This window comes from Melospiza melodia, chromosome 28 (genome assembly GCF_035770615.1).
Source record: "Melospiza melodia melodia isolate bMelMel2 chromosome 28, bMelMel2.pri, whole genome shotgun sequence".
NCBI classification, from domain to species: Eukaryota; Metazoa; Chordata; class Aves; order Passeriformes; family Passerellidae; genus Melospiza; species Melospiza melodia.
This window is the reverse complement of record NC_086221.1, coordinates 9,158,366-9,300,130: the sequence shown is the minus strand read 5'-3', so window position 1 is coordinate 9,300,130 and position 141,765 is coordinate 9,158,366. Positions and strand designations below refer to the sequence as shown.

The 141,765-nt window shown below is 46.5% G+C and overlaps 2 protein-coding genes and 2 long non-coding RNA genes across 11 annotated transcripts; 1 reads left to right on the top strand and 3 right to left on the bottom strand.

Annotated features, from left to right (window-relative positions):
• The first annotated feature begins 33,125 nt into the window (after nucleotides 1–33,125).
• On the top strand, nucleotides 33,126–38,378 carry LOC134430196 (uncharacterized). The gene is made up of 2 exons (XR_010030766.1): nucleotides 33,126–33,319; nucleotides 36,063–38,378. It is a non-coding gene; the product is annotated as an uncharacterized LOC134430196 (long non-coding RNA).
• Nucleotides 33,798–40,435, bottom strand: LOC134430195 (uncharacterized). Of its 3 annotated transcripts, XR_010030765.1 has the most exons (7): nucleotides 40,185–40,435; nucleotides 39,591–39,655; nucleotides 38,045–38,979; nucleotides 37,820–37,895; nucleotides 37,376–37,701; nucleotides 36,918–37,035; nucleotides 33,798–36,081 (listed from the first exon to the last, which is right to left on the bottom strand). It is a non-coding gene; the product is annotated as an uncharacterized LOC134430195 (long non-coding RNA). The 3 variants fall into 3 exon arrangements; XR_010030764.1 differs by lacking the exon at nucleotides 40,185–40,435 and having other exon boundaries at nucleotides 39,591–39,796; XR_010030763.1 differs by lacking the exons at nucleotides 39,591–39,655; nucleotides 40,185–40,435 and having other exon boundaries at nucleotides 38,045–39,552.
• Nucleotides 40,436–42,814: 2,379 nt separating this feature from the next.
• On the bottom strand, nucleotides 42,815–100,252 carry MAGI3 (membrane associated guanylate kinase, WW and PDZ domain containing 3). Of its 6 annotated transcripts, none has more exons than XM_063178079.1 (22): nucleotides 99,916–100,252; nucleotides 73,323–73,439; nucleotides 71,780–71,899; nucleotides 70,184–70,393; nucleotides 68,726–68,900; nucleotides 67,869–67,948; nucleotides 66,370–66,427; nucleotides 65,234–65,328; nucleotides 64,469–64,657; nucleotides 62,479–63,078; nucleotides 61,429–61,460; nucleotides 59,533–59,686; nucleotides 58,932–59,023; nucleotides 57,065–57,257; nucleotides 56,174–56,359; nucleotides 54,235–54,420; nucleotides 50,759–50,852; nucleotides 50,548–50,668; nucleotides 49,886–50,029; nucleotides 47,559–47,697; nucleotides 46,219–46,308; nucleotides 45,679–45,816 (listed from the first exon to the last, which is right to left on the bottom strand). In XM_063178079.1, the coding sequence occupies exons 1-21, from the start codon at nucleotides 100,235–100,237 to the stop codon at nucleotides 46,259–46,261; spliced, it is 3,357 nt and encodes a 1,118-aa protein (XP_063034149.1). In that variant the 5' UTR covers nucleotides 100,238–100,252; the 3' UTR covers nucleotides 45,679–45,816; nucleotides 46,219–46,258. The 6 variants fall into 6 exon arrangements, with proteins under 6 accessions (XP_063034146.1, XP_063034147.1, XP_063034148.1 ...); XM_063178080.1 differs by having other exon boundaries at nucleotides 59,533–59,683; XM_063178076.1 differs by lacking the exon at nucleotides 46,219–46,308 and having other exon boundaries at nucleotides 42,815–45,816.
• Nucleotides 100,253–118,150: 17,898 nt separating this feature from the next.
• LRIG2 (leucine rich repeats and immunoglobulin like domains 2) lies at nucleotides 118,151–141,246 on the bottom strand. The gene is made up of 18 exons (XM_063178087.1): nucleotides 141,181–141,246; nucleotides 136,800–136,871; nucleotides 136,236–136,310; nucleotides 135,611–135,745; nucleotides 134,944–135,087; nucleotides 134,670–134,813; nucleotides 133,767–133,910; nucleotides 133,399–133,542; nucleotides 131,179–131,259; nucleotides 130,281–130,352; nucleotides 130,072–130,140; nucleotides 128,427–128,590; nucleotides 126,868–127,188; nucleotides 125,521–125,802; nucleotides 123,875–124,324; nucleotides 123,264–123,413; nucleotides 122,096–122,377; nucleotides 118,151–121,199 (listed from the first exon to the last, which is right to left on the bottom strand). The coding sequence occupies exons 3-18, from the start codon at nucleotides 136,304–136,306 to the stop codon at nucleotides 120,973–120,975; spliced, it is 2,880 nt and encodes a 959-aa protein (XP_063034157.1). The 5' UTR covers nucleotides 136,307–136,310; nucleotides 136,800–136,871; nucleotides 141,181–141,246; the 3' UTR covers nucleotides 118,151–120,972.
• Between the last annotated feature and the right edge of the window lie 519 nt (nucleotides 141,247–141,765).

Genomic DNA, 141,765 nt, shown 5'->3' with positions numbered 1-141,765 from the left:
TCAGTCGCGCTTTACGGCACCTTCTTTACGACAGTCGCGCTTTACGGCCGTATTTACGACAGTCGCGCTTTACGGCCGTATTACGACAGTCGCGCTTTACGGCACCTTTTACGACAGTCGCGCTTTACGGTCGTATTTACGACAGTCGCGCTTTACGGCACCTTTTACGACAGTCGCGCTTTACGGCCGTATTTACGACAGTCGCGCTTTACGGCCGTATTTACGACAGTCGCGCTTTACGGCCGTATTTACGACAGTCGCGCTTTACGGCACCTTTTACGACAGTCGCGCTTTACGGCCGTATTTACGACAGTCGCGCTTTACGGCACCTTTTACGACAGTCGCGCTTTACGGCCGTATTTACGACAGTCGCGCTTTACGGCACCTTTTACGACAGTCGCGCTTTACGGCCGTATTTACGACAGTCGCGCTTTACGGCCGTATTTACGACAGTCGCGCTTTACGGCCGTATTTACGACAGTCGCGCTTTACGGCACCTTTTACGACAGTCGCGCTTTACGGCCGTATTACGACAGTCGCGCTTTACGGCCGTATTTACGACAGTCGCGCTTTACGGCCGTATTTACGACAGTCGCGCTTTACGGCACCTTTTACGACAGTCGCGCTTTACGGCCGTATTTACGACAGTCGCGCTTTACGGCCGTATTTACGACAGTCGCGCTTTACGGCACCTATTTACGACAGTCGCGCTTTACGGCCGTATTTACGACAGTCGCGCTTTACGGCACCTTTTACGACAGTCGCGCTTTACGGCCGTATTTACGACAGTCGCGCTTTACGGCCGTATTTACGACAGTCGCGCTTTACGGCCGTATTTACGACAGTCGCGCTTTACGGCACCTTTTACGACAGTCGCGCTTTACGGCCGTATTTACGACAGTCGCGCTTTACGGCCGTATTTACGACAGTCGCGCTTTACGGCCGTATTTACGACAGTCGCGCTTTACGGCACCTTTTACGACAGTCGCGCTTTACGGCACCTTTTACGACAGTCGCGCTTTACGGCACCTTTTACGACAGTCGCGCTTTACGGCCGTATTTACGACAGTCGCGCTTTACGGCCGTATTTACGACAGTCGCGCTTTACGGCCGTATTTACGACAGTCGCGCTTTACGGCACCTTTTACGACAGTCGCGCTTTACGGCCGTATTTACGACAGTCGCGCTTTACGGCCGTATTTACGACAGTCGCGCTTTACGGCCGTATTTACGACAGTCGCGCTTTACGGCCGTATTTACGACAGTCGCGCTTTACGGCACCTTTTACGACAGTCGCGCTTTACGGCCGTATTTACGACAGTCGCGCTTTACGGCCGTATTTACGACAGTCGCGCTTTACGGCACCTTTTACGACAGTCGCGCTTTACGGCACCTTTTACGACAGTCGCGCTTTACGGCCGTATTTACGACAGTCGCGCTTTACGGCACCTTTTACGACAGTCGCGCTTTACGGCACCTTTTACGACAGTCGCGCTTTACGGCCGTATTTACGACAGTCGCGCTTTACGGCCGTATTTACGACAGTCGCGCTTTACGGCCGTATTTACGACAGTCGCGCTTTACGGCACCTTTTACGACAGTCGCGCTTTACGGCCGTATTTACGACAGTCGCGCTTACGGCCGTATTTACGACAGTCGCGCTTTACGGCACCTTTTACGACAGTCGCGCTTTACGGCCGTATTTACGACAGTCGCGCTTTACGGCCGTATTTACGACAGTCGCGCTTTACGGCACCTTTTACGACAGTCGCGCTTTACGGCCGTATTTACGACAGTCGCGCTTTACGGCACCTTTTACGACAGTCGCGCTTTACGGCCGTATTTACGACAGTCGCGCTTTACGGCACCTTTTACGACAGTCGCGCTTTACGGCCGTATTTACGACAGTCGCGCTTTACGGCACCTTTTACGACAGTCGCGCTTTACGGCCGTATTTACGACAGTCGCGCTTTACGGCCGTATTTACGACAGTCGCGCTTTACGGCACCTTTTACGACAGTCGCGCTTTACGGCACCTTTTACGACAGTCGCGCTTTACGGCCGTATTTACGACAGTCGCGCTTTACGGCCGTATTTACGACAGTCGCGCTTTACGGCCGTATTTACGACAGTCGCGCTTTACGGCCGTATTTACGACAGTCGCGCTTTACGGCCGTATTTACGACAGTCGCGCTTTACGGCACCTTTTACGACAGTCGCGCTTTACGGCCGTATTTACGACAGTCGCGCTTTACGGCCGTATTTACGACAGTCGCGCTTTACGGCCGTATTTACGACAGTCGCGCTTTACGGCCGTATTTACGACAGTCGCGCTTTACGGCCGTATTTACGACAGTCGCGCTTTACGGCACCTTTTACGACAGTCGCGCTTTACGGCCGTATTTACGACAGTCGCGCTTTACGGCACCTTTTACGACAGTCGCGCTTTACGGCCGTATTTACGACAGTCGCGCTTTACGGCCGTATTTACGACAGTCGCGCTTTACGGCCGTATTTACGACAGTCGCGCTTTACGGCACCTTTTACGACAGTCGCGCTTTACGGCACCTTTTACGACAGTCGCGCTTTACGGCCGTATTTACGACAGTCGCGCTTTACGGCCGTATTTACGACAGTCGCGCTTTACGGCACCTTTTACGACAGTCGCGCTTTACGGCCGTATTTACGACAGTCGCGCTTTACGGCCGTATTTACGACAGTCGCGCTTTACGGCCGTATTTACGACAGTCGCGCTTTACGGCCGTATTTACGACAGTCGCGCTTTACGGCACCTTTTACGACAGTCGCGCTTTACGGCACCTTTTACGACAGTCGCGCTTTACGGCCGTATTTACGACAGTCGCGCTTTACGGCACCTTTTACGACAGTCGCGCTTTACGGCCGTATTTACGACAGTCGCGCTTTACGGCACCTTTTACGACAGTCGCGCTTTACGGCAGTATTTACGGCAGTCGCGCTTTACGGCCGTATTTACGACAGTCGCGCTTTACGGCCGTATTTACGACAGTCGCGCTTTACGGCACCTTTTACGACAGTCGCGCTTTACGGCACCTTTTACGACAGTCGCGCTTTACGGCCGTATTTACGACAGTCGCGCTTTACGGCACCTTTTACGACAGTCGCGCTTTACGGCCGTATTTACGACAGTCGCGCTTTACGGCCGTATTTACGACAGTCGCGCTTTACGGCACCTTTTACGACAGTCGCGCTTTACGGCCGTATTTACGACAGTCGCGCTTTACGGCACCTTTTACGACAGTCGCGCTTTACGGCCGTATTTACGACAGTCGCGCTTTACGGCCGTATTTACGACAGTCGCGCTTTACGGCCGTATTTACGACAGTCGCGCTTTACGGCCGTATTTACGACAGTCGCGCTTTACGGCACCTTTTACGACAGTCGCGCTTTACGGCACCTTTTACGACAGTCGCGCTTTACGGCACCTTTTACGACAGTCGCGCTTACGGCCGTATTTACGACAGTCGCGCTTTACGGCCGTATTTACGACAGTCGCGCTTTACGGCCGTATTTACGACAGTCGCGCTTTACGGCACCTTTTACGACAGTCGCGCTTTACGGCCGTATTTACGACAGTCGCGCTTTACGGCCGTATTTACGACAGTCGCGCTTTACGGCACCTTTTACGACAGTCGCGCTTTACGGCCGTATTTACGACAGTCGCGCTTTACGGCCGTATTTACGACAGTCGCGCTTTACGGCACCTTTTACGACAGTCGCGCTTTACGGCCGTATTTACGACAGTCGCGCTTTACGGCCGTATTTACGACAGTCGCGCTTTACGGCCGTATTTACGACAGTCGCGCTTTTACGGCACCTTTTACGACAGTCGCGCTTTACGGCCGTATTTACGACAGTCGCGCTTTACGGCACCTTTTACGACAGTCGCGCTTTACGGCCGTATTTACGACAGTCGCGCTTTACGGCCGTATTTACGACAGTCGCGCTTTACGGCCGTATTTACGACAGTCGCGCTTTACGGCACCTTTTACGACAGTCGCGCTTTACGGCCGTATTTACGACAGTCGCGCTTTACGGCACCTTTTACGACAGTCGCGCTTTACGGCACCTTTTACGACAGTCGCGCTTTACGGCAGTATTTACGGCAGTCGCGCTTTACGGCCGTATTTACGACAGTCGCGCTTTACGGCCGTATTTACGACAGTCGCGCTTTACGGCCGTATTTACGACAGTCGCGCTTTACGGCCGTATTTACGACAGTCGCGCTTTACGGCCGTATTTACGACAGTCGCGCTTTACGGCACCTTTACGACAGTCGCGCTTTACGGCACCTTTTACGACAGTCGCGCTTTACGGCACCTTTTACGACAGTCGCGCTTTACGGCCGTATTTACGGCAGTCGCGCTTTACGGCCGTATTTACGACAGTCGCGCTTTACGGCCGTCTTTACGACAGTCGCGCTTTACGGCCGTATTTACGACAGTCGCGCTTTACGGCACCTTTTACGACAGTCGCGCTTTACGGCACTTTTACGACAGTCGCGCTTTACGGCAGTATTTACGGCAGTCGCGCTTTACGGCCGTATTTACGACAGTCGCGCTTTACGGCCGTATTTACGACAGTCGCGCTTTACGGCCGTATTTACGACAGTCGCGCTTTACGGCACCTTTTACGACAGTCGCGCTTTACGGCCGTATTTACGACAGTCGCGCTTTACGGCCGTATTTACGACAGTCGCGCTTTACGGCCGTATTTACGACAGTCGCGCTTTACGGCCGTATTTACGACAGTCGCGCTTTACGGCACCTTTTACGACAGTCGCGCTTTACGGCCGTATTTACGACAGTCGCGCTTTACGGCCGTATTTACGACAGTCGCGCTTTACGGCACCTTTTACGACAGTCGCGCTTTACGGCACCTTTTACGACAGTCGCGCTTTACGGCAGTATTTACGGCAGTCGCGCTTTACGGCCGTATTTACGACAGTCGCGCTTTACGGCCGTATTTACGACAGTCGCGCTTTACGGCACCTTTTACGACAGTCGCGCTTTACGGCACCTTTTACGACAGCCGCGCTTTACGGCACCTTTTATGACAGTCGCGCTTTACGGCAGTATTTACGACAGTCGCGCTTTACGGCCGTATTTACGACAGTCGCGCTTACGGCCGTATTTACGACAGTCGCGCTTTACGGCCGTATTTACGACAGTCGCGCTTTACGGCACCTTTTACGACAGTCGCGCTTTACGGCCGTATTTACGACAGTCGCGCTTTACGGCACCTTTTACGACAGTCGCGCTTTACGGCACCTTTTACGACCGTCGCGCTTTACGGCACCTTTTACGACAGTTGCGCTTTACGGCACCTTTTACGACAGTCGCGCTTTACGGCCGTATTTACGACAGTCGCGCTTTACGGCAGTCTTTACGACAGTCGCGCTTTACGGCCGTATTTACGACAGTCGCGCTTTACGGCCGTATTTACGACAGTCGCGCTTTACGGCACCTTTTACGACAGTCGCGCTTTACGGCCGTATTTACGACAGTCGCGCTTTACGGCCGTCTTTACGACAGTCGCGCTTTACGGCCGTATTTACGACAGTCGCGCTTTACGGCACCTTTTACGACAGTCGCGCTTTACGGCAGTCTTTACGACAGTCGCGCTTTACGGCACCTTTTACGACAGTCGCGCTTTACGGCAGTCTTTACGACAGTCGCGCTTTACGGCCGTATTTACGACAGTCGCGCTTTACGGCACCTTTTACGACAGTCGCGCTTTACGGCCGTATTTACGACAGTCGCGTTTTACGGCACCTTTTACGACAGTCGCGCTTTACGGCCGTATTTACGACAGTCGCGCTTTACGGCACCTTTTACGACAGTCGCGCTTTACGGCCGTATTTACGACAGTCGCGCTTTACGGCCGTATTTACGACAGTCGCGCTTACGGCCGTATTTACGACAGTCGCGCTTTACGGCCGTATTTACGACAGTCGCGCTTTACGGCCGTATTTACGACAGTCGCGCTTTACGGCCGTATTTACGACAGTCGCGCTTTACGGCCGTATTTACGACAGTCGCGCTTTACGGCACCTTTTATGACAGTCGCGCTTTACGGCACCTTTTACGACAGTCGCGCTTTACGGCCGTATTTACGACAGTCGCGCTTTACGGCCGTATTTACGACAGTCGCGCTTTACGGCCGTATTTACGACAGTCGCGCTTTACGGCACCTTTTACGACAGTCGCGCTTTACGGCACCTTTTACGACAGTCGCGCTTTACGGCCGTATTTACGACAGACGCGCTTTACGGCCGTATTTACGACAGTCGCGCTTTACGGCACCTTTTACGACAGTCGCGCTTTACGGCCGTATTTACGACAGTCGCGCTTTACGGCACCTTTTACGACAGTCGCGCTTTACGGCCGTATTTACGACAGTCGCGCTTTACGGCACCTTTTACGACAGTCGCGCTTTACGGCCGTATTTACGACAGTCGCGCTTTACGGCCGTATTTACGACAGTCGCGCTTTACGGCACCTTTTACGACAGTCGCGCTTTACGGTCGTATTTACGACAGTCGCGCTTTACGGCACCTTTTACGACAGTCGCGCTTTACGGCCGTATTTACGACAGTCGCGCTTTACGGCCGTATTTACGACAGTCGCGCTTTACGGCCGTATTTACGACAGTCGCGCTTTACGGCACCTTTTACGACAGTCGCGCTTTACGGCCGTATTTACGACAGTCGCGCTTTACGGCACCTTTTACGACAGTCGCGCTTTACGGCCGTATTTACGACAGTCGCGCTTTACGGCACCTTTTACGACAGTCGCGCTTTACGGCCGTATTTACGACAGTCGCGCTTTACGGCCGTATTTACGACAGTCGCGCTTTACGGCCGTATTTACGACAGTCGCGCTTTACGGCACCTTTTACGACAGTCGCGCTTTACGGCCGTATTTACGACAGTCGCGCTTTACGGCCGTATTTACGACAGTCGCGCTTTACGGCCGTATTTACGACAGTCGCGCTTTACGGCACCTTTTACGACAGTCGCGCTTTACGGCCGTATTTACGACAGTCGCGCTTTACGGCCGTATTTACGACAGTCGCGCTTTACGGCCGTATTTACGACAGTCGCGCTTTACGGCACCTTTTACGACAGTCGCGCTTTACGGCCGTATTTACGACAGTCGCGCTTTACGGCACCTTTTACGACAGTCGCGCTTTACGGCACCTTTTACGACAGTCGCGCTTTACGGCCGTATTTACGACAGTCGCGCTTTACGGCCGTATTTACGACAGTCGCGCTTTACGGCCGTATTTACGACAGTCGCGCTTTACGGCACCTTTTACGACAGTCGCGCTTTACGGCCGTATTTACGACAGTCGCGCTTTACGGCACCTTTTACGACAGTCGCGCTTTACGCCGTATTTACGACAGTCGCGCTTTACGGCACCTTTTACGACAGTCGCGCTTTACGGCACCTTTTACGACAGTCGCGCTTTACGGCCGTATTTACGACAGTCGCGCTTTACGGCCGTATTTACGACAGTCGCGCTTTACGGCCGTATTTACGACAGTCGCGCTTTACGGCCGTATTTACGACAGTCGCGCTTTACGGCACCTTTTACGACAGTCGCGCTTTACGGCCGTATTTACGACAGTCGCGCTTTACGGCCGTATTTACGACAGTCGCGCTTTACGGCCGTATTTACGACAGTCGCGCTTTACGGCACCTTTTACGACAGTCGCGCTTTACGGCCGTATTTACGACAGTCGCGCTTTACGGCACCTTTTACGACAGTCGCGCTTTACGGCCGTATTTACGACAGTCGCGCTTTACGGCACCTTTTACGACAGTCGCGCTTTACGGCACCTTTTACGACAGTCGCGCTTTACGGCCGTATTTACGACAGTCGCGCTTTACGGCCGTATTTACGACAGTCGCGCTTTACGGCCGTATTTACGACAGTCGCGCTTTACGGCCGTATTTACGACAGTCGCGCTTTACGGCACCTTTTACGACAGTCGCGCTTTACGGCCGTATTTACGACAGTCGCGCTTTACGGCCGTATTTACGACAGTCGCGCTTTACGGCCGTATTTACGACAGTCGCGCTTTACGGCCGTATTTACGACAGTCGCGCTTTACGGCCGTATTTACGACAGTCGCGCTTTACGGCACCTTTTACGACAGTCGCGCTTTACGGCCGTATTTACGACAGTCCGCGCTTTACGGCCGTATTTACGACAGTCGCGCTTTACGGCACCTTTTACGACAGTCGCGCTTTACGGCACCTTTTACGACAGTCGCGCTTTACGGCCGTATTTACGACAGTCGCGCTTTACGGCACCTTTTACGACAGTCGCGCTTTACGGCACCTTTTACGACAGTCGCGCTTTACGGCCGTATTTACGACAGTCGCGCTTTACGGCCGTATTTACGACAGTCGCGCTTTACGGCCGTATTTACGACAGTCGCGCTTTACGGCACCTTTTACGACAGTCGCGCTTTACGGCCGTATTTACGACAGTCGCGCTTTACGGCCGTATTTACGACAGTCGCGCTTTACGGCACCTTTTACGACAGTCGCGCTTTACGGCCGTATTTACGACAGTCGCGCTTTACGGCCGTATTTACGACAGTCGCGCTTTACGGCACCTTTTACGACAGTCGCGCTTTACGGCCGTATTTACGACAGTCGCGCTTTACGGCACCTTTTACGACAGTCGCGCTTTACGGCCGTATTTACGACAGTCGCGCTTTACGGCCGTATTTACGACAGTCGCGCTTTACGGCCGTATTTACGACAGTCGCGCTTTACGGCACCTTTTACGACAGTCGCGCTTTACGGCCGTATTTACGACAGTCGCGCTTTACGGCCGTATTTACGACAGTCGCGCTTTACGGCCGTATTTACGACAGTCGCGCTTTACGGCACCTTTTACGACAGTCGCGCTTTACGGCCGTATTTACGACAGTCGCGCTTTACGGCCGTATTTACGACAGTCGCGCTTTACGGCCGTATTTACGACAGTCGCGCTTTACGGCCGTATTTACGACAGTCGCGATTTACGGCCGTATTTACGACAGTCGCGCTTTACGGCACCTTTTACGACAGTCGCGCTTTACGGCCGTATTTACGACAGTCGCGCTTTACGGCCGTATTTACGACAGTCGCGCTTTACGGCCGTATTTACGACAGTCGCGCTTTACGGCCGTATTTACGACAGTCGCGCTTTACGGCCGTATTTACGACAGTCGCGCTTTACGGCACCTTTTACGACAGTCGCGCTTTACGGCCGTATTTACGACAGTCGCGCTTTACGGCCGTATTTACGACAGTCGCGCTTTACGGCCGTATTTACGACAGTCGCGCTTTACGGCCGTATTTACGACAGTCGCGCTTTACGGCCGTATTTACGACAGTCGCGCTTTACGGCACCTTTTACGACAGTCGCGCTTTACGGCACCTTTTACGACAGTCGCGCTTTACGGCACCTTTTACGACAGTCGCGCTTTACGGCCGTATTTACGACAGTCGCGCTTTACGGCACCTTTTACGACAGTCGCGCTTTACGGCCGTATTTACGACAGTCGCGCTTTACGGCCGTATTTACGACAGTCGCGCTTTACGGCCGTATTTACGACAGTCGCGCTTTACGGCCGTATTTACGACAGTCGCGCTTTACGGCACCTTTTACGACAGTCGCGCTTTACGGCACCTTTTACGACAGTCGCGCTTTACGGCCGTATTTACGACAGTCGCGCTTTACGGCCGTATTTACGACAGTCGCGCTTTACGGCCGTATTTACGACAGTCGCGCTTTACGGCCGTATTTACGACAGTCGCGCTTTACGGCCGTATTTACGACAGTCGCGCTTTACGGCCGTATTTACGACAGTCGCGCTTTACGGCACCTTTTACGACAGTCGCGCTTTACGGCACCTTTTACGACAGTCGCGCTTTACGGCCGTATTTACGACAGTCGCGCTTTACGGCACCTTTTACGACAGTCGCGCTTTACGGCCGTATTTACGACAGTCGCGCTTTACGGCACCTTTTACGACAGTCGCGCTTTACGGCAGTATTTACGGCAGTCGCGCTTTACGGCCGTATTTACGACAGTCGCGCTTTACGGCCGTATTTACGACAGTCGCGCTTTACGGCACCTTTTACGACAGTCGCGCTTTACGGCACCTTTTACGACAGTCGCGCTTTACGGCCGTATTTACGACAGTCGCGCTTTACGGCACCTTTTACGACAGTCGCGCTTTACGGCCGTATTTACGACAGTCGCGCTTTACGGCCGTATTTACGACAGTCGCGCTTTACGGCCGTATTTACGACAGTCGCGCTTTACGGCCGTATTTACGACAGTCGCGCTTTACGGCACCTTTTACGACAGTCGCGCTTTACGGCACCTTTTACGACAGTCGCGCTTTACGGCACCTTTTACGACAGTCGCGCTTTACGGCCGTATTTACGACAGTCGCGCTTTACGGCCGTATTTACGACAGTCGCGCTTTACGGCACCTTTTACGACAGTCGCGCTTTACGGCCGTATTTACGACAGTCGCGCTTTACGGCCGTATTTACGACAGTCGCGCTTTACGGCACCTTTTACGACAGTCGCGCTTTACGGCCGTATTTACGACAGTCGCGCTTTACGGCCGTATTTACGACAGTCGCGCTTTACGGCACCTTTTACGACAGTCGCGCTTTACGGCCGTATTTACGACAGTCGCGCTTTACGGCCGTATTTACGACAGTCGCGCTTTACGGCCGTATTTACGACAGTCGCGCTTTACGGCACCTTTTACGACAGTCGCGCTTTACGGCCGTATTTACGACAGTCGCGCTTTACGGCACCTTTTACGACAGTCGCGCTTTACGGCCGTATTTACGACAGTCGCGCTTTACGGCCGTATTTACGACAGTCGCGCTTTACGGCCGTATTTACGACAGTCGCGCTTTACGGCACCTTTTACGACAGTCGCGCTTTACGGCCGTATTTACGACAGTCGCGCTTTACGGCACCTTTTACGACAGTCGCGCTTTACGGCACCTTTTACGACAGTCGCGCTTTACGGCCGTATTTACGACAGTCGCGCTTTACGGCCGTATTTACGACAGTCGCGCTTTACGGCACCTTTTACGACAGTCGCGCTTTACGGCCGTATTTACGACAGTCGCGCTTTACGGCCGTCTTTACGACAGTCGCGCTTTACGGCCGTATTTACGACAGTCGCGCTTTACGGCACCTTTTACGACAGTCGCGCTTTACGGCAGTCTTTACGACAGTCGCGCTTTACGGCACCTTTTACGACAGTCGCGCTTTACGGCAGTCTTTACGACAGTCGCGCTTTACGGCCGTATTTACGACAGTCGCGCTTTACGGCACCTTTTACGACAGTCGCGCTTTACGGCCGTATTTACGACAGTCGCGTTTTACGGCACCTTTTACGACAGTCGCGCTTTACGGCCGTATTTACGACAGTCGCGCTTTACGGCACCTTTTACGACAGTCGCGCTTTACGGCCGTATTTACGACAGTCGCGCTTTACGGCCGTATTTACGACAGTCGCGCTTTACGGCCGTATTTACGACAGTCGCGCTTTACGGCCGTATTTACGACAGTCGCGCTTTACGGCCGTCTTTACGACAGTCGCTCTTTACGGCACCTTTTACGACAGTCGCGCTTTACGGCCGTATTTACGACAGTCGCGCTTTACGGCCGTATCTGTGTTTCTCCAGCTTCAAATGGCAGCATCTGGCTCTTGGCTCCAGCTGGGCAACAATTCAGCTCTGGCACGAGCCTCTGGAAGCCCACCCCACCATCCATATGCTAGCCCTGCAGTGATTTTAGCTCCCACCGAGCAGTCCCCAGTCACTTTGCACACCCCTGCATAAGTTGTCCTGGATGCCCACGGCCCCGTTCCCAGGTCTAGTGCCTTTGCCATTTTCATTCAAATTGCCAGCCCCGCAGTGCACTTCCCAGCCCCACAGAGATTTCAGCCGCACCCCAAGAGGTGCCATCACAGGCGCAGGCAATATTCTAGCATCGACGGGGTTTTCAGGCGCGAGCTCGCCGCCCCCTTTCCCCACTCCACACATCCTGTTCTACTATTAGCGGCAATACCCAGCCCCTGCATCCATGTCACAGGCCTACAGTGATCTCGGCGCAAGAACAATACACTGCCTTTAGCAGCCCTAAGGTGGCTGTCATGTGTTAAGCTGCAATCCCAGTGCCACAATGATTGAGACCAGGCCCAGTGATTTCAGCTCTTGACCCACAAGCTTTATTTTACTGCCAGCTCTCTTCTTCCAGCTCCAGCTCTGTGTTTCTCCAGCTTCAAATGGCAGCATCTGGCTCTTGGCTCCAGCTGGGCAACAATTCAGCTCTGGCACGAGCCTCTGGAAGCCCACCCCACCATCCATATGCTAGCCCTGCAGTGATTTTAGCTCCCACCGAGCAGTCCCCAGTCACTTTGCACACCCCTGCATAAGTTGTCCTGGATGCCCACGGCCCCGTTCCCAGGTCTAGTGCCTTTGCCATTTTCATTCAAATTGCCAGCCCCGCAGTGCACTTCCCAGCCCCACAGAGATTTCAGCCGCACCCCAAGAGGTGCCATCACAGGCGCAGGCAATATTCTAGCATCGACGGGGTTTTCAGGCGCGAGCTCGCCGCCCCCTTTCCCCACTCCACACATCCTGTTCTACTATTAGCGGCAATACCCAGCCCCTGCATCCATGTCACAGGCCTACAGTGATCTCGGCGCAAGAACAATACACTGCCTTTAGCAGCCCTAAGGTGGCTGTCATGTGTTAAGCTGCAATCCCAGTGCCACAATGATTGAGACCAGGCCCAGTGATTTCAGCTCTTGACCCACAAGCTTTATTTTACTGCCAGCTCTCTTCTTCCAGCTCCAGCTCTGTGTTTCTCCAGCTTCAAATGGCGGCATCTGGCTCTTGGCTCCAGCTGGGCAACAATTCAGCTCTGGCACGAGCCTCTGGAAGCCCACCCCACCATCCATATGCTAGCCCTGCAGTGATTTTAGCTCCCACCGAGCAGTCCCCAGTCACTTTGCACACCCCTGCATAAGTTGTCCTGGATGCCCACGGCCCCGTTCCCAGGTCTAGTGCCTTTGCCATTTTCATTCAAATTGCCAGCCCCGCAGTGCACTTCCCAGCCCCACAGAGATTTCAGCCGCACCCCAAGAGGTGCCATCACAGGCGCAGGCAATATTCTAGCATCGACGGGGTTTTCAGGCGCGAGCTCGCCGCCCCCTTTCCCCACTCCACACATCCTGTTCTACTATTAGCGGCAATACCCAGCCCCTGCATCCATGTCACAGGCCTACAGTGATCTCGGTGCAAGAACAATACACTGCCTTTAGCAGCCCTAAGGTGGCTGTCATGTGTTAAGCTGCAATCCCAGTGCTACAATGATTGAGACCAGGCCCAGTGATTTCAGCTCTTGACCCACAAGCTTTATTTTACTGCCAGCTCTCTTCTTCCAGCTCCAGCTCTGTGTTTCTCCAGCTTCAAATGGCAGCATCTGGCTCTTGGCTCCAGCTGGGCAACAATTCAGCTCTGGCACGAGCCTCTGGAAGCCCACCCCACCATCCATATGCTAGCCCTGCAGTGATTTTAGCTCCCACCGAGCAGTCCCCAGTCACTTTGCACACCCCTGCATAAGTTGTCCTGGATGCCCACGGCCCCGTTCCCAGGTCTAGTGCCTTTGCCATTTTCATTCAAATTGCCAGCCCCGCAGTGCACTTCCCAGCCCCACAGAGATTTCAGCCACACCCCAAGAGGTGCCATCACAGGCGCAGGCAATATTCTAGCATCGACGGGGTTTTCAGGCGCGAGCTCGCCGCCCCCTTTCCCCACTCCACACATCCTGTTCTACTATTAGCGGCAATACCCAGCCCCTGCATCCATGTCACAGGCCTACAGTGATCTCGGCGCAAGAACAATACACTGCCTTTAGCAGCCCTAAGGTGGCTGTCATGTGTTAAGCTGCAATCCCAGTGCCACAATGATTGAGACCAGGCCCAGTGATTTCAGCTCTTGACCCACAAGCTTTATTTTACTGCCAGCTCTCTTCTTCCAGCTCCAGCTCTGTGTTTCTCCAGCTTCAAATGGCAGCATCTGGCTCTTGGCTCCAGCTGGGCAACAATTCAGCTCTGGCACGAGCCTCTGGAAGCCCACCCCACCATCCATATGCTAGCCCTGCAGTGATTTTAGCTCCCACCGAGCAGTCCCCAGTCACTTTGCACACCCCTGCATAAGTTGTCCTGGATGCCCACGGCCCCGTTCCCAGGTCTAGTGCCTTTGCCATTTTCATTCAAATTGCCAGCCCCGCAGTGCACTTCCCAGCCCCACAGAGATTTCAGCCGCACCCCAAGAGGTGCCATCACAGGCGCAGGCAATATTCTAGCATCGACGGGGTTTTCAGGCGCGAGCTCGCCGCCCCCTTTCCCCACTCCACACATCCTGTTCTACTATTAGCGGCAATACCCAGCCCCTGCATCCATGTCACAGGCCTACAGTGATCTCGGCGCAAGAACAATACACTGCCTTTAGCAGCCCTAAGGTGGCTGTCATGTGTTAAGCTGCAATCCCAGTGCCACAATGATTGAGACCAGGCCCAGTGATTTCAGCTCTTGACCCACAAGCTTTATTTTACTGCCAGCTCTCTTCTTCCAGCTCCAGCTCTGTGTTTCTCCAGCTTCAAATGGCAGCATCTGGCTCTTGGCTCCAGCTGGGCAACAATTCAGCTCTGGCACGAGCCTCTGGAAGCCCACCCCACCATCCATATGCTAGCCCTGCAGTGATTTTAGCTCCCACCGAGCAGTCCCCAGTCACTTTGCACACCCCTGCATAAGTTGTCCTGGATGCCCACGGCCCCGTTCCCAGGTCTAGTGCCTTTGCCATTTTCATTCAAATTGCCAGCCCCGCAGTGCACTTCCCAGCCCCACAGAGATTTCAGCCGCACCCCAAGAGGTGCCATCACAGGCGCAGGCAATATTCTAGCATCGACGGGGTTTTCAGGCGCGAGCTCGCCGCCCCCTTTCCCCACTCCACACATCCTGTTCTACTATTAGCGGCAATACCCAGCCCCTGCATCCATGTCACAGGCCTACAGTGATCTCGGCGCAAGAACAATACACTGCCTTTAGCAGCCCTAAGGTGGCTGTCATGTGTTAAGCTGCAATCCCAGTGCCACAATGATTGAGACCAGGCCCAGTGATTTCAGCTCTTGACCCACAAGCTTTATTTTACTGCCAGCTCTCTTCTTCCAGCTCCAGCTCTGTGTTTCTCCAGCTTCAAATGGCGGCATCTGGCTCTTGGCTCCAGCTGGGCAACAATTCAGCTCTGGCACGAGCCTCTGGAAGCCCACCCCACCATCCATATGCTAGCCCTGCAGTGATTTTAGCTCCCACCGAGCAGTCCCCAGTCACTTTGCACACCCCTGCATAAGTTGTCCTGGATGCCCACGGCCCCGTTCCCAGGTCTAGTGCCTTTGCCATTTTCATTCAAATTGCCAGCCCCGCAGTGCACTTCCCAGCCCCACAGAGATTTCAGCCGCACCCCAAGAGGTGCCATCACAGGCGCAGGCAATATTCTAGCATCGACGGGGTTTTCAGGCGCGAGCTCGCCGCCCCCTTTCCCCACTCCACACATCCTGTTCTACTATTAGCGGCAATACCCAGCCCCTGCATCCATGTCACAGGCCTACAGTGATCTCGGTGCAAGAACAATACACTGCCTTTAGCAGCCCTAAGGTGGCTGTCATGTGTTAAGCTGCAATCCCAGTGCTACAATGATTGAGACCAGGCCCAGTGATTTCAGCTCTTGACCCACAAGCTTTATTTTACTGCCAGCTCTCTTCTTCCAGCTCCAGCTCTGTGTTTCTCCAGCTTCAAATGGCAGCATCTGGCTCTTGGCTCCAGCTGGGCAACAATTCAGCTCTGGCACGAGCCTCTGGAAGCCCACCCCACCATCCATATGCTAGCCCTGCAGTGATTTTAGCTCCCACCGAGCAGTCCCCAGTCACTTTGCACACCCCTGCATAAGTTGTCCTGGATGCCCACGGCCCCGTTCCCAGGTCTAGTGCCTTTGCCATTTTCATTCAAATTGCCAGCCCCGCAGTGCACTTCCCAGCCCCACAGAGATTTCAGCCACACCCCAAGAGGTGCCATCACAGGCGCAGGCAATATTCTAGCATCGACGGGGTTTTCAGGCGCGAGCTCGCCGCCCCCTTTCCCCACTCCACACATCCTGTTCTACTATTAGCGGCAATACCCAGCCCCTGCATCCATGTCACAGGCCTACAGTGATCTCGGCGCAAGAACAATACACTGCCTTTAGCAGCCCTAAGGTGGCTGTCATGTGTTAAGCTGCAATCCCAGTGCCACAATGATTGAGACCAGGCCCAGTGATTTCAGCTCTTGACCCACAAGCTTTATTTTACTGCCAGCTCTCTTCTTCCAGCTCCAGCTCTGTGTTTCTCCAGCTTCAAATGGCAGCATCTGGCTCTTGGCTCCAGCTGGGCAACAATTCAGCTCTGGCACGAGCCTCTGGAAGCCCACCCCACCATCCATATGCTAGCCCTGCAGTGATTTTAGCTCCCACCGAGCAGTCCCCAGTCACTTTGCACACCCCTGCATAAGTTGTCCTGGATGCCCACGGCCCCGTTCCCAGGTCTAGTGCCTTTGCCATTTTCATTCAAATTGCCAGCCCCGCAGTGCACTTCCCAGCCCCACAGAGATTTCAGCCGCACCCCAAGAGGTGCCATCACAGGCGCAGGCAATATTCTAGCATCGACGGGGTTTTCAGGCGCGAGCTCGCCGCCCCCTTTCCCCACTCCACACATCCTGTTCTACTATTAGCGGCAATACCCAGCCCCTGCATCCATGTCACAGGCCTACAGTGATCTCGGCGCAAGAACAATACACTGCCTTTAGCAGCCCTAAGGTGGCTGTCATGTGTTAAGCTGCAATCCCAGTGCCACAATGATTGAGACCAGGCCCAGTGATTTCAGCTCTTGACCCACAAGCTTTATTTTACTGCCAGCTCTCTTCTTCCAGCTCCAGCTCTGTGTTTCTCCAGCTTCAAATGGCAGCATCTGGCTCTTGGCTCCAGCTGGGCAACAATTCAGCTCTGGCACGAGCCTCTGGAAGCCCACCCCACCATCCATATGCTAGCCCTGCAGTGATTTTAGCTCCCACCGAGCAGTCCCCAGTCACTTTGCACACCCCTGCATAAGTTGTCCTGGATGCCCACGGCCCCGTTCCCAGGTCTAGTGCCTTTGCCATTTTCATTCAAATTGCCAGCCCCGCAGTGCACTTCCCAGCCCCACAGAGATTTCAGCCGCACCCCAAGAGGTGCCATCACAGGCGCAGGCAATATTCTAGCATCGACGGGGTTTTCAGGCGCGAGCTCGCCGCCCCCTTTCCCCACTCCACACATCCTGTTCTACTATTAGCGGCAATACCCAGCCCCTGCATCCATGTCACAGGCCTACAGTGATCTCGGCGCAAGAACAATACACTGCCTTTAGCAGCCCTAAGGTGGCTGTCATGTGTTAAGCTGCAATCCCAGTGCCACAATGATTGAGACCAGGCCCAGTGATTTCAGCTCTTGACCCACAAGCTTTATTTTACTGCCAGCTCTCTTCTTCCAGCTCCAGCTCTGTGTTTCTCCAGCTTCAAATGGCAGCATCTGGCTCTTGGCTCCAGCTGGGCAACAATTCAGCTCTGGCACGAGCCTCTGGAAGCCCACCCCACCATCCATATGCTAGCCCTGCAGTGATTTTAGCTCCCACCGAGCAGTCCCCAGTCGCTTTGCACACCCCTGCATAAGTTGTCCTGGATGCCCACGGCCCCGTTCCCAGGTCTAGTGCCTTTGCCATTTTCATTCAAATTGCCAGCCCCGCAGTGCACTTCCCAGCCCCACAGAGATTTCAGCCGCACCCCAAGAGGTGCCATCACAGGCGCAGGCAATATTCTAGCATCGACGGGGTTTTCAGGCGCGAGCTCGCCGCCCCCTTTCCCCACTCCACACATCCTGTTCTACTATTAGCGGCAATACCCAGCCCCTGCATCCATGTCACAGGCCTACAGTGATCTCGGCGCAAGAACAATACACTGCCTTTAGCAGCCCTAAGGTGGCTGTCATGTGTTAAGCTGCAATCCCAGTGCCACAATGATTGAGACCAGGCCCAGTGATTTCAGCTCTTGACCCACAAGCTTTATTTTACTGCCAGCTCTCTTCTTCCAGCTCCAGCTCTGTGTTTCTCCAGCTTCAAATGGCGGCATCTGGCTCTTGGCTCCAGCTGGGCAACAATTCAGCTCTGGCACGAGCCTCTGGAAGCCCACCCCACCATCCATATGCTAGCCCTGCAGTGATTTTAGCTCCCACCGAGCAGTCCCCAGTCACTTTGCACACCCCTGCATAAGTTGTCCTGGATGCCCACGGCCCCGTTCCCAGGTCTAGTGCCTTTGCCATTTTCATTCAAATTGCCAGCCCCGCAGTGCACTTCCCAGCCCCACAGAGATTTCAGCCGCACCCCAAGAGGTGCCATCACAGGCGCAGGCAATATTCTAGCATCGACGGGGTTTTCAGGCGCGAGCTCGCCGCCCCCTTTCCCCACTCCACACATCCTGTTCTACTATTAGCGGCAATACCCAGCCCCTGCATCCATGTCACAGGCCTACAGTGATCTCGGCGCAAGAACAATACACTGCCTTTAGCAGCCCTAAGGTGGCTGTCATGTGTTAAGCTGCAATCCCAGTGCTACAATGATTGAGACCAGGCCCAGTGATTTCAGCTCTTGACCCACAAGCTTTATTTTACTGCCAGCTCTCTTCTTCCAGCTCCAGCTCTGTGTTTCTCCAGCTTCAAATGGCAGCATCTGGCTCTTGGCTCCAGCTGGGCAACAATTCAGCTCTGGCACGAGCCTCTGGAAGCCCACCCCACCATCCATATGCTAGCCCTGCAGTGATTTTAGCTCCCACCGAGCAGTCCCCAGTCACTTTGCACACCCCTGCATAAGTTGTCCTGGATGCCCACGGCCCCGTTCCCAGGTCTAGTGCCTTTGCCATTTTCATTCAAATTGCCAGCCCCGCAGTGCACTTCCCAGCCCCACAGAGATTTCAGCCGCACCCCAAGAGGTGCCATCACAGGCGCAGGCAATATTCTAGCATCGACGGGGTTTTCAGGCGCGAGCTCGCCGCCCCCTTTCCCCACTCCACACATCCTGTTCTACTATTAGCGGCAATACCCAGCCCCTGCATCCATGTCACAGGCCTACAGTGATCTCGGCGCAAGAACAATACACTGCCTTTAGCAGCCCTAAGGTGGCTGTCATGTGTTAAGCTGCAATCCCAGTGCCACAATGATTGAGACCAGGCCCAGTGATTTCAGCTCTTGACCCACAAGCTTTATTTTACTGCCAGCTCTCTTCTTCCAGCTCCAGCTCTGTGTTTCTCCAGCTTCAAATGGCAGCATCTGGCTCTTGGCTCCAGCTGGGCAACAATTCAGCTCTGGCACGAGCCTCTGGAAGCCCACCCCACCATCCATATGCTAGCCCTGCAGTGATTTTAGCTCCCACCGAGCAGTCCCCAGTCACTTTGCACACCCCTGCATAAGTTGTCCTGGATGCCCACGGCCCCGTTCCCAGGTCTAGTGCCTTTGCCATTTTCATTCAAATTGCCAGCCCCGCAGTGCACTTCCCAGCCCCACAGAGATTTCAGCCGCACCCCAAGAGGTGCCATCACAGGCGCAGGCAATATTCTAGCATCGACGGGGTTTTCAGGCGCGAGCTCGCCGCCCCCTTTCCCCACTCCACACATCCTGTTCTACTATTAGCGGCAATACCCAGCCCCTGCATCCATGTCACAGGCCTACAGTGATCTCGGCGCAAGAACAATACACTGCCTTTAGCAGCCCTAAGGTGGCTGTCATGTGTTAAGCTGCAATCCCAGTGCCACAATGATTGAGACCAGGCCCAGTGATTTCAGCTCTTGACCCACAAGCTTTATTTTACTGCCAGCTCTCTTCTTCCAGCTCCAGCTCTGTGTTTCTCCAGCTTCAAATGGCAGCATCTGGCTCTTGGCTCCAGCTGGGCAACAATTCAGCTCTGGCACGAGCCTCTGGAAGCCCACCCCACCATCCATATGCTAGCCCTGCAGTGATTTTAGCTCCCACCGAGCAGTCCCCAGTCACTTTGCACACCCCTGCATAAGTTGTCCTGGATGCCCACGGCCCCGTTCCCAGGTCTAGTGCCTTTGCCATTTTCATTCAAATTGCCAGCCCCGCAGTGCACTTCCCAGCCCCACAGAGATTTCAGCCGCACCCCAAGAGGTGCCATCACAGGCGCAGGCAATATTCTAGCATCGACGGGGTTTTCAGGCGCGAGCTCGCCGCCCCCTTTCCCCACTCCACACATCCTGTTCTACTATTAGCGGCAATACCCAGCCCCTGCATCCATGTCACAGGCCTACAGTGATCTCGGCGCAAGAACAATACACTGCCTTTAGCAGCCCTAAGGTGGCTGTCATGTGTTAAGCTGCAATCCCAGTGCCACAATGATTGAGACCAGGCCCAGTGATTTCAGCTCTTGACCCACAAGCTTTATTTTACTGCCAGCTCTCTTCTTCCAGCTCCAGCTCTGTGTTTCTCCAGCTTCAAATGGCAGCATCTGGCTCTTGGCTCCAGCTGGGCAACAATTCAGCTCTGGCACGAGCCTCTGGAAGCCCACCCCACCATCCATATGCTAGCCCTGCAGTGATTTTAGCTCCCACCGAGCAGTCCCCAGTCACTTTGCACACCCCTGCATAAGTTGTCCTGGATGCCCACGGCCCCGTTCCCAGGTCTAGTGCCTTTGCCATTTTCATTCAAATTGCCAGCCCCGCAGTGCACTTCCCAGCCCCACAGAGATTTCAGCCGCACCCCAAGAGGTGCCATCACAGGCGCAGGCAATATTCTAGCATCGACGGGGTTTTCAGGCGCGAGCTCGCCGCCCCCTTTCCCCACTCCACACATCCTGTTCTACTATTAGCGGCAATACCCAGCCCCTGCATCCATGTCACAGGCCTACAGTGATCTCGGCGCAAGAACAATACACTGCCTTTAGCAGCCCTAAGGTGGCTGTCATGTGTTAAGCTGCAATCCCAGTGCCACAATGATTGAGACCAGGCCCAGTGATTTCAGCTCTTGACCCACAAGCTTTATTTTACTGCCAGCTCTCTTCTTCCAGCTCCAGCTCTGTGTTTCTCCAGCTTCAAATGGCAGCATCTGGCTCTTGGCTCCAGCTGGGCAACAATTCAGCTCTGGCACGAGCCTCTGGAAGCCCACCCCACCATCCATATGCTAGCCCTGCAGTGATTTTAGCTCCCACCGAGCAGTCCCCAGTCACTTTGCACACCCCTGCATAAGTTGTCCTGGATGCCCACGGCCCCGTTCCCAGGTCTAGTGCCTTTGCCATTTTCATTCAAATTGCCAGCCCCGCAGTGCACTTCCCAGCCCCACAGAGATTTCAGCCGCACCCCAAGAGGTGCCATCACAGGCGCAGGCAATATTCTAGCATCGACGGGGTTTTCAGGCGCGAGCTCGCCGCCCCCTTTCCCCACTCCACACATCCTGTTCTACTATTAGCGGCAATACCCAGCCCCTGCATCCATGTCACAGGCCTACAGTGATCTCGGCGCAAGAACAATACACTGCCTTTAGCAGCCCTAAGGTGGCTGTCATGTGTTAAGCTGCAATCCCAGTGCCACAATGATTGAGACCAGGCCCAGTGATTTCAGCTCTTGACCCACAAGCTTTATTTTACTGCCAGCTCTCTTCTTCCAGCTCCAGCTCTGTGTTTCTCCAGCTTCAAATGGCGGCATCTGGCTCTTGGCTCCAGCTGGGCAACAATTCAGCTCTGGCACGAGCCTCTGGAAGCCCACCCCACCATCCATATGCTAGCCCTGCAGTGATTTTAGCTCCCACCGAGCAGTCCCCAGTCACTTTGCACACCCCTGCATAAGTTGTCCTGGATGCCCACGGCCCCGTTCCCAGGTCTAGTGCCTTTGCCATTTTCATTCAAATTGCCAGCCCCGCAGTGCACTTCCCAGCCCCACAGAGATTTCAGCCGCACCCCAAGAGGTGCCATCACAGGCGCAGGCAATATTCTAGCATCGACGGGGTTTTCAGGCGCGAGCTCGCCGCCCCCTTTCCCCACTCCACACATCCTGTTCTACTATTAGCGGCAATACCCAGCCCCTGCATCCATGTCACAGGCCTACAGTGATCTCGGTGCAAGAACAATACACTGCCTTTAGCAGCCCTAAGGTGGCTGTCATGTGTTAAGCTGCAATCCCAGTGCTACAATGATTGAGACCAGGCCCAGTGATTTCAGCTCTTGACCCACAAGCTTTATTTTACTGCCAGCTCTCTTCTTCCAGCTCCAGCTCTGTGTTTCTCCAGCTTCAAATGGCAGCATCTGGCTCTTGGCTCCAGCTGGGCAACAATTCAGCTCTGGCACGAGCCTCTGGAAGCCCACCCCACCATCCATATGCTAGCCCTGCAGTGATTTTAGCTCCCACCGAGCAGTCCCCAGTCACTTTGCACACCCCTGCATAAGTTGTCCTGGATGCCCACGGCCCCGTTCCCAGGTCTAGTGCCTTTGCCATTTTCATTCAAATTGCCAGCCCCGCAGTGCACTTCCCAGCCCCACAGAGATTTCAGCCACACCCCAAGAGGTGCCATCACAGGCGCAGGCAATATTCTAGCATCGACGGGGTTTTCAGGCGCGAGCTCGCCGCCCCCTTTCCCCACTCCACACATCCTGTTCTACTATTAGCGGCAATACCCAGCCCCTGCATCCATGTCACAGGCCTACAGTGATCTCGGCGCAAGAACAATACACTGCCTTTAGCAGCCCTAAGGTGGCTGTCATGTGTTAAGCTGCAATCCCAGTGCTACAATGATTGAGACCAGGCCCAGTGATTTCAGCTCTTGACCCACAAGCTTTATTTTACTGCCAGCTCTCTTCTTCCAGCTCCAGCTCTGTGTTTCTCCAGCTTCAAATGGCAGCATCTGGCTCTTGGCTCCAGCTGGGCAACAATTCAGCTCTGGCACGAGCCTCTGGAAGCCCACCCCACCATCCATATGCTAGCCCTGCAGTGATTTTAGCTCCCACCGAGCAGTCCCCAGTCACTTTGCACACCCCTGCATAAGTTGTCCTGGATGCCCACGGCCCCGTTCCCAGGTCTAGTGCCTTTGCCATTTTCATTCAAATTGCCAGCCCCGCAGTGCACTTCCCAGCCCCACAGAGATTTCAGCCGCACCCCAAGAGGTGCCATCACAGGCGCAGGCAATATTCTAGCATCGACGGGGTTTTCAGGCGCGAGCTCGCCGCCCCCTTTCCCCACTCCACACATCCTGTTCTACTATTAGCGGCAATACCCAGCCCCTGCATCCATGTCACAGGCCTACAGTGATCTCGGCGCAAGAACAATACACTGCCTTTAGCAGCCCTAAGGTGGCTGTCATGTGTTAAGCTGCAATCCCAGTGCCACAATGATTGAGACCAGGCCCAGTGATTTCAGCTCTTGACCCACAAGCTTTATTTTACTGCCAGCTCTCTTCTTCCAGCTCCAGCTCTGTGTTTCTCCAGCTTCAAATGGCAGCATCTGGCTCTTGGCTCCAGCTGGGCAACAATTCAGCTCTGGCACGAGCCTCTGGAAGCCCACCCCACCATCCATATGCTAGCCCTGCAGTGATTTTAGCTCCCACCGAGCAGTCCCCAGTCACTTTGCACACCCCTGCATAAGTTGTCCTGGATGCCCACGGCCCCGTTCCCAGGTCTAGTGCCTTTGCCATTTTCATTCAAATTGCCAGCCCCGCAGTGCACTTCCCAGCCCCACAGAGATTTCAGCCGCACCCCAAGAGGTGCCATCACAGGCGCAGGCAATATTCTAGCATCGACGGGGTTTTCAGGCGCGAGCTCGCCGCCCCCTTTCCCCACTCCACACATCCTGTTCTACTATTAGCGGCAATACCCAGCCCCTGCATCCATGTCACAGGCCTACAGTGATCTCGGCGCAAGAACAATACACTGCCTTTAGCAGCCCTAAGGTGGCTGTCATGTGTTAAGCTGCAATCCCAGTGCCACAATGATTGAGACCAGGCCCAGTGATTTCAGCTCTTGACCCACAAGCTTTATTTTACTGCCAGCTCTCTTCTTCCAGCTCCAGCTCTGTGTTTCTCCAGCTTCAAATGGCAGCATCTGGCTCTTGGCTCCAGCTGGGCAACAATTCAGCTCTGGCACGAGCCTCTGGAAGCCCACCCCACCATCCATATGCTAGCCCTGCAGTGATTTTAGCTCCCACCGAGCAGTCCCCAGTCACTTTGCACACCCCTGCATAAGTTGTCCTGGATGCCCACGGCCCCGTTCCCAGGTCTAGTGCCTTTGCCATTTTCATTCAAATTGCCAGCCCCGCAGTGCACTTCCCAGCCCCACAGAGATTTCAGCCGCACCCCAAGAGGTGCCATCACAGGCGCAGGCAATATTCTAGCATCGACGGGGTTTTCAGGCGCGAGCTCGCCGCCCCCTTTCCCCACTCCACACATCCTGTTCTACTATTAGCGGCAATACCCAGCCCCTGCATCCATGTCACAGGCCTACAGTGATCTCGGCGCAAGAACAATACACTGCCTTTAGCAGCCCTAAGGTGGCTGTCATGTGTTAAGCTGCAATCCCAGTGCCACAATGATTGAGACCAGGCCCAGTGATTTCAGCTCTTGACCCACAAGCTTTATTTTACTGCCAGCTCTCTTCTTCCAGCTCCAGCTCTGTGTTTCTCCAGCTTCAAATGGCAGCATCTGGCTCTTGGCTCCAGCTGGGCAACAATTCAGCTCTGGCACGAGCCTCTGGAAGCCCACCCCACCATCCATATGCTAGCCCTGCAGTGATTTTAGCTCCCACCGAGCAGTCCCCAGTCACTTTGCACACCCCTGCATAAGTTGTCCTGGATGCCCACGGCCCCGTTCCCAGGTCTAGTGCCTTTGCCATTTTCATTCAAATTGCCAGCCCCGCAGTGCACTTCCCAGCCCCACAGAGATTTCAGCCGCACCCCAAGAGGTGCCATCACAGGCGCAGGCAATATTCTAGCATCGACGGGGTTTTCAGGCGCGAGCTCGCCGCCCCCTTTCCCCACTCCACACATCCTGTTCTACTATTAGCGGCAATACCCAGCCCCTGCATCCATGTCACAGGCCTACAGTGATCTCGGCGCAAGAACAATACACTGCCTTTAGCAGCCCTAAGGTGGCTGTCATGTGTTAAGCTGCAATCCCAGTGCCACAATGATTGAGACCAGGCCCAGTGATTTCAGCTCTTGACCCACAAGCTTTATTTTACTGCCAGCTCTCTTCTTCCAGCTCCAGCTCTGTGTTTCTCCAGCTTCAAATGGCGGCATCTGGCTCTTGGCTCCAGCTGGGCAACAATTCAGCTCTGGCACGAGCCTCTGGAAGCCCACCCCACCATCCATATGCTAGCCCTGCAGTGATTTTAGCTCCCACCGAGCAGTCCCCAGTCACTTTGCACACCCCTGCATAAGTTGTCCTGGATGCCCACGGCCCCGTTCCCAGGTCTAGTGCCTTTGCCATTTTCATTCAAATTGCCAGCCCCGCAGTGCACTTCCCAGCCCCACAGAGATTTCAGCCGCACCCCAAGAGGTGCCATCACAGGCGCAGGCAATATTCTAGCATCGACGGGGTTTTCAGGCGCGAGCTCGCCGCCCCCTTTCCCCACTCCACACATCCTGTTCTACTATTAGCGGCAATACCCAGCCCCTGCATCCATGTCACAGGCCTACAGTGATCTCGGTGCAAGAACAATACACTGCCTTTAGCAGCCCTAAGGTGGCTGTCATGTGTTAAGCTGCAATCCCAGTGCTACAATGATTGAGACCAGGCCCAGTGATTTCAGCTCTTGACCCACAAGCTTTATTTTACTGCCAGCTCTCTTCTTCCAGCTCCAGCTCTGTGTTTCTCCAGCTTCAAATGGCAGCATCTGGCTCTTGGCTCCAGCTGGGCAACAATTCAGCTCTGGCACGAGCCTCTGGAAGCCCACCCCACCATCCATATGCTAGCCCTGCAGTGATTTTAGCTCCCACCGAGCAGTCCCCAGTCACTTTGCACACCCCTGCATAAGTTGTCCTGGATGCCCACGGCCCCGTTCCCAGGTCTAGTGCCTTTGCCATTTTCATTCAAATTGCCAGCCCCGCAGTGCACTTCCCAGCCCCACAGAGATTTCAGCCACACCCCAAGAGGTGCCATCACAGGCGCAGGCAATATTCTAGCATCGACGGGGTTTTCAGGCGCGAGCTCGCCGCCCCCTTTCCCCACTCCACACATCCTGTTCTACTATTAGCGGCAATACCCAGCCCCTGCATCCATGTCACAGGCCTACAGTGATCTCGGCGCAAGAACAATACACTGCCTTTAGCAGCCCTAAGGTGGCTGTCATGTGTTAAGCTGCAATCCCAGTGCCACAATGATTGAGACCAGGCCCAGTGATTTCAGCTCTTGACCCACAAGCTTTATTTTACTGCCAGCTCTCTTCTTCCAGCTCCAGCTCTGTGTTTCTCCAGCTTCAAATGGCAGCATCTGGCTCTTGGCTCCAGCTGGGCAACAATTCAGCTCTGGCACGAGCCTCTGGAAGCCCACCCCACCATCCATATGCTAGCCCTGCAGTGATTTTAGCTCCCACCGAGCAGTCCCCAGTCACTTTGCACACCCCTGCATAAGTTGTCCTGGATGCCCACGGCCCCGTTCCCAGGTCTAGTGCCTTTGCCATTTTCATTCAAATTGCCAGCCCCGCAGTGCACTTCCCAGCCCCACAGAGATTTCAGCCGCACCCCAAGAGGTGCCATCACAGGCGCAGGCAATATTCTAGCATCGACGGGGTTTTCAGGCGCGAGCTCGCCGCCCCCTTTCCCCACTCCACACATCCTGTTCTACTATTAGCGGCAATACCCAGCCCCTGCATCCATGTCACAGGCCTACAGTGATCTCGGCGCAAGAACAATACACTGCCTTTAGCAGCCCTAAGGTGGCTGTCATGTGTTAAGCTGCAATCCCAGTGCCACAATGATTGAGACCAGGCCCAGTGATTTCAGCTCTTGACCCACAAGCTTTATTTTACTGCCAGCTCTCTTCTTCCAGCTCCAGCTCTGTGTTTCTCCAGCTTCAAATGGCAGCATCTGGCTCTTGGCTCCAGCTGGGCAACAATTCAGCTCTGGCACGAGCCTCTGGAAGCCCACCCCACCATCCATATGCTAGCCCTGCAGTGATTTTAGCTCCCACCGAGCAGTCCCCAGTCACTTTGCACACCCCTGCATAAGTTGTCCTGGATGCCCACGGCCCCGTTCCCAGGTCTAGTGCCTTTGCCATTTTCATTCAAATTGCCAGCCCCGCAGTGCACTTCCCAGCCCCACAGAGATTTCAGCCGCACCCCAAGAGGTGCCATCACAGGCGCAGGCAATATTCTAGCATCGACGGGGTTTTCAGGCGCGAGCTCGCCGCCCCCTTTCCCCACTCCACACATCCTGTTCTACTATTAGCGGCAATACCCAGCCCCTGCATCCATGTCACAGGCCTACAGTGATCTCGGCGCAAGAACAATACACTGCCTTTAGCAGCCCTAAGGTGGCTGTCATGTGTTAAGCTGCAATCCCAGTGCCACAATGATTGAGACCAGGCCCAGTGATTTCAGCTCTTGACCCACAAGCTTTATTTTACTGCCAGCTCTCTTCTTCCAGCTCCAGCTCTGTGTTTCTCCAGCTTCAAATGGCAGCATCTGGCTCTTGGCTCCAGCTGGGCAACAATTCAGCTCTGGCACGAGCCTCTGGAAGCCCACCCCACCATCCATATGCTAGCCCTGCAGTGATTTTAGCTCCCACCGAGCAGTCCCCAGTCGCTTTGCACACCCCTGCATAAGTTGTCCTGGATGCCCACGGCCCCGTTCCCAGGTCTAGTGCCTTTGCCATTTTCATTCAAATTGCCAGCCCCGCAGTGCACTTCCCAGCCCCACAGAGATTTCAGCCGCACCCCAAGAGGTGCCATCACAGGCGCAGGCAATATTCTAGCATCGACGGGGTTTTCAGGCGCGAGCTCGCCGCCCCCTTTCCCCACTCCACACATCCTGTTCTACTATTAGCGGCAATACCCAGCCCCTGCATCCATGTCACAGGCCTACAGTGATCTCGGCGCAAGAACAATACACTGCCTTTAGCAGCCCTAAGGTGGCTGTCATGTGTTAAGCTGCAATCCCAGTGCCACAATGATTGAGACCAGGCCCAGTGATTTCAGCTCTTGACCCACAAGCTTTATTTTACTGCCAGCTCTCTTCTTCCAGCTCCAGCTCTGTGTTTCTCCAGCTTCAAATGGCGGCATCTGGCTCTTGGCTCCAGCTGGGCAACAATTCAGCTCTGGCACGAGCCTCTGGAAGCCCACCCCACCATCCATATGCTAGCCCTGCAGTGATTTTAGCTCCCACCGAGCAGTCCCCAGTCACTTTGCACACCCCTGCATAAGTTGTCCTGGATGCCCACGGCCCCGTTCCCAGGTCTAGTGCCTTTGCCATTTTCATTCAAATTGCCAGCCCCGCAGTGCACTTCCCAGCCCCACAGAGATTTCAGCCGCACCCCAAGAGGTGCCATCACAGGCGCAGGCAATATTCTAGCATCGACGGGGTTTTCAGGCGCGAGCTCGCCGCCCCCTTTCCCCACTCCACACATCCTGTTCTACTATTAGCGGCAATACCCAGCCCCTGCATCCATGTCACAGGCCTACAGTGATCTCGGCGCAAGAACAATACACTGCCTTTAGCAGCCCTAAGGTGGCTGTCATGTGTTAAGCTGCAATCCCAGTGCTACAATGATTGAGACCAGGCCCAGTGATTTCAGCTCTTGACCCACAAGCTTTATTTTACTGCCAGCTCTCTTCTTCCAGCTCCAGCTCTGTGTTTCTCCAGCTTCAAATGGCAGCATCTGGCTCTTGGCTCCAGCTGGGCAACAATTCAGCTCTGGCACGAGCCTCTGGAAGCCCACCCCACCATCCATATGCTAGCCCTGCAGTGATTTTAGCTCCCACCGAGCAGTCCCCAGTCACTTTGCACACCCCTGCATAAGTTGTCCTGGATGCCCACGGCCCCGTTCCCAGGTCTAGTGCCTTTGCCATTTTCATTCAAATTGCCAGCCCCGCAGTGCACTTCCCAGCCCCACAGAGATTTCAGCCGCACCCCAAGAGGTGCCATCACAGGCGCAGGCAATATTCTAGCATCGACGGGGTTTTCAGGCGCGAGCTCGCCGCCCCCTTTCCCCACTCCACACATCCTGTTCTACTATTAGCGGCAATACCCAGCCCCTGCATCCATGTCACAGGCCTACAGTGATCTCGGCGCAAGAACAATACACTGCCTTTAGCAGCCCTAAGGTGGCTGTCATGTGTTAAGCTGCAATCCCAGTGCCACAATGATTGAGACCAGGCCCAGTGATTTCAGCTCTTGACCCACAAGCTTTATTTTACTGCCAGCTCTCTTCTTCCAGCTCCAGCTCTGTGTTTCTCCAGCTTCAAATGGCAGCATCTGGCTCTTGGCTCCAGCTGGGCAACAATTCAGCTCTGGCACGAGCCTCTGGAAGCCCACCCCACCATCCATATGCTAGCCCTGCAGTGATTTTAGCTCCCACCGAGCAGTCCCCAGTCACTTTGCACACCCCTGCATAAGTTGTCCTGGATGCCCACGGCCCCGTTCCCAGGTCTAGTGCCTTTGCCATTTTCATTCAAATTGCCAGCCCCGCAGTGCACTTCCCAGCCCCACAGAGATTTCAGCCGCACCCCAAGAGGTGCCATCACAGGCGCAGGCAATATTCTAGCATCGACGGGGTTTTCAGGCGCGAGCTCGCCGCCCCCTTTCCCCACTCCACACATCCTGTTCTACTATTAGCGGCAATACCCAGCCCCTGCATCCATGTCACAGGCCTACAGTGATCTCGGCGCAAGAACAATACACTGCCTTTAGCAGCCCTAAGGTGGCTGTCATGTGTTAAGCTGCAATCCCAGTGCCACAATGATTGAGACCAGGCCCAGTGATTTCAGCTCTTGACCCACAAGCTTTATTTTACTGCCAGCTCTCTTCTTCCAGCTCCAGCTCTGTGTTTCTCCAGCTTCAAATGGCAGCATCTGGCTCTTGGCTCCAGCTGGGCAACAATTCAGCTCTGGCACGAGCCTCTGGAAGCCCACCCCACCATCCATATGCTAGCCCTGCAGTGATTTTAGCTCCCACCGAGCAGTCCCCAGTCACTTTGCACACCCCTGCATAAGTTGTCCTGGATGCCCACGGCCCCGTTCCCAGGTCTAGTGCCTTTGCCATTTTCATTCAAATTGCCAGCCCCGCAGTGCACTTCCCAGCCCCACAGAGATTTCAGCCGCACCCCAAGAGGTGCCATCACAGGCGCAGGCAATATTCTAGCATCGACGGGGTTTTCAGGCGCGAGCTCGCCGCCCCCTTTCCCCACTCCACACATCCTGTTCTACTATTAGCGGCAATACCCAGCCCCTGCATCCATGTCACAGGCCTACAGTGATCTCGGCGCAAGAACAATACACTGCCTTTAGCAGCCCTAAGGTTGCTGTCATGTGTTAAGCTGCAATTTACACATTAACACACAAAATACCAGTGCCACAATTATGACAATAGGAGGCCCAGTGATTTAAGGTCTTTCAGCTCATGTCCCACAAGCTTTATTTTATCGTCTTTGTGCCAGCCCTATAGTTCCCGTGTTGTGTGCAGACCCGATCCCAGTCCCACAATGATAAGACCATACCCAGTGATTCCAGCCCTTTCAGTTCTTGACCCACAAGCTTTATTTTACTGCCAGCTCTCTTTTTCCAGCTCTGTGTCCCATTCCGCGTTTAGTCCTGAGATCCACAGTGAGTATCCCTTGTAGCAGTGACTGTTTCTGCAGCACTGCAGTCCCCACCCCGTCCCCAGTGATTTCAACTCCAGTCCCACAAGCTTTATTTAACTGCCAGCTCTTCTCTTGCACTTCCTGCTCAACATCTTCACAGTAGTGCCACACGATACTACTTGTGCGTCTCAGGACAGGATCTTTGTTTTAGCTCTAGTTCTTGAGCTCAGATCACAGCCCTCACAGCAATTTCAATTCCAACCATGCAGTTCACCTCCCCACTCCACAATCCCTATCCCAGCCCCACAGAGGTTTTACATCAAACCCTACCATATTTCTGTGTCCTCCAGCTCTGCTGCCTCAGCTCCAGCTCCTCAGCTTCCTACTGGCTGCAGCTAAAAGCTGCTCATGCTTCTCACTGCACCTTGGGGCTGTTGATAAGGCCACAAATCAGTTACTGCCATCATTACAATTTCAGTATCTCTAGAAGCTGTCCCATCCATCCACCCAGCCCTAAGTGGCAACCCTAAGTGGCATCCCAACTCTGGGGACACTGGAAGCCTGAAGCTCAACATCCACCCTCCCCCTCACCCTGGCTCTCAGCCCAGCACCTGCACAAAGGCCCCCTCACCTCCCCTCAGGCAGCTCCAGGGGCTGGGAACAGCCACTGGACTCCTGCCCCCCCATCCCAAAAGGCACTCTTGGGCTGGTTCTTGAGCCCTAGAACCCTCTGAGCCCCACACCCTCAGCCCCTCGTTGGTACCATAGGGCAGGGGCTGGGAACCCCCAGGCATAACCTGCAGGCCCTGTGCTGCAGCTCCATGCCTTCCTCCCATGGCATTTATCTAGCCTCAGCATTTCCACCCCTCCACATTGTTTTGGGCCTGACTCATGCCAAAATCATTATTCCACACCCTGGGGTTTCATGTCCCCATTGCTCTCACAACTGGTGTTTCAGCCCCAGTCCTCCCACAACCCTTACCGAATTAACATGAGATAGCTAGTAAAGAAAACAAATCAAACCAAAAAGATGTATTAAAATGGGCAATACTAAAATAACACAATTAAGAAAAAAAACATTACAAGTAAAAAGAAAATAAAGTAATAAAAATACAAAAAGCAAGCTTTATTCCTCGTATTCTGAACATTTCTTTAAATCCAGAAACCGCGAAGCAGCTACTTCCCAGCCCCCAGTGACAGCAGGCGGCGCCCCCCCCCCACCGCGCCACTCCAGGCCCCACACCAGCCGCCGGCTACCCGAGCCACGCAGGGCGCGGCAGAAAGAACTGGACACGGCCGGCCCCAGATACTGCCGCAGGCGTCGCGCCCGTACTCACCGGCGCTCCCTGGATCAGCTGCCGCGGGGGTCCCGTCCTGCCGCAGCGCCGCTCCTCGGACCGCGCATCCGCAGCTCCCGTCGCTCCCAGCTTCACCGCCGAACTGACGCCGCTGGCTCCCCAACGCCCGCTATTTATGCCCCACGGGCGGACAGCCAGCCAATCACAACCCGAGGCAGCGCCTGCCGGCTCCACCAATCCCAGCCCGCCCATTCCCGCCGCGCTCGGATCCGCAACTCCCCGCGGTCCCCTCAAGCGCTGCTCCCGCCGCCGCCATTGCTGTGGCCGCGTCCGCCCGCTCCCCGCCGCCTGCCCGTTTCCCTGGACCAGAACCTGATCCCGACCAGGACCTGAACTGGAAGCTCCCGGCCGCCCTTCCCGTCCGCAACAGCGCCTGCCGAGGCAGCGGCAGCGGGGACGCTGCTCCGCCGGCTCCCAAAGCGGCGGTGGCGGGAGCGGCGCCTCAGGCGTACGGTCGAGCGGGGCCAGTCTGAGGCGGCGAGCCGCGACTGAGCGGGCTGAGATTGGCGGGACCGCTTCCGGTTTGAAAGGGCGGCTGTGATTGGACAGGGCGGACGGAGAAAGGCGGGCCGTGATTGGCACGCTTAGGAGCCGTCAGGCTGCGGCCCGTGGGAGCGTGGGGCGGAGCTCGGGCTGCCCGAAGGGCTCGGCGGCGGCGGCGGCGGCGGCGGCGGCGGCGGCGGCGGCGGCGGCGGCGGCGGCGGCGGCGGCGGCGGCGGCGGCGGCGGCGGCGGCGGCGGCGACGGCGGCGGCGGCGGCGGCGGCGGCGGCGGCGGCGGCGGCGGCGGCGGCGGCAACCCCCGTCCCCTTCTCCGGCCTTCTCTCGTGCCCAGGTCCCGGCGAAAGGACCCCCGCAGAGCCCCTACCGGAGCGCCCCAACGGCACTCGGGGCAGGAGGCGGAGAGGAGTGTAGCCCGGGAGGGGTTCCGGGTCGTCTTTGCGACAGCAGGGCGGACTAGGGAGCGGCGGCGATTTGGTGAGGAGAGGGCTCGGGAGCGGGGAGGGCGTGCAGCGCTTCTGCGGGGACTTGGCCTGCCCCGACTGGCCGAGATCAGCACCCTGGCCAAAGTTAAGTGCCCGCGTCCCCCTGCCCGCCCTCCGCCTGCTGCGGGCCCGCTGCTCACCCTCGTCGTCGGATGTTATAGATGATAAAACAATACTGGCTTTCACATTCATAGATTAGCTTTTTGCATTACAAGTATTTTGATGTGGTAAAACTTATTCTTACTTTGAACTGCTTTGTATAGTGTAATATGCCAGTTTATGTATGCACTGTATATTTCATATGAATAGTAGCATGATAAATATATGGTAGGCTTTAGCAAAATGTTAAAATAGAAACTAAAATACTTCTATGTAACTAACTCAGAAAATGGTGTAAAGCAATTATTCTGCTTCTTATAACTGCAGACTGCCCCTACCAAGTGATAAGATAATAGTGACACAAAAAGAGCTTAAGCATCCAGGAAGGATTTATCGACTCTTACCAGTGTTATCAGGGAGTGTGAAGCAACAGGATAAAACTACAGGAAGAAATAAAATATGTAGACCTAATTTACAGAACGTTCTGCAGACAAGTCAGAGGTTAAAACCAAACAAGAGAGTTCCTGGAACATCAAAAAGTCAAAGGAATGTTTGAATAATGTGTAAGTTAATGAATATGCCTGTAACCTCAGCAATGTAACAGTATATAGTGAACATGTTTTTAAGCTACCTCTGTGCTCTTTGGCTGTGTGCTAAAAGCATCCCAGTGCTGGATTATTTTGTCCTTTTATCCTTTATTAAAATTTTAAAAATTATAAAGAGTGAACTCTTCACATCAGTGAAGCTTAAGCTGATCTGCATCCAGGTGTTTTGGGACCTGCTGGGGCAGGCCATCGAGGTAAGCGTGGGGCTACCGCAGTGGAGGCCAAGTATTTCAACACAATAGCATAATCAGCAACGTTAATTAATTTTGTATTCTTCATGCAAGCCTCAGCCTAAAGAACGCTACCAGCCTCTACTAGGATTAATAATACGCATAGTAAGTGTTACTAGTATTAATATTTAGGTAAGAACTGTTAGTGTTAACACTGGCAGTCAGTGTGTTAGCTGGTGTTTACTGTGAAGCTCTGCTCTCCCACAGTATGACAAGATCCTGAAGCTGTCCTCAGGTGCACAGTTAAGTGAGCACTGCTGTCCTTACCACGGTCCCCCAATGGAGCCACGCTCCAGAGACGGGCAGCAGTGACTCTGCAGACGCCTTCCCAAGGTGACAGAGCTCGCCCTCCTTCCCATCTGCAGTCAGGGGATGTGAAGGCAACCATTACTGTCCTCGGCTTCAACATCTCCAGTGCAGCCAAGCACAGTATAGACAATGAGTCTGTCAAGTGAGCTGCAGCAGCTGGGACTGCCCAAAGGCAGGGGAAGATCACTGGGTGGCACCATCAGCCAGACCTGCTGGGATGTTGCTTACAGTTTCCAGCCCTGCCTTCTTCACACCCAGATGGAGGGCAGGCTGCCTGCTGTGCTGTCCTCCATCACCTCCCTTCTGTACCATCAGTCCCTGAGGGCTCCTCAGGTGCTTTGGTGAGGTTTGGCAGCTGCAGGTCTGGTGTGAGCAGAGGGATTCTTCTCTTGTCTCCCCTCATGAGCAAAGCATGCCAGCCAGCTGTGCTGTTTTACATGTGACTGACCCACAAAATTGCAGGAGACTGAGGACTCGTAACAGGTGCAGGACAGGTTCAAAAGCAACTTGGGACAAAACCTCTGTCTTTGTCAGTCCAAAGGGACAGCAGAGCTCACATCTGCTCACAATAATCCTCTGGGGAGTGGAGCAATGTCTGTATGGAAAGATGACTGGGGGTAAAATCAGTGGAAACCGAGAAGTTACATTTGTATCCTAACAGGAGCTATAATGGGACAGAAATTTTAGGGTAAAATACAGGTGCTGTTCCCAGGATGGAGCTGGGTTGGCATGCTCCACGATGATTCCCCATGCAACCATAAGGACCTGCTAAGGGTGGTGGAGTGGAGTGGGGCACCACAACCAGGCTCTGCCAAAATCTTTGCAGGGGCAGCAACTCCATGGTAATTTGAAGCTTATTAATTGCATAGCAAGGGCTATTTGGCATATGTAGGAACACTTTCCAACCTAGCGTCTGAAGACCAATTTAGAGGAGGCACCTCTAAGTCGAAAGCCAGCCAGACCTTATGTTCTTAGCACCATTCATTTAGAAGAAATCCTGTGACATTTGCAAATTTAAGAGGTGACACCCCCATTCAGACCATGGCTCCTGGGTGCGAACAATGGCTCTTTTCAACAGCAAGGAAATCTGCATGCCCTAGTGTCTCAAGGTCACTTCACCTGAGAGTCCAGAGACCCAAATCCAACCAGAGTCCTAGTTCCCAAAAAACTTCTGCTATAAGAAATCCTTCAAAGTGTGCAATTCTAGGAGTGGAAATCCTACAGGAAACATGAGGCTTCAGGCTGCAAATGGGATCTCTTTTCCACACAATGGAAAACTCAGCAAGCCCTTCTGGCAAGACCAGTTCACAGGAGGCCCACAATTCTCAAGGGCCAGGCTTGAGAGATCCGACTCCATGGAAGCTTTAATCTGAGAAAAATCCTGTGATGTTGGTACTTTTAAAAGGCAGAATGGCACATTTAGACCTTGGCTGATGCTTTGGAGAGTGATTCTTTTACACAGTAAATAATGATTTCATTCCAATGTCTGTAGGTCACTTTGGAAACAGCCCCTGAAACCCAAGACCAAGAAGAGCCATACTTCATGACAGCTGCCATCTGGGAGGAATCCTATGATATTTGTGATTCAAGAAATTGAACCCAAAATTTCAACAGCTGATATGCAGATGCAAAAGACTGCTGTTTTCCTGAGATAAGAAATACTCCAAACCTAACATTCTGAAGGAGTTCAGAATACACACCCAGGACTGCCATACCCCCCAAAGCGCTACCTCCTGGCAGATTGTCTCTATGGTAAACCCTGTCACACTAGAAATGTTAGGAAGCAGAACCCAAACTACAGCACAAGCACCTGTAAGGAAAAGGTACCTCTGTTCATGAGATAGAACCCTTTCTGTTCCCTTCAGCCCCTGCAGCTGTTCTCATGCTTTCAGGGCACTTGATTGGTTCATTCCTAGATAAAACTTATGTCTTTATTTTCAAAGCTATTACCCATCTCTAGTCAGAGTTTCCTACATTCCTGTATACAAATAAGTGGATAGAGAGAGGGTTTCTTTCCAAATGAATTCAGAGATAAATTCCTTTTCTTTGCCAATACCTATAAAAATGAAAACCTTGACAGATTTTAGTATTCTACACCCATCCCTCCCTGTGAAATTTATGGCAGTTTTGGGTCCCTCTGGGAGACGACATCCAGCATGTCATGCTGGACTGTTCTAGAGAGTAATTTTCAAATGTAAGCTTAGCAAAGTTTGAATTGACTTGTCCAGAGATAAAAAATACAAGTGAACACCTACACCTGCCTACAAAGAGCTAACAAGCCCCTGGCAGCTGCCAGCATCAAAGCACAGCGGATGTTTCTAATACAGGGTAAGGATAACAATATCACCTTCTGTTCTCTCCAGCTTCTTTTCCCTGCAGTCATATTTTGCTTCTTATGATTTTTTTAGTCTCTGTATCTTCTTGGACAGCACCGAGCCCGACGACAAGGATACGAGAGTCTTTCCCTGCCGGACAGAGAGAACCAGGAAAACAGTTAAAAAAAGAACAGGGCAGTTTGAAATTCATACTTGCAACGAGAAGCAGCGCCTAACCAACAGAACAAAAGTAAACCAAGCATGATACCTCCCTGGGGACAGAAGACTTATAAACTCTCCAGGATTCACAATTCTAGCGACCAACCCCTTCAGGACAGCAGCCAAGTGTCCCATGGGGTGGTGCTGCACCAAAGAACCATCTGAGAGTGCCCAAAGAGTGAAATGCACAGTATTTTGCAAAGACAAAAAATCCTGCAAAATAACAAAAATACAATAGATGTAAACTACAGGGCAAGAGTACAAGTGTTACCTTTGGCAGCTGGAACCATCCAGGTGAGCACCTGATAACTGGATCCTCGCCATGGTTTGAACCCTTCAGGACACAGAAGGGTTTTCCCCAGAAATTTCACAGACTGAGTTTTGACAGAAGCACGCTCGCCGGATCCTCAGAAAGGTCGCCCATTCTCCAGGCGTCTGGAGAGAACTGCAAATGGCTCTCACGTAGTTGGAGCTGGTTCTGTAAGGTCTCAGGGTGAATTTCACCAGATGGAACTGAATTGGGCAACTCCCAGTGAGACAGAAGGAACCCAAAGCTTGTTTTACCCAAACCTTGGGTAAGCACAGCTCCAGCAAATACTGAGGAAACAGACATAACAGGGTAAAAATAATAAAACTATTGCTTTTTCTTTAATCTTGCCTTTTTTTTTTTTCATTCAGATGAGCAAAACTATGGAAGAGAAGGTGAAAAACTCACTATTACTGAACATTTCATCATCTGTAAGCTGAGCATCCTTAGCATAGAGGACTCCAGAGTTAAAATTCACTGATCCCTGGGAAATAAAACCAAATATATGACAAACAGTCAAACAGAAGGCGTAAAAATTTGTTTCCTCTACGGACTTTCAAGTACGTATCTTTGTATATATCCTACACATTACAACATACACTTTATACCATCTCCTAATATATAATAATTTACCTTTAAACTTTGACAGTATAGTGTGGAGAAATGGCTCCATGACAGAGGTCACGCAGACATTCGCTCGTTAGCCGACCAGGAGCTGGGAAAGTACCGAACACAGGTATTTTTGAGTTTTGCACCTGCAAGATAGCGTGTGCCTGGGCCTAGCTGGGTAGGATAACAAGTAGACAGAGAGACGTGGGAAATAGGGAATGTAGGCCCAAAGGAATGAGGAAGAGTTGATGGTATAGTTTAACCAATAGATCGCTTGGCTTACAGAATATTCATAAGCTTATTATGTGCTATATAAGTGTCTGATACTCTCTGCAATAAACATAGCTTGCTGATCTCATATTGAGTGTCCGAGTCTTCCCTCACCCAAGAGTATAGCATAAAATTATTAACTAAAATTGGTGATCTATTATTATTAAGTTGTGCTTAAAGTTATTTTTGCTGTCATGTTCAAAACAATTTTTTTTTTTACTGTAATGAATGAGCAATTGATTTCAAAGTCATCACAAGCCCATCAAAAAAACAAAGCTCTATTCACCGGGCAGGTCTGTGAGCTAGAGGGTAGTTAGGCTTGTACTTACCTCTTGCTCTTCATGAACCAATAAATCCTGTCAACAAAACCAGGATCTTTAGCCCACTCCTATTAAAGATTCTACAAGGATGATGGTTTGATTTGTGTTTAGAAGTTTAGATTTAAAATGGCCAGTTCAATGGATAAATAAAGACAGTTTAAGTAGTATTACTTTACTCTTATTATTATTATTATTGGTATTAGTATTATCAGCTACTGGAAGAAACAAACCAGTAGTATCTATACTTAATTACTTCTATTTCCAGAAAACAATAAAGAACCAAACCAAAAAAAGTCACTTCCTACCTTTTGTATCTCAGGATGATGAATTTCTCTTGGGCACTTCTCCAATTTATCAAGACTCATAGCACTGAAAGGCAAACAAAACAGTGCTTTATAGAAGGCCAAGTGCACGTTTCAAGGCTGAACCACCAACTGATTGCAGTGACAGCAGTTACAACATGAATCAGTCCAAGGGCCTCTCTTAAATGGAATGGAATGTTTTGTGGAACTGCCATTTCTTTCCCAAAATACTAACTTCCAACACTTCCTAAACTTATTTTGCATTTTAAAAAGAGAAATTAGTAAGACTCTGTGTGGACATCAGGTTTATTTCCTTCTAATGCACAGAGCTCTGTTCCATCATCCTTCACTTTGGCTCTACACAGAATCATGGTGAGCTTTTTAGGAGTGCTCAATAATCAATTCTATTTCTTTTCCTAGTTCTCTCTCTTCTTCAATAATTAAAGGCAAGTCAAATGAAAAATGACAAGTTCAGCATCAGAGTCACACTTTTCCCCTTTGTCTGCTCAAGAACAGGCTTTAAATCCACTTATTGCTGCCTTCAACGATTCAGACTTGCAAAACCATTCTTACATGTTTTACAGGTTTATCATAAAACCCACAGAACACAAGCTCTGAATTACAGGAAAAGGTACACAGGCAAATACCTAAACTGATTACTTATTTGAAAACACATACCTTAATTCAGATTTCACCCAGAATGTTTCTGTGGGACACTAAGGGAGACATATTTTGTGAGTACCCTGTAAACGAGAAAAGCTAGCATAGATTACAGGACATACCCACTTTTTCTGCATATTCAAATAGAATTATTAATAAAAAAAATTAAGTTTAAAAAGAAGGAAGATAACCAAGGTAATTTTACTCAGCTATATTTACTCCCGATTTAGAGAAAAAAAAAAAGGCCCGGGTGCTGCAAAGAAAACAAAAGTGAACCACAAACGCTTACAGTAGAATTTTAAAACAAGTGCTTGGATAAAAGAATCTTATGGAACGTGAAGTAGAACAAAAGTGAAACCACTATCAGACCTGCCTATTTTCTCACCATTGTACAAGAAAATCCTAAAAGTAGTATAAAGTCACTGCCTAAAACCGGTCATGGGATGTAACCAAGAACAATTTAGGCATTTGCTAATCTAGACAGAAACCTTTTCTGGATGCAAGTGTCAAATCACAAGTTTTGTCTCTCAGAAGCTCGACAATGCTGGAAAGCATTTTCCCTGGGGCTCGGGAGGGCAGGGGCGGAAGGGGGGTTGACTTTGCAGCTCGCACCTGTGCCATCCGAAGCATACAGCCCGCCCGCTCCCCGCGCTGGGCATTCTCCCGGCCATCTCTGGCTTTACCGCCCAGCGCCGCTCCATCCGCTGTCACGGCACAAAGAGCCACGAGCACTAACGCAGGCAGCAGCCCCGTCATGCCGGCGATACCGCAGCGCTCCCTGCTCGCAGCGCCCAACACGCGGCGGAGCCGCCTCCTCCCGCAGCACCGGCAGCAGCCCGAGGGAGACGGCTGCAGCTCGGGGGCTCCTCCGGCGCCTCCGCCAGCCCGAGGGCAGCCGCCCCACCGGGACCGCGGCAGCGCCCGGCGCCGCTCGCCCGGGGCGGCTCCTGCAGCTCCCGGCCCGCGGCAGCAAAGCACCGCCTCGCCCTCCGGCATCGGCGTGCGGCAGCGCCCCCGCCCCCGGCACCGCTGAGGGAGGCCGAGGAACCGGGCGGACGCTCCTTCCGCGCTGCTCAGCTCCGGGCGGGCGGCCAGACGGAGGCTGCGCCCCTCCAGCGTCGCCGTCCCGCGCGGGAGAGGCGCCGGCAGCTGCCCGCGCACAGCCCCGCGCGGCCGCCTGGCACGCCAGCCACTCATGTGCCGCGTCGGCCGTTGCGTCACACGCCGCGCCGGCAGCAGGGCCTGCCGGGATTTGGAGTCTCGGGCTGACAGCCACGGCTCCGTCCCCCGCCACCGGGAGCTGCAGTCCCTCCCGGGCATCAAACGGGTCCTTCGCTCCTGGGCGGGGAAGGACCTGAGGCAGCACCGCTCCTCCCGAATGCCCTCTCTTTTCCACTCCAACTCCTTTTTCTTTTTTTGGCCCCCTTTTTCACTCTTCCTTTTTCAGTTTCCTTTGCTTTCCTTTCGTGTTTCTAACATGGTTTTCCTTTCTAGCTTTAGAATATAAAAGCAGCAGTAGAAACTTTCAGCCTATCTGGGAGTAAAAACACCCTCAAACTAAAATGATTTAAAGAAAACTCTGTACTCCCTGGGAACCTGAAATTTTCTACATCTGCACGTGACATATAGCTTTTATTCCTTTTTCTAGATACTTTATATTTTATACTTTATTTATACAGCGTCTCCTGCCGTCTGCTCGGGCGCACTGCAAGTACAGTGCCGTCTGCACCGACGAACCGCAGGCAGAGTGCCGGCTGATGACGTCACCGCATCGACATGGCGCTGAACGCCTTAGAAAGACCCCAAGGCGTAGCCGTCTTGCCAGCTGCCTGATAAAAATGCCGACACCGACCCCGCCCCCTAGAAACAATTTCACGCGACGCCGCCCGCTATGGGCGAACCGGGATGCCATCACCGCCACCGGCGAGGCGCGGAAGGCACACAGAAAGCGCCACAAAGCGAGAAAACCCGGCTCGGAAAGCCGTCATCTTTGCTCGGCATCACGTAACTCGGACGGCTGTCCGAGACCGCCACGGCACTGCCATGTTGTACGGCACCCCGTGACGGCCAGGGCGCCGCCATCTTGTACGGCACAACTTTATGACAGTCGCGCTTTATTGCACTTGCTTTTATGGAACTTTTATGGCACTTCACTTTATAGCACTTTACAGGTTTTTATTTTTTCATTTATTTTTAATTTTATTTTTTAATTTTTAAGTTATTTTTAGTTTAATTTTTATTTTAAATTTTTCTGTTTTTACAGCTTTTTATTTTATTTGGTGCTGCCCAGACCAGCTCAAGCCGGTGATTGTGGTGGTGTTTGAGGGTCCCCAGGATGAGGGAAGAGATGAGAATCTTGACTCCACCTTTCAGAAGGCTGATTTTTTATTTTATGATCTCTATTATATTAAAAGAAAATGAGATCTTAGAACTATACTAAAAGCTTGGCGGTGGGGGGAGAGAGGGATGGGGCGGGGCGGGCTGGGGAGGGGTAAAGGGCAGAGAGATGGATCGGGCAGGAGCAGGCTGGAAGTTCGAGTAGGGGTGAGGGGATGAGAAGGGGACACGACAGAAGAGGGCTGAGGGGAGGAGGTAAGGGTTAGGAGGGGGCAACTCCATATCTCCCAGACCAAAGCTACAGCGAAGGAAAACTCTGGTTGCCCTGGCAGCACCAAACGCCTCCTGCAAACTGACAAGAGGAACTGGCATTCAATTTTTAAACAGATTCTCAGTGTATGTATCAAAAGTTTTCCTTCTGCTTTATTGTTGTAAAATATCTGGAATGTGCTGGCCTCATCATGTCATCCCATGCCATGCACAGAAAAACTGGATTAATGGGGCTGAATCCTGGCAGGTAGCACTGAAACCAGTAGGAACTGGTGTGGGACATCAAGCACTAAAGCCATACAAGAGCTGCAGCTGGTACTAAATTGTTTACAGCTATTTTCTATAGAAGGAAAAGTTGTGAGATATAAAAGGAGATAACAATTTTATATAGCAAAATGTACCAATAAACCTGCAGGACGAGTACTTCATCACTGTACTGTTTTGACAGGACTTAATTTAAGGTTTTTATACCGTCTTTCCTGAACATTTGGTTTTTGAACGGGGGATCAAGGACTTCCAATGAGAAACTGCATTCATTTTCCAGAAGAGTAGCATGTTTGTGGGTAAAACCTGCATGACACCCCTGAAAGCCAAGCAAGAACCCGGTTTAGACAGTGCAGAATCAACAGGCCACGAACTGGAATTTGTTTTTAATATCTATATAAAAAATAATGAGCGATTTACAGGTCTCTCTCTAGTCAGAACCTCAGAAGTCTGTATAAAGGTGCTGTACAATATATAAACATTTACACCCAGTACATCCATACATTGCGTAGCATTCCAAGGCCACATGGCTAAGTCTGATACAGGAAGTACAGATACAAGGTCTATGGAAGGAGAAACCACACACAGGTAAGACATTATCAGGTCACATGAACATATAGAAAAATAGAGGAGTTGATGGCAGGGAAATAATTTCAGTGGGACTAATTAATCTGGAATTAAAGGACTGGATTTTTCACTATACTCAGTGGTCAGGCCAAGTGCACACAGCTCAACATCAACCAACCTCTGGGGAAGAACACAGGGCAATATCTACACAGGCTACTTCAGAGTATTAAATATTTCACAGTCATATTCCAACCAGGGAGTATTTGTACGTGTTATGCTACATAGCAACCCTGGTGTCGAGCAGGTGAGCACAGTTCAGAGCTGCTTTAAAGCCTTTTGAATTCCCAAAGTCTTTGCTTAAAAGCTGTTTGAGCACTCAGCTGTACTCGTGAAAAATTCCACTCAGAACTGCCTCACTGTGCTTTGTTAGCCTTCAAAAACATTTAAAGGGTTTCAAAGCCAAAATGAGATATTCACTTGCAAAGAGCAAATCATGTTTGTATTTTAAGTAAAGCTCAATGATTTACTCTTCTTTCTCCAGCAAAGGGCCTTCTTTCACCAATTTTCTCCAGTCGTTAAAAATCTCAGATGTCAGGAAATAATCACTAGAACTGCAAATAAAATAAACCCCTTCCATTTCTATTGTTCTTACAGCTAAAAGACTGATGTGTCAGTAGGTTCTGGCGGTAACATCCCTCTTTAAAACATCTCTGCCAGCCCAAACCATAGATGGTGTGTCTCCTGCATCCTGTTTGTCACCAACGCTCCTTGATCACATATCCATAGTAAACGGGGGAGAGTTCTAAAATATACAGGCAAGACCTTCACTGAAAAAGCTGCTCTGGTAGCTGAGTCTGTCCTAAGGTAGGTTCTTACCTCTATAGAGGGGAAAAAAACCCAATTCCTAACTAGCATTAAATAATTAAAGATGGGACTTCAGTATGAACTCCACACTGAGGCTGAGGGTGTCATGGTGCCACAAGTGAAACCAAAGGAATTGTGTTATTTAACAGAACTCAGAATTTTCTTTCTTCTCACGGATGTTTGCAACCCAAATCCCTGTGAATCAAGGAACTAAAGTGATTCTGCTGTGTCAGAAAAAGCAAAATTACAAAATTGTGTCAAATACATATACCAGGGTTTTGTATTAGGCATAAAAATTCCAGGAAACATATGAACTGAGCAGCATCAGCAGCTCATTTGCTGTCCTGGAACTGGTAGAACCAACTCACCTGTGTTCTCCCTGACCCAGCAAGAACACGTGGGTTTCCTGATGTAAACATGCAACCCGCCCTAGAGAAAACACCAAAACCTGCCTTGTCTCTGACTGGAATCCATGTGGGAAGGGTTAGATTGACTGGATTCAGTAGATAGCTTGGCACAACAACAGGAAGTGAGTCAGGATCACATTGGCAATAGAGGCATTAAATAACTTTGTTCAGAGTTCACAATACTCGGGGAAGCTGCAGCAGTGCAACACTGGGAGCAGCAGACATGGCCTGCAAAGGGACATGGGGACAGCAGCTCAGGAAGAGTTTCACTGAAGCAATCTGAAAGTCCTTCATGGAGCTTAGATAATTTACGAACAAAGCAAATACTTCCCCCCAACAACCAGTTTCTGAGGAAGGAAAAAAAAAAAAAAGACAACTGTGTGAGGAAAAACCAATACTTTAAATTACCCTTACTGGAAAATTGATCAAAACATGTTTGTTCTCAAAAAAAATCCAGTGTCTCTCAGTCAGTCACACCCGTTTTCCAGGCACCCCTGCTGCTGGGGTGCCCTTACTGCCACTGGGGACCCTCCACGGCCCGGGAGTTATCACTATTTTCCTTACTGGAGAATTCTTCTTGGGTTGGGAAGTTCCATCTTTGGTTTCATTGGGCAGCTCCATGTGTCTCTCTCCATGGTGTCTGTTCAGCATAAGAGCTTCCTGTGTTTCCACTCTCCTTTGTTTCTCCATGGAAAGCAGTGGGATATTGGAAAGGCTAGAGGTTTTGAATCTGCTGGAACTTGTGTCTCCAGAGCTGGACTTGGTTAATAAATCATCCTCAGAGGCATTTCTCCTGGAGTCCCTAAAGGGAAGGTTATTCCCACCAAACAATGGATAATGTTGGTCTGCAGAACACCCTTCTGTCTTTCCTGGGGTCTTCTGCTTCATTTCTTTCCTGGTGACTTCTGGTTTACCATTCCCACCTTTCAACTGCTCAACAGAACAGGATGTTTGGATCCTTCCCACTGTTTCTGTGCTTCCTGGCTTGCCATGATGCCTTTGGGGACTTGCTGACCTTCCTCGATTTCCATGGGAAGACTCCTTTTTGTCACTATTCTTCATCCCTTTTCCTGTGGTTTTACTCTCACTCCTGGAACTGTCAGATTTACATGAGAGATTGTTTTTCTCAGGATCCCCTTTCCCAGGGCTGTGGAATCCCATGTGAGGGTATCCTTCAGCAACCCCTGACTTTGCTGGACTGGCAGATCTGCCCCTTCTGGTCCTTGCTTCTGAACTACGTTGAATGATTCCAAACCCAGGACTCGAGGGACATTCCCATCTGTTCTTTGTTCTCTGGGGAGAAGACTGAGGCTTCCTCTCACACAGGTTTTCAGTTAAAGTGCTTATCTTGTCAGGCACAGTGAGTTCTGCTTGTTCCAGTTCCTCAGACAGCTGAACTCCGGTTGAAGCTTCTCCTGGTACTGCTAAATAACACATTTCAGATGGGAAAGCAGAATGGGAAGATGAAGATAATAATGGTGACTGTTCTTCATATATTACATTTGATGAAGCAGGATTGTAGCTATCCCAATCACCTGGAAGCAAACGGCAAGAGATTTGGTTAAACACACAAAAAGTAATCATTGGCAAACTACTGAGTTCAATTCAAAAAACATTATGGAGTAGCATACTTTCAAAGCTTTATTTAGCCAGCCTTCTGTATTGTGCTGTTCTACAACAAACCTGAGGATGTGATTTTAGAATAAAATATCTATGCTCAGAATGCCGGATCCCTGCAGGACTGACACGGTCTTGAATCAAAACAATTTTAAAGCCTACAAAGCAAAATTTCAAATCAAAAAGTCCCTGACCTACACTATTTGATAACAAACTAGAACTGTTATACCTCAAGAAATCTGAAACAGTGAAAAGTTGGGGTTATTCATAGCTTTGCACTTTAAAAATAGGAAGAGATGAAACAAGACATGCAGATTTACCAAGTCTTTAAGGAAAAACCAAGAAAAGCACTGAAAGCCCTTAATGTTGCTCAGGTTTCACGTAGGGACACAGACTGGAAGGAGCCAAACCTGAAGGAGGAAGAGAAAAAGCCCAGAAGTACATACCAAAAAAAAATCACAGAGTACAGCAAGCAAGACTTCAATCAGAAATGTGGGATTAACAGCAAGGCAAGAGGCCATAAACCCTTCCCCACGCCACCATTTCCTTCACCTATCCCAGGCCCCACTCTAGACAGAGGGCTGGCCTGGACATGCTCCAGAGGTTGCCTTTTGTCTGATTCTGTTTCTACCTCAAGCTCAGGGAATTTCTGTGACCGGCAGGGCCAGCAGTGATGCTCAGGACCCTTTTCTAGCTCTCGAGAGGAAAGCAATTGAGACGGTTCTGAGCAGATTTTACCCTTTGAGTGAATGCCAGTAAGTAATGCTAGTGACTGAACACACAAAGTATTTGGTAGCTCAAACTGTGTGTTTGGGATTTTGAAAGGATAAGCTTGGCGTTGGTCACTGTGACTGAAAAACTCCTTATCAGAAAAAATGACCCTACAATTTAGGAAGTTTAGCCATCAGCACCTTGGTGTCAGCATGAGGGCTTACAAAGAATAAGGAAGTTATATGTTCTTTGCTTTAAAATGCTGCTGCTGCCACTGCCACGAGTCTCTGACACAAGTCTTGGGACTGCATTAGACACAAATTCACCAGTTCTGAACTCTGTGGGTCCTGCAAACATTTGCTCTGCTGTCCTTCCTGGGTTTTTTGGGTTGGTTTTTTTTTTGGCCTACAAAGCTGCAGTTTCCTTTTGTAGACACAGAAATCACCTTGAATCAAACTTTGGAGAGTAAAGTTGTCCCTTTCCTGCTTCCTGAAGTTTTGACTTTGAAAAACAAAGCATTTCATAACTTAGAAGGCTAAAACCAGAAGTAAATCCGTACAGAAACAAACTTTTAACAATATTGTAGCACGGAGAATTTTCATTTAAATTAAAAGGCAATCAGGGTTAATCATCATATTTTTATAGAAGAATTGGATTAGCTTGGACAGAGCTGAGAAGCTAATTAGAAATATGGAATAATTTCAGATTGTGCAATACTCCTACGTACCGTCATGTGTTAATTTTACCCCAAATATTCCTTGTATTTGAAAATAGATATTTTATTTTTCAATTTTTGTATTTTAATTTTCAATTTAATTCAATAATAAATGCACAGCTATCACAAAGGCAACTGCCAACTACTGCAGTGAACAAGCAGCAGAATCTCCTTATCCCACTTTACTTCCCTGCCTTGCACCCTCAAAATCAAACAGCCCTTGAGACAACATACTGTGATCTGGTATCAGTCCAGTCCCTGGTCTCAGCAGCAGCAAAACTTTATTTCCTCCAGCCTGAATCAGCTCAATGGCTCGTGTGTGAGTGATTCCTTGGGTAGGCTCTCCATTAATTTCCACAATTTGGTCACCAACCTGAGGAAACAAGGGCAGCAGATTAGTTTTTGGCAATCTCTGACACTGTGAACTGGTTTCTAATTTAGAGAGAAAAAGTAACAGAGGCAGACGCTTCTGTTTTCCTTCTCGTGCTAAAAATCCAGTGGGCATTAGTGACACCATTCCATGGATTACAAGCAGAATGTCACCCTAGGGTCTGGGGGTTCAGAGGTGCACAGAGGTTGTCTGTTCAGGAAAGATTCCAGAGATCTTAACTACATCTTCTATTTATTTACAAGTGATGAGGCAGATACAGGATGTGCTTGAATACATTTTCATTGATCCTGGATCATGCTGTGGAGGTAGCACATGGATCAACCACATCACACGCGCCTGAGGTCACCTTATGCAGGAGAGGACACAGCACCTTCCCTATACCCACGGCCAAGCTGAACACCACGCAAACGGATTTGACATAGGGAAAGGAATTGTTATTTTCGGTTGATCACATCAGTGATGAGGTTTCAGAGCGAGTAAACAATTCTCACAGGTACCAGGCAGGTAATTTCAGCCAGCGCTAATTTCCCTGGCTGCTGGAAAGGGGCTGGAATAGCATACCCCAAAAATAGTTCTCTATTAGGCAAAACTGAGAAGGGAAATGGGGGAAAAAAGGGAGCGGGAGCCTATCTGGCACTGCACACAGCAGCCAACAGATGTCACTGGTGTGTAACATTAGCAGCTTAAAGAGGCTTCCTGGCCTTTTTTGAAGTCACTCTGCAAAAGGAGGTCACTGCTGGCTCTTCGTGGACAGGCTGGGTCTGAGACACACCTGGACAGTTCAGCTAGCTGGATGAGAAGTTCCTCCTCACACTGTTGAAGTACAACCAGAAAGAGACACCACATCCAGATGACAAGAAATTAAAAATGTGAATAACCTCAGGCTGGGCGAGCTCAGCCCATCGTGCTCTGGGCTGGGCTGGGGACTTGGCACATGCCAGCACTGGGAGGAGCTTAGTGTCGAGGATGGGAAGATCAAAGATGTAGCTCGGCACAAGACACCCAGACAATCCCATCCTGTGCCTGAAAGCATTGTCCAAGCACTCTCTGAACTCTGGCAGCCTTGGGGTTGTGACCATTCCCTGGGTAGCCTGTTCCAATGCCAGACCACTCTCAGAGGGAAGAACCTTTTCCCAATATCTAACATAACCCTCCCCTGACACAGCTCCAACCATTCCTCCAGGGCCTGACACTGGTCCTGTCTCTCAGGAGGAAGCTGCAGACCCTGGTGAGGTCTGACCTCTGGCTCTTCTTCTCTGGGCTGAACAATTTTTTTGGTTGCTTTGCCCAAAAAGCAAAGCCCTGGAGCTCAATGTGACATCACCTGAAGGAGGACAATGAGAAAAAATATGAGCACTGAATGCTAAACTTGTGCTGTCTCTCAAGCAAGTGGGGGAAAATACTAATTACTGTGAAGAACAGGATAAGAGAAGTTAGGAATACTAAGAATTCCACATCCATTTAAGCCTCGCAGCAAGTATCTGTGCCAGCCCCATTCTGCAAATAGAGGACAAAGAGAGGCAGAGCCTCGTGCCAGCAACAGGGAAGCACAAGGACTGCAAGGGATGGCATCTCATGGGCACCTGGCTCACCTTGATGCTTCAGTCTCTGAAAATCCAACCCTGGGCAGCAGCCACAGAGTCTCGCTTACCATTGTTCCTTCTGCTGCATCCATGTACTCTGCTTTTACTACAATATTTCAGAGTGAATTCCTTACACAAAGGCAAGAATTAACATAATATTTGGGGAAAAAATCAGGACTCTGTCTCCAGAAATGGCATAGAACAGCCACAGCACAATGTACACACAAACATTCCTCAAAACTTAATGGACTTGGACAGCGATTCTCCTCCCAGCTCTCTGGTTCACTGTGCAATCTCTTCTTGGGGTTCCTAAAATAGCCGTGAATACCTGCTACTCACACTCAGGGATGCTACTGTAACCCCAGCAAAGCAAACAATTCCTTTGGGATGGCCAGAGCTGTTCATGGTTGTCTCATCTAAAAGCCCATAGCCAGCTTTGCCCTTTTTTCCAGGGACAGCTGGAAGAAGGGCAAAGGCTCAGATGCTGTTCTGGGACCCTGTGCTTGTGAAAATCCAAGTTTGCTGCCACTCTGGATAAATTAATGTATCAACTGCATCAACAAATTGATTAGAGAAGCGCAACTTACGTGGACTCTTCCATCCTTGACTGCCGGCCCATCCTCAGCCAGACGGAGGATGAATAAGCCCATGTTGTATTCCTTTCCTCCTCGGAGGCTGAATCCAAACCCTCGAGGGCCCCTTTCCAACTCCACTGGGAAACAGCCAGCATTCTGTGCAGGAAGTCACAGGGAAAAAAAAAAAAAAAAAAAAGAGAGAGATGAGGACCTGTAGGCAGATTTAACCTTCTGTTTTTCTAGAAAAATATCACAATATTTCTCTATTTTGAGCACTTAAACAGCATTCATCCCAACTCAGGGATGACTCAGGGTAATGGTTTTAATCCAAGTCCAAACATTCAGAAGATCTTTCATTCTAATCTGAGATAGGCACAAAATTCTTGAAGAAACTTTGCCAAAGGGTCTATAGTCACTCCATTACAAGCATTTTGTGTTTCTTTCATAGCTATAATGAGTGTTCAACTACCCATAGGAGATAATCACATTTGAAACATGAGCAAAAACATTCTGTGAGACACTTCAGTATATTTTTATACACAACTGTTCTACCTGTATCCTACAGGGAAATGTTTTAACATTCTGCTTTTGAGAACTCTGTGGTAATGCCACTAGAGCGCCTTGATGGATGAGTATTCCCTGTGTCTCCACACCCTCTAGATGGATTCTTGTACCTGGGAATGACGGCTGCCAACACCTGAAGCAGCATCCAACTGTGCCATGTGCTTGTGCTCAGGCCAGGACAGCCGGTAACTATTAGAAACTTCTTTTCCAGCTTCACCTTCTGTAGCTCCCCTACGGAAAGGTGAAAGGACGTGGATGTTGCCTTCACATTAATACCTCTGGCCATGCTTTTCCCACCATTCCCAGCCCCTTTTTCCCAACCTGTCAGGGTTGATCGGTGCCAATCCCAGTGGTCGGTGCTGTGGGGCTGGGCTCTGCCTGGCTGAGTTTGTTCCTGATGGAGGACCACGTTGCTCTAGAATCCAAACAAAATCAACAGTCACAACTTCACAAATCTGCAGCCAGGACAATGGTCACCACCAGTGCTGGGGGCTACTGCTCCCAAGGAACTGCAGCCACAACACCTTGAACCAAGCTCATGTGGGCACAATGGAGAGAGGATTTTCCAAGCCAGGGACACAAGTACAGCTCATCAGTTCCATGGAATACATTCTTAGCAATTCTAGTCTTTATTTTTATTCTTTTACTCTGCTTTTCCTCTGGAAATACCAACACAATTGTATGGATCCTGACATGAACAGAAGGGTTTTAGCCTGTTAGCAACTTAATAAATGCCAGAGGGGATCAGGGCTGATTAGATCCATTGAATTGGTTCAGATATTCATTATCGTAAGATTTTTTAAGAGATGAAGAACAATGTCCATTTGAGAAATACCCCTCTTCAAGGTAAGGGAATGAGGATCTGCAGAGAAATGGGGATTTAGAGGTGAAGGCCCCATCAAATAAAGGGAAATTGCCAACTCATTTAAGGCACAACAGTTTTCCATTGCCCAGCTCCAGGTAAGGAACTGGTCTCTTGGGAAAAGGAGTTTACTGGCAGGCAATCAAGAGGAATGTTAAAGTCTTTTGCCTTCTCCCAAAAGCTAAGTGAAAAAAAAGGCTTTGATAAAACCATTTAAAATAACTTCCTATTATTTTTCCCTCCAGGGAAAATACTGTTAGTGTGCACTTTACAAACATCCAGTGCATTTCTGGAAAAAGCCCCATGTTTCAGGATACAAAACTGACACTCTCATTTAAGAATAAAGAACCACAGCCTATGCAAAAAGCTGCCTCTTAGCTGGAACCTGAATGGCAAGCAATGGCCCAAGATGAACTTCTGTGCTGAAATATAAACTATTAACTCCTTTTCCCTGAAAGGGTTAGAAAGCCATCAATAATTCCCAGCACCAGAACTAGAGACGTTCCAGCCCCATTAGGTGCAGCACATCACTGCATTTCTTAATTAAGAACAAACAAATCCCACTAAAATACAAAAAAGTGCTCAAGAATGTTAAGGGGAGAGAAATTTAAAGCATATTACACTGAATTTCTCAGGTATGTGAGACCTCCCGAGCCCTCCACACATCTGCTTGATGCTGTTCTCATGACATGCCTTAAAGAGGTTTTTCTCTAGAGACAAAATGTCAACTTTTACTCCTCAGATTTTTAATTTAGAAGCATGGGCAAGAAAAACGCCATCTGTTTGTACAAATCCTGCAGCCCTCTCTACAGCCTCCTCTCGTGTGTTCCCAACTAATACATGACAAAAGCTGACAGGCTTCTGCTTTTGTGAAAAATGTTAAAGAATTTCTTCTGGCGCATGAAGGGAATTCATTTAATCCCATGAAAAGGAAAGATCACAGGCCTGTGAAAGCCTAGGGGCAGGGAAGGGGACCAGGCAGAGGTTTTGTTGCCACTCTCAGAGGACAAAGCTAGGGAACAGCAAACTCTATCAGGGTTTCTGCCTTGTGAGGCTCAACAGCTTCCAGCAAAAAGGGCACTTTGTGTTTTTGGAGCTGTATCCTGGATTTTCCTGGGTGTGAAGCAGCCTTGTGAGGCTCAGCTCTGTCCCTGAGTGTCTGAAGCCTCGACTCGCCCACATCCATGCTGGATTCCCCCACTACACAGGGCTCTACTGGGAGCTAAACTCTTATTTCTTCAGCTACATCGAGTGGAATTTTAAAGTGGAGATATATTCCCACTCCAGTGGGACCAGTTCTGCTTCTTTCTCCTTCACTGTCACAAAATTCTTTACATCTCAAACACGCCAACTCCAGCTCCTCTGACCCACAGATTTTTTCTGACTGATCTTTTCTCTGGTTTTACCACCTGCTACTGAGGGGTTCTTTCCTCTCTTTGTTGAGTCTCCCCAGGTTGTGTTTTCTCTGTATTTTGGCTCCAAATCTGTAATTGAGGCAGTGGGAAAGGTTTTACACAAAGTCCATGCAAGGTCATACACAAATAATGGGTAGAAATATGATATTCAGAAAATTTATTTTGAAAACAAGTGGAAGGTGTTCCTGTCCATGGCAGCCCCATGGGCTTTCAGGTCCTTCCAACCCAAATCAGTCTGTATTTGATGACTAAAAGCTGCAGAGAAAACATCACCCATGGCAACTGCTTTGAAGTGTGTCCCTTCAAACTGGAATGAACCAGATTTGATAAAAATAAAAATCTTAATAGAAAAATAACAACTTATAGAGGTCTCTCTACTTCAAGCATTAAAAAAAAGGAATATTAGGTCTTTGAAATTCTGCGTTACAGGCTGAGATGGCATGTTAAATATTTGCAATGAACGTGAAATTAGAGAATCATCTGCTGGCTTTATTCACAGCCTGGCTCTACCTAAGTCTTATTTCAAAGGTGAAGAAAGCCAACTTCCTGACAAAATAACGATACGGACTTAATTAAGCAGCATTCAAGAAAAATGCAGGGCAGGAAAACAGCTTTTCTCTCCAAATTACTGGATTCTATATATTTACATTTTTGTTTCGAAACAATATCACAGTGCATGCAGTGTTACATGGGAGCTGTCATTAAGTCACAGTCTCCGAAGATGGGACTTTGCAGTACCTAGGAGTAACTTTGCTGCTTAGGTGACACAGCAGGTTTTGTAGGTGCAAGATTGGCAGGAAAACCCTGCCAAGGCTTTTTTCCCGAGTTGTGGGATGTGACCCTTTTCCAAAGGGGAGCTTTGGCAGACAGAACTGCAGCATGTTTCTGCTGCAGGGATGCAGCATTAGGGAATTTGTGTGTTTTAACATGGGAGAAAGCAAAAACTCATGGTTTAAATGGAGAGATTTGGAAAGCAGGAGTCCCTGTGGCCTTAGAGCAGGGACAGAGCATCCTGGCAGCACTGGCCGCATTGGGAAGAGAGCTCTGGCAGGACCTGCAGCAGCAGGAGCTGGGCCCCTGAGCTGAGGAGAGATTTTCTCGCTAAGCATGATCCTGTGGCGGCTGCAGCCCCCTGAGGGGTCATTTCTCTTTGGCCGGAGAATACAAGGTCCAGACAGGATGTTTCTATGTTAGCGGCATTTTCTGTCTCTCACACATGAGAATTTCTCTCACTCTTCACTGCATTGTTACTAATTTTAGCCCCTTATTGGGTACAAGCACCTTATTGTGGCAGCTCCTCTCTCTATCCCACCTGCCTTTAGCTCTTCCAGAGCAAACACATGAGCTTCCAACTTATTCAACTTCCAGGACTTGATGATCCCCATGGGTCCCACTCAACTCAGGATATTCTAAGATTTACTCCCCTAAATTTCCAAACATCTTCAAATGCTCCATTTAAGCCAATAAACTTCAGCAGTGATAAATACCCAACTTTGATAGTGTGGTGGCACCTTCCTTACCTTCCTCAGCCACCACTGTGAGGGTCACCACGTTGCCTGCATCTTTGATGAGTTGCACAATGCTGTCATGGGAGAGCTCCACAATGGACTGGCTGTTTACCGCTGAGATTCTATCACCCACCTTCAGCTTCCCACACTGGTCAGCCGGGCTTCCCTCGATAACCCGCCCGATCTTGTGAGGAATCACTAAGAAACAAGAACAGGCACAGCAACACTGTAAGTATTCACAAAATTATGGAATATCCTGAGCGGGAAGGGATCCACAAGGATGAAAATCCAAATCCTGGCCCTGCACAGGGCAGCCTCAAGAATTCTACCATGTGCACAGCAGATAAGCATCACATAGACCCAGAACTGCCAGTCACAGAATCACAAAATATGCTGAGTTGGAGGGACGCACAGGATCATCAACTCCTGGCACTGCAGAAGACATCCCAAAATCCAAACAAATCCCATCTTGTGCCTGAAGAGTGTTGTCCAAACACTGCTTTAGCTCTGGCAGCCTTGGGCCTGTGACTGCTTCCTTGAGGAGCCTGTTCAGTGCCTCACCACCTTCTGGGCAAAGAAGCTTTTCCTAATATTCAACCCAACTCTCCTCTGGCACAGCTCCAGCTGTTCTCTTGGTCCTGTGACTGGTCACCACAGAGCAAAGATCAGTGTTTGTCCCTCCTCTCCTGCTCCAAAGGGTGAAACTGCTTGTACAGGACACACCTGCAAATAACGAGGAATGCTTCACTGTGAGTGAATGGAGATGCCAACCACACAGCATGGCCTTGTCACGTACAGGGTGCTGTGCCTGAAGGAAAATGGCAAAGAAATGGATCATATTTGCAAAGGGATGAGTGAGAATGTATGTCCCTGGAGTGCACCAGAACAGTTGGTTTTACCATATATAGTGTAGTTTTCCATTTCATGCATTGACCCTGACAGACAGTGTGGGCTCAGAGAGACTTACGGCCATCCACTGTAACACAGACATCCAGATGCATGGGCAAGCTCTTCCTACTTGCAAACAAAAATTAACCCTTAACACACTTTAAAAATATATCAAACTTCTCCTGCTGGGGACTGATTCTCCTGCCGGCGACTGATTCAGTTAGGGGAGGACCTGAGCAGGGAGCCTGTGCAAGGCCAGCAAGGTGCTACATCAGATTTGCATAGATCTGACTGCTTTTCCTGGTCTCTGAGATGAATATGCACTTGTAATAATTGTCTCAAATGTCCTCCAACTCTCCTGCCTTGGTTCCCTCAGTTCACCCCAGAGCGACACCATGCCCTGCACAGACTCCTCCAGAAACCAAAGCTTTGGGGCCAGAACAGACAGACTGGAGAACAGAAGAAATGTTCTGAGAAGTAGAAGGCAAAAAGTTCGATTTCAGTCCTTTTCCCAGAGACGAACGCAGAGGCAGAACTAAAGACAACTATGCCTGAGCCGCCTCAATATCTCACAACTGCAATACCAGACCAGACTACTTTTTCATTTTGATGATCTTTCTAGACAAACACACTCAAAGACAGTAACAAGTTCATAGTTTTCCACCAAATACTGTACACTGTACTTCCTCAGATCTCCAGAATAAGAATTTTTACCTGATTAGGTAATATAAAGCCACAGGTGAAATTATACTTCCATTAAAATGCCAATGAATTAATGCAACATCACTAGAGCCTGACAAATATCTACATCCCAAATGCTGCCCTGGGACAAGTGCACACTCTTGGGTGAGATATAAATTCCCTTTTCCGCATTTCTGTCACAGTTGGGTGAACAAGAGCGTAAGTATGAAGAAAGACATACCAACACTCAACTGGCTGGGCTGTGCCAGTGTGAGTGAAAGCTGACTATGAGGGAAACACCAGCACTGCACAGGAAGAGATATCCGTGGAGAAGCCCCAGTGAGGTTAAGCAGAGGCAGAGCCACCAGGACATGGCACTTACCCCCAGGAGGAGGTTTGGTCTTGGAAGTGAGGATGACAAAGCCAAATCCTTCGTTCTCCTTCCGCTGCAGACGGACGTCGTAGACCTCCGGGCATGGCTGGTTGGCAAAGTCGACACGGTTCAGCCGAGGAGAGCCGTTCTGTGTCAGGACAGGCTGCGGCTCCTCCTCCTCTGCCTGCTTTTCCCCTTGCAGGGAACAGACAAACAACAAATAAGGTACAAATCACACAAAGCAACTTCAGCACAACCCTGAAGCTCAGTTGTCAGTACCAGTATGAGGTGGCAACAGCAGTTACTAATCAGAGCAGGGGGCCCTTGTCAGCTGTAAATCCCACCCCAGCTTTGTCATTCATGGAGTCACAGACTAATCTTCTCTAAAGTGTTGATCTGGACACTGATCTAAAACTGCAGCATCTCAAGATCTTGCTCTGAAACAGCTCCAGTTTGAATACAGTTAATCTTCCTACACTCTAATGCTAAAAGACTTGAGAATACAGCATATAGAAGGTGCCCCTACCCACGGCAGGGTGTGGGAAGAAATGTGTTTTAAGGTCCCTTCCAACCCAAAACATTCTGGGATGTTGAGAAAACAGACCGCATTATCATGCAATTTCCATAGCACTAATGGCTGTTCTAACTGCTACCTGCAAAAAGGTTTGAAGAAACCACCCCTGCATCATAACTTTCAGAGCCTTACCTGTGTGAGCAGTGCAAGCTAGCGAGCAACAGAGTCCAAGCCTCTTAAATTCTGCTTTTCTCCATTTAAGAGTTATAGCTCACTTTCCTCAATCTCCGGCTGCTCGGCCCCAGTGCAGTAATTAAGTTCCAGAGCAACTTCAGTGGATTTGATTACAAGCCCTAAGTGCTCTTTCTAGGCAAGCAGACACCTACCACTGAAGATGATCTTCCTCCGGACAGTGAGCAGCACCTGCCCGTTTCGTGCAGCACTGGTCATTAAATCCAGAACTTGCTTGTGTGACTTCCCTTTCACAGGGACTCCATCAATGCACATCAGCTCATCCGCTGCACGCAGCCTCCCGTCCTTTTCCGCTGCTCCCAATGGGATTATGGCTCCAATATAAATCTGTGAGCAGAGTCCAGGGGTTTGAAAGGGAACATGAGTTCATCAGAACACACAGTGGTTGGAATCCATGTGAATCTGTGCCGAGGAGGTCTTTTGGGGAACATTTTTTTAAAGATTACCTCACTGTCCAGCTCTAGCAGAAATGCAACCAGCAACTGTACTCTGCACAAGCTGATCTAGTGGAGACAATCTGGAGTCTCAAAGCATTCATTAATACTTCAAAAATCTTTAATCTATATTTTTGTCAGTTTTTCTCTCTTGAGCATGTTTGCCAGTTTATTAGAAAGAAAAATTTTTGAAATGAGCACACACCATGTACTTATTATATATATGATTTCCTAGATATTTATGACACAAAAGCCTCTGACATTCAATCTACTCTATTTTTATTTTTTTTTTTACCAAGACTGAGGAAGAATGACTGGGGAAGAAATAAAAGCTTTTGAACAAACTCAAGTTTGTTTCTGAAAAGTTGCTTATAGACAGTTCCACATTTCAAGTTGCTTCAGTTCTCAGCTTTTGGTAATTAGATAATGAATTCAAACACCAACAGTTCTGCCTACCCCCCACCTCAAAAAGTGCTACTAAATATAATACAGAGAAGAACACCACACTCAATTTCACATGCTAAAATCATTTTCAATTAAATGGAAGATTAAGGGTAACCACAGCTAGTATTGCTGGAGGTTAAGAATGGCGGGCAGCTCATCAGTACACAGCACTCAAGACCTCAGCTCCACACTTCCTAACAGCTATGGGTGTTATGGAAACCAAACACCACAAATGCTATAAACAGAAGTAACAGTCTCTGTGTTTGCTTTTTACTTTAAATGCATATTAGTGAGGGAGAAAGAAAAAAAAAAAAGGCTAGCATTGAATCACAGCTGGGAATGGAAAAACCTAATTCCTTCACTGTAATTGGAAAACAATCTATGCAGATCTATTCCAAAAGCTTTTTCTCTCCACTTAAACAGCTTAAAGAAAGGTCCCTGATATATAGTACAAGTCTTAGAGCTTCTTCCCAAAGAGAAATTTATGCATGTTTGAAAATACAGGGGAGTCGCCTAAAACCTGCCCTTGGAGAGCAGACCATCCAGGGGTGTCTGGTCTGGCATTTGCTCAGCTGCCTCCGACACAATGCATGCCTAAAAATCCAACGGGAGAAGCAGGGAATAAAAGGGGTGTGTCACCATCTCAAACCTCATTTCACTGGGCAGCAAGGAAAGGAACAGCCTAATGAAATTTTGACAGAAGGAGCAACCACTTCCACTCAGCTGCTTCCCAGGATGCGCTGCTGTGCACAGCTCACCAATGACAGATCACTACTGGGATCAGAATCAATGGGCAAAGGCTGGGGACCAGCATGGCCCTTCCGAGGGCTCCGAGACAGGGCAACAGCTGTAGAAACACCGCCAGTGTCCTCGGCCCGACAGAAAATTGCGGCCAAGGATGGGCTCGGTAGCGGGAAAGGCGCAGAACCTTGGAGAATGGAGTCCACGAAGAGGGGAAAAAATAAAGGTAATGAGGACTAATTCCTGATCTCTGAAAGGCAGGTACGAATCAATCAATTTTGCCATCACTGAGCTGTCTGGATGGGATGATGGGAAATGGGGATGACAGAGTAGGATCATTCCAACAGCAATACTGTGAATAACTGTGATCAGTTTCACTTACAGGCTGATCTGGTCCGTCCCCACCAAGCACCCGGAAACCAAAGCCTGACTCTTGTTTTCTCAGGAAAACATCTAAATCTCTTGTGTTTGGAGCTAAGAAAAAGAAAAACAGTATTTCAAAACATGTAAGGAGCTATCCTGGATATTGAGGAGTTCTTGAAGGATTATGCTTTGGTGGTACACTCTGAGTCTTCTAGTGACAAAACACAGCAACCAGAAGTACAGTGATATTCTCTTTCCAAAATGGTAACATTAATTTTCAAAGCAGAAATCTCAACTACATCTGTGCAGCAGACCAGGATAAAAGCCACTCTGTAACACAATTCAGAACTACTTCTATAAGCAGGTCTACTGCAGTTTACTTCAGAACCACCCTTGACATTATTTCTGCAATTAACTGTTTTACTGAAAATACGGCTGAAACATAACTTTATCTTTTTTGTTTTTCTGATTGCTGTTTGAATGATGCATTACTTGAAACGTTTTATCCACAGCAGGTTAACAAACTTAGCAACAAAGTCTCAGTAGTTTTACTACACATGCAAGAAGAGAAAAAATTCCCTCATAACACAGTATTTTCAAGATGAAGATGATGTACTTACGTTTGTCCTCATAAATTGTCTTAGACTTCAGGTAGACTTCAGACGGGTCCAGTTTAGGAGAGCCTGGTCGCACAGCAGAGGGCGGGAAGGGCATCGGCTGCGGAATGGTATCGCTGACAGCTTCCAAACTCCCGGAACTGTCCTGCCTGTCCTTCTGAAACAGCCCACAGATGCAAAACCCACATTAAATAAAGGCATGACTACACTTGTGTGTGCAAAGACAATGAACACCATGCAGAAGAAACAGACAGGAAGAAAGGAACAAAATTACAGCTTTTCCAGTGGATATGTCTGACCAGAGTACTAAAGTCTTCCTCACTTGTACATGAGTTTCTACTGGAGAATAGCATTGGAAAGAGTTTGAAGTGACTGACTTTTAAGGTCACTCAGAAAGGAGTGAAGATGGGCAGATGCTGGTAGCTACCAACACATGGGATGAAGTGGGGCAAAAGGACTGATCATGTTTGAAGAAGACACCGAATCCTTGTCAGGTGCCTGCCTGGCTGTGGGCCACAATCCAGCACCAAAGGCACACGCTACTCCTCACCAGCACTGCCTCCTGTCCTTTGCCAAGCTCCTCCCCACAAGCGCCAGGGTTGCTCCTAGCATGAGCTGTTTGCTGGAGCAACATACAACTGGGCAGGAGGACACACCTGGGCAGTGTGAGGTATTAAAAACTTGCCTTTTTCATCTTTTCATGATCTGACAGCTGCAACTCTCCTGTTCATGAGGCAAGGACACCTTGTGGTCCCTCATCTAAATCCCCAATCAATTATGCAACAAAATAACTCTAAATATTTCTTCTGCACTGAAATCCAGCCTGGAAAGCTGGCACGTGGCAGTGCATTCCAAACCACAGCAGGAGCAGAACAGATGTAGATCTGCCCTTTCACCAAGAGCAGAAGAAACTGCCCAGAGCCATTCAGCAGTTTGACACTTCTTGTATGTTTATAAACACAAGAACTTGCCCTTTTTAAGTGAATTATTTTGCCACACTGCTTAATGCCACTGAGCATCAAGCACTCTGTGGGCTGCTGCTGCTGTGTGTGTGCTGGAATAGAATGCCAGTACCCAAGTCCAAACTATTTTTAGCACATTGCCATGGGATCCATGCTGACAGGACCAGGGCCCTCCAACTGCAGGGATTTCTGCTCTGATTTATTCAGTGCGGGCAGGTGGATGCTTGCAAGGAACTGAATCTGAAGATCTTATTGAGCACAGTCATCTTTGAGCATGCTGAACATGTGTGCTTGTGTCATTCCACTGCTGGGACGCAACTAAGGTTGCACTCAAACAGCAGAATAAAGATAGAAAGAGAAGTTACAGCTATGTTCTTGTGATGGGGTTTTCATAAATTGCCCTGATTTGTTCTGTACAAGAAGCATTTTTAAAGAAGTATCTGTGTTCGACCAGTCTAATTTACAACAGAAACCTTCATAATAAACATAAGCATTAATAGCAGCATTATTAAATCAGAGGTTGCTCTATTAAGACCAAGGATTCTTTACTGAGCTAATACATATTAAAGATGTCCTGACAGATCAAAATTCCAAGAGCAATGAGTATTGAGCTAGGAATGTACAGCTCCATAGAGACTTGCTGAAAATATGGATCCAAAGATAAGCATTTCCAAAAGAGAGCACTAACCAGTCCATTAATTCTATGCGAGGACTGAGAAGAATCAAAGGATCATAAACTTCCTTTAGGAATGAAAAAACAGATACTGTATTTTGTTTCCCTTTTAATGGATACTCTAACTTAGAAGAAGAATTTTTGCCTACCAAGCAGATGTGGTTTTGCTAAACCATCTTGCAGGTTATCACAGGTACTAAAATCCAGAGGAAATGAGATTACAAAGCAGGTCAGAAACAAGTTAAATACATCACCAATACTCACTCCTTTGGCAGCTTTAGTAGGGGAGGGTGGACCTGAAGAAAACAGAAAGTAACTTTAATAGGAGGTTACAAAAAGTTTCAACAACATTTCAGCAATATAATCAGCTGCCCCTGGAGTAAAAATAATAGCAGCTGATTCACTGTGCTTTTAAATGGCAAAGTGACCAAAACCACCACTTTAGAGAAGTCTCAGTTAGAACAGAAAGCTGTACAACAATGAAAAATATCTATTTCTCCTTCTGCTGGAAGCTGGTCAGCCAAGTCACCCCTCAGTTCACGGGATAAGGAGACTTATGAATTTGTCTGAAGGAATTTCACTTGCCACACAGAAATCTAATTATTTCCTTAGCTGATTAAGGAACAGTAGTATTTATACAGAAAAAGATCCAGAGACTTTTGCAAATACCAGAGGCCGAAGTCAGGGTTACAATAAAGCCTGAAAGGACACTGAATGGCCACGAGCTGCCTCATAATTAGTTCAGATTCAGCTTCCTTTGAAAGACGGACACTGTCTACTACAGTTTCTGGGGAGAAAATGCATTCTGGTCTGTGACTGACAATCAAGGAAGGGGTATGAATATGCAAAGGAAAACAGAATTTTTTCTGCTATTTCCAGTGATCAGCACCACCTCTTCGCTAATGCTTCTTCCCATCTCCTGCAATCCCCTGTTCTTTACAGACACAATTACTAGAATATATTTGAAGAACCGCACAAAACTCAGTCCATCATATGCTTTGCATTACACTGGAGACCATGTGTTTGCTTTAGCACTCCCGAGAGACTTGGAAGAGACAGTGCATAAACGTATCACCATATAATTGTTGAGGGAAAAAGACCCAAAGAAAAACGTAACTAAAACTTCAAACAAAACCCCAGCAACATGCTCTCACCCTAAATAGTGAGGGGTATAAATCAAACTTAGAACATAATGGCTCAGAGATAGAATGAACTGCTGCTTAGCTGTCAAGACTGGACACAATTTAGATATCACATTAAAATAGGACTTTTAAAAACTTATATCCAATATGACAACTGCAATTTTGTCTGTACCTCCTCTTAAGATAAGCAGGGGCACCTCTGCTCCGACTGGAAACTGCTTGAGCACCTCCACCACCTGCAAGTGGGTCAAGCTCTGCACATTCTGATGGCAAATCTCCTTGATGACATCCCCTTTCTGTAGGCCTTGGCACCACTGGCTGTCCAAAATCATCTTCACCTTCTGGCCTGTGGGACTGTCTGCAATGGCAAACCCAAAGCCTTTAGGCCCTTTGATCAGAGGGATGGTGACCAGCTCTGGCTGAGAGCCTCCTGAGGAGGCAAAGGAGATCCTTTGCTCTGCTGAATCCATAGAAGGGCCGTTCAGGCGACCATTGACCAACACTTGCCCATTCTGGTCCAACACAACTGCTGCCGCTACTAAATCTTGGCTGGACATGGAAGCATCTCCCTTGGTCACCGGCGGACCATTAATGACAGGCGTGGCTGTCACTATATCCACCACAGGGTCTTCATTGTCATCAGGAAGAGGGTACCCACGACACAAAGTCATGTTCACATACTGATTGATGGGAATGAGCTGAAACATCTGGACAACATCTGCATGGGTATGGCCAAGGACACAGCTTCCATTTATGTCCACAATGACATCACCTGTTACAAAAGAAATTTTGATGGTGTCAAAAACAGAAGCAAAACCTTCAACAAAAGCCTACCTTGCAGAAATCACAGTGCTGTCTTCAAATTAATAACTTAATAACAACTTAATAACTAGTGTCTGGGATGTTACCTCATGGCTAATATTGTCAAAAAGCATAAAGGATTTCCTCTTTGCATTTATTCTACTTCATCTCAGGACACAGTGTGCTAAATATATAAAGTTTAATCTGCAGCAGATTTAAAAAATGATACTGTACAGCCACAGGAGATGAAGCAGAGCACGTACACTACAGCAAGCAGATGTCTTCTACTTTAATTTATATTGCAGAGCATCCTAAACCCAATGCAGAATAAATCGGATTTTTTTGGCCTCTTGTTTATTTTAGGTCTGGCTGAACTTTAAGCTAGGATTGTGCACACACACATACTCTTACACTGCTGCCACACGTGGCTAAGAATACATTTTCAAAATGAACTTATGCGGGCTTCAGATCCCAAAACCTTGTTTCATGTTTTCATAATTTTTATGCGAAACTTTGCATGTGAGGTACAATATGTCCTGCAAACTGTCCTAACCCTTTAATGCCCAGGCATCAGTAAAACAGGATCTCCCTTATTCCATGAATTACAATCAGAATAGCTGCATGTCTTTTCCATTCCAACAGTTCTGCAGGATTGTTTACATGTTTGCAAAGGTGGAAAATGAACCACATACAAACAAGTTCAAACAATACATCAGCAACAAAACAGGAAATTGTTCCATTTTGTAAGTTAATAGTATTTATCATTCAAAGTATGAGTTCTTTTACTCATTTGCTCAAGAGTAAGTATTTATGTTATAGGCAAAGAAGCATTTCACCTTTTCTAATACGCAAACCAGAGGTTATGGTAAGGTTACAGGTAACTTAATTACACATGTAATAGCCATGAAAAAATGCATAAGTCCTCATGGGTTGCTCATCCCTCTTCTCTCCTCCCTTGTCCAGCTCACACACCTTTGCTTCCTTACTCCTGCTGTGGGCTTTTTGCAGTTTTAATAATCGGTGTCATAGTTTCTGGCAGCAACAAGGCAAAACAGACTAGGATTCAAACACATTATTTTTACTTCGCTTACAGAGAGAGAAAACATTCTATGAATAAACATGAAGATAAGTGTCTTTGGTAAAGCAGAAATACTGAAATCTCCAGAAGTGCCCTTAAAGTCAATTTTTATCTAGAATGCTGCTTCTTTTCCTTTTCAGCCACTGCTCTGCACAGATCTTTCACAAATATGAAAATATTTTATTTAGTGAGGATGTGTATGGAGTCCTCCAACCTCCTGTGCCTCAAGCTGTGTTCTCCAAAGCACCCCAGGAAATGGAAGTTTACAGAAATAACACTTGACCTGGAGCAATTCTTCCATCTTGCGCAGCGGGTCCATCTTGTAACACATTCTTCACCTGAAGAAACTCGTCAGGCCTGTCCCCTCCGATGATTGTGAAGCCAAATCCCATAGTACTTTTTTTCAGGGATGTTCTTATGAGTGCTCCAGTAAGCTGGGATGGATCTCGAGTGAAGAGAGACCTTCCTGGTCCTTTAGAATTATGGAATACAGAGACAGGAGGGCAGTAAGCCAGGGTTGATTCTGGTTTTTAAGGTGTCACAAAGGTTAATGACTTGTTTATAGTTTATCAGCTTCTGAAGCAGTTTTAAAGGATAAACAGACAGGGAAACGCTACACTCATTTTCCAGCTGAATTCAGTGCATGGAAGAGAGTTTTTCTGAACAAATTGCAACAGAGCTGTATGCAAACCTCCCACCTCAAATTCCCAATTTTTGCCAAGCTTAAAGTAGATCAAAAGCATAAAAACCTCCAGGTGTGGCTTTACTTGCACTTCCAGATGGCTCTTCTAACCCTCCAGATATTCCAAAGCTGTTTATGAGAACCGGCTTCAGAACAACCAAAATTATTTAGAAGCAGTCTTAATGTGTCGGTTCAATTTTAACATGAAAAAATCCTTCAAAAAACCCAAAAGATCTTGGAGGGTAACATTGCAATGGCAAGCAAAAAGACAAGGCTGATGCCTTCATGAATTCCAGAACGGGATTTTTATAAAGCATACTTGCAGATAAAAATATATGTGACAAAGAACACAATATTCAGTGATACCTGATTTGGAAGGGCCAGCATCAGTCTGTCCTAGCTGTTTTTTCCTTTTGGCTTCCAATACTGGGTTTTCAAACTGAGTTTTCTGGTTAATATGACTGCAGACATACAAAAGGTAGGTCAGGATTTCAACAGAAAACAATGACTCCTTCCCAAAAAAGACAACCCCAAAAAAACACATCTACAAACACTGTTTTTTTATTATGTCAGATGAATGCTCTGGAGAAATGAACAAAAAACCTCTCATAACTAATACTGAAAATATGCTCACTCTTCCAGCGGTTTACTTACTTTGAGGCAAATAAAATTTTACTTCCTTTAATCGCCAGGCAGAGTTGTGATAGTTTAGATCTGAGCAAATCTGCTTTTTCTCTTGACCCATCGACCTATACTATTTACAAACTCAGGTATCACCTTTTCCCTAGCAGATGATAGAGAAGTACAGCACAGGAGGGAAAAACCAACGAATTTGAGCATAATTCAAATTTTGCTAAGTGAAAAATGTTTGCTCGTTCTCTGAAGCTACATTTTCAACTGTACCATTTTTCTTCTCCATGGTTAAGGAGGGATTTAATTTCCTCTGGCCTGAAGGAGATTCAAAAGAGCTCCTGCAGCAGTTTGGTGGTTATTGACTTGGCTTTTTGAAGACAGCAATGATCTACAAGTTATTTTTACTCTTTTAAAGTTATCAGGTGCCACTCTTAAGTCAAGTGACTCTGTTTTTGTTAAGCTAAGAAAAATGATATGAGCTCATTCCCATCTATAAATTATTTTGGTTGCAAATTGCTTTCTTTCCCCAAATGAAAAACAGTCCTTAAGTCTTTAAGGTTACACTGTGGATCTTCCCTCATGTCCATGCTACCAGAAGTTTGTGCCATGAGTTTGCAACCCAAGAACTGGTTTTCCTGGATATATTTAATAGTTTCACAGAATCACAGAATGTCTTGGACTGGAAGGAACCTTAAAGCTCATCCAGCAGTTCCACCCCCTGCCACGAGAATGGATACTAGACCAGATTGCTCCTAGCCCTGGCCAACCTGGCCTTTCACTGCATTACAATCTCTACTTACTGGGGATCAAGGACTTCAGAGTTTCATGCTCAATTTTTTATGTATGCCAAATCAATAATTAGCACTTACTCAACGTAGTATGTCCCATATTGAGGGTCTTCTATTTTCTCCCATCCATAAGGAAGTTCTGCAATCAGAAAGACCGTATTTTCCATTTCAGGGGAAAACTATCCACAAATATCAGAGTTTTCATTAAAGAACACCTAGACTCATGAAAAATATGAGGAAAATTCAGGTCTCGTTTTCTTCCCGGATGAAAGGTAAAAGCCTGTTCCAGGGAATCTGAAGCCCTGCATCTCTTACTTCTTCTTGCACAATGATGAGCCTTGTATTCAACGAAATCACACAATTTAAAACATATAATAAACTTAAAGACTTGTCTGTACTGAAAATTACATGCAAAAGGCTCCTTTTTATGGCAAATTCAGCATCTGGTAAGAGGGTGCCAGCAGCTCATGACTGACTGAAGGTAATAAGCAGTTACCACAGAGGTCAGCTTATCAAGTTTATTGTTCTAGTTATCTTGACCATGGAAATTTAAATATTAGAATAATGAATATAGTCAGCCAGACATTTTAAGGATAAATTTGCCCTGCAATCTTGTTTGAGGCTGTCCTAAGTTTGACAATAACAGGAATTTCCCTAGCACATGACAGCATGTTACCAATTACTAATACCAGTATTGCTCCACAGGGTCTGACTAAAGACCCAATGGGTCCATGAATTTAAATATTGTTCATTTGGATATCCTGCATCTCCGTTTAAAGAGCTGCATGTACGTTTAATAAGCAGCAGTATGCAGCCAGTATGCAGCCATTGCTCCAGCTGGCTTCATTATGGATACATGGCTGTTAGGCTGGGCAATTTTGGAGGATGACATGTCATTCTGAGCCTGCTTCAGCTTTTGGAACACATCAGGCATTTGCTGAAAACAGAGCTACCGACAGAGCTACTACCTACTGAAACTCTTTCCTAGCAGACTAAATTGCCCACCTGTGTAGGAAATGGTTGCAGAAATTGCCTGGAGGCTACTCACCTGGAAGTCTTGAAGGAATTTAAATCAATCAGTCAGATTGCTCCCTTAGCTTCGGCATTCAAATACTATGTCATATGCAATAGTTATCATCAGCAATATGTATTTTGCCACACCTTCTTTGTTATTCCTATATTCTGTTACTTATGGACCTTCTTCTGCCATATTCCTCCTATACAACTGTTTCCAGTGAGATCATCACTCACGTGCAGCTTTCTCCTTAAGAATGACACTGGAACAAAACATCTCATATTCTGCTCAGGAATGTAGATACACCTTTTGTTTGGCCAGATTCTACTATTTCAGGGAAAATACACCAGCAAGTGTTAGAGGCACAGATCCTCCCCCCAACCCCCCCAGTCCTATGTAAATTCCTACTGCCACCAAACAGGTGACACTCAGCACTATGCTGCCAGCTCCAAAGTCACATCTACCCGGGAGAAGCTTCTTCCACAGAAGTAATGGACTGTATCCAGTTGGAATAAACTCATACATTTATCAGTGACAGGTGGCAAATGCATTCTGAACATCTCACCTCCGTCTTCACAATCTTCAGGAGCTTTGGCCTTCTTACAGAGTCGGGGATCAAGCCATGTCGTTGTCTTGGTGTTGTGACTGTAGAGCAGAACACATGCCAGTAAGAGAACTCTCTCACACTGAAGAAACTTTACTTCAAGTATTTACTATTGTAGGAAAATGTAGACTTTAGATAATACAACCTTTATTTGTGCCTCAATCACATCACAAAATGCTAAAAAGAAAAGGAACCAGCACACTGGAGACTCTCCAGGGCACACAGGAAGTGTTAGAGGCAGAGATCCTCCCCCCAGCCCCCCAAAAGCTCATATGGGAACAGCAGCTGTTTCTACCTGATAGGAAAAAAAAATGTCTAGCCTCCTCATATGCTAAACTTTCAGGAAGGTTTCTGTTTCATTTTTGCCTTAGAACTCATAAATGAGGCAGTTTTACATGTGCACACAAAAGTTACTTTCCTACCCTGGGCTTTCATCTGGGCTATTTGTATTTTGAAACATCCATTCCCAGCCAAGGAACACAAGCAGAGAAGAGAAGCTAAACAAGGTCTCAAATTTCAGGGAAATTTGACATAGAGAAGGTTTCCATGTCACGTGTCACTTAGCAATACTCAGCTAGCTTTGTATTTGTGAGATACAAAACTTAGAAAAAACAAACTGACTTTGCAGGCGGAACCATAAGGTCTTCCTGCACAATGGGAATTGTACCGAGCATTCAATGAGTAAGGAGTGTAACAGTAGGAAAATAGTAAATTTCATAAAGAAACAGAAGCAGCACGAGAAGAAGAGAGGTGAAAGAGCAAGCTTTCCAGACTGCAGCCACCAGCATTTGTCTCCTCCAAGGAGTTGAGTTACTCACTCAATGAAGTAGATCATGCCAGTATCCGTGTAGGCCATTTCCCAGTTCTTGGGTAGTGGTTCCAGGGTCTCATCCCTTGACAAATAATTTCTGAAGTCCATGTTGCTGCTTGTCTGGTTGTAGCTGGGAACAGGTTTCATCCAGTCAGGAGAATCTGAATGTTTTTCTTTGTTTTCTGCAGTTGTTCAGGGAAAGTGTTTGTCAGATGCTTATGTTGTTTCTCACAAAGAACCACCCTCTTAATCTGGCTACAAGTGGATGTCAAGCATGTCTCTCTATGTGATGTGCATTTTTTCACGTTTTTTTTCAGCTGTGAACTTCGAAAAGCTGACATGAAAACACTGAACTCTGCTCTTCCCCTGCCAAACAGAATTAACCTTGTATTATGTGCCTGAGCCTACTCTGAAAAATCAACACTGGCAGAAATCCAAGTTGACTATGTTCTGTTGCCATTTCTACAGAGAGAACAGTGTTTGTAATGCCATAAAACAATCAAAAAATCCTACTAATATTCCTCAAAGAATCAGAAGGAAATGTAGAGAAGACCCAAACTGCCAGTAAAATAAACAACACCTTGCTACAAGCCACAACTAGAAAAAAGATCCCAAAATTTCCGGCAGGAAACTTTAAATAGAAGTCTCTATCCTTCAGAACTGAGGTTATGCTTGATACCCTCTGTGACATGACAATGTCCACGACCTTCACCCAACCACCAGCCTGACCATTGGCCCCTCTGTGGTGTTGCCAGCCCTGAACATGACAAGACTAGGTCAGGTCTGGTCAGTGTAACACTGTCCTAAACAGTCACACACAGGATCAACTGCAAATGCAATGTGACAGTTCCTCTCCACCATCAATTCGCCCCCCTCCAGATAAGTAACCATGGCAGCAAAAGGAAAAGGGCATCTTGCCAATCCCAGAAAGGTCCTGCTGGACACCACTCCAGTCTCAACATGCTTGGCCTTGTTTCTCACTACAAGCTCCCCCTTGGGTGATTTCAGGTTGTATGACAGTTCCCCTAGGCAAAACCTGAAAATTTTACAGTATGAGCCAATGTTGCCCCTTCAACCAATCACTGCCTTAAAACTTCCTGGGTACAAATTCAGTGATTGCCTCAAAATTCAACAGTAACATTTTCAGGGTATGAATTCAACGCTGTGAAGGACTCTGTTATTTCAAGAGTGGACAAATTTTTCCTTCCTGCTCGTGTAACTGGCCCTGGTCCATATCCAGCACCACATGTTCTTGACCAGCAGTGCATTTTATGATGCAACTGCACATCTGGCTGGGAGAACAGCTGGTTCTTTTTAAAAGGTCATCTCAAAATCAAATAGAAGCACCAGTCTGAAGAGAAACTCCCTTCATACTTCACCTAAACTAAGGAAGCACAAATGTTTTTTGTATAGTCCTTATCCGTTCATACAATACTCCAGGGAATTTCTCCCCTTGTCAACCAACCTATCCCTCCACTGCCATTAACTGCTTCCTTTTCTTCCTCTTCCTCCTCCTCAGGGAGAGAGCTTTCCATCCTTTGCATTTTGCTGACGGATGTGGTTCTTTTCCTCTGCGATTCAGTATCAAAATCATTGTCAAAAAGAACTTGATCCACTGGATCAGGCTGAAAGGGGCTGGGCTCTGCTGGAGGCTTTGGAGTACCATAAAAATTACCTGAAAATGAGACAGAAATCAGGAGCACTGAAGCACAGATACTGCTGAAGGCACTAGCAGTGGCTGTTACCAGTTTAGTGCCCACGCAAATGTATTTTGGTGACATTTTAAAGCCTCAAAGAAGACATCAGCACTACCAAAACCCAATCAACAGTCAAAGCCTATTTATTCATACACTGACTTCTTGCTAATGCAGCACTAATTGTCAGAAAACAAGAGGTTATCTGAAAACTTTTATCCTGCTACAAATTTTCTAAAGAAATAGATGGATTTGGAGCAACAGAAATATTGAAGTCAAAAAGCAAATTACTTTTACGCAGACACAAGGCATTTGTTTCCATAAAACCAGTTAACAAGTAATTGATTTTTAACACTTGCAATTTTCTACTGACAATACACTTGCAAAACAAAGATGTTGATATGGCTTCATATCAACATTTTCATATCAATAGGCTGATATTTTTACTTCAGAAAAAAGAACAGATTTTTCCTTCAATATTTTAATCTGAAGTACAAAGGAATCATCTGCTGTTTTCTGGAAAAGAATTTCAGCAATTGACCTCTCTCCTGACTGCTCATATGATTTTTATTAGGGAATTGAGCACAAAGCAAGGAAGCTTCCCAGACTTCCTGCTGGACTAACTTTTAGTGCCTGGATACGGTTTTGACCATGGAAATACATATAGAAAAAAACCCCTTCTGCAAATATCAAGCAAGGGCAAGGCTCAGAGAGGGGACAGTCAGATAAAGTGCAGCTCAGGGATAAAGAAAAAAACCTACTAGTTTAGCCTCAATTTGATTACTAGATTTCCACAGACTGGACAATATTAACAGATAGTGTGGGATAAGGAAAACAAGAGGCACAGAGCCTTTCATGAGATTGATCACCATCTCCATTACAATGTTTTTCCTCAACACATGTAACAAACCCAACTTTCCTACAATCTGGTCTAGTGCTGTTCAACTTTTCATTGAAAAATGCTTTAGTTTCTCTGCTGGGTCAGAATTTCTCTTGCCATTTGTCTTTTTGATGCACACCTGAGAGGAGAACATGGCTCCGTTCTCTGAGGTGTACACAAAATTTACTAAATTCTCTTAAATTTGTACCAGGCACAAACAAAACCTTTCAGAATGCTTCCCAAAAATGCAACAGTGAAAATAATCTGGCGGGATTAAGAGCAGTTGAAAGGACGATCTGCAGATTATTAGAAAGCTTTAAACCAAGATTGCTCCTCCTCTTCACAGTAACCCAAAAACAGACTAACTATTGTCTCTCTACTACCGTCATGACCATCAAGTGAGCAGGAAAGCTGGTACCACAAGGAGCTACACCTGGACACAAGTATTGGGTCCTTATTCCCATTTCATTAAACATCACTGACATACCATCATATGTTCCACTTTCTAGTAAGGCTCCACTTTCTTCCAACGCTTTAAACTGCTCAACAGGGATGAAATTATAGTCTACCCCAGGGACTTCCCCATCTCTGGGAGCCCTTGTAGTGCCTGCAAAGACAGAGAAAACACTCTTGTAAGACACATAAATGCTGCTTGTTACCAAATGCTGCCTGCTGTACAGGTCAGTAAAAACAATGTATTTTCAAATCTTTATACAAATATTATGTCACTTCAGTAAGAGTTAAAACGACTCTTGGTAAGCAAGTGAACAATAACATATAAAAACTGACACAGTAAATTATACAGGAACGACACTTCTGGTATTGGGGGAGGAGGAGAGAAGCAGCTCGGTGAGGTGGCAATTAATAGAGAATTCTTTCTCATGGTCAGTGAACCAAAAACAACTTTTGTGGCAGCTGACAACACGCAATCTCAGTCTGGGTTATTTTATTTTAACCCAGATGTAAGGGTGCTGCATCTTTCCCTATTTCCACCAGCACCAACTCTCTAATTTGCAACGAGGTCATCATAACTAAGCACATTTGATTTTTGGGCCACCAAATCCATAATAAATAAAAGTCAGCACAGACTTTATTTTTTAACCTACAATTCAGAGTATAATTCAGCCACGCTCCAACCCCTGGCTGAAGGTAAACTTTATCAGTAAACTGCTGTGTTAATGCAGAGGTTCTCAAAGTGTTTTGTCTATAAAAACAAGCCTCCCACAGTTATAACAGCTTAATTAAAGCTCTCCTGAAAGAACTTCACTGATTCATTACAATTCATTACTGCCTACAACCTAATAGCATTTTAAAAGCATGTATCATTTTTTTCAGGCAGCAGCATGAACAAGGGCTAGTAAATAAAAGCTAGTAATAATGAAATGCAGTTTAAGAAAGCCACTAACTCTCAGGTGTGCTCAGAGAGAAGAGAGTAGAATTCCTGTAGATACAAAAACTTTACTTAACAAAGTTTTTAGTGCAATGAATATTTAAACAGTCAATGATGAGCTTTTTAATCAGTCTTCTTAGGGTGAGCAAACAATTTGCCTGTATGTTCTGCCACTGTCACCCCTTCTGCACCCAATCCCTCCTCCCACCCTCCTGCCAGCTGCCCTGCTCTGCCAAATGCACTTGACACTCAAGGCCTCAGTTTGCTCTTTGTGAAGAAAAAAACCATAACACATTGACAAAATTCAGGATGTTTTGGCACTGCTTGATCATGCTGAGAAAGATTTATTTCTTGTGGTGGCTGGGCCATTCTAACAACTACTGACAAATTTGTGAAGAGCCACACACAGATATTACTGAAACAATCTGAACTTTGAATTCTCAAGTTTTTGCTGGTTTTCAGTCCATACTGGCTGGACCAATTCATGGCAACTTCAGATGTGAAGCTACTGTAGCAAAGTCAGAAGTCTCCACTACAAGGTAAAATTTAAAACAGATTAAGAGAGAAGGTATTTCAAACTCATAAATTATGTGGGAGTTGGCAGGAACAGATGAAATGAGGCTGATCTTTACATACTTACAAGGGATGGTTCTCAAATAGAGATTGTCTCTGATCACTTGCTGAAGTTTGTGGTCTATTGAGCCCTTCTGGAACTGAAGGCTTAGGTAGTGGCGCAAGTCCTTGTTGATGACTTTTCCTTAGAAAGAAAAAAGAATAAATTAGAATAATCTGTAAAGCAGGATCTCACTATAAGAACTGTGTTTTACTGCTATAGTAGTTTCAGAAAAAGCACACAGCTGGAAGAGCTGCGTTGTTTTAAATACAACAACCTTGATGGAAAATATAATTTTGTGCTATCAAATCACAGAATCCCAGAACAGTTTGTGTCAGAAAGGAACCTTAAAGCTCATCTTGTTTCACCCCTTGCCATGGGCAGGGACACCTTCCACTATCCCAGATTGCTCCAAGCCCCATCCAACCTGGCCTTGAATGCTGCCAGAGATGGGGCAGCCACAGCTTCTCCGGGCGCCCTGTGCCAGGGCCTCACCACTGTCACAGAGAAGAATTTCTTCTGGCACTGTGGTTTTCAGCAGAGCTGACTAACAACCATTCCCCCTCATCTCCCGAACAAGGCAGCGACAATAGTCTGGAATTGTTTGAAAATCAATATAAAGTATTAAAATACAAAACCTATTATCAAAATTCAAAGTCTCTACAGACAAGAAACTATTTAACTGCATTTTGAAGTGGTTTCCATTCAACTTACACCTACTCACTAGTCACCTGAGTTCAATATTTTGTCACATGGGAACTTGCATTCTTCAAATTATAAAAAGAAAATATTTCCTTCTTAAAAACATTGCATAATAGAAGGGAGTTGGGTTTTTTTACAGTTAGTCCTTTACAATACTTCTGTCAGGTATCATTAGTGAATCTGTCACATCACTGGAGAACCATGGCCCCTTCAGCGCACAAATAACTGAGCTCTTGTATTACTGCCTCATCCTTCAGACAGGAGGGTACAAACCAATCTTTTGTACCCTGTCAGCCTCCCAGAAAACACAGTAAACAGGGTTCAGTGACCTTGGTAAATTTAAGTTATGCACTACAGCAGAACACTCAGGGCTTTAGGGAAAAAGCTCAACCTTTGTCTCCAAACCTAGAGAAGGAGATGGGCAGCAGCAGATGGATGCTGGTGTAGCACAACAGCAGGGAAAAAGGCTGGAACAGACAACTGCTCCTGTAAAATTACATCACCAACAGGTTATGAAACGCCTAAACCTGCCCCAGAAGCATTTCTGACAGGAGCCTTTGAAGCCTATGAGCTCAAAGCCGTCGAGGAGACCACCTCAAACAGATCACAGACCCCACAGCAGTCCTCATACAAGGCCCATTCACCTACATCTTCAACCAATTACCGTACCTACATATATGTAAAATTTGGAAAAAATCCAAACCATCAAAATCCTCCCACCACTAACCAAGTTTTCCCAACCACGTGTCACTTCTGCAAAGCTGGTTGCGTGTTTTGGTTGTGGCAAGTTTATACCTTCCCTTCCCTTTTAGCCAAAGTGAAGGCATTCCACATCTTGTTCTCAACTCTCAAACATACCCTCAGCAACCACCACTCACCAAGAGCAAACTGAATTTCAACCTGCACCCTCTTCCCTACATACAAAACCATGTCACGATGAGTATTTCAAAATAGAACTAAGATTATCTATCAGACCTTCAGAGAGGTCAGTGATGTCCACAGATTACAAGATCACCTTAAACCCTCATGCAAGGAGAGAATAAGCCCAGCACACCCTCTGAACAAGCAGCACATCCTGTGCTGAACACAAGTCCTGAGCTCCAAATGAAATCAACTTCTCATCTCCTTAAACACCATCATTTAGTTAAAAATTACTTCCAAACACATAAAAGGCATTTTGCACTATTAGGACAACACCTCAGCATCGTCCTTGTGGCTGTCCAGCAATTACACAAGCAACAGCAATTCCCACTAATGCAGTTCTCCAACCAACCCCTTCCCAGGAACACACTACAACTCCACAGTCCCCACCTCAATTCCCTATTTCACCAGCATGAACTGCTCCTCATAAAATTTTGGATTTGCTTCCTGCAGCATAAGGAGCACAACACATCGTGGAATATGGAAACAAATGGGGTAATCTCCAGCAAGAAAAGTATTTTCCCATTGTTAGTACAAATTACTTCGCAGACAAGATAGTTCCTCAACATTAAAAAAAATGTTTTGCTGCTAAAATGGTCCATCCATCTCCTTGTCAAAGCCAGATATGCACTTCAGCAATCCCAGCATATTTCTCTTAGGCAGATCAATACACTTATATTTCACTGAGGCAGATGGATCTGTTCATCAGCTACTTTCAGAGTACTGCACATTGGAAAAACCAGTCAATATGTGAGAATCTGTTCTGGATGTAGAACTACAGACTTTATTTACTCACTGATCTTTCCCTCTTCATGTCTAAAATTTTAAAAGCTTATAAACCCTTTTCAATAAATATCCACTCAGTTTAAAGACAAAATAAAGGCAAGGCTGCTACTAAGGACACACCAATGTTGAGGGATTAATCTTTATATTAAAAGTTTAGAGACTACAGTATGTTGTGAGACCAAGATGACTGAATTGAAGACTGTCAGGATTGCCTGGCGAAAACAGAAAAAAGTCAAACAAAATAGCGGGCAGAGGAAAAGTTACAGAAATTCACAGAGAGGATGGTGTGCATTAGAAAGCAGAAAAATAAAGCAATTGTAAGGATGCTTTAGGCAACCTCTGGCAAAAGTCAGATTATTTTCCCACCAGGAGCTGAGCATGCTTCTTTTACATTTTTTCATACAGGCTTTTAGGAAAACCTCATGTATCAGCCTCTCCAAAATGACCTGATAAATGTTGGGTTGGTGTTTGCTGTGTTGATGAGCTGCTTCTAAAGGATGAAACCAGCAACACAGGGACCAGTCAAGAGGAATAATATACTTTATACCACTCAGGTTCTGCCAGATGAACAGGCACAAGCCTCTTGTTTTCATTTTTAATTTAAATTAACCAAAAAGGACTGATCAGATGAGGATATGCACACTGGAGTTGGGGGAGGAGAATTAAGTGACTGCAGAAAAAAAAAAAAGGCCCAAGTGCCAGTGCAGCAAAACACAGCATTGTGAATTAGGGAGACAAATTAAGGGGACAAAAGGGGGCTGGGGCTAGGGTTGGTTTCTGGGTCCCAGGGCATGCAGCCAGGGCACACCCAGCCTCTCATCCACTAAAACACAGCCCCCACAGTTCAAGGACCGGGCAGGAGGGAGCTCTCCCGGCCCAGCCCGCAGTGATCTGCAGCCACCTCCTGCAGATCCCCTTAATTCCACCACCTAAGTCTCCTCACTCCCCTCCCCCAGGGGAGTTTGAACAGCACAGGGTGAAAATTGGAGATATTACATACTGAGATGTAATTTTGTTTTCTCACTCAGAACATAGCAGAGGAGAAATGTAACCAGAGTATCATCTGGTACATTCAGAATTCCACACTGTGAACAGAATCCCAGAGTACCCAAGGGCTCCGCTCAGCTGTATGATGTGTTACATAAGCTGTGGCTGCCATAGGCCATTGACTATGAAAATTCCAGTGAAACATACGTTGAGAGCTATAAAGCAGCTCCATGATTTCACTCACAGTCTAACTAAAATAGGAATTCTCAGGGCTCATCAAGTGGAAAACAGCTACTGTTTAATTAAACTGGGCTGTCAATACACCCACTGAGATTAGGTGATTTTTGATGTGATCAAGCAAAAACCATTTAAATAAATGTTCAGCTCCACAAATCAGGGATGCAGTGCTAGGAAACACAAGCTAGAATCACTGTGTAACATATTAGCTTTATAATATTCCCCAACAACTACTAACATACGATGATTTCACATAAGTTCCAGATCTGAACACGTGCATTCACTGAGGACAATGAATGATTTCCAACCACGCAAGAGAATCACTGCATTTATGAAATGCAGAGAGATTGGAAAGATCCAGTGGTGACGCAGCCGTAAGTACCTGCCATCCTTCACCTGAAAGTACTTTACTGTGACCTGGCAAATACACACCTATGCTCTCAACACAAGGAGAAGGTGCGAGGTTCAAATTATTACAACTAATACAGAAAAGAGGCTAGATCATTTTGAGAATGTCCAACCCAGTCAGCAGGTGCTTCCCCATTTTGTGGGTTAGAAGCATAGATGGACTCCTGTGCAGAAGCCTGCTTTTTCTTCAGGGAAGGGGGCCCACAGTCCTGGGATTTTTGAGGAGAAAGGCTGAGACTAGCAGCAATGCCGGGCAGCTTGTGTCCCAGGTCACCAAGGGCTCCATGGCATGCTCACACTCAACACCTCCCTGTCTCCCTTCCAGGTAATGAAGGTAGGAACCCGAGTTGGGACTCAGCCTGTGGAAGAGACGAGTTCCCTCCCAAAAGAAAATCCAGGCCACTTTGGGAGGTGAGGTGACAACCATGCCTGAACCAGTGACCCATGAGGGAAAAGAGATCTTGGCCCTATTAGTGACTCAGAATAACTTCTGCTCATTCCCTGAAAAACTGCAGCTTCTTCAAAATGCAGGCATGTTCCTTGTCAGGTGAAGCATTACATTTCAAGGCTCTTCACAGCCACAATAATCCATTAAACCAAACTCATTTACTACCCGAAAGCTGAGAAATAGAAGACAGGGTTATATCAAAAGGCTTGTTTAGCCATAGTTTGCTATACACCATCCAATAAATTCCTGGTAATATTGCCTAACTTACAGAAATTATGGTAGAGATAAGCATTACAGTATTAATAAATCATTTACCAGGCTGCTCAAAATACTGACAGGGCGTTTACAGTACTAGTGAAAGAAATGAAAACCTGTTTATCCAGATTAAGGATAAAGTAAACCACAAACTCCATTACAGAATGTACATCCCAGTTGACTTTGGGGATTTTCTTACTTTGCCAGTAAGAAAATCTCCAGAACCACCAATAACTATGAATTTTGACTTTTTAAGCCTCCAGATTTAGATCACTCATTACTAAAAACTAAGAGGTGTTCAACACCAGCCTTCACAGGATGCCTTCAGATCCTCAGGTGAGGTGGTGACCAATTCAGAGAGACAAAGCTTCTCATTCCACATTCTTGAATATCTCAGGATTCTGTGCTGTTTCCTTGAAATCCTACAGGGTTGTAAAGATTCTCCCAATAAACCTGGCCACTGTAAGTAAACCAGTGGAAAACTAATACAATTGTGTTTGCTCATGAAATTCCATCATTAAAGCACTTCACATTCTGAAGATAACTAAAATATCCTTTCAAAGGCATGTCACCAAAACGTATTTGAGAAACACAAGAAGGAGTGGCAGATCACGCATTGTTCATTCCAAAATATACTTGGAGCTGAGAGGGACAACATATGAAATGTAAACAGTGGGAGCTTGGACGCAATCCTCCTGGATTTTAGTTCTGTCATAGAAAAAGTCACCTGTAACAGAAGGCTCTAGAGTGTGAGTATCTATGGGTGGGTTCCTATCTGCCATGAAAAAAAAAAATCTAGCTAAAGCTGCCAGTGCCATTCGTGCGGTGTATGAAAATAACACTTGGTACCCAGTTAACACTTGCTATTGTTCACAGATATACCAGAACCACAGAAGCTTGGAAATGAAGAATAAGCCTGAACTGCAGGACAAGGGCCAATGGCTTCCCACTGCCAGAGGGAAGGAATTCCTCCCCATGACGTTGCTGAGGCCTTAGCACAGGTTCTTCAGAGACGCTGTGGCTGAAAGTGTTCAAGGCTGGGTTAGACTGGGCATGGAGCAACCTGGTCTAGTGGAAGGTGTCCCTGCCTATGTAATGAGACAATCCTTAATGTCTCTTTCAAACTGAACCATTTTGGGATTTTGTGATCCAGCACTATGAAACCAAGAGGTTGTTAACCTTTTGCCACCTACCCTGAGCTCATTTCCCTGCCTGCTCCAGCGTATGCATGGGCAGGGTGGGGGGACACTCTCCTGCACCCACAGAGGGCAGCTCTGGTTTAAGAACAACCAGCAACAAACAGCTTTTTTTTTAAACCACCTAAATGCACAAGCACTCAGCTCACATGCCAAAACACATTCTGAGCAGGGAGAGCATCAGCAGAGCTCCGGGCAGATGCCAGCCCCTTCCCTTCCATCTGCTCCTGGGACATGGCCATGCCTCCGCAGGGCATCCCCAGCCAGCACATGGCAGGGCAGGGTCACGCACCACTTTGGAACTAAGGAAAAAGTAGGAAATTGAGATCAGCTGCATTTGGAAACCCGTATGTAGGGCAGCAATACTACTCAGTTACACGGCTCCAGCACAGGTCTCTATTTTCCTTCTCTGTATCTTGTTGCATCTTTAGACATTCTCAGCCTATGCATGACTTCCACAGAAAGGCAGCATTTTAAGTTGGTTTTATGCCCTGCACAGGCAGTAAAAAAACCTGCATAGCCTAATGAATTGCCTACAACCTTAAGGATTTTTAAATGAAAATTCTTTTGAGTTAAGTAGTTAAAACTTTCAGACTCCAGCTTCACACACACCAGTATCAGATATGATTACAGTAATACATCACATGCACACAAAAAAGTATTAACTATGGGAATATAGTTAGGAGAATTACCAGTGACCAGAGTTTACTCTGATAATGCCAAGTATTTTAATGTTCTATTATTAAATGGGAGAACAGCAAGGCCTAAAGGTCTGTGCAGCTGTTTCTGATAGAAGATCAGACACTGAAGGAGATATACACAGAACTCAAGTAATTTAAAATAATGAATGGGCTTCAAATAAAATGCACACATAACCATTTCCTTCAACTTATAGTGGGGAAAGAGAAAAATTCAAAATAACTTTACACAAGGGAAGTTTGACCTTTTTTATTATATATGGAGACTTCCCCTTAATTTGATATTTTCTCGAGAAGTGAAAAAACACTGAACAGATTAACAACATTTTGCCTATTTATAAAGATTTGCTGTATTTTCAAAAATGGGGTAAACTGGCCCATGATTTCCATTTCAAGTCAGATGCATTGACAGGGATGGTAAAGTACAAGAATCCAGATAAACTGCACCCTGTGCACCTCTGCCACTGTCAGGTTTGAGACAGAGAAAAGGATTTACAGGGATGCATGGAAAATTCCCTGAGCCCAGCCTGGGAGGTTGAAACACCTCACAAAAACCAAATGTGATGCACAAGATCTAATTATGACTCTCAAAGTGACAAAGGGATGTAAAGCACAAAAGGAAACAGGCTTTTGACACCACAACAGCAGATGAATCAAACACACTGAACAGAACGTGGAATTTTAAAGTTGGAAAAGAACTCTAAGGTCATCAAGTCCAACCATCAACCAGCACCCACTATGTTCACCACTAAACCATGTCCTCAAGTACCACATCCATATGTTTCCTGGAATGCTTCCAGGGATAGTGACTCCACCACTTCCCTGGGCAGCCTGTTCCAAAGCTTTACAACCCTTCCCATGGAAAAAAATGTCCCAACACCCAGTATAAACCCTGGCCTCGGTGTAACTTGAGGCCATTTCCTGATCATGATCTACTCAGACCACCATGCAAGTGATAGAGCTGGTACAGCAACACACCAATGGGTTCAAACATGTTAAAAGGATGTTACAACACTCTAAAAGGTCAAAGCAACAATCAGAACTTGTAATACAAAGACACGTAAAAAAAATTAAAATATAAAATTGTATTAACAATAGCACTTTATTAAAACTCCTTAACTATGCACTCAAGGCCTTGCTCAGTTTTAATCATTGTGCAGCTCAATACACTACAGAGGCTATTCTGGGTAAGTAGTATCTGTTGCTGCAACACTTGCACTGTGAAGCTACAGCCATGAAATAGTAGTCCTCTGTAGCTGCCACAGGTTACAGTAATACATAAATCATTTAGTCTGCTCTTAATTGAAAAGTGGAGCACCAAAACAAAGACAAGTAATCTGGACAATGGAGATGACTTTCCTAGGGCTAACTATGGCTTGTTTTTCCCAATTTATAAATAATCTTCCACTCATTCCCTTAAATTTACAATGTGAGGTTTTAATTTATTCGCACTACAGAAAATGCTTTACTGAGACAGCAAACAAACCCATTTGGTCTGGAAAGCACAATTAACATATCCAACCGAACAAAATGTTACTTGAGTCCCCTGACTGTTCTAATATTAATGCTTCCCTTTGGAAATCTCCAGCTTATGTGCAAATTCAAACTTACTGACATTTAATATTATTCCATGTCACAGTGCAACAAGGGACCGCACGCAGCACACCTGTGCAGGTTAACCTGTCATAGTGCTTGGCAGAAACTGCCAATTCTTCTGTTGGTCTAGAGATTGCAGCATGTTTCAGATGTGATGTATGTCCAACATACCGTATCGCATTGCTTAAGCAGCATGCAGCTATACAGAATGACACACTTCAATAACATCCCCAGAGAAAAATGTCCTTGCAGCTGCTCTGTTACACAAGCCATTTAATCTACTTGGGACTTGGCACTGCTTTCCCAACAGAAGGGTACATGTTCACATGTCAAGACCTTTTTTGAGTATTCAGATTAGGATAGAATTTACGCAAATCACAGACAGGTTTATTTTTAGCCTACTTTCCATAGGAATCAAGATATGCAATTACACTCTGCATAATGTCTAGGCCCACTAACCTATTTCAGTATGGAGTTTGGCAGGGCAGGAGTCTGACGAAAACACACTATTGACAAAGATGCTGCATGCCTGTTCTCCTTTGAGCAGACAAACCTGTGGGGTGACCATCCACCATGGAAAACAGAAAATGTTCCCAGCAGAGGTGTCCTCTAGCTGTGTCAGGGAGCAGCAGCGGGTGGACTGTCATAGCTGGACCTATAACTAACTTACACAACAGCAAACTGGGCTTTTAAATACCAGCCTCATTCTGAAGATAGCTGCTTTGCACTGCCTGCAAGTATAACACCTCTTGTAACAGATCATTTCCATACAGGAATGTCACCCAAGGGCATTTTAGTGGCTTCTCAATGCCACTTTCCCATGAGATCTCCCTTCCCCAAGGTCCCACCACCACAGAGCCCGCCTGAGCACAAGGGTAAAGGAGCAATTCCTGCTCCGACAAACGAGTCATTATGCAACCTTTATGAAGGAATTAGAGCTTCCTGAAAATGCCTTTTCAAGGAGCCTGGGAAATCCCAGTACTGCTGCAGGATGGGCTGCAGCATTCCCAAGGGACAGCTGATGCTTAAGGCTGCAGATTGCACTCACCACACTCTGCAGGACTCTCAGGAACCTGGAATCACCAAGATCTACATGCCAGGGCAGCACTCCTCTGATCAAACCCATAGAAGTGCTGTGTCACAGCAGTATTGATTAGAGATATCTCACAGTTTAATTGGAAAACAATCCCCCACAGTGCTCACTGCACAACACAGGTAGTCAGTGAAATCACTGGAAGTCCAGATGTGTACCAGCCATGACTAATGTCAGTGCCTGACTCACACAGTTCACATGGCAATTGTACACCTAGGGATGCTTTACTCAGTCTGCTGCAACACCCAAGGGCCAGGGGCACACCAGTGTGCAGCACAGCATCCCACAAAGAGCAGAGACACTGATCCATGCTGATCTATCACATCCATGAATCCCTCTGGTGTCACTGCATGAACTCCAACTCTATTATAACCCAATTTTCCAGGGAAGCCTCTGTTTACAATCTTTATCACAGGCGGTTGTTTAAGTAATCAAGTAAAAGAAGAACCATTTCCCTACATATTCAGTTAATCATCACATAATATTAAAAAGTAAAGGAATTTCTCTTTCTGCTTGCACAAGATAGCCTATTATTTCATCACTATTCATTTAATAAGACTTATTTTTAGTTATGGAACCCAGGATTTTCAATTAACTATGAAAGAGTGCTTTCTCCAAGGAGTACACATGTGAGGAGCTGGATGCCAGCAATAGAGGCATTGCTCAGCCGCTGAGATACAGCTGCTTTCTAGTGAAGTACAAGCATGATGGACTTGCCCAGGCAGCGCTGGCACATCCTATCACAGCCCTTTCCTGCAGGAACACAGGTCACAGCAGCCAACCTGGCACAAATACACCAGAGGTGCTGACTGATGAGCTCCAAAGCATGTCTAGGAGTGGTGCAGGATCCTACTGACAGCCACGGCTCGTTCAAAGAGCTGCCAGAGGTGCTCAACCTCACTGTTTGGCACAGTCATTGGAATTTCTAACAAACCCAGACAGCTGACAGTGACAGACTTCTTCTCATTACTGATGCAGCATTTAACCTGAAAAACCCATGCACTTCCCCATCACCAGTTTGCAGGAAAATATGACTAAAACCAGTTCTAAAATCAGCTTGGCTGACCTTGGTGTGACTTACCAAAATACAGTCAGCTCTTCAGGAACACAGGTGGTTGAACTGATGCTGCCAATGTTTAATGTTCAGAAATTTCTTCTTTGTTTTTCCCTAAATTAATATTATTATTTCTGCATGCTGTGTTTACTGTTTTACGTATGCCTCTGCCTGCCAAAGAATTGTTAACTAATCACCATGACATTCATTTTGTTAGCACACAGCTGGGTACTTGGTCTTGCAACATCTGTTTCTCAGCATTTCTTTTTCTTATCTATCCGTAGTTAGCAACAGAAGCGTCTAAACGGAAGATGTCAGTATGTGGAAAAAGAAGCTGGTAACCAACAGCTATTAAAACATAAACCTTCATATTAATAACCAAATCACAGAATCATAGAATATCCTGAGCTGGAAGCGACCAACAAGATTGTGAAGTCCAACTCTTGGCCATGCACACAACCACTCCAATATAACAGCAATATGATGATCTCTTTTCAATAAATACTTCTGCAATAAAGTGTTTGGACCACCTGCATTCAAGAGATTGAAAGATTAAAAATGGGCAAATAACCTATTCATTAAAAGGATAAATTTGATTTTCATAATCGGAATTTACTGAACATTAAAAGAAGACTTGCTCTTCAGTGGTCAGTTGTATAACAGATTCAGTTCTAGCTGGCATGTGTCAGTACTTCCTCACCTATGGAGAGATCATTCCACATGGGGAACACCACAGCTGTATTTCCAATTATCTGTAACTTCAGAGCAAACTTCTTCCACTACTCTATACAATAAACTAGAACTAGTCAGAGCAGAGAAAAAGAACACGGGCAACAAATCCACAGTAACTTCATTTTCATGCTATGATTTCCAGCACAAGCCATGTACAAACACACTTCAAAAACCTAAACCATCTGATTTTAGAAAATCCTATAGGGCCATGGCTGTAGTCAGGGCACAGTCACTTTGGCCAGCTTCAAAGATACCTACTAGCCATTCTCCAAGTACAATAAATGACAAAAAAAACCACATTTCAGCAGTGAACAAGAATCAAAGTCTAGAGAACAGGGCAGCAAACAACTGCTCCCCGGCAGACATCTGCAACAACTGATATGCCATTAAATCTGGCTGGCTGATATGCCATTAAATTCAGTGATTAACTTGCACCAGTTGCGTTATTTCAATTAAGAATGCCCAGGGAACTGCTGGAGTCGCCATCCCTGGAGGTTTTTAAAAAACATATTGATTGAGGACATGGCTTTGTGGTGCTGGTTGATGGCTGGACTTGGTGACCTTAAAGGTCTTTTCCAACCTTAACAATTCTGCAATTCTATAACTTAATGTTTGCGCAGCCATGTTTGGCACAAGGTGAATGCTGTAAGCAAAATAATAATGCTGTCTAGGTCATGAGACAGAAAGAGTCCTCAGTTACAATAACAGAAGTTTCAATGCATTCAGAGTGCAGTGCATTCCACTAGGGAAACTCGCCAATCAGCATCTGTATGGAGCTGTTTCCAAAGGCTGGAGTCATTTATATTTGCTTAGAGAGCTCACTAAATTAAAGACTGACACAGAAATGGAATCCTTGAAAGAAAGCACTTCAAATAAAGAGACAGCTTTGAAGGCAAAGCTAATTCCAATTTCTGTTCGCAATTCACAATTAACCAGACGGCAGTTATGGCTGTGCAACCCAACAGGAATTAACAGCACAGAGCTTGTTCCTGTATTTATTGCATCATTCCTTTACTATCATCCTTGTCTGACCATACAGGATCTGCAGTATTCAATCTGAAATGCTCCATGATCACGATCACTAGAGCAGAGAGTTTGTTACCCTCAGTAGATGGCTTTTTTTAAAACACTCCTTTTTCTCCTCACTTCCAGGACACACATGAACCTGAAGGTAGAGTTTTAAAAGGTTATATTTTTATCTGAATACCAGTATATGTTATATATCAATTGACCAATGTAATAAAACATTCAGCTAGGTGATGAAAACCCATGCTGCACCTACAAGCATAAGAATTACATTGGACAAATCTGACAGCAGGCACCTGTCCTAACCACATTAATCATTTCACAAAACTGCGACTGGAATGTAGTCAACACCCTTCCCAATTTTAGTCTTCATATTGAGTCAGAATTAGTCAGAAATTACATAGCAAGCACTTGATTGTTACTAAATAAATCCATTTAAATTCCCAAATTCATTGTTCAGTCCCCATTGGCAGATCTACGGCAACAGCAAAGAAAAGGAAACAGACATCTTGCTGTTCAAATAAATCATGGGATGAAATAGAGATTAGCTTGTCTTTACCTGTCAGTTTAAATTCTTATTAAGAGACTTAACGAGGCTTTCCCAGAGGCCCTGTCAGAGCAATCAGGTGAAGCCAAGGCTGTGCTGTGTGTGCAGCACATCCTCACCCACCGAGTACAGGGCACCTGGAAGATTTATGGCACCAGAAGCGTCTGACTGGAGAGGGCCAACTACATCATTTGTTACTCTAAAAAATAACAGTGCAAGTCCAGCATGCAGGTTAAGAATAGTCTGCATGCAGGTTAAGAATAGTCTTTGCACAGAAAAATTCCAAATATGCTCTGCTTCTTAACATAATTTGCCACAGCACTGAGGTCCAGCTAAGTTTGCAGGCAAATTTTCTGTGTTTGAACCAGATGCACGTTGTTACCTTAAAAAGCAGATTTTATTTTTATCTATGCTTATTCATTAAATAAGAAAAGCCTAGCACTTTGCACTTAGAATTTGAGAAAAGCCTTGCATTCAGCATTTAAAACTTAGACTGCCAAGAAAAAACGAATGCTAAATCTTTTCAGATGACTGCAGTCAGAAGTGAGCACCCAATTCTGGTGTCCCAATTTCAAAATCTTTAGATAACACCAGGTTCTGTCAAAGAACTGGATGTTTTTTTGAAAACACTGTTTCTGTCTTTGCTGTTTCCTTAATATCCAGCATCTTTGCCGCCCCACACCAGGAAGAGCAGCAGACCTCTTAAGAACATAGTTCAAATAGAAAAAAAAAATCTATTTGCCAAAAGGCAATAAATAAGGATTTCAAACAAATTTCCTGCCACCCAAAGGTAACTCAATAAAGCATAAAGTGACTCCAGTCTTTTTTTTTTTGCTGCATTTCACCCACTGTAAGAAACAGCTCACAGAAAGAACTTCCTCGTGTAAAAGCTTTTTTACTATTCCTACAGCAGGGCACTTCACATTACAGATCGGGTTTTGATGCCTGAATGGAAGAATACCCTATTTTTAGTAGGCTTTTCACTGAGAGAACAATTGGTAGTTCTGAATACTTTCCAACTTCCCTGTGGACACACTACCCGCACTTGTGTACAAATACAGACTGATGAAAAGGTTAATGAATACCCCGAAGATCCCATCCTCCACTGCCTCCGACCGGCTGCCAATGTCTGATAAAAATAACTCCATTTTAAGCAGTATCCAACACCACATTTTAAATAGAGGCTCATCTACACAATAGTTTTCATGCTCCCTTATTTCAGGTTCCCTCCCTCTGAAAAGGCCAGAGAAAGTAAATAACCTCCTGCTTCGTACCAGACACACCTGTCTTGCCTGTATTTTGTTACGGAATTTGTGGTAAGATCTGACTGTGTCAAAATCTATTAAAGCTATGCAAATCACAGCACAGTAACAGAGTATTCCAGTCTCCATAGAGTTCCAATTCTCAGTATTTCAGATAAGGAATTGCTGGAGTAACACAAATGCTTCCAATGCTTCTTTATGAGGCAAGTACTAGCTCCAGTGTCAGACAGCTAACAGCTGGAAATGAAGAGCTGTGCAAATAAGTTTAAAAAAATGTGCTAAGAACATTGTTTCAACAATAAAAATACCTCTGATTTAGAAAAAGTTGTAGCTTCAGGTTCAAACCACAACTTGAGTTTAAATGAACTCAGGGCAGACTCTGAACCCACCAGATCTGACCAGCACCCACCAACAGGGAGACACCAAAAGCCAACCAGAGCCGTGGCCACAGGGCATCTCACCTGCTGTCTGGGCTGCTCTGGGAGGAAAGTTCAAGGTTATTTCCAACTCAAGACACCCAAACCTGCATGTCAGCTTACAGGTGATGTTATTTCTTCACTCCTGTTGGCACTACGCAGGGGCCCTGGGGCACAAAACAAGTTGTCACCATGTTCTCAAGCACCTCCTGTGAGCTATTTACTATGGCAGAAAGATAACATGAAAAATTCAAATTAATAAGGCCATTCAGCCACCCAAACTCAGTCATAGTGAAGCGTTCCCAGTGTGGTACCTTATGGCTGAGCCAACATATGTAACTTTTCTCCTAAGTTCCTCAATTCCATATTGATAAAGTGACAGGAGATTTAAGAGATTTATGCTATAAACCTAAACTTCATTTTGAATCCGGACACTTTAAAGAGGCTAAAAGACATCCTTGGCTGTGGAGGATCCACATATTCTGAAACATTTTGCAGAACAGAAAAATATACCACACAGTACAGTGTAAATAACACTCACTTCACTGCATTTATTTGCTGTTCTGATGAACATTAAGAGGCCTGCTCTAATGAATTCCTTTAGGTGCTAGCAGCTTCTCCTACTGAGCATTAATTAAAGTTTTCCAGCATCTCTACCTTCACTACAGAAAAGTAATTACTCGCTGCTGCTGTACAGAGAGGGAAATAAAATCCAAAGGATTAGTTTTTTTTAGAGTGAGTAACTAGGGCAGAGAGGAAAGCCTGCAAGTTGTGTAGTCTGTAATTCCATAACATGACCAATACTTCAGGCCCTGGATTGAGTAAAACTGTTTTGTTGCTGCCTGTAAATAAACCACTGAATAGAGTTTAATAATAGTACCCAGGTGTGTCAAGGACATAACTACTTGCCTTTTTCAAAATGTGTAAGAGGACACAGCTCAAGCTATTACCTCAGCTGTTCTGCATGGTTTAACCCCCAGCTGCACACACCCATCCACAGTTCATACCTTATCTAGCAGGGAATACATTTTAAAAATACATTAGTTGTATATATGGCATATTATTGCCATGTGAAACAAAAAGTACATGCATAAGTGGCATCTGAATATGTCAGATCTTAAGTCATAGAATCATCATAGCATAGTCTGGGTTAGAACAATTTTTTTTTTAAATACTGTCTTTTTTTTTTAACAGGGACCAACACTCGCTATGAAAGAAAAGTTTGACAACAAAATTGCTGTGGTTATGTCATGAGTATTTTTTTAGTATGACAAATACAATTCATTGAAGTTCACATTCCAAACATCAACTTCCAAGGAAGCACTGACAACTAGAAGGAAAGCCAAGGCAGTACATCTTTCAATACATTCCTTAGCGCTGGAACACCACATTTGTTTACTTACTGGTATTTTCCCTCGATGGCACCCACAGCACCAAGCAATTTTCACAAACAAGTCCTCCCTGCACCAAAGCATTTCCAATCTAATCTCACTGAAAAGAAGATTAGTGAAATTACTGAGAGATAATAGTTGCAGCAACAGAGGTAAAAATACTTCCCTGGTACTTTTGGTCAGCTGATTTTTGAGGAATTCTTTAGAGCAATAAAGGATGAAACAAGCCATTAAACATAATTCCCAGGGCGCTGACTCTCTTTTACATAACAGGATTCTGAAATTCCTCCACTGCCCCCCTGCCAAGTACACGCATTAGGAGGAAATCATTTCTACAAACATAAAACTTTAAGGCTTAGTTATTTCCTGATAGTTCTGTGGTTTTAGAGGAAATAAACTGGATGTTAATCCTCTTGCATTTAATGAATAGTACCAGCACACTTTGCTGCTTTTTGCTGCAACAAGGTCATGGCAAACCTGGTGTACAACCAAAGCAAAGTTGCATCTCCAAGCAATGAAATCTCAAGGAGGGAAATGGCTTAAGTGGTTTGGGTGTTATTGTTGTCTATTTGGGAAAAAAATTGTGTCAAAATAATTTTTAAATGCATAGAATTAAAATCACAGAAACATTTCATAGGTTTTTCATAGAAATAACTTAGAGGAGGGAAGTACTTAGCATATCAACTTACACAAAATTCAAATTATTTATCAATGGGTTTATGCTTTGTTTATTAATAATGTCAGCAAAAGAAGTAAGTTACATACATGCACCTCTATACTCAGCTGCAGGACAAAGCTAGTGGGCAAAACCAGCTGCACAAACACCAGAAACGTGCCAGACACAGCACATGGCCCTCACTTCTGCTTCAGTTACACTTTTGCTGTGATCTTCCAAAGACTCCTGTAGGGAAAAGGAAATCTTTTATGAAAACAGGCACTTCTGCTTTGTGTTTCAATTAGTTTTTAAGAGAGTGATTTAAGAGAGTGGTTTTCCTGCCCAGACTCACTAAGTTTTAAGCTGAATATCCCTCCTCTGATACATGTTGTACATCCAGAACCCACAGCGCACACCCAAAACACCATGCATGCTTTTTCCTAAAGTTTGACTAAACTATAGCAACTACTGAAGGAGCACAATACTTTTACAGAGATTAATAAACTGGACAGCAAACCACCCAGTCATCTAAAGATCACATAAGAGAATCCTGGAAGTGTTTGGGTCAGAAGGGACCTTAAAGCTCATCTAGCTCCACCCCCTGCCATGGGCAGGGACACCTTCCACTAGACCATGCTCTAATACATACTTCCTTTTCTTATCTTCAAGCTAACTCTGTGAAAAACGCCACACAAAGAAAAGCACGAAGTTGCCTATCTGCTACTTTGTCTAATTCGTTATAACTTTTACTAACAGTCTTAACCACCACAGGAATTTCATTCTCAATGACTTACAAGACTATGTTCTTTATAGATAAAGCCAAATCAGGTAGTTTTTTCTCAGAATACCAAGAATTAAAACTCATTTAATTATTTGGATTCACCCAGTTGCCTGATTTCATGAGCTAAGACAGACATATTTACAAATAATCTAACACCTACTCAAATACCTTAAACCCCATATTTTAAATTTCTTTCTGGGAATATTTTTGGTCATTTGCCAGAAGCCGCAGCACTGTCAGACACCCTGCAGCAGTGGGTTCCAGCTTGAAGCCACTGAAGACCAGGATGCCCCAAGTGATTCTCACGGTGTTAACTGAATTATTTAGGAGGAGCAGACAGATTTCAAGCAGACTTAAGTTTGCCACACAAAACCTGGTGACACTGGAAAATTCAGATAAAGAAGTTGAAAGTTACTGCTCCAGGGAAAAAACCACTTTCTAGCCTAACAGTACTTCCACGAACAACTTAATTTAATAAACTACATCACTGTATCCAACAGTAATTAGGAAGACGCCTCAGAGAGAATTTTTTCTTTCATCTCTTCTTTCAGCAACATGAAAGAGATATTTTTAATATGTTTCTTCTACCTAAACACAACACTGGTGTTTATGCCACTGTGCCCTGCTCCTACCTTGGCTGGAGGACTGCTGAGAGGGCAGTGATGGTTCCAGCTTCTCCCACCAGTGCCAGAGACAGTCCTGAATAGTCCCAGCCTTACCAAACCAACCCAGTTTTGTACTACTACAACTGTGGTTGTAGTCAGATTTTGTTAGGCTCTCATCAGGGCAAACTAGTCTGGATTTCATCTTCACTAGCTCCAAATACACTCGATGAAAGAAGAGAAATACTAGCAGACAATCACACGACCACAGTAACACTGTTAATTGCCTCTACCACCTTTTCTAAAGAATACTTCATTACCATTTTGATGGAAAATGCATTTCCAGATTCCAAAACCCAGAATACTGCTGATATTCATATAGCACCCTCAGTCCATATTCATCAGCCACCAGCTGCCAGGCTGATTGTATTTATTACCAAAGGTAATAATGAAACAGCACTGAAGTAGAATGCAGTAAGAACCACCATTCAAGTGCACCATGATCTGACAGAACTACAATTCAAGCTTTACTTTTTGCTTTTACAAGTAACTGAAGGGACATGACAATTCAGAACTTAAATTATTTCACTTTTTAACTGTATCTCAGGAAAATAATTTACAATGGATCAAGTTATATGAACTACACTATTCAGCAAGTGAAGAGCGATACAGGATGGATAGTAAACACACTAGAGATTTCCAATTTGAAGAAGTTGCATTCAACTGAGAACAATTACCAATTCATAAAAAATTACAGGCTTGAGACTCATACATATTGAAAAGTAGCTTTAAGCAAGCTTTTTTAAATGTAGCCATGAGAACACACTTTAAAAGCTTCCTGTCAGAGTTACAACTAACAACCTGGCTGTGCTTTGCAAACAGAATCACATTTCTACACAAAATCATTACTTTAACAGGTTGCATAAGCGCAGTGATATAAGTCTGAACAAAAGGCTTGTGTTTCATATTGAAAGCTGCACCTGGGCTAATGGCAGAACACTGCTGTGTGTAACTACTTGCATCTGCACCTTAAACAACTGGGGACAGCTTTACAAAGGTTTTACAACCCCCTTGTCACCATTAACGCCTTTAGTGTCTCCTTGACAAACACCCTTCCTAAGATACCACCCTTACCACCTAAGGTACTTGCTCCTGCTTTCAATGCTGATCAGATTGGAAGCCACGTTATCCAGCTTCTGCTGAAATAGCACTTGGGAGAAGATCCCATTTCCATCATGACCCACAGAGGGCCCAAAAAAAGACCAATTTAACACAAATTCAAACACCAATTAACAACAGAGATGACAAATTACTAGTAATTCTGATTTTTGTGATGACGTAGCAGATCAACACAAGTCTGGAATCTTCCTATTGCATTTTTCCTCTCACCTTCTGTTCAGCAGAACTACATAAGTAATTTACTCGCAAATACAAAGAGCTCCTATTTTTCTGAATTCAAATCTAGTATTCTCAAGAATACGGTTGCTTCGAAGAAGAAAATTGTTCCCATTCAGGAAACAAGAAGCAATTTAACTAACAGCCCATGAACACAACAAGATATTTCTTAAAAGGATGCATTGTGAATTAAAAACAAGAACCAGAAGAATGAATTTAAAGATCTTCAAGCAGAGCAACAATGAAAACTAGAATAATTTTTTCACCTGTAAATTTGAATGTACAATCCTTGTCACATTTTAAGATTCTTTTATGTTTTGCAGCTGAAAAATAACTTGAAGCAGATGCTTCAATAATAAAAGAGCACAATGCATAACAAGTTATATGAGCATCACTTGCTTACTTTAGGAAGTTTCCAAAAAGACTGTTTTGTTTCAAAGTGTCTTTGCATTATCAAAGCAAAATGAAACTTCCTTTAAAAAATTAAGGATATTGTATCTTCTGAGATAAAAATGGCCATTTTCTACAACTGACTAGCATTTCATTAAATCCAGACAAGAACTGAAGAGTCATACCTAGACAAAAGTCATTGAGATTAAATCTGCTGTTGAAATCATGACTTCTAATAAAGGTTCATCTTTAGTTCATTCTTGACTTCATTCACAGATAAAAGAAATTCTCCTGCCATTGCAGAATAGGAGCAAAATTACTCTTTAGTGATTTGAAGCAAGATCTCTGCTGGTATGGACATCTAAGGTTGGTAGGGGCTCAGTAAAAACCCAACATAAACATATATGAAAGAATTTCAATTGAAACTGTCTACCCGCACAAGAAAAGTTCTTTCCAGGAATATCTGGAATACAAGTACTCGATTGTACAGTCCTGGTGAAAATCTGATTCCCCTAAAACAGGGGATCCAAAGAGGTGGGTTTAGAGAACACAGACAGCACCACCTGCCCCACCACCAGTTCCAGATAAATGCACTATCCTACAGGGTCTCTCCTGAGAGACATCAAGGATGGAAATAGAGAAGAAAACCATTCTCCTGATAGGAACAACAAAGTACAAATTAGTTGCAAAAGCCACATGAGGCCTCCTTATCATCTGAAATCACCACACCAAGAAAGAGCAGAATCATTAGAGGGCATCGCTGGTGCGATCATTACCACAGGACTCAGTGGAGTAAACTTTAAACAAGGAAGTATGTGAAAGGGAAAGGCACTAAGGTCTTGGTCAAGAGTACATTTATATAAAGAGGAATATTAGAAGCATGATTATAGAGTACGTGAACATCCTAATACCCAGTGGTAATAGTGCTTAATAGTCCTCTGCATTCATACATTTAAGGTGCAAGCTTTTTGTGTAAGGCAACTCCCAAACTGATATAGGACAGTTTTAGAGAGACAACATCCTCCAGCAGAAAGCATTTCCCCTTCCGTTTTCTTTTTCAAGACAGCATCATCTGATGAAACTGGGATATCTCCATTCATTACAGCGAACCTGTACGCTCTGGGCTTTTTGTAGCATGACTAAATGACTCAAGCTTTCCTCTGCAGTCCAGAACAGGTCAATTTCCCACTAACTCTCAAGCAGGGAGGGCAGTTTCCCACAGCAGCACTCTGTAGCCTCTACCCAACACTCACCAAGGGCTATGGGACCTAAGCTGGATGCACAGCTCCTTGGGCTTCCTGAGTAACACATTCCTCTCTTCCATCATAGAGCTCCACCACTGCCAGCTTCCACAGAAACACAGAATCAGGGTAATGCCTGTCCTCTGAGAGACAAAATTATCCTAGTGTATGTACTCTGGTCTCTGTTTCAACATAGCACCTTTAGAATTCATCCAATTTTGTGAAAATTGCCAGGGAGTGTGGCTCGCCTTCCTCTCTGCCTTAATTGCTACACAAGCAAATGTTTACCCCCACATGGAGGCTTTGTGCCTACCTCAAGCACAAGAGGAAATGTAAATGAACCTCAGATACCTGGCTTCAAATATTGTGTCTCAAGTGCTGAATCCTGCTCCGAGTCACTGGATTTGTCACCATTTTCATTCATTCTGCAACAGAGAAAAAACGCCCCCACCATGCACAAACCAAGTCATAACATTCCCATTAACTCCTGCTGGTAACAGAGGCATTAGGGATTCATCACAGTCATGTGAAAAAACAGATCCAGCGATAAGTAGTCTTCCTGTAAGCTTCCATTACATTTTGATCAGGAAAGCTCTTTGGGAAGGTAAGGCCACAGACTTAAAAAAATCAGTTTGGTATGAGTACATCCACCTGTCAATCCTCTCATCCTCTGCACTAATGTTCTGTAATTCAAAAAAAGCAATAGATCTGAAGACTTAGAGGTGTCACATCACAAAACTGCAGACAATGGTTGAGTGCACATAGAGTAGCAACACATCTGCTTTGGACTGGGGTGTACTGAACCTATGGAAAACTGCATGAAGGACTGGAAAAAGATCACATCAGTTCTGACAGTATGAGCTGGGATGTCCTCCACGTGTTCCATTGGGAAAAAAAAAAAAATCAAAGCACAAACTGACACTCACCAGAGGCTAGGCAATCCTGACTGGAGACACAAAATAAATGCACCAGCTGGAGGAAGAGCTCCAACCACAACTGAAGAGAAAACTATAGGAAACAAAACTATAGGAAATCATGGTTTAACAGCTTCAGGAGCACTGAAAAAAAAGTTAACCCGAAGAAGACTTTTCATCCTTTTACATCTTGCTGCATTTTTGATTAAAGATCAGTTTTGACACAATGGAGCCAAGGTGCATTCGCTCCAAAACCAAGGAACCAAACTATGTGCTCTGGAAACATTTCTCAAGCGGAAGAGCCCTAAGACTGCCCATTTCCTCCCACATCCTCCTCATAGTGGCCATGAAAGGATAGTAATTGACACAGAGTAGCTGTATTCATCAAAGCTCCTTAATCTGGAAGGAGAACACATTCCTTCCTATATAGTATCTGGCAACTCAGCCTGCAGAAAGAAGAACTTGTAGATACCAGTAGTTTTTCTTACTTTAAGTCTCCAGTCTAGTTTTGGTGTATTTTAGTTACCATGCTGCTGTGAAGAAAGTAGGCACCCAGGGTTGTCCTGATGAGTATTTTAGCAATCCCATCTGCACATACAAACATCCTTCTGCCTAATTCTGAATCACCACAGAATCACAATCCTAAAATGGTTTTAGGTTTTAAGGGACCTTAAAGACCATCCAGCTTCAATCCTCCCACCACAGGCAGTGATACCACACCTAGATCAGGTTGCTCAGGGCCCTTGAATATTCATGCAACCATAAATTTTATGCAATCACAGAATCACAGACTGGTTTGGGTTGGAAGGGACCTTTAAGGCCATCAAAGTTTTACGCCGCAACCACATTTCTCCAATCTCTGTCCAACCTGACCTTGAACACTTCCAGGGATGGGACAGCCTGGACAACTTTCAATGCCTCATCAGCTTCACAATAAAGAACTTTTTCCTGATATCTAATCCAAACCTACTCTCTTCCAATTTGAATGCATTCCCTTTTGTCTTATCAGAACTTGTGCTTCCAAAAATATCCATCTTTCTTGTAGGTTCCTTTCAGGTACTGGAAAGAAAGTAGGTACCTATAGAGGATGAACTTAGCACTCAAATACCATGGATATGACTACAACATTCTATTTCACTAATGGAAATACAAGACCCTGCAGCAGCACTGGCCAGTTACAAGGCTAATACCCTAATCCAAGTAATGCCAGACAGGGAAGGTCCTTAAGCACACATCAGCCATTGTTTGAATGCACGTAAGCAGGCAATTAGCTGAAAACCAGCACTACCCAAGCACGGCTAAAATACAAATAGACTCATTAGGATGAGGCTGGCCCCTGGCAGCTTGCGTGCACATCCATACTGATACCCCACTGCACAAGCTGCCCTAGCTCTCTGTATGGCTGCTTTGCTCATCTAATCAAGATGATAATGATAAACTACACATAAACAGAGGTATGGTGATCATCTCAAAGTTCCTCTAGAATTTAAGTTTTATTTAGACAGCTTAGATCCCAGCATCAGTCCCAAGCGCCACTGGCAGAGTACTCAACACTGGCCTTCCACAGACTATGCTGTGTCAATCCCTATCCATAATGGACCTGTGGGTTTTCTGGCTAGTCTGCACACACCTGAGACCATCCTCACATGGGACATGATACTCAGCCCTGGCACACTGGCCTTGTTCTCCCTCCTCAGCAATCAAGTTGGACATTAAGAAGAACTTCTTCACAGAACAGGTGATTGGGCATTGGACTGGCTGCCCAAGGAGGTGGTGAAGGTGGTGCTTAAGAAAAGACTGAAGTGGCACTTAGTGCCATGGCATTGGTTGACAAGATGCTGTTAGGTCATAGGTTGGACCTGATGATCTCAATGGTCTTTTCCAACCTAGTTGATTGTGTAATTCTGTAATAAAGACAGAACAAAAACAAGAAGGACAAATTTCTTAACCAACAAAATGGTCCATCATTTGTGATGTGCAGTTAACAGATGGCATTCAAATTAACATCATATCCTTCAAGTGTCTTATCAAACAAGGCTAAACAGCATTTTGAAATTTCCATTTAAAATTTTCTATGAGTTTGCAAGAAGTATCACAGATTTTACTGCCGTCAACTAAAGCTGTTACTGCCTTTAATGAGGGAGTGACTATATCATGACTTGAACTAAAGCAGTCCAGATCCTGCCGCCCAAGGTCACCAGGTCACCTGCACAGACTTCACCAGGAAGATGGAGTACCAAACTCACGCTTTAAATTGCACAGGCAGACTGTGAGCATCAAGACCTTAAAAACACCTTACAATTCAGATTCAAGGAGACAAATCCCTCACTGTCAACCCCTGACACTGGATCCCCTCAGACTTCTGTCCCAATAGCAACCAAGCCTGAAGAGCCATGGGGCACACAAAGGTACCTCAAAATGCAGTAACGCAGTTACATGTCCTTGAGAATTCAGATATTATGTGCCTACCAGGGACCACCAGTTCCTGGCCCTCACTCCCTTCACCTCAACCACCCACATGGTCCTACGCGCCTTCCCAGATGCCTTCCAAAACTTGGCAGGTCTGGATGGCTCTGGATCAAAAGGGAAGCCAAATTCAAAGTCATTGGTCTTCGTAGAGAATGCCTTGTCAACAACTTTCCTAATTACATATACCCTGACTGGAAAACCGCCACTGAACAGCTGTGGCAGCCTTGCAAAAAACAACCAAAAACCAGTATGTTTTAAAATACCGTATTCAAGGACACTAAATCTAACAGAGAAAAGACTACAAATATCATCTGATGTGGTACATATGTTCCAGTATAGGAAAAATTGCTGGATCCGAAGATTCAGTTTTATCTGTTCCAAAAGTTACATAAAATCAGCACAAAAATGCTACTTCTCTTTGTGCAACTCACCAGCATTGGGTTTACAAGCTCTAGATGACTATGCTAAACAGCACAGGTCCTTACAAGACTCCAGCAGCAGTTTTCTTCTGTTGAAAAAACCATTCCTCTGTTTTAACCAGTTACTAAGCCACAGGAGAATTCTGCTCTTGTATTTTGGCAGCTACACTGCCACACCATGCTCACTCAGCAAGATCTTCATCCAAGTAAGTGATACCTTACTGAAAGCCTACTTGAAAATCCACCTCACCAAAATACTCAGATTTGATTAAATCAGCCAGTGAAAGCAGCCCACTCTCCTCATTAAGTGGTATTGGTTCACATCCCCAGTATTCTCCCTCTCTTCTAAAACTCAAATTTTAATCAACTTGCTGGAATCACCAACCAGCCTCTGTTGATCTGGATCCTTTTCTCATAAGTACTCTATATTCCCCACTCCTATTCCTTCCGCACCACCCAGAATTTAAGGAACAGGTAACACACTACTATTTATATACTATTAATACCTGATACCTGGAAGTCCTCATGAACATCATCTGGCTCTCACCATTTTCTACTGTTAATTTCAGCAATTTCTTCTAAATCTTTTTCTGGCAGTTGTGACAGTTTGACATGGCTGCTATAGAAATTCCCAACACAAGAAAATTCCTATTTCCCTCCATAGGAAATAAAAGAAATCCCTTTGATCTATAGTTTCATCTTCCACAAGCTTTCTTTTTTAAGAAGAGATTATTTTCTATCTTGAACAATTTGTCCCTCTTTTTAAAATCCTCTTAGTTCACATTTAACTTGCAGCTGTTTGTTCTTTTCCATTTTCTCCCTTCAGAAAGGATTTCCAACTTTGTAAATTAAGACCTTTTTCAAAACCTACCAGGCTTCTGTAGGTGTTTTTAAGATGTATGTCTGTTCCATTTTTTTGATTGTTGTTTTAATTTAGCAAGTCATATGAATCAGGACCAAGAGCACAGTCTCTACATAGAAGACAACTTTCCATTAGTGGTCAAACAGGGAAAACCTGACTTAAAATATGTACTACATTAAGTCAAATAGCACCCAGCAATTACCAAAGAAGAACAAGACAAGTGTTCAGCAAAGAAGCTCTATGAGAAATATTACAGACCCCAATCATAGGGGGTCTATAATAGAAATACTGATATCCACTGGGATTCAAAGAAAAATATTTTTTCCCAAGACACCTTCATATAAGGCAGCAGGCTCACATCTAGGTTGCCTGACCAAGAAAGCAGTAGGTACCTCTGGAGCCCATGAATTAACTCATGCAGCTGCAGGTGCCACCATTCAGCATTAATTTGACATTTAACAGGCACGTTGATAAATATGATTTTACCACAAGCATTAGTTAATTGAAGTGCACTCAAACATAATACAAATCTGTGGAAAAAATAACAGCCGGAATTTGTTCTCAGGGTTTTTATCTCTGCCAAATGGGAAACCAACAGGATGAAGCGATGGCAGTCCGGTGCTCCATCCCGGCCATTCCCCAGCCACCCTCGACCTCTGCAAGCAGCGGATTATATAAACACCACGGAAAGCACTTCCTGCACCTCCGAGAGGAGGACGCAGGCACCGGACCCTCCGGGGGCCATTGAGTCACCCGGAGGCCCGAGAGGGTCACCCCCGCACAAACACCGCAGCGCGGCGGCGCCGCCAAGCCGGGCATTCCGGGCGGGGAGCAGACCCTCGGGAGAAGCCACCGGGACGGGACGGGGGAGCGGGCACCGTCCTGGGGCCGCCCCGGGACTCCGGGACCGCTTCTCGCCTTACATCACCCCCCTCGGCAGTGCCGCCTTCCCGAACCCGCGGAAACTTTCCCAGCGGGGCACCCGCGCCCCGGGTTCCGCCCGGTTGCCTCCGGGCGCCGCTTCCCGCCGCGGCCCTCCCGCCACCCCGCAGGGCGCCGGCGCGGCCAGGCCTACGCGCGGCCGGCTGGGCGGCGGCGGGAGGGCCTCGGTCCAGCTCGGCGGCGGAGGGCGCTCACCTGGGCGCACGGTCTTGAGGCGCACGGGCTCCCTGAAGTGCCGCACCACGGCCAGCGTGTCGCGGTGCGTGAGGCCGCTCACCGGAGTACCGTTCACCTCCAGCAGCACGTCCCCCGGCGCCGGCGCCTTGCCCGAGAGCAGCGCGGGGCCCGGCGCGCCCTCGCCGCCCGCGGGCAGCCGGCCCGCCAGGTACGGGAACTCGCCGCGCTCGGCGCCGCCGCGCAGCAGATCGGGGTCGGGGCCCGCTGGGCCGCCCCAGGACACCACGCACTCCTGCACCTTGCTCAGCCAGTGCCGCTTCTTCCGCAGGGTCTTGGACATGCCGCAACACGGGGCGACGCAACCCACCCCGCGCTGCCGCCGCTCCCGCCCCGGCCGCGGCTGCCGCCCGACTGCGCCCCGCCGCGCCGCCCCAGCTCCGCCTCGCCGGCCCCACCCCTCCAGTCTCCGCCCTTCCCGTCTCCACCGCGCCCTGCCGGCCTCACTGGCCGCGCCCTTCCCGGCCTGCCGCGCCCGGCACGCGCTCCTGGCGCGGGGCTGCCTGTCGCAGAGCGTGCGGTACTGGGCCGGGCCCGGCCTGCCCGGGGCGGGGCATGTAGGGGGCTCAGACTCGGCCCCGGCGGGACCCTCTAGGAGCTGCGGCACGTTCCGGATGTGGCCCCCTGCTCCGGAAAGAGCCCCTCAGGCAATCCCCGCCTAGGCCGCGATATCCCCTCAGCCAGGCGTTCTCCAGCTAGCGCCCGTTGCAGCAGGGTCCCCTCTCAGCGAGGGCTTGCGTTGTGTAGTATCTCTCCTCAGCCAGGAGCTCCTCAGTCAGTGCCCATCCCAGGCAGGGTTTCCTGTCAGCAAGCATCTCTGTCAGGATCTCTCCTCAGTCAGGAGCCCCCCTCAGCCAGGGCCTTTCTCAGCTAAGAGCCCCCAAGTCAGCTCCCACCTAAGGAAGAGTTTACCTTCAGCCAAGGTCATCCCTTAGCCAGGAGACCCCCTTGGCACTGGGTTCGAGATAGGTGTGAGAGCTGAGGTGGGGTGTGCATGATCCGCTCTCATGTTTGCTCTTAGTGCCTGCACAACCACACAGGTAGAGACACCACTCCTGTGTATTCCCAGCATTCCCATGGCTACTGCCATGGTGGAACCAGTTGGTTCAAAGTTGCTTGAGCACCTCAGGCCAAAGCACAGCTCAGAACAGTGGGTACAATTTAAATACAAACAAATGCAGATACTTTTTCAACTGGAAAGCACAAACCCAGTGGGTTTTCTCTTCACATGAGCCTGTTTATTTAGCTGTGATTCACAAATATATTTAGCTTTATATATGTCACTCACATATAAAGAAGTTCTTCTTCATATTCAGGTGGAAGTTCCTGTACATCAGTTTCTGTCCATTGCCTCTTGTCCTACTGTTGGGCACCACCAAACAGAACCTGGTCCATCTTCTTGGCAGCCCTCCTTTAAACACTTACAGACATGGATGAGCTCCCCTCTTTGTCGCCCCTTCTTGAGGATGAACAGGCCCAGCTCCCTCAGCCTTTCCTCATAAGAGATGCTCCAGTCTCTTGATCAACTTTGTAGCTCTGAATTTAATGACTGGGAATGGTCTGTGCTGGGATAAAACCCTGGCTAGTGGGTGTCACAGGCCAACTCTCATCTGCATGTGGAACTGACTGGCAAAGTACGCTATTCATCCATTAATTAGGAATGGCTGAAGCTATTGGTTTGGTGATGTTTTATAATTTTTACTATCCATTCAGCCATTTTTCTCCACTTGGGTGTGTTTCTGATCATCACCCACTAAAATCCTTTGTTTGACCTTCCCCTTGCTGTCAGCCTCCTTCACCAGCAGTGAGTTAGCATCTGTAAGCAGTTCATCTCTGTCAGTGGTTTTACATCTTTAATAGGATATGAAATATCTGCAGCAGCCTTGTCAAGTTTTATAACCCTGTTCACAGGGATTTGGGATAGCTGGCATGGTCCAAAAGCCTGTCCCATTCTGTCTTATAAAAGTAATCCCCAGCACCTCTCTGGTTCCAGCTCCTTCTCAGCAGTCACTTTCTCTCTCTTCACTGAATATCAGCTGCTTGAGCAGCCTGTGGACACAAGGAGGACCAGTCAAAGCTCACAGAGCAGCACTCCCAGCCCTCTGTGTCTGTGCACAAACTTCTCTGGAGAATGCCAAAGAAAACTCAATTTTCTTGAGAGTTGATGCCCACTCCTGTCAGTCATCACCTCCCAGCCTGAGTCCTGCACATGAGGTCTGAGCCTGTCTTTCACAGACACCTTGAAATATCTAAGTGGACTGGAACCAGTGACAGAGGATTTAGGGCGTTATCCTGCCCTCTCCAGTTCCACTAGCCCTACTGACAGAGGACAGGGAGTCTGAGCTGCAACAACACACTAACAATTCTCTTCTAGAAAAGAGGATGAAGGAAGAGCAGTGGAGTGTTAGGAAGTGAAAAACAAGTCTCCTTCCCCACCCCTACAGTTGCAGGGAGCACTAAGGTTACCTGTGTGTGCATCAGTCCTCTCCTGGGATCATTCCCTAGTGTTTGAGGTGTGATTTCAGACTGACACAGCCAACCTTTCTTTGACTGCTATTGACATCACCGAATTCATCACTTTTTTAGTCTTCCAACTGCTTGTACCTTCCAGAAAGCCTCATTTGAGCAGATCAGCCTTGCCCAGCATAAGGATGATTGCCTTCATTATTCTGAGCAACAGCTCATGCAGATCTGGTTACGTTACTTGAATAAATCTATATGATTAATACATTTCTTGTCTTTCAATGATTAGTATTTAAGCAGCAGCATGCAAGGATTTACACCGAGTTATTTAGAAAAGAATGTCCCCATTCTTCTTTTTGCATGTTAATAATGTAGCTAAAGTCTCAGTAGATCTGTCATAAAAATATTATCAAAGGAACCAAGATAAGTGTGGAATTATTTGCTGTTTAGAAAATCCAGACGCGTCACAGAAAGCAATAATAACACAAAATAACTTTGATAAAAGTTTTACAGAGAGAATTTTTTACAGCCCCAGCTGAAATTACAGCTCATATTGAATAAGCTGCTTACAAAGGCTTTAAGTTAATTTACATTTTAGTACAGGAAGTAGAATAATGCACTCTGACAGAAAAAAAGTTCACCTCAAGGCAGAGGTCACCCAGCTCTGGCTACAATAAAGACAGAACTTTGAAAAAAAATATACACCTGGGGTCCCGATCCCTTGGGTTGGGGCTGTACATGGCAACTCACCCAGAGCTCCCCATGCTTGAGATGTAAAAGTCTCCTTATTTTCTGTGACTTCCACAACACTCTTGCTGAGAGGTGCCATGGCTGAGCATCCACTGAGAAATAAATTGTCTTCCCATTGCACTGTGTCCAGTTCTGGATCAGGTTCCTCCCTTTCAGCATGGCTTTCAGCACATTGCAGAGGCAGTCTCAGAACCAGAGCTTATGTACAATGTCACCATTCCTCTGAGAACACTGGTGAGACACCTTTCTCTATGTTATTTCTTTGTTACTTTTTTGTCCTGCATCAGCCAGACAAAAATCCTCCCACTGCATTATGACATCCATAATTCTGGAGCTCCTGTCCTATTATAATTTAGTTATTAAATTATTGCTCTAAATACAGGGAGAGTTTTTCTAGGTTCTTTTTTCTCCCGACAGTGTTTGTACAGCAACACATGTCATTGTAGCCAAAACCAGATTAATATTGCTGGGTTTTGTTAATAAGTTATTTGCAAAGTACTGTTTGGAAGTAAATGGGATCTAATAGAAGCCTCACAGGTTTCCCATTATACTCCACTGTTATCATTTAGAGGCAGCTTCTTTTGTAGTCATTGATGAATAATGACAATATGATAATCTTCAAAGCTCACCATTCCAGCACCAACCTTTCCTCTGACTTATAACGAAGATGTTAAAGTTAATTTCCCTCTCACAAAGCAGGGACTTTTCTTTCTTTGCTGATGCATCTGTTTTACTGATATCACTTCTCAACTCCCACTGCTGGGCTCAATCTCACTGAAGGATGAGGGGAGGGAGTACACAGTATTTCATCTTTCAATGTCAGCCCTCAAAACCAGTTTTACAAAAAAAAAGAGAAAAAGAGCATGTCCTGTTGTTAGATGTCTCCTGCTTGTGGGTTTTGGATGCTATTTGTTATTGACATAAGGGTCAGGAATAATAAAATCATGAAATCATTTAGGTCAGAAAAAACTTTTATGACCATCGAATCCAACCATTAACCCAGGACTGCCAAGGCCACCACTAATCCTTGTCCTCAAGCGCCACATCTACATATCTTTTCAATCTCTCCAAGGATGGTTACTCCACCACTGCCCTGAGCAACCTGTTCCAATGATGGACAACCCTTTTGATGAAGAAATTTTCCCTAGTATCTCGTGTAAATCTCCCCTGGTGCAACTTGAAGCCATTTCCTCTCATCTTGCTGCTTTACTTGGAAGAGGAGAGAATCATTTACGTTGGAAAAGACTTTTGAGATCCTTGAGTCCAATGTCAGGATCTTTCACTGATCTTCAGAGTATGGTGTGATGCTTTTCATTTTTAGGTGAATGAAATAAGATCCCTTAGGCAAAGCTGTGCTCCCTGCATGTTAGACATGCTGAAATGCTTCCATACATCAGCCTTTTGATATGTCTGACACCCAGACTCACACTGGGCCTGCCTAAGTGTCATCCTCAAGAATGGCCTTGTCCCTTTAAACATTCATGTGCTCTTACTTCTGCTCATGTATTTTTATTACTAACAGGTTTCCCAGCTGTTAACACAGCAGTGAATACATTATTCAGCCTGGATTGCTGACTTTACTGCTGGCTGTCTCCATTACAGCAACATCCTCCAACACTTATGGGTAGGGATCTCAAGATTCATCTGAGTGTCCTGGCAGAACGTGGCTGATGCTGCAGGGCTTAATGGGGAAAAGCAATAGGATGGGACCAGAGCCAGGGATCTCTGTCCAGATTCCACTCACAACACCAGAGCACACAAGCCCAGCTCCTCCAGTCTCCTGTGAGCCCCAGGAGGTGCAGGGGAGGCAGGAGACACTTCTTGGGGCTGAAGTGCCACTTATGCTTCTTCTATTACATTACAGACCTGCTACAACTGTGCCACATTCCTTTCCCTCTTCTCCCACATGAACCATGAACTGAGCAATTACCTCTGAATTGCACAGGGGGGCTGTGAACTTTAATTAATTTGTGGGTTTCAGTTCTTCGTGCTCTCAAAATTCAGTGTGTTTAATTCCTTCATTGCTTCCCAGTTAATAGCATTATTTATTTGAGTTAGGGTATTTCCCACCAAGACTGTGCGATGGTGGGTTCCCAATTCCACATGATACGCTGGGCAGGCACAGACTCCCTGTCCTCCCTAACACTAACTAAAACAGGAAACAATTAGGTTAACTATTAGGAAGTAGTTCTTCCCTGGGAGGGTGCTGAGGCCCTGATAAAAAGTGTGACTGGTAAAAGATGGCCCTGGTAAAAGGTGGCCCAGAAAAGCTGTGGCTCCCCCGTCCCTGGAAGTGTCCAAGGCCAGGTCGTACATGGCTTGGAGCAACCTGGGATAGTGGTAGAGTTTCCTACCCATGGCAGAGGGTTTGTAATGATCTTTTAGGTCCCTTCCAACTCAAACCATGATCACCCACCAGTGGGCCTGGGGAGGCCCTCCCCAAGTGGGTTTGTGTCCATGCATAGCTGTAGGTTGGGGAAGATGCAGGAATGTGGCCATACCTGAATGCACTGTCGTCCATGAGGAACAGGAATCCATGTTCAATGAGTGGGGTGATACAAGAGGAAGCTGAATTGCAAGCAGCCTTCATGTCCAGCTGCTTACAGAGACCAAGCAAGACAAAAATTAAACAGGCCATTAAGCAGCACTCCAGTGGATTAACATTTGTCTGTCTCGCTTACGCTGCAGGATTTCAAAATTCCTTTGAAGTTTGCATATTAGAAAATCACTTTCCAAGCCACATAACTTTGAGGAACAGCTGACTAATCCTTTAGGATTTAATGAGGTTAACTAACATGCACAGTTTTGTAGGGAGGTGTTGTTTGTATTTTGGTAGCAAACATGAAAAACATTGACGATAAGTAATGTTCTGTAAAGAGCCATAATGGAAGCATGGCATCATTTTGGTAACTTTTGTAGAAGCTTCAACTTTCTTCATAGAGCACAGGCTGGGCTTCTGATCTTGTTCAATTATAATATCTAACAGTTAACAAAACTGTTTGCTTTTAACTCTCACTGAAATCAACAGGATTACAGTTTTCTGTTCTCCAGGTTAATTTATGTTCTGTAGTTTCTTCTCTGACTCTTCAGGAACCCTATCCATGGACTGGCAGAACATCAGCAGTGTTTTCCAACAGCTGGGCTGGTGGCAGGGGCTGCCCAGCACTGGTCTGGCACTGGAGCCACACCCCACTGTTTGCCCAGCAGAGCCCAACTCTGTCCCTGGCAAGCTCTGGCACTGAGCCCTTCTCCATCTAAGCTCTTGGAATAATTATAGAACAGAATCATAGAATCATTAAATTTGGAAAAGACCTCCAAGATAATCAAGTCTAGCCTTCTCCATTTGGGAGGTTGTTGTAGACTACTTGTGCCTCAGGTGCCTCAAGACTGAACAATCAACTTAATTTGGTATTTACAGAACACCAAAGTTGAGTGTAACAAGATGACACATAAATTCATTAGGATGCAATTACAGCAATCAGAATGTAGGCTACTCAACTATTTTAGCAAGAACGCATAATTAACTGCAGGTTCATGTTGAATGCTGTCTGGTGCCATGAAGCTGGTTCCAAGGATTGTCTTGCATGGGTAAACACAGCAGCGGGGCTTTTCCCAGAGCACAGCCTCTGGCTGAGATGCAGACTGATGGAAAACAGCAGTGGCTGGATTGGTGGGAGACAAGCCCGAGCAAGACAAGAGGAGCAGAGCGTCTTGTCCATCACCTAGCAGCCCAGCTGACAGAGCTGGAGCCTCTAGGGATGTGAGCTCAATGCATCAAAACTCATTGGGTATTATCACTGCAGCGCCACTGCTGCCTCATGATTAAACAACATGAATATTAATGAGCTCTTATAGCTTCTTTGGAAAAATCTGCCTGCTATGGCTTATAGATCATAAGCAGTGGTGCTGGGAGAAAATAAAACTATGTCAAACTGTTTGCCTGTTGCTTATTTGAAGCTCTCTCCTTCACCTCATGGGAGCTGGGACACTATTCTGGAGAAGTTGTTTCCTCAGCATCTCTTCCGCTTCTAAATTATTTCATGGGAAGCTTTGTCCTAGTAATGAGTGGAAAATTCAGTGTGCAATTAATATTTGTCACCCTCAGGCCTTCACAATCCTTGTCAAAATATACATTACACCAGTAAAAATTCCATACAGAGCAGCAGGCAGAGAGGTGGCTATCCAGGGGCTGTGCATGGAGAGAAGGAAGAGAAAAAAGACAAGAAATCTCTCAGGATTTACAGCATACATAAAGCAGGAGAGCATCATGTGCCTGACTGGCACAGCAGGACCTGGGAGCTGTGGCACAGAATCCTGTGTGGAGAGGAGCAACCTGGCCTGGGAAAGGAGTCCCTGTCCATGGCAGAGGTGAGGGAATGAGCTTTCACGGTCCTTCCAACCATGCAGCCCTCTCCCAGAGCTCCATGCTCAGCCTACCTGAGCTGAGAGGAAAATGGGCTCCCTTTAATGACAAGACTTTCATATTCCAGCCTTAAACTTTCTGTAAACCAGCAGCTGCTGGACAGGTGAGCTGGACTTCTGTGCCCTAATGTAAATTGATAGCAGATCAACTTTTCTGTCTTAATTTGCTTATGACCTAGAGAATTAGCAGAGAGGATCTGTTATCCTGCCAGTGCACTAATGACTCTGGCAAGAGAAGGGCTCCCCAGGGAAGCAGTGGTATTTGCTAACCTTTCCCCAGTTTGCTTTACATAATAACACACTCCTCCAAATGTCCTCAGCATGACTGGCCATACCCCTTCGCCTGCACATACCTTGATATTTCACATTTTAAATTTCAAGACTATTGCACAGTAAGAAAAGGTGCTGAATGCCTCATGTCATTCATCTTCCCTCTCCCTTCAGAGGCTATTCTTAGCCACGCCATCGGTTTAGCAATGCAAAGGGAGGTACTTTTCCTTTTCAAGGTCTCTAAAGATTTCCTGTGTCCATATGTCCATCTAGAAAAGAGAAACAACATGAATCTGCCTGCCAGTCTACCCTTCAGCTCACTGCTTTTCTCCAAAATGGATTGCAAGGCTGGGAGCATAGCAGAGATCCTCTCCAGGGATGTTTCTAAAGGCAGTGGGACAGTTGAGCACACAGTGTGCTGAGGATCAGCAGGACACTCCATTGACATACCATCCCAATGAGTGTCACTGCGAAATATCATGGAGTAGCCATGGAAAAAAGGACCTGGGGGTGCTGGACACACACTAGCCACATGTGCTGGGACCCAGAAACAACCCTGAGCCCTGGGCTGATCGCACAGTGTGGGCAGCAGGGGAGGGGGGATTCTGCCCTGCTCGGGTGAGATCTCACCTGCAGAGCTGCTTCCAGCTCAGGGAACCAACATCAGGAAGACGTGGAGCTGCTGGAGCAAGGCCAGAGGAGGCCACTGAGATGCTCCAAGGGCAGCCAGGCTCCTGCCAAGGACAGGGATGGGGAGGATGGTGTCACCGATGTGTCCATGCTGGCTGCCGGGTAACAAGTGTCTGCTCTGGTTCACCTGACAGTACTCCAGAACACAATGCACCTTCCCTCAAGAGCAGGCTGTAGCTGGCAGCCCTTCATTTCTCAGGCTTAAAAATAGTCAGAGGAGTTATAAGCAACCTTGCACATAACACAACGGAAATCTTGTTTTTCATCCTTTCTCTGTTCCTTGTGGGAACAAATGCTCTTATCTCCTTTCTGTGCTTGGTTGACTGCTCTGTGCAGGAGAGAGACATGAACGATACAGCACATTCAGCACATTGCCTTGTGTAAAGGAAATTATCTATTCATTTATTTCTGCTTCTGTGATGCTCCAAGTTCTTCAGGGGAGCCAGGATGAAGCAGCAGCTCAGCAGCCACTGGAGAATTGTTTGGAGACTGGTATCCACCAGCCTCTGAGCTTTCAAAAAAATCTGCTTACAGAGGACAGACTTTGGCTCTTTCTCAAGAGCTCCTTCCAAATCCAAGGTCTGTCTGGAAGACTCACATTAATAAACAGTTGCACATTAACAGTTATGAAGTTTTTATCTTCTGCTAAAATGTATGAATTATGCAGCAGGGAAATACATGAGTTAGTAGTGTGTCAAGAGCTCAGAGCAGTCCACGGATCCATTGTGTGGAGGTGCCATGAGCCTCTATCGGTGCTGCTCCATCCCTTCAGGGGAATCCAAGGCCAAGGTGTTACAGCTATGGCGCATGTCAAGAGGCTCTGGGGTTGCAGCCCCACAGGGAGGGCTTGGATTCAGCCAGCTCGTGCTCATGTCAGAGACTTGATGCCAGCTTGCAGTAGTGCAGCTTGCGATTTGGAAAGGGACAGACCAGGGAAATGTTGCTCATGGGATGTGGGAAACTCCTTCCCTAGGCAGGAAGGAGTGAATGAGGGTAGGAGGAGGCAGAATTTTTGCTAGAAGCAGCCCAAGTATCTCCCAGTCAAAAGAGCTTTTGATACCCTCAAGATAAACTGCTTGGTGTGATTAAAACAACCCACTTCCAGGAAGGATTCAGCCCAGGTCTGGAGCTGCTCCCTCCATGGACACACCACTCTGTGGATGAGTACCCTGGGCATGTCAGGTGCTGGGAGAGTGGTCTTCTCTGCCAGGGCCATTCCATGGGTGCTGAGAGTTTTTGGCTGGATATTAGGTAAAGATTTTTCCCTAGAGGGTGGCTGAGCACTGGAACAGGCTCCCTTGTGAATGGTCAAAAGACTGCCAGAATGCAAGAAGCATTTGGACAACACTCTCGAGCACAGGATGGATTTTGGGGTTCTCCTGTGCAGGGTCAGGAGCTGATCTATGCAGGTCGCTTCCAGCTCAGGATATTCTGTGCTTCCACAATTTCAAACAGAAATGGTGCCAGCAAAACCTCCAGAGTCACATTTGCAGTGAAAAAAAACACCCATCTTCACACAACACTGCCCAAAGATCCCATTTCATCCCCCGCGCCCTCCCTGTGATGAGCAGGGACATCTTCCACTAAAACAGGTTGCTCCAAGCCCTGTCCAACTTGGCCTTGAGCACTTCCAGGGATGAGGCAGCCACAGCTGCTCTGAGCAGCCTGTGCCGTTGCCTGTTCCAGAGATGGGCAGCAGCCTTCCTGGGAAGTCATGGTTCCTGGAGCTTTGCCACCAAACCAAGCTCCAGCCCCACTCCTGGGGTGTTTGCATTGATGCTGCTCTGTGCCAGTGCTCCTGCTTTGCAGAAGGTCCCAGGTCACCACCAGATGTGATGGGGACAGGACTTACAAAACAAACTGGGATCTGCCCCAGGTTTATTCCCCTGCAGCCCTGAGGAAACCTGTTCATCAGGATGCAGTCCAACTGCTATGCAGTCCAAGTGCTTTCTGACTCCAAATCCTTCCCTTGCACAGATCTCTTCTCTGGCTGATGCACCCAAAGAACCGGAAGCATCTGTGGAGGAGCTGGAACCCAATCAGGACAACTTTGGGACTCTATGGCTAGCACATGCACGGGGATGTGCCACGAGCAGCCAGTGACAGCCCTCAGCACAAGTGGTTTTCAAGACTGATCAGCCATGGTGATTTGAAGTTCTCACCCTTCAGATCATAGCACTGAGCTCAGAGCTGCACCCAGGACAAAGCCCCCAGCCCCCAGCACAGCCCACTCAGGGCTGGAATTCCCCACAAAAAGCTGGAGGTAACAGGGAGTTTTATCCAGTGAAAGCCACATGTATCTAAGACCTCGGGGAGTTTCTGCCCCATCTGTTCCAGGCAGGTAGGAAGCACACAGTACTGTGCAGCTCCTGGGAATTTTAATAGTAATTAACAATCTGTTCTACTCAAGTATTGATGGTAAGAGTCTAGGAAAAGCTGTCTGTCAGGATCTGGAGGAAGAAGACCACCAAGAATGGCTCTGATGTGGCTGCAAATGCTCCTGAAATGAAAAAGATCCATCTCTCCCAAGGACTGTTGCCTCAAGAGCCTCCTGCTTTCCCTATTGCTCTCTGAAGTTCATATATATAAAACCTTTTTGTTCCCATCACTGCAACTCCTGGATTTATGCTTATGTGAAAAGCTCATGGAATGTGCTGTGGGAACTGACAATTTTAAAAGCAATTTGAGAAGCAGTGCAGGGAATGTGCTCCCAAGAACGGCTGCCACTGCTCTCCCTGCTGTGCAGGACTTGCTGTACCTGCAGCACTGGCTGCTTGTTCCAGCCTGGTTCCAGCTCTCTTCATTTACAAGATGCATTATTTACCAGCCTGACATGCAGCTCATTTAAAAATCAGATTTATCAGCAAAATAGTAGCACTTGCTGTGGTGGCTTCCAACAAGAGTATTTTGCTGGGCTTGTGTTGACTCGGCAGTTTTCTGCTCAATTCATCACCAAAAGGCACTAGCACAGAGCCTCAGCCCCTTCCCAGCCGCGGTGCTCTGCTTACAGCACCACTGGGATATGGACCGCCTTGGACTTTGGACTTCCACCAGCAAACCCAGCAGGAGGAGGCCCACACCGAGGGAATGACCTTCATGGAAGCACAATGAACTCAGTGCTGCAAAGAGCCTGGACCCTGTTTGGGCAGCTGGATGCTGTGCTCAAGGGACCATCAGTCTGTCCTGCTCCACAGCACTCACAAAGCAGGGTTAACACAGTTTGTGACATGTACCGGTGGTAGCAGCAGGTCCTGTGGAGGGTCCCAGGATGCAGCACTGGCACCAGGGGTGTCATCCCTGTGTCCACTGTTGGCAGATCCCTGTGTGGCTGCCTGGGAGAAAGGCCAAAGGAACAGCTGAGCATTGGCCACGCTCCTATGTGGCACAGGAGGGTATAAATATGTATGGGAAGATCCAGGCAGTTCTTGTAAAGCTGCATCCCGGAATGTACCACCTGCCCTGTGCCTCATGGATCTCCGAGCTGCCACTTCCCACACCTAGGAGTAGGGTCTGCCCTGCTCCTCTTGTTCTGCAGCAGTCCAGGTCTGTTGTACACAGTTTTGGGGGTAGGAGCAGCTCACACCAGCTGAACCATGCTGCAGGAACTGTGCTGGTGCTAAGGACCTTTTAGCACATCATGAGAAGTGTCAGTAACTTTGCAAAGGTGGTACTGTTCATGGAGTGAAGTGTAACTAGAGTTCCTCAGCAGCTCAAGATCCACCCTAGAAAGGGGATACTAGCGCTCAGAGGAGCAATGTCCTTCCCCTGTGTGCTCCCTTCCCAGCCAGCACCCTCTATCCTTTTCCTCCAGCTCCTGCGACAGGTACCCCACTGGGCCATTAGCCAGTGCCAATCTCAGGTGGAAACAAACCAAGGCCCTCCAAGAGCAGCAGCAGAGCCATGGGCACAGGAGACAGACCCAGTCATGTCTGTATCACCCATGGCTGAAGGGCCCATGGCCACCTTGTCACACCTACGTCTTCACTCCACAATGTGTGTGGACACTCACTGCTCCGAGCAGCCCCTCCTGTGCAGCCAGGAGCAGGAACACACTGTAAACATACGTAAATATTTCTTCTTCAGAGAGAGACTTTTTACCATTACCCAGATTTCTTTCCCCCTGATGCCCCACCAGGACCCGAGGGGATTGAACAAAATGGGAGCTTGGATGTGGATGTGCACAGCTCACCTCTGTGCACAGCAGCCCCCAGCCCAAATCAGCCAGGACGTCACGTTTTCCCTGCCCACTGTCCCATCCTCACAGGGCTTGTCTTTGAGCCATGCCTCTAGGTGCCACACTGCTCACCTGCAATGGGGACAAGCACAAAGTGGGAAAGTGGTTGCCTTGCTCCCTGTGAGGTGCAGGAGGAGAACCTTGGATGCTCCAAGCAGCATCAGCCCCTTTCCTGCAGCAGGCTTCTCCTCCAGGAGAGGTGCCCGACAGGAGTTTCCCAGCCTCAGATCCACCCTGATGCAGCATTGCTTGGTTCTTTTCACCACCTGCTTGGGTCAGGGGCAGGTTGACTTCCCTGGGAGCACCCACAGGCACTGGCAGGACTGAGCATTGCTCCACAGCTCCTGCTCCAGCTCACAGTGGAGTTGTGTCCTCCAAAGGCAGTGCTGCCTTATCAATAATAGAAGGCAATTTCCCCTGTCAGAGCCAGGAGATTACTCAGCCCTTCATGTGCTTCATCTGCAGCTGACAAGATGGGAAGGAGTTTGGGAAGATGCAATTTGACAGTAACACAAAACAACACCAACATTAAGGGAAGAATAATGGCAAAGGCATTTATCACAAACTTTGTGTTCCTTAACCAGGAGCAAGAAATCAGAACAGCCAGATCCAAGCAGAAGCTGAAAGGGAGGGCAGGAGTGCAGCAAGGAGCCAGGTACCACTGCCCATGCGGCATCCCGGCACTGTAGGATCTCAGGTTCAGAATGTGGCTACGTGGAGGATGAGAGGACCCTGGTGTCACCTCAGCCAGCTCAGAAACTTGCCAGCTCCATGACCGCAAGTGTGGTTGAGAGGACTTGCCTGGGAGAGAGGAAGTGCTGCAGGAGTGTTTCAATGAGCTATTGGGCTCTGCTGAGTGAGGGCTTCCCACTAACCAGAAATGCTTCCATCCCATCCCCTCACACAGACCTTCTCCTCCAGAGAGGGTGTCCCTGACTCTCACTAAGGACCTTGGGGATCCCCCATTTTGGAATGAGGGTCTGACTGACAGTGTGGTGGGTGCTACAGGCAGATGATTACTGTGAGGGACTGGGGGGACCCCACGTGAAGACTGTAATTCCCATCATGAAGCCACACAGGAACAACATATCCTGCTGTCTGTCTGAAGTTACCCCTTCCACATGGAGCCAACAATTGTGCAAGCCCCTGTTCCCTCTGGAGCCAGGCCCCTGCCAGCCTGACACTCATTTCTCCCAGGCTGGATGCTCCTGCTTCCTCCAGGCACTCAGTTTAGCATAAGTCACTGTGGGGTCATGACACCCATTATACAACCCACTCATGAACATTGCAGCTGCTTTGGGCAGCTCAACTGGCCTGGGCAGGTGCTGCATTGGGAAGCAGCAGAGGGAAAACTTCTTCAGAAAGCCACTGGCACGGCCCCAGCACCACCAAGGAGCTGCAGACCTCTGCAGCTGAGGACAGTGCCAACACAGGGCAGAAAAATACCAGATGCAAAAATGACATCCCCCTTGGAAGGACACCGAGAGCCCCTCACTGTCAGAAGCACTGTCCTGAGATTTTACAGCCTGGACACGGACACCAGAGCTCTGGAAGCAGAGCTCAGCCAAAATTTCTCTGGATCTGGCCATGTTGGAGCATCTGAGGGAGAGAGGACACCTCCTGTGTATTATCCAGGCTCCTAGAGCTGCTGCTGCTGATAATGCGTATGCCTGGACAGACAGAGTAACAGGACTTAATGAACCTTTATTTTAAAAATATAATTTTTAACTTAAACGTGAATTGGGTGCTGTATTAGCTGTAGGTCACTTGCACAGACACACTGTTTAATTAGCAGGGATGAGACTGAGGAAGCAACAGCACAAATGGTTGGCCCTTTCCTGAGCATTTATTTTAATGAAAATTTTTCAGGACAGGATCAGTCCTGTTCTACAGAACAGCTCCTCACTGAGTTCAGCCAGACCTTTCCCAAGCCCCACATGCTCCCAGGGATACTCTCAGCAGGCTGTTAGCTGTTAATGGAGCAGGGTACATTTATTTCTGCATCACAAAATCCCCTTTGGCAAACCACAACACTCTGTTCAATAGATACTCCTGCAGCATCCAGCATCAGGCAAATGGTGTCAGTCATAAATCTGTGCAAGGACAGAAGAAATGTTTCCAACTGCTGGGGCAAATTACATGGGTAAGTCTTTAGAAGATACATTAAACCTAATGTGAAATCAAACCCTCCAAGTGGTGAGCAGAGCAGTTATCCTGTGTTACATGCAAGTTATGTGCAAAAGGGTCTTGTTCATAGAAGGTCTGCCTCTGCCAAGAGAGATGAGCTGGAATGAGAGCCCTGATCCAAGAGAGAGGATGCACTGATCTCTGGTCAGGGCTCCTAGCATGGAGCTTTAACCATTCCCTCAGCCCAGCTCTCCCTCGTGTGAGAGAAATCTTGACATGAAACATCACGAGGAGATGGAGAGGACAGAGCAGAAGTGACCCTGTGGCTGTACCCGTCAGTAACCACTCAGAGTTCAATCAGTGCCATGTCCCTCAGAGAGCAGATAAATGGCAACTCACTGGGAGAAAATGAGATAAACAGTGGCCTTAATAGCGCTCCATTGCCCTCCAAATAGCAAGCCCAACCAGGACTGCCTCTGGCACAGCAGGAAAAGCCCCTTGGATTAAAGAACATGCTCTGAGGTTGTCCCTTCTCTGCTGTGCTGTGTTTAAGCCCATTTCCATCCTGGTCAGCTCAGAGCAGACCCAGAACCAGTTGAGTCATACACACAAAGAAGCACTGGGTGAAAGCCCAGGGCTTGGTACGTGCTAGTTCTCCAGGGGGCTGTTCCTTTCCTCCCTCAGTGTCTGCAGTCTGGAGGGGACAAGCTCACCCATCCTCCTAAAGGGTGTTGGAAATCTCATCTCCACTGCACAAAGGGAGCTAACCACCCCTTTTCTCACCTGGGGAAGCCTCCCATCACTGCCTGCAACGGCAGACATCCCTGTGTGATCTCTGCCATCATCTGCTCATGTTGCTGGGACTTAGTGCTCCCATGCCATCAATGTCTGATGCTCTCTGGGGTGGTGATCCCTGCTGCTGGTGTTCCCAGTGAGCCACTTCAGGGCCAAAGCCATAAAAATTCGGAATTGGAGTTTATTTGCTCCCTGTACTGTTAGCCTATGAATATGTGGGTTCATTCTGAAAAAGGACCATGTGTGTATCTTCCAGCTTCCTATGTGCAGGGAAGAGCAATCTGGAGTTCATGGGGCTCCCAATGCAGGTAACAGCCCTGGCTGCTTTGGGATTGAAGTCCAAAGCCCCCAAGGCTGAGGGTCCCATGGACCCAAGGACTGTCTTCTCCCTCCAACTCAGCTATTTGCTTATTCCCTTGCTAAGACCAGAGCTGAGGGTCTTGAGGGTCAATTTAGCAGAAGGTGACAACATCAACCCACAAATGAAGGGGTAACTTTTCCAAGTGGGTGTCTGGAAGTACCCCAGGGACACATGGGGCTGCTCCCAGAGGGGGCTTCACCCAGCCCCCTGCCCCTGCTCACGTCCCCATGTCACACAACCCTGCCCACCACACTGTGCTCATCAGCTCCTTCACTCCACGGTGCCCAGGCTCATGCTCATTGCACCAGCCATCACACTGGAGCCTGGAGACACATCCAAAGGGGCCAGAAACTCCTGCAGGAGGGAAGGAGAACCTGGCAGGCAAAAGGGAAGGTTTAATGAAGCATCCAGTATTAAAGCACTGAAGACTTAAAGAGAGGAAGGACTAGGATCCTCCACAAAAACCCAGTCATTAGTGAAGCCCAAGGGTAAATGCAATTGTTTCCTGGTTTTTTTCCTGTCTTTGACGACCCAGTTTTTTACTCTCATCAGCACCAGGCTTGTGTTAATTTTTAAATATGCTTGGGTAACTGAGAACATTAACTATTCATGATCTTATCTGCAATAGCTGTTGGCTCTGGCACTGTGCTAGGGAGAGCTGAACTTGCCTGGGAAGGCAGCAGCTGGTTTTTCCTGAGCATCTTGTTGAAATGATCACAGGGGTGGGGTTCCATAACACTCCTGGATAAATCATGGCTTATGGGGTTGGTTAGGATCATTGAGGCCATTCTCCTGCAATTCAGGTGGCTTGAAAATACTTAGGAGGACACAAAAAGCTGTGATCTGGGGAATGCTGTGGACACTCTGAATGCTTCAGCTCTAGGGAAACCCCAATATGGTTTATAAATATAAGGGGGTCCCTCCTGAGGTGGCAGGGGACTCCACTGTCCCCTGCCCAGCCAGGTAGTGTCCTAGTCCAGGCAGAGGCTGAAGGAATCCCTGATTATCAGGAATGTGAGCTGATAAATCACAGAATCATGGAATGTTTTAGGTTGGAAGGGACCTAAAAGCTCATCTCCACCCCCTGCCCATGAGCAGGGACACCTTCCAGGAGACCAGGCTGCTCCAAGCCCTGCCCAACCTGGCCTTGGACACTTCAAGGGATGGGGCAGCCACAGCTGCTCTGGAAAATCTGTGCCAAGGCCTCAGCACCCTTACAGGGGTAGGGAAGAACTTCTTCTTAATAACTACTCTAAACCTTCCCTCATCATCTTAAGGCCTTTCCCCCTTGTCCTGACACTGCATTCCCTTGTGCGAAGTCCTAGTCCAGAATAAGCATGGAGGTCAGCGTGTCTAGGGTGGGGGGAACAAGGCACATGCAGGTCTTGGGAGCCCTTTCCCTGGGTGTAAATATCTGTCAGCAGGAGTCAGGGATGAAGCAGCTGCAGGAGCTCAAGTTAACCTGGGAAAAGCTAGTTGGTGCTAAGATCTGGGAACAGGTACAAGAGTGAAGAACACAGGACAGAGCACAGGAAAACAAAGGTGATTATCAGAACATGAACCAGCAGAAGAATGCAGGGAGAGAGAGAGGGAGTTATTCAAAGGAATAAAAAGCTCATGCTGGTTTTCAGGAGGGATTGGGCTAGCAGCACCTCCTGCAGCTGGCACGTGGGAGATGCTCCCACCAACTTGTGCTGACAGCTCATTGCTAGAAAGAAAATCATCTTTGCAGAGGATCCAAAGTGCAGGAGGGCAGCATTGGAAAAGCAGGAGAAAAGTGGGGGAGCACAGTGATCTGCAAGGCTCCTGGCACAGAGTTAACACTACCACGGAAGAACCACCCCTCCTCCATTTTCCAAAAAGGGTACAGGTACTTCCTGCAGGAAAACTGAAATGACAATCACAGAATCAGAGAATGGTTGAGATGTGAACACCCTCCAGAGGTCACCTTGTCCAAATCTCAGAGTCCCAGAACCACGTCCAGCTGGCAAAGTTAACTCTATTTTTACCCCCTATGAAAATTAAATACCATAGGACAAAATATAATTATTCAATTTGCAAACTAACAGAGTTACACTGAATGCTCAATGTATACAGCATTTTATTGTTTGGACATATATTACAATGGACAAACATATATTACATATACTATACAAAATATACATTCTGCTGTGAAAAAAATATAAATAGACAATAGGAAATAGCAAGAGGGAACAGAAGCAGCTTTGCTCTTGCTGCTTCTGATCCCCCTCAGTTCCTGTACCGGTAGTGCTTTGGCATTGATTGAGGCAATTGCTTGTTTTTACTGAAAAAAGAAAGGCCACTCTGTCCCTCTGCAAAGGGGAAACAAGACACACATGACTTTCTCCTCCAAGTCTACCAAAGAAGTTTTTCCACAGTGCAGCAAAGTGTCACCTACTTACAAGCATCAGCTATTTACAACCAGCTTATGGACTTTAAATGCTCATGGAAGGATGTAAATGCCTTAATTCAGGATTCAGCTTTTATAGGCCAATCTCTCACAGAAATCAGAGCAGCTTTAGCTGCACTCTCTGACAGCCAGCATAGTCCTGGTATAGACAGTAGTGATTTTAAAGCCCTGACCCAGGACAAGCAGGTCTCACCTACCTAAAGTGAATTCTCTTGCTCCAGGGAGTTGTACCCCAAGTACTCTCAGGGTCTGGATTATGCCAGCGGCACTGTGACAGATGTGTGAGCTCAGCTCCTACAAAGCGAGAGAGGAATGAAAGAAACAGGAATAAGCATTTGCCAAATGGCGATGAGAGAGCAGCAGCAGGGACGTGGTTTTCCCACTGTTGGGAATCACAAATGCCAGCAGCACCTTGTCCCAGTAGGCTGAGTGACTACGGGCTGAGAGAGCAGCCCAAAACGATAAGGCTTTGCTGCTGCTATAGTTTCATGGCACGACCTTTTTCATCTGGATTTAAACTGACAGTGCTGGGTCCCTGCAGCAGGGAGCACTTTGGATTCAGAATAAGCACCGTGCCTTAAATGCTGTCTGGGAAGGAAAGTCTGGAGGAAATAAAACCAGAAAGAAACAAACTGATAATTTATTTTTTTTTTTAAGACTTCACCTGTCAGAATCCCAAAATTTACACACCTGTGTTTCTCTCTATTTTACCCAAAGGTCAAGGACAATAGCATCCCCTCCCCACTAAAGCTGCTGTCTACCCAAAGCAGCCATGCTGGCTTTGAGAGCATGGGAAGAGGCCTTAAAAATATTTACTCATTTGCAAGGTTTTGACTATTACTCCTGTCTAAAGAGCCATAGGAAAAGCATCATTAATCTCAGTGTTTCTCCACTCATTTACTCAAATACTTCAGTCTCTAAATTCTGCTGTGATTCTGCACGACTAGACCTAACAATTGAGTTGCAAACCTTTCAGTCCAGTAATGGATCAATGGGAATTCTCACATACCTACAACTGAACTGGGCCAAAAAGGGGTTTCTTTATAAAAATATCACACAGATGGCTTTATTTGGGTCCAAATCCTATAGCTCCAAAGCAGACAGTAGAGACCAGGGAGTAAGCACCTCACTCTAAAGGCGTGACCACAGAGCACAATGTACCTGCTGAAAACCCATCCCTAAGGAGTCTTTTAACACCTTCTACAAAAAGGGGCATTTTCCCCCAAAGAGAACAACTTTCCAGGAAGCCTTTATAATGTCATTTGTCATCCTTATTTTCTCAGGCACATCTCACTGAAACTATGGAGTCTGAGCTTCCCCTGTGTCAGCAAGATCTTTCAGTAGTGAGGGGTTCCCTGCATTGTATCATTTCTCACCTGTCAAATATTTAAATATTTTGACCACACCAAGATTTAAGGGAACTATTAGTTCAACAATGTAGCCTGATATTTTACAACAGAAAAGGATCAGTGTTTTAAATTCCATATGCCTTTGGCTATGCAGAAGAAATAAGTATTCATCAAGTGCTCTCTCAATTTACCTCATGCTTTTTATCACCACATTCTTTTTAAGTTCACTTAACTGTCAGCTAGGAAAAAAGTTCACTGAACAGTCAGCTGGAGACCCTCTCAGCAGATACAATACAAAGGGTTTTTTTTATAGATAAAAGCTTAGATACACCTTGAAATTCTGCTACTATCATGAAATGAATCAGCTTGCAGCCAGGCACACAGTTGTAGGCAACAATGAAATTCATCAATATCACAGTTCTACCACATATCTATAAGTAAATGCACTTTTCAAAATAAAGACAGCTCTATTGTCTCACAAACAAGCTTTCAGTCCCCCCAAGCTCCCCATATGGCTTGATAAGCAGCTGTCAAGACTAACAGTATGATACATACTTTGGCATAATAAAAAATAATTTACATTACAGTCAACACATTTATATGCTTAGTGTATACAAAATATTTATAAATGCGAGTTTATTTACAACTAGAGTCCATTATTCATAGAAGAAAACAAGTCCCAAATTCAGACTGGCAACAGACACCTGCCAACAGTCTAAGGAAGGAAAAGCTGGCCAAGAGTTTTACACTTACAGTTCCGGGGGAATTCCATGAGGAGGCCCTGATGGTTTGTTTCCAAGCAGACAAAACACTGAAATAGCTACACACGTTCTTCGGAGCTTTCCAAAACATGCACCACCACAAAGACTGCTTCCAGCATCACACAATCCATGTTTTAATGTTATTTTTGCAGATAGAACTAATTTTCCATGTGTTCTCTGGTGCACATTCCCATTTCCAATGGAAAAATTGCAGAAAAAAGGGCATGTGCCATCTCCTCCAAGAGAGTTTGACTCTTTAGTACTTGCAGACACATACACAAGCATCTTTGGCCTTGGGGTTAGTACTGAGGTAGTAAATACAGTCAGTCAAAATGTGGATTTGTTTTCAAGGCTTTGCGAGTGTTTTATGTGGTTTCACTGTGGTCATGAATGTTCTGTGTCCTGTTAAAATCAAAACTCTCCTCCCGCAGCCTGTGGCAGGGCCTGGGTGATGCCTGGTCCTGGCCACTGTTGGCAATACTGTCGCTCCGGAGCGGCTGTGGGGCCTCATGGGCCAACGGATGGTGCAGGAACTGCGGGTGAGAGCAAGCCAGGTCTTTGCTGCCTCCCCAGAGAGGAACCTGGAAAGGCTCTGAAGGAGAAAAATTAGAAGATAAACAGAAGAAAGTTCATAGAATCAAGGAATATCCTAAGTTGGAAGGGACCCTCAAGGATCATGGAGTCCAACTCCTGGCCCTGCACAGACACCCCAACAAATTCCACCCTGTGCCTGAAGAGCATTGTCCAAACATTCTTTGAGCTCTGGGCAGCTTTGGGGCCATGACCATTCCCTGGGGAATCTGGGCAGTGCCCAACCACCCACTGGAGGAAGGACCTTTTCCTGATACCCAATCCAAACCATTCCTGACAGCTCCAGCTGTTCCTCAGGTGCTGTCACTGCTCATAAAGAGCAGAGATCAATCACACTGAGATTTTAAAAAGATTTGAGCTCTGTGACTCAGCAATTACAATCCTTCTGAGATTATTTTCTCTGCTTTTGAAAGTATATTTTACTAGATTCTCTCCTTTTCCAGCAATCTCTTACAGTAACCAGGAACACACAGAGCTTCAGTGCGAATTTTTAAAAAGGTGATCTGGAAGAAAGTCAACAGAAAAATAACCAATTTAGGGAGTTCTTTGAACTTCAGGCCAGCTCAAACAGAAAGGCTATTTGAATTTCTTATGTGAAGCTCCAACTTTCGGTTAATACATGTCCTTAAAGTATAAGGAAAGGCTCACATTCACAAACTTAAACGTGCAAATTAAGAAATTCTATCTTTTTAACATCACCCTCTTCAATCTCAGGTACTGGATGCAAGCTGTTGCTCGCTGATGAAACATGGGCATTTGGAGAACAAGTGGTTTAACGTGAGAGTTACTCCACAAACTACTGGCATTTGAAGCTGTTTGTCAATAGTGAAGGGCAGCATAACGAAAGCCAAAGTTATTAGGGAATACAAAGCAACAAAAGGAAAAGTGGACACTCACCAATAATCTGCTGGGAAGAGATTTTCTTATCACTTTTTTTGTCATGGTTGGCAAGGAAGACAGGCACATCTCTGTCTGCTAAGAGATTACCCAGAGCATTGGTTTCATTCTGGGTGTGTGCTGTGTACGTTTCCTTGGGCATCTGCACCATGAGATTCGGAAGGGCTTGATCCAGGGGGTCCTCCTCGGTGATGAAGGCATAGGGACAGTACTCTCGCGTCCGGGAGTAGATGTTGGCATTGTCATAACAATCTGAGCAGATCACTAATGGTGCTGCACCACCTGATGAACACAATGGAAAAATAAAATACTCTCAAAAGGATGAGGATGCCAGATTTCCACAACCTTTATGTCCTGGTATGAGCATTTATTATAGCAGCACAGATTGAAGGGTCTTTTTAGAGTTAAGGGAGTAACAGAGTACTTGGCTTGAGAGGTCACATGAGAAATCACTCAGGTTCCCCCATTCAAATTCTCCACAGCAGTCCCCTTATGAAGCTGACCAGGGGAACCATAGACATGTTCCCCTATTTCATGGGCAAAAAAGTTCAATGCAGGTGCAGCCAGCTTGGGCACCAGGGTGAAACAGCCTAGGGATTAAACTGGGATACCTGCCCACATCCAGCTTGGACCTGGCTTGCCCCTGCATGCCCACACACATCAAAGCTGATGATAAACCGGTCACTTAGATGAGCTGCTTCTCAACTCCTTCCTCATACAGACTCCATTGCAGTGGGACTGGGCTGGAGGGACCATGGATGGGTGTGAAAAATTTACACCGAGGATCAATTTTCAAGCCAGCCTATATAATGAGTGATGAGTCCTCAGCATTTTGATGACAAAGAAGGCATCTCTGTAAGCTCAATGAAACGAACATCCAGAAAATTGTCCCAACAAGGTAGGGAAATAGTGCAGACCCTTTAGTTATAACTGTAACTAGACAGCTAACCTTAAAACAAACTAACCAGCCAACCTTATACCAAGGATAGGAGTCACAGCTAGTCATTTTCCAAGCAAAATCTATTTTCCACCTCTTCTGCCTGGGCTCTTGAGATGCCAAAGGAAAGAAACAGGATAAAGATCTATCTTGACACTTAAGCTGTGAGGATGAGACTGTGCACTGGCATCCTGATGAGGCACTGGCAACACACCTGAGGCCTCTGCTTACCATCTGTCCCTTTGTGCATGTAGCTGCCAGCTGGAGGCATCAGCTGCTGATGGCTCCCTGCCTCCAAGCTACTGTAGCCTTCCTGAGGCTCAGACAGTGTTCCTTGGGAGGACAGGTAGCTGGGAATGTCAGCAGGTAGGTTCATCTCCTCTGCAAGGCAGAATTAACATTGGCAACATTAAACAGTGTAAAGATTTCAAGGTATTACCACCACTATTCCCCACATTAACAAGAATATCCAGAATTTCAACTTGCATGTAGGTATCATTTTTCTACCTCAATAATTACACAGCCAGTTCAAAGTTGACAGGGCCAGAAAGATACTTTACACCTATTATTCCAGGCCCTGAAAACATTTCTAAATTTCTTCAAATATCTACTTCCAAACTTTACTGTTTTCCCTCAATGTAGGGCAACCTAGTGTATAAGGAATAGAATTAGCACACTTCTGGTATTTAAAAGAACTAAAATTGAGGAATTTGAGCAAAACCCTGAAGGGATTTTAGAAGGAAATCTTCAGTTCTTTAATCTTATCCATTTGTAAATAACCTAGAAATATCAAGTGTTTTGCACTAAAACCAGGACCAGAGACTGTTGATTTGACACTTAACCCGTGTTAGTGATGCTGTAGTCCTCATTCTTTCTCCTCATGTGGTAGATGACGATAACCCACACCAAGGATGTTCCCACCACACAACACACAACGACGATAATCACAATCCCTACTGTTGTCCAGCCATCCTCTTCATGGACAATGGCACTCTGGGAAGAATCACAGTTGGGGGAAGCCAGGACATTCAGGTAAATATGGCCACGCTCAGTGCCTAGTGTGTTGGACATGATGCATGTGTACTTCCCAGCATCCTCCAGTCCTGCATCCACAATGATGAGAAGCTGATTTGCTGCAGCGAAGAAATGTCGCTCGGTGACTGTCAAGGGACCATCGTCCTTGGTCCAGTTGAGGCGAGGGGCAGGACTGCCACCAGCTATGCACTGCAGGACAGCAGTTTCACCTCGGGTCACTGTCCTGTCCTCCAGGGGCCTCATGAAGGAAGGAGTTTCTGGGACAAAAAGTGAAATTGTAAGATAACTTGAAAGAATCATGGAAAACTATTATGGTTTGGGTTGGAAGGAAAATCAAAAATCATCCTGTCCCATCCCCTGCCATAGACAGGGACATCTTCCACTAGACCAAGTTGCTCCAAGCCCCACCCAAGCATCTCGAGCACTTCCTGGGATGGGGCAGCTGCAGTTGCTTTGGGAAACCTGTGCCACTCCAATTCTAAATTTGGCCATAATGTTAAGAGTCTGGAAGGAACTGACCTTCCATTATTACTCAGCATAGTTCACAGGATGGGTCAGCTTGGAAGGGACCATAGTGGGTCATCTGGTTCTACCTCCCTGCTCAAGCAGGGTTATACCAGAGTACATGGGACAGGATTGAATCCAGGAACATCTCCAGTGAGGAAGACTCCACTCTGGGCAGCCTGTTCCTGCACAGTAAAGAAGTTCTTCCTCACATTCATGCAGAGCTTGCTGTGCATCAGTTTCTGCCCATGGCCTCTTGTCCCATTGCTGAGCAGCACCAAGCAGAGCCAGGTCCATCCTCTGACCCCTCCCTGCAGACATGGACACACATTGATGAGGGCTCCTCTCAGCCACCTTTTCTCAAGGTTGAACAAGCCCAGTTCCATAAGCCTTTCACAGAATCATGAAATCATTTAGGTTTGAAAAGGCCTCTAAGATTATCAAGTCCAACCATTCACCATTTCCTTCTAAGAGTGATGCTCCAGTCCCTTCATCATCTCTGCAGCCTCTGCTGGACTTGCTCCAGGGACTCTGAATCCCTCTTGTCCTGAGGAGCTCAGAACTGGACACAGCACTCCAGATGTGCCTCACTAGGGCTGAGCAGAGGGGCAGGATCACCTCACTGACCTACTGGCAATGCTCTTTCTCATGCATCCCAAGATCCCATTGGTCTTCTTTGTGGCAAGTTTGTTACCTGTGACAAAATTTGCTATAAGGCAACACAAATTACTTTCCTGATCTATACTGCTGGACTAAGATACGCCACTCAGCTCCCTGCAAAGATCACACGAACTCCAACTCCACCAGGCAGCTCTGCAATCACACCAAGCGCTGCTCCATGTATTTTAACTTCATTTTCCACCATTTCAACTTGCTACTTATAGCTAAGCTACACTTCCACCGCAGATGTGCAGGGATCCATCTGCCAGTACAGGCCCGTCACACTTACCCAGCACAGTCAGGGTAGCATTGGCTGACAGTCCCCCTGCGACGTTCTGGGCCATGCAGCTGTAGATCCCCATATCTTCCATCTTCACATTTGCAATGAAGAACACATCATCCTCAGGCATGACATGCATCCTCCTCTCTCTTGCAGCAGGGAAGTCTGTGCCACCATCTTTCTGCCAGGAGATCTGTGGGGGTGGGTGGCCCTCAGCAGCACACTCCAGGCGGGCCATGGCCCCGGTGCGGATAGTGAGATCCATGGGAGTTTTCAGGAAAGAAGGGAGCTCTGGAACAAAGGGGACATCAATTCAGCATTTTCATTATCAGGTAAAATGCAGCAAAAGCTCCACAGTAGAGAGGAAATTTGAAAATGTATCTGAAACACTCCATAAGAGAGAGCAACAGATTCTTCTGAAGAACTGCACAAATTTTCAGTGGTTATTTTTAAGAGTCTTTCTCCCAAAATTTAAATGCAGTACCTACAGTGTTCATAGAACCACAGAATGCTTTGATTTGGAAGAGCTCCTTAAGACAATACATGCCCAAGGGCAAGGACACCTTCCACTCTCCCAGCTTGCTCCAAGATCTGTCCAGCCTGGCGTTGAACACCTATAGGGATGGGGCACCCACAGCTGCTCTGGGCAGCCTGTGCCAACCTCACAGGGAGAAATTTCTTCCTAATATCCAATGCAAACATACTCTATTTCAGTTTAAAGCCATTAAGTTCCTCTAAGATGATGAAGGGAAGAAGATGATTTCTCATGGAAAGAATCAAGGGAAAAGTCTTTGTCACATTTTTCTTCTCTGCTAACAGGGAAGGCAAGCTTCCATCTCATCACCTCTGCTCTGAGGTACTGTGGGGAGCAGTGGTCTGCTGACTGATGTGAACATTGTTTATTTTGAGGGAAGGGAGGTAAGAAGAATCATGATGGCTAAAATAAAAAAAAAAAAATACTTCACTTTTGACTTTTCAGAGTTTTTACCACTTATTTTCTGATGAGTCTTCCCCAGTTTTACAAACATGTGGGAAAGGTGCTGAGTTCTGAGTAGACAGTAGAGGGAGCTTTTAGTTTAAAGAATTCCACCTCCCATTAACAAAATGAACAACTAATTGTGTTCTAATAACATATGGGAGATAAATGCCACTGTCAAAAAAGTGAACAGAGGCTTTTCATCCACAAAAACAAAAAATCACTTCTTTCCAGCTTTATAAAATCATGTGTGATACATCTAAATCCCATTGATATTTGCAAGAGTATTTTGGGCCAGCTTTAGTGAAAAATAGACTTGTAGCTACCTAAATGGAGTTTTGGGTTCAGAGTGTTTCTCCTTTTTTACCATTATCACTTACCATTGACAGTCAGCTTGGCTTTATTGGAATAATTGGAGCCAAAGTGATTGGTGACAATGCACTGGTATTTCCCTTCATCAGTGAAATTCACATTGAAGAGGTGCAGGACAGTGGTGTATTCCAGCACCTCCCCACTTTGCTGCTGGTACCTGGCAAAGTTCTCAACGTCAGCATCATAGAGGACCTCGCTGTCTTTGCGCCAGGCCGTGGCCATGGGCGAGTCACTGCTGCTCACAGCAGTGCACATCAGGGTCACATTTGTGCCTCGCAGGGCCACCGTGGTCTCTGGGTGCACTCTGATCTGCGGTTTAGGGAAATTATCTGAAAAGAAAAGCACAAAGATCAGCTACTTTCCCCTTAAACTTGAATTAACATTGCAAAAAAACTCACTCAAAAGAATGCAAAGAAAACCAAAACTTTGGGAACAGATGTCCTACTTGAGGGGCACAAATTCAGCTATTTTGAGCTGGGAATCAAGCTGTGAAGGAGGCAGAAGAATCAGCATTGAAAACAATCAGTGTAGAAATGTGGTGCTAAGCAGCCCTGCCTTTTGTCCAACTTCTGAAACTTGCTATATTTAAATCACACTCAAAAATCCTGCTCAGCTGAAGAGCCAGACCATTTTATGAAGGACTGAGACTTACTTTCAGATAGTTTAAGTACCCTGAAGAGCCTTGAAGTTCTACAAGCACAAAGCATAACAAGCTGGAACTCCACTAACTCATCCCACTCGATGAAAATTATTTCCATATCCATAAATTCAGCCAAGACACTCCCACAGGCACATGCAGAGCTCTGTCAGATGCCACTGTGGTGGTACTGGAGTGAAGAAGTGGGTGCATGACCTACATGATTACTATTGTAGCCTTTGCCACCAAAGCAATGAAAGAATTGCACATACACAAATAACTGTTATAAATTTGCTCACCAGGAAAAGGAAACATCAGGCCTGCCACAGGCTTCACACAGACTCTGGGCAAAGAGTTTCAGACCACCATAAACATCACAGTTATGGAACACCAGAGAATGTGCCAGAGCCTGAGCTACTCTAATTTTTGCCCAGAGCTGTGGCTGTCCCATTCCTGGAAGAGCTCATGCCAGGTTGAGCAGGGCTTGGTGCAACCTGTTCTCAAGGAAGGTGTCCCTGTCTATGGCAGGGGTTGGAATTGGATGATTTTAAGGTCCCTTCCAACTCAAACTATTTTATGATTCTGCAATATTCTGCTGGTACGGGCAAGAAGCAGGAAGAAAATGTCAAACAGACTTACAAAGCTAAAGGTAGTCATAAGCAGGGAGAATGAAAGCATAATCCTTTCTTACTAGTAAGCTAAATAAAAAACAATGCCCAAAAGCACTACTCCTTTGGGTTAACTTCAGTGCTCAAACACCACAAAACAGAGCAAAGAGATACAGAATTAAACCCCAAACTTACAGCAGACTGGGGGATGTACATGGGCACCATGGCCAGGACCAAGTACCTCCCCAGAACTACAGCCTGATTTCAGCTACATGACTTGTGTTACTGCACTTTTGTATCAAAAGTCACTAAAAATACAAACCACAAACAAAGTCATCAGGATCCACACTGAGAAGGCTTTGTCCTGCCAACCACTCAGGGTGAGCACAGCTGACACTGACAGCCTGCAGCAAATGGTTCTCACTCAGCCACTGGGGCAGCCATTTCAACTGGCAATCACAAAGCAAACTGCTTGTGTTCAACACTCTGCAGAAACAGGGCAAAACAAAAGGGTGAGTGAAATTTATTTCACATGCATACATGTGATTTCACACAGCAAAGCAACTTAAAGCATACACATACAGACATATCATATTTACAGTATTATTTTATACTTGCAGGTATTTATTATAAAATCTTGGGTATTTATGCTAGAATCAGTCTCTCTATATCATCATTAAAACCTAACATTTCATTTTAATCCTGGAGAATATAAACTCAGAGTTTCAACTTCTAAAAAAACAATCCCAAAACCACTAAGCCTGTCTTTACAATTATCTCATTCCTCTTTAAAGCAATTTAAAGAACATAACATTGCAGCGCAGCTTCATGTTTCAAACTAAACACAATTGCCATTATGAAATGAGCAAAAGCCTCAATTCTCATTTTAATGCCAGCTGATAAATATTTAAGGCCAAAAGTGATTTGTTTCATACAGATATCAACTGCAGCTCATTTTCTCTGCTCCACAGAAAACCTAACAACAGAAAGCAATTGATGGGTCTCTTCTTTCCTACCATCTGCTTTCAAAGTTTCCCAAGTATTATTACTCATTTGCTGGAGAGCCAGACGCCACCTCTGAACTGACTTCAAGTCATGGGGGCTGAGTTTTATTTGCCATACTCCAAATATGAGTTTGACTGACTTGCAACAGTCTAGCATTTAATAAGAAGTGATCTATCCTAAGACGCAGCCAATCATGGGAGAAAAGAGGCACCAAACAAGCCAGGATTCCATCCTGCTCTTTGCTTGCACATATCAATGACTCATTGCTTTTAAAATACATCAGAGGAGGCAACTTTAATACCTGAAATAGTCTCCTCACAGCAGCAGATCTTGCAGACTAAGTCCATCTGGCCAAGGTTAACTAATGGAGTAGCAAACAGTTTTAGACCAGATTACAACAGTCAGAGACTTTATCTCACAGAAAGGACTGCAACACAGTAGTATTAGTCTGGGGTGTGAAGGTCATTTCACATTATACTACTTCAGATGTCTGAAGACCACAAGAGACCCTATCAGCTTAAACATCTGCTGAGCACATAGAAAATCTTGTCTAGCTGTGAATTTTAAAGCCTTTCCCTAGCCCCCAAAAATAGGAAGAAAAACACAGGATTTGCTAATCCCCCTGAGAGATTCCTGATGAATTATTTGTTTTGTTCACTGTCTACATGCAGTACTGAGCCTGCTGCAAAATCAGGACAGGAAAAGCTTAATGGTTCAGTCCTGCAAGAAAAAGTTAACTCCTCCTAATTGCAAATAAGGAAATGCAGTTGAAGATTTTATCAAACCTTAAATCTAAATATTCTCCTACCAACTTTGAGTTCATATTTTACCAGCATTGCTGCAAATATTTCACAATGAAAGCAGGCACACTTCAGAGAACTTCAAACAACCCTACAATGGCTGAATAATTCTTTCCAATGCAGGGCTTGTAAACAATCTCTAAATAATTGCTGTGAACTTACAACTCCTTCAGCTGAGCCTGGGCAAAGGCATTTTCTTGGATGGACATTATTGCATTGTTGCTTAAATCTCTGTAAGTTAAGCAAAGAGTACAATGAGGAGCCAGTGTGATTTCATATGCTGCCTTCAGTTAAATACTTGAAAAATCTCACAAAGAACACAAGACTAAAGTTGACAAATAATTAGGAGTTCTACAAATTAAAATACTTACAGATGTTTAAGTCCTTCGAGACCAGAGAATGCTTTTTTGGTAATTGACTTAATTTGGTTTCCCTGCAAGATTCTGAAAATAAAGGCCCAGAAACCAGTCTGAATGTTAATATGAGTTCAGAAACAAGACCCAAAAGAAATACCCTATGATGCTTAACTACATTTTTTTCTAATTGTAGCTGAGATACAGGACTAAATACTATTCTTTTTAGCTTAAAGGCTCAACTATTTTTCCTGAGAACAGGGCTTCTTTTCTATTTTCAACTTAGAGATTTGGATCAGAAATGTGTCAGAAAATAATTTAAGTCAGGAGGATGAAAGAGCAATAAGTAGAACTTGGGAATGGAGCAATAACTTCCTAATACCAACCTGCTACCACCACACAACTTCCTGACCGCACCCTCATACCAGGCTATTTGTTATAAACAAAGTTTGTAACTACACAGGATGGAGCTTCCCAGAAAACACCGCGGCACTGGATGAAAAGTGCACAGTCTAAGTATAAAGCAGTTTGTTAATGCAATAGTGTTTCAAATTTGCTCAAAAATACTTTGTATTTTGGGGGTTGTTTCTTTGATAAGTAGTAACTTCTACCCAAACCAAAGAAACAAAATGACAATCATCACACAGAGGGAGTGAGGTATTCAATAATAAATGCAGTCAAATACTTATGCTTCATCTCATCAAATTGGTGCTGTGAGGAAATGCAGTGCTACATAGATCTAATGCCCCTGAACAAGGAACCCAGGACTACATCGAGTGGTTGTTACACACAAGTGGAAACACTGTGACAAAGGCTTTCCACCTTATATCATTGACTGACAATTACTTAATATTTTGCACTCTCCCTCTCTGCATGCCTGGGAAATGCTGTTGCTCCCCTAATTTGTAATACATACAGTTTATCCAGCCTGCTGAGTCCCACAAAAGCTTCATTTGCATCTTCTATGGCCCAGGAGATCTCATTGTTCCGCAAGTCCCTGCAGGAGAAGACATTTCTCAGAAAGAAGACTTGGAACATCATTCTAACCAGGGCTAGTGGTGAGCTGGGGAAGACAGGCCAGGTATGGGGCTCTGGCACACCTGCAAGGTCTCAAATCTTTTACAAAACTAAACTTGTCAGGAAATGAATTTCTCACTTCAGAGGGGCAAAAGGGAAAACTTCATGATAAGTGCTGCAGTAAGCACCACAAACAAATTCCACAGCAGAACTTCTTGATGTGGCATTTAAGGAAAGCCCCAGTCTGACCAGTACTTTTCATGTGATGGACTATATGCCAGGAGCTGGGAGAGGCTCTTGAAGCAAGTTGGTTCATGTAAGGGAATTAACCAATACACCAGCAGCATTAACCTTCACAAGTAACAGGCTTATACCAGCATTAGCCCGTTAAGGAATTACACCCAGGCTACAGTGTAGGCCTGCCAGGCACACCTTGGTGGCTTTTTCAAGATGAAGTTGATATTCTGCTCACAAATCTTGTTATCAGCTAATGGTATTTCTGACTGACCTCAGCATAGCACTTCAGCTCCTAGTGGAGAAGAAAGGTCTGAACAGCAAAAGCAATAGAGCAATACAGTTTGGAGAGGATTAAATGCTCTTCAGAAAGAAGATTAAATAAATTCACTTGCATTTTTAGCCTGAATGGCATGGACTGAGCCAAAAGCAGCTGTTTTGATACCACCATGCATAGAGAGGAGTGTGTTTAAAGGAAATCACACTGATAAAAAATAGTCTGCCCTGTGTTTTACCTGATATTCTGCAAACAGCTAGATGAAGCTTCCAAACAAGTCAACTGACACAAATCTAGCTACATACACAGGGAACTGTATATACCACTGATATAAGCACCTCTTTCCCTGTGCTAATGAGGGGAAAATGAAGTATCTACTTTCCCATTATGTGAGACTGTAAACTGTGTAGAACACTATTGTGGAAGAGACTGGGATCAACCTCCAGGATATCATCAGTGGTAACAACAATTTTCTTAACTTTTCTTTCTCTGAAATATAGAAGTCCTGCTAAAACCACACAGAGAAATACATACACCAGCTGTAGTACCAAACAACCAGCACACAACCAACAACGGAACTAAAACCACATGGTATCTCTCATTTTTTGAAGTATTTTTACACTCCACTACTCAGACCACTCAGCAAAATGAGTGAGCAGCCCAAAAGAAAACCCCTCATTGTGTGAGAGAGGAGTTGGCTCCTCATGCCTGGCTGGGCACTAATGCTTGGAGCCTTGTTAATCACCCTTGCTCTCCATCATGCACATTCCAGTCCCAAAGCAAAGGGCCAGGCCCTCACTGTTGACATCCCTGAGAGCCCAGGACAACTTACTAATTAATCTGCTCTTGTTCTTTTTCATGCTACTCTAAATCTAAGAAATTAGGTTTAATTATTTCATTAAAAGGTTGTATTAAGGTTATCAGAGTACAACTGCTTACATGAATCTCTCTGGTGAATTTGCTTATTTAAGCATTTATTTAATGAAGTGACAGAGGGGTTATAAATTTTCACTCCTTTCTCAAGTACTGTTGTTTAAGATAATTACAGCTGTTCAGATCTACTTGGGACAGGACTGAATCTCTTCAGAAATATCCAAGATCTGCCAGAAAAAGTCCTGGCAAGTGCAAAGCTGTGCCTTAAACAGCAAGAAGCAACTTTACACCCCCTGTTACGTTTGTGAGGTCAGAACATGAGCAAGATGGGCTAAACCACACCTTCTACAACACAGAAAGGTTCAGTCCTTGGTTTCTGAGGTTCCAAATCTAAGGAAACCCTCTAGAATAAAGAGCTCCAAGCTATTTGCTCCACAACTGGAAACACAAGGCACTCACACCTCTCAGAAGCCACAGGACACACATCTGAGCACCCAAGGTCACCAAGTCATTGTTTCTTACTACCTCTGCAATTGGCTTGTTTTATCTGGGCTGGAATTCTGTCATCTTGGCAAGCCAAAAGATTATCAGCCCTTCCACACCTGCAGGCAGGACACCACCAACAATGATCTCAGGCTCCTACAGTGCAATATCCATTGTCTCTACTTCCAAAAGCTCCACTTAAACTAAAATTGCATTAAACTGAAACTTCTGTTTGAAGTTTTCTGTACTTACAAGGTTTGAAGATTTGTCAGACCTCTAAAGACACCATCAGCAATGTGACTAATGTGATTGTCACCCAGGTTTAGCTTCTCCAATAAACCAAGTCCCACAAAGGCAGATTCCTTGAGGCGAGTGAGCTGATTGTATGACAAGTCTCTGAAAACATTCAATACACACTTTAAAGGCATGCAATGATTAAGATACTATCTGACTTGATTAACTATTGTGTTCTAATTTCTCCAACAGAATACTTATAATTAAAATACATCATCACCATGAGCCTAGCAAGGAAATTGAGTACTTCCTTCAGTAATTAATTCTTGCCAATCAATAACTGCAACATTTCAAAAATCCCCAATGAATAGTAGCCCAGGACTTACAGCTCAGCAAGTCTTTGGCAGAATTCCCATGCATCTGGGCTGATCCTGGTGATGGCATTCTGGCTAACATAGAGTTGTTGCAATGTCCGCAGCCCATACAGCCAGCCCTTGTTTACTTCTGTTAAGTTATTATGTTCCAGTTCTCTAATGAATTAGATGGAAAAAACATTTGCCAAATAGATAACCAATGAAACATCTTACAAAATTTCACCTTATGGATGTCAAAATTATTTATTAACTTTAAGCCTCAGACAACACAAAATGCATGACTCTTTCAATCCTGTTGAATTTTTAAAAAGTAACTAAAGTATATGAAGAACTGAGTAATTAAACACCAGGGACGGGTGGCAGAAACAAAACTGTAATCTCTATTCTCAAAAATAGCTTCTTAAAAAAGAAGTCTTCTGCTAACATCACATCATATATCCTTGTGTTCACACTGTCAAAGTCACAGTGGAAAGAACAACCCCATGTTATGGAGACTGCAAATAAAAACCAGCAAAAAGCAACTACAGAGGCAAACATTCTTGATCAGCATGTAGGAAGAAGCTGGAAAGAGGACCAATATAAAGGAATCACAAGACTAGTTTGTGTTGGAAGGGACCTCAAAGATCTTCTAATTCCAGCTCCCTGCCATGGGCAGGGACACCTTCCACTAGACCAGGTTGCTCTATTCAACCTATTCAGCCCTGCTCTGCCTGGCCTCAAACACTTCCCCAGGAATGGGGAAATGTATCTTACCATTTCTGAAGCAACCAGACATGACAAAAATAATGGGAGAACTATTTTCCTATGATTTTGTCAATATCTCAGCACAGCCTTGATATAAGGGGAACCATACAGGACACAACTCCAAGAGCCATTTTCTTTATGCTATAAAACTCCACAACTAGGCATACTCACAATTCCTCTATATTACCCAGGCCAAAGAATGCTCCATCCATTAATCTGCTAATCCCATTGCGCTGCATTTTCAAGGATTTTAAGGATTCCAATCCTTGGAATGTAAGACTTTCCACTATTTTAATCCGGTTCCTTTTCAGTTCCCTTTCAGAAAGATGACAGTCAAATATTAAGACACTTTGCAACAAGCATCACTGTGTGAAAGTCAAGAACATGCTGAGATTAACAGCTCAGCTGTAAATGTTGTTCGGATGTTTTCAAGACTGTTACTTACAGAAACTGCACATGAGGCAATCTGAAGATCTTTGGTGGAATCATACTAATCCTATTTCTGTTCAGTTTTATCACCATTAGTGAGCTAGATAAGTTATCAAGGCAACCTGCTTCTAGAGTAGTTATTCTGTTGTTACTCAGGTTCCTAAGGAAGAAAGGAAGAAGGAAGGAGGCCTTTCAGAACACAGAAAATTTGATGAACACAATGGCACAAGCACCTCAGAGCAACCACTGATTAAGAGAACCCAAGACCCTTGCTAAGTCACATGAGAAATCTAAATCACCAAGCTAAAGCCTTTTTCCCAAAGGAATAGGTGTGAGGAGCTGATTTTTACAGCATGTCCATGTTTCAGTTAGAAGTGGTTAACACAATGTCCACAGTGATCTACTCAAACAGGGCAGAAATTATTCCCTGTCCTTGATGGCTTATGTACCTGCATTCTGACAACAGCAATTGCTGTTTTCTGTGTTACTTGGGAAAATACAATACAGATTGGTATGAAAACTATTTTATTTCAAGGACATCTGTAGCTCCATTAAGCACTGCTATCAGCTCAAAGCTGTATAAGGATGTTGACTTTAAGACACTAATTTAAGATTAAATGATGTCTCCAACACTATCATTGTGGAGCCAGGAATCCCAGAGACAGAAGATCACTCATACTTACAGGTACTTCAGTTGCATTCGTGGAAAGGAAGAGGCTTTGATTTCTGAGATAAGATTAGAACTAAGATCTAGATTTTCCAATGAAAGGTAGACCTGGAGTTGCTCAGCATTTATTTCTGGAATAGTATTGTGCACCCTGAAAAAGATCAGCAATAAATATGATTACCACAATATCTCATCCTTCTGGATGCACAGCTGAAACAGCAAGAGGGTTCTGTATATCAACTGTACTAGTGAGCTTCATGAATGGGACATGCACAACATGCTTACAAAAGTGTTAATTCCTGAAGAGATACTGCAAATCCAAGAGCTATTTGCCACCATGACATATGAACAGATTCAAATTCTGAGGCCGATAGATGAACTGGTCCTGTGGGAAGTTCCTGGACTGAATCCCACCTGTTTAAAGCTGCCTGCCTTGGCTGACTGAATTTTATTGGTAATTTAGGGTGACTTGATTGTCCAACTGATTTGTATTTCTTTAAAGAGTGCTTACATATTCCCTGATGCTCTTCATGTGAGCAGTATTTCAAAAAAAAAGATGTTTTCCTACAATTTGATAGCAGAACTCTAACATGGTTCTCCCATTTGTTAAACAACAAAAAGGCAGATGAGCTATTACTTACAATGAAAGAAGAGTTATATTGGAAGTTGTTTCTCCAAAATATGGAATTTCACTTAGCTCATTGTAATTCATTTTCCTTAAATAGAGGGCAAAAAAAATTACATCAAAGACACTTCAAAGAGGAGAAAAATCCTTCTGTATACAGAAATAATTCATATCAATGCATTTAAAAATTTTACTGTATTAACAATACTTAGTAGTTGACAAAAAAGATTCCTCAAGAGCTTAAATACTAACAATTTGAACAGTGAAACATGCTAGCTTTTCTCATTTTCATGGATACTATTACTTCTCTTTCATTTAAAATCAGCTATAGCCAAAACAAATACTCCTTATTGCTCTTTAAAAACACTGGTCTTCTGCTCCTTCATGAGAAAGGTTTCTGCTCACAACACAATAGTTTTATACATAAAATGTGCTGCCAATATGGAGCATCAATTTTTAATTAACTTGCACTGAATATTTCTGCAAGACAGACCAGGTATCTTGTTTATCTTGACATGCAATAAAACATTCTAATTAGAAAGGATATCTTTAGACTTTATCCTCATAAAAAACAACTTACACTTCTTGGAGTGTAGGGATAGACAAATCAATGCTCCAGTTGGATGATAATAAATGATTATGACTTAGATCCCTAGAGAACAGAGAAAAAAGTTATTTAGTTCCTGGAATAATAATAAAAAGCTCAACAAATCCAAAACATGTATACATTATGCAATCTCAAGTTTGAAACTGCATTTATGTATTTTATATGGTTGCTCTTTCACTAAAGAAAAGAGCTTGTTTTAGCGATCACTCACAATTAAAAGTCTACACAGTTCTGTTTCTCCATTTGCATAAAAAAACTTTAGTTAAAGCTTCTTGATAGGAACATTGTACTTGACCACAGAATTCTGGCTTTAATCCAGAGCTTTATTAACAACACTTGTCCATTACAAGAAAGAAAAACTTTGCAGGGACATAACAGCAATTTCTTACAAAACACCCGTTATTGAACCGCTTTCATTTTCTCAGCTTTCCAAAGATGCTGACTAGCCAAGGCAGGCTTATTTTAAAGGAACAATATACACAGAATTCCCAAACAAGCTGAAGTAAAGAGAACCCTGAGGCTGGGAATCTTACAAACAGATGCTTTAGCACCAGCTGGTTTTACTTATTAGAATCAAATGCAGGAGCTGAACTCTTTCAATGGGCAAGAGTCATTAAATCCAGCTTTAATGCTCACATTGGGTGTTGGTGCTATTCCCATTGCTGTAACTTTACAGAGTATCTTACTTTTGCCTTGGACTTGGTGCATAAATGCGACAGATGCATCCATTTCCGAGCACAGGCTGCCTCTAGTCATGATGGACCAAAAAAATCAGGTTTGTGATGGAAACCTGGTCCCAGCCATACCAGAAAACACAGGCAGATGTCAGTCCAAAAGGTGAAACAAACCCATCTATGTGACATTTTGCTGGTACAAGTCCAGCACAGAGGTCAATCTCTGAAAGCTCATGCCAAGAGCCTGAATCATTGTGTATCAGGCAGGCAGCAGCTATGCTGACACAAGAGACAAAAATCACACTTTGCAACCAAAACTCTATCTATCTGTTAAAATGAATATTATAATGCAAATTAGTATAATTCAAAATATTTCCATTGACAACGATGTTTGGACAAGCCGCAGCATCCACACATTCCTCTGTTCCTGCAATAGCTTTGGACCTTTGCTTGGCTCCAAATACACCAAGGGCCAAACCTGATCCTGCAAAAATCATTAAGTCTAATTCCTGGTCCAGAAGAGGTCAACCTCAAAATTCCACCGCATGCCTAAGAACATTGTCCAAACACTCCCTGAGCTCTGGCAGATTATTTTTGATCTGTAAGACCACAACCTACTAAAAGACAACATGGACTGAAAATTGACAGACTACAGTATAGTACAGTTGTTAACTTTCACTCAGGTTCAGTGTAAAGATTCTGCTTAATTATTAAAATCCTGGGTGTCATGGCAAGTCAGGCAGTTCTTAATGTATTCTTTTAATTACACCAAGATGCAAGTTATACAGATAGAGCAGTATGGGTTTGGAAACAATTGGAAAAGAAAGACTCAAGAGAACCTGGAGAGAAGAACTGCAGCCCGTCGCAGAACTATTCTGCAGCTCTGCTTCCTCAGTACATGTGATAATTAAGCCAGCCCTAAACACTAGGAAAAACACAAAAACAACCAAGCATGAGCTGCTTCTGAGCAGGCTTCCCACCTCAGGGGGCTGAATGCTCAAGACACTCTCTCCAGCTGCCCACATTCTCCTGAACCCTGTTCAGCCCCAGCCTCTGGGCATCCACAGGAGCCTGGCACAGAGAGGTGGAGGGAAACATGATCCCAAATCCCAGCAGTAGAATTTCCTGAATTTTTCAAACATGCAGGCACCCAGCCAGTGCTGGCAGTCTAATCTTGGAACAGAGTGTTTAACCAGAGCAGGAAGTAGTAAGCCATGCTGTTTCCAAAGAACCAGTGCACAACAGATGGAGGAAGGAGACAATGGACATGGAAGATAACGCTGCACCCCTCAAGGTGTGCAGATACTCCACTAATGAGCACAACCAGGCCACGGGGTTCTGAGCCAGACCAACCTGTATGTCAGGCACAGCTAGCGGGCACTGACATACATCTTGGAAGCAAGATTAATACACATAGAAAACTGAAACTTTATTTTTCTAAGGCTTTCAGGAAGACTATAATACAATATGTTAGCTGGGTAGGGAACCTACAACAACCTTCCAAGTCCATCTGCCTGACTACTTCAGGACTGACCAAAAATTAAAATTATTCAGGACACTGAATTCCTCCAAATCCCTCCTAAATACGTGGCAATGGGGCCAAGGTGATGAGGATGTGCTAACATCCAGTTATCACCCCCAGAAACCTACTGTCGAAATACCGAGTTAGAAATTAAGATTTTAATTCAGAAAGCACGGGAAGTATTTTTCTATTATTACTCAGATTTGGACTACAACAAAGTTTTCATTACAATAAGTCCTCTTTCAAGAAGTTGGGTAGAGTTGATATTTAAAGTGATTCTGACATTATTTATATCTACATTCTGTTACTAATGCTTTTCTTTTTCAAACAGACCAACTGATCACAAAAAACCAGAATTAAATATACTGGATGATTTTCTGTGTTTAGAGATAATTCAATCACACAGCTAAGATTCCTGCTATTCTGGAGAACCAGATGCCATTCCCTTGTTCTGGAAAAGCCAAAACCAAAGAACCCATCCTTTAAGCAGCCTTTGTAACTGGGAGGCCCACGCTGTGCAGAATACAGAGCAAACATGCAAAATTTGTATTTTAGAGACTCATCTGGTATTGTGTATAACATCATCTAAACATTCATTTTCAGCTTAAGTGGTACTCATCCCTTAAGTAAAGAAAACAGAACACACATACCAAAGTGATTATGGATGATGAAGAATGATCCTAATTCAGCCAAGCTAAGCATACTGTGGCACTGTAGAGGTGTTGATGCAGAATGCAGGCAGCCAGTTGAGCTCACCCAAAACATCTACTGGGAACAGAACTTGCTGAACTAATCAACTGATACCTGAACTACTTCTATTCATCGTCTGTCTGGTTACCAGGATATATAAACACACCTGCCACTATGGGACTAGAGGCAGTGACCACCAGCATTGTGCTTCTCTCTGCTCCTACACACAGGGCTGGCATTCCTTACTCCAAAGAAACTAATGTTAAGAGGCAGACATACCAAAAAAAAAAATTCATAACTCCCTAACTTCACAACACTTTTCATCACCTACCAGGTTAGCCATAAAACATATATAACTTCAGAGGCAAAATGAAGTTAGTTTCCTGAGTACTTCCATCATGAAAATCAAGTTCTGTTCTGCTGGCTTCAATAAAAACAAAAGGTGAAAAATAAAACCAACCTGCACGCACACACTGGAAGCACCACCTGCAAGTAATTTGAGAATTAGGAAAATGAAGAATTTTTAGTCCTCAGCACCAGTTGAAATGGTATCACAGAACTAATAGAGAGAAGCACATCAGGGACTTGATCATGTGAGGAAAATTAGGCTTTTCTTAATTTTAAACAGCTGGTATACATTATAGCTCATTTAGATTCAGAATTTCTAGAGTAGTACTAGTGAAGAAAAAACATCACCCATGCTTCATTTGCCAAAATCCTGAAAGCCACAACAGAGGATAGACACAGAATGGATAAAGAGCAGCTCTGAGGAGGACTTGGTGATGTTGGTGGATGAGAAGCTCAACAGACACGTGCATCTGCAGCCCAGAACACCTTCCCCCCCACGAGTCCTGGGCTGATCCCCAAGCACGAGCAGCAAAGGAGGGGGCGATTCTGCCCCGCTCAGGTGAGACCCCACCTGCAGAGCTGCCTGCCACCCTGGGGCACCACCGCCGGGTGCTCCGCCCGCAGCCCTCCGGGCTCCGTGAGAACATCCCGCGGACAAAACCACAGAATCTATTAGGTTGGAAAACATCTCCAAGATCACTGAGTGCAACCTATGACCAAACAGCACCCTGTCAATCACACCACGGCACTGAGTGCCACGTCCAGGCGTTCCTTGAACACCGCCACCTCCCTAGGCAGCCCCTTCCAATGCCTAATCATCCTTTCTGTGAAGAAATTCCTCCAGATGTCGAACCCGAACCTCTCCAGGCACAGCTGAAGACTATGTCCTCTTGTCTTACCGCTTGTTACCTGGCAAGAGAGCCCGACCCCCAGCTGGCTGCACCCTCCTGACAGGAGTTACAGAGCGAGATAAGGACACCGAGCCCCGAGCCCTGCCGGCCCTTCAGCCCGAGCCTCGCACCGCCCCCGCCGCCGGGCCCCGGGCCCGCACCCCCGCCAGGCCGAGACCTGCGCACAGCCCACCGCCCGTCCAGCCCCGCAGTCCCCGGCGCTCACTCACAGCCCCGTGGTGCCGGCGGGCAACGGCGGAATCCTCCGCGGGCCCGGCCCGCTGGGCAGGCGCTGCCGGCTGCAGTCCAGCAGGCCGCGGCGGCACGAGCAAGGCGCGGCGCAGGGCTCAGCGACGGCCACCCGCGCACACAGCGCTGCCGCCGCTAGCAGAAGCAGCGGCGGCGGCAGCGGCGGCCCGCGGGCGGCCCGCACGGCCGGCCCCGCTCCCCGCATCCCCCGGCCCGGCCGCGCCGCCCCGCCCGGAGCTACCGCAACGCGCAAGCGCCGAAAGGCAGAGCCAGCACAAGCTCCGCCCTTCGCTGCCTCCCGGCTGATTTGCCGGGCTGGGCGGGGCCAGGGAAGCGAGGAGCCACCTCAAGCCCCGCCCAGCGCCCCCGACTGATCTCTCGGGGCGTGGCACGCATGCGCGGCGACACGGCCGGCAGCCCGGGCGGCCCCGCGGCCCGCAGGCACAGAGGGGGCGGTGCCACCGCAAGCCCCTCCCACCAAGACTTCCGCTTGGCGGCGTAGGGGTGGGGCCTGGTGCCGCCTGGGGCGGCCTGGGGCGGGGCGGCCTGGGGCGGGGCGGCCTGGG

What these genes read in the sequence shown, in the direction of transcription:
- MAGI3 (XM_063178076.1), bottom strand. Translation starts at nt 100,237, where the DNA reads ATGTCCAAGACCCTGCGGAAGAAGCGGCACTGGCTGAGCAAGGTGCAG. An exon ending in CTATTTGAGAACCATCCCTT is followed by an intron (nt 71,900 to 73,322) that starts GTAAGTATGTAA and finishes CTGTCTTTGCAG; the next exon opens with GCACTACAAGGGCTCCCAGA. An exon ending in TCAAGGATGGAAGAGTCCAC is followed by an intron (nt 47,698 to 49,885) that starts GTAAGTTGCGCT and finishes TTGTTTCCTCAG; the next exon opens with GTTGGTGACCAAATTGTGGA.
- LRIG2 (XM_063178087.1), bottom strand. Translation starts at nt 136,306, where the DNA reads ATGAATTACAATGAGCTAAGTGAAATTCCATATTTTGGAGAAACAACT. An exon ending in TTGCCTCATGTGCAGTTTCT is followed by an intron (nt 134,814 to 134,943) that starts GTAAGTAACAGT and finishes TCTTTCTGAAAG; the next exon opens with GGAACTGAAAAGGAACCGGA. An exon ending in CTCGAAGGACTTAAACATCT is followed by an intron (nt 130,141 to 130,280) that starts GTAAGTATTTTA and finishes CTTAACTTACAG; the next exon opens with AGATTTAAGCAACAATGCAA.